The 144,179-nt window shown below is 30.8% G+C and overlaps 9 protein-coding genes and 1 pseudogene across 12 annotated transcripts in view; 6 read left to right on the forward strand and 4 right to left on the reverse strand.

The window, feature by feature from the left end:
• Window positions 1–4,934: 4,934 nt before the first annotated feature.
• On the reverse strand, window positions 4,935–11,137 carry LOC129914861 (ribosome quality control complex subunit NEMF homolog). The gene is made up of 4 exons (XM_055994280.1): window positions 10,942–11,137; window positions 9,228–10,856; window positions 5,329–6,501; window positions 4,935–5,258 (listed from the first exon to the last, which is right to left on the reverse strand). Exons 1-4 carry the CDS (start codon window positions 10,995–10,997, stop codon window positions 5,060–5,062), a joined length of 3,057 nt encoding a protein of 1,018 aa, XP_055850255.1. The 5' UTR covers window positions 10,998–11,137; the 3' UTR covers window positions 4,935–5,059.
• Window positions 11,138–12,739: 1,602 nt separating this feature from the next.
• On the forward strand, window positions 12,740–13,864 carry LOC129915959 (translation initiation factor eIF-2B subunit epsilon-like). Its single transcript, XM_055995686.1, has 4 exons — window positions 12,740–12,817; window positions 12,876–13,106; window positions 13,186–13,472; window positions 13,553–13,864. Exons 2-4 carry the CDS (start codon window positions 12,995–12,997, stop codon window positions 13,763–13,765), a joined length of 612 nt encoding a protein of 203 aa, XP_055851661.1. The 5' UTR covers window positions 12,740–12,817; window positions 12,876–12,994; the 3' UTR covers window positions 13,766–13,864.
• Window positions 13,865–13,899: 35 nt separating this feature from the next.
• LOC129914998 (protein lin-9 homolog) lies at window positions 13,900–15,161 on the reverse strand (annotated as a pseudogene).
• Window positions 15,035–15,901, reverse strand: LOC129915958 (RNA polymerase I-specific transcription initiation factor RRN3-like). The gene is made up of 2 exons (XM_055995685.1): window positions 15,330–15,901; window positions 15,035–15,274 (listed from the first exon to the last, which is right to left on the reverse strand). The coding sequence occupies exon 1, from the start codon at window positions 15,796–15,798 to the stop codon at window positions 15,376–15,378; it is 423 nt and encodes a 140-aa protein (XP_055851660.1). The 5' UTR covers window positions 15,799–15,901; the 3' UTR covers window positions 15,035–15,274; window positions 15,330–15,375.
• A 3,638-nt stretch (window positions 15,902–19,539) lies between these two features.
• Window positions 19,540–20,507, forward strand: LOC129916237 (complement component 1 Q subcomponent-binding protein, mitochondrial). Its single transcript, XM_055996074.1, has one exon. It carries the CDS (start codon window positions 19,629–19,631, stop codon window positions 20,415–20,417), a length of 789 nt encoding a protein of 262 aa, XP_055852049.1. The 5' UTR covers window positions 19,540–19,628; the 3' UTR covers window positions 20,418–20,507.
• A 3,440-nt stretch (window positions 20,508–23,947) lies between these two features.
• LOC129915722 (molybdopterin synthase catalytic subunit) lies at window positions 23,948–29,859 on the forward strand. Its single transcript, XM_055995382.1, has 5 exons — window positions 23,948–24,216; window positions 28,401–28,692; window positions 28,885–29,190; window positions 29,257–29,567; window positions 29,628–29,859. Exons 1-5 carry the CDS (start codon window positions 24,076–24,078, stop codon window positions 29,760–29,762), a joined length of 1,185 nt encoding a protein of 394 aa, XP_055851357.1. The 5' UTR covers window positions 23,948–24,075; the 3' UTR covers window positions 29,763–29,859.
• Window positions 29,860–32,465: 2,606 nt separating this feature from the next.
• LOC129917190 (tubulin polyglutamylase ttll-4) lies at window positions 32,466–86,730 on the forward strand. 3 transcript variants are annotated; one of them, XM_055997577.1, is made up of 7 exons: window positions 32,466–32,734; window positions 61,147–61,243; window positions 79,889–79,939; window positions 80,139–80,234; window positions 83,633–84,457; window positions 84,575–84,788; window positions 84,852–86,730. In XM_055997577.1, exons 2-7 carry the CDS (start codon window positions 61,176–61,178, stop codon window positions 86,646–86,648), a joined length of 3,051 nt encoding a protein of 1,016 aa, XP_055853552.1. In that variant the 5' UTR covers window positions 32,466–32,734; window positions 61,147–61,175; the 3' UTR covers window positions 86,649–86,730. The 3 variants fall into 3 exon arrangements, with proteins under 3 accessions (XP_055853552.1, XP_055853554.1, XP_055853553.1); XM_055997579.1 differs by lacking the exon at window positions 80,139–80,234; XM_055997578.1 differs by lacking the exon at window positions 61,147–61,243.
• LOC129917189 (uncharacterized) lies at window positions 47,025–58,309 on the forward strand. Its single transcript, XM_055997576.1, has 2 exons — window positions 47,025–47,602; window positions 51,821–58,309. Exon 2 carries the CDS (start codon window positions 51,980–51,982, stop codon window positions 56,312–56,314), a length of 4,335 nt encoding a protein of 1,444 aa, XP_055853551.1. The 5' UTR covers window positions 47,025–47,602; window positions 51,821–51,979; the 3' UTR covers window positions 56,315–58,309.
• A 7,067-nt stretch (window positions 86,731–93,797) lies between the features above and the next one.
• LOC129913288 (endothelin-converting enzyme 2) overlaps window positions 93,798–144,179 on the forward strand; it is a 78,391-nt gene continuing 28,009 nt past the window's right edge. The window contains exons 1-2 of one of the 2 annotated variants that reach the window (XM_055991872.1): window positions 93,798–94,594; window positions 136,269–136,286. In XM_055991872.1, coding sequence (XP_055847847.1) covers window positions 94,331–94,594; window positions 136,269–136,286 — 282 coding nt within the window. In that variant the 5' untranslated portion in view covers window positions 93,798–94,330. The remainder of the gene's footprint in view (window positions 94,595–136,268; window positions 136,287–144,179) is intronic. The other variant, XM_055991873.1, reaches the window with a different exon arrangement.
• Window positions 110,574–120,008, reverse strand: LOC129913287 (uncharacterized). Its single transcript, XM_055991871.1, has 5 exons — window positions 117,718–120,008; window positions 113,761–113,967; window positions 113,608–113,703; window positions 113,422–113,542; window positions 110,574–113,354 (listed from the first exon to the last, which is right to left on the reverse strand). The coding sequence occupies exons 1-5, from the start codon at window positions 119,780–119,782 to the stop codon at window positions 110,678–110,680; spliced, it is 5,166 nt and encodes a 1,721-aa protein (XP_055847846.1). The 5' UTR covers window positions 119,783–120,008; the 3' UTR covers window positions 110,574–110,677.

Below are 144,179 nucleotides of genomic sequence, written 5' to 3' on the forward strand. Positions count from 1 at the left end.
CTTCACTTTAATTTATTATGCTCATTTTGATATAGGTATATTTTTTATTTTTTTTTTTTTTATCTCCAAATTATTCTTCACTTCATCTCACTAACACAAATCTACATAATTTTCGCACATATGTATACAAACTTTTGTCGTTTTTTTTTCTTCTTTATTTTCATATATATAGGTATATTTTTTTTTCTTTTTTTTTTTTAAATTTGCACAAGGACACCTCTTGTTTCACTTCACAAAAATGCAAATTTCTTCACATATTTTCTTTTTTTTCATTCTTTTCTTCATTTTCTTTTTTTTTTCACTCAAAAAAAGGACATCCTTTTCCACTTGTTTCCTGATTTCTCGAGGGGGAAGAGATTTTTTTTGCACATCCTTATGTTGAAATATACGTTGTATATGTATTCCATTTTTATAATCGATTTGTTTTGTTTCAAACTGTAATCCATTTTCATTTATTTTTTTTTTTTTATTTTTTCATCGTTTCCTATCAGCTGCTAAATTGAGTTGCCTATTTCCTTATTTTATTTCTCTTTAACATTTTTAAAAAGAAAATTTTCCAAATTTTTGCACAGATTTCAAAATAAAATGACCATGAAAAGAAAAAGAAAAACTCCTAAATCGAAACAAAAAAAAAATTGCTTATATCTAAAAAAAAATGGAAAGAAAAAAACTCGAAAATTTACCATTTCGAATGTTGTACAGGAATCAGAAAAAGAACAAACTTATAAATATGAAATAAGAACTTTTTCTTTTAATTACTTTCAATTAATTCAGCTTTTTTTTGGAAAAAGTATCGCGAGTTTTATAAAGGAAAAAACTTTTTGGCTACACCCGTTTTGAGATAAATAAACTTTTTCCTTCTTTTTCACCAACTTCTTTTTTTTTTTTTCTTTAAACCGATTTTTTTTTTCTCGTTTCAAAGGACTCTCACGAACGTTTCCCCGAACAGTTGTCAAAACAGGCAGCCATTTACATCTAAAAATTTTGGATATTCCCGAAATGGCAATAAAAAAAAAGTTAAATTTCGAATTCCGATAGGCAGGACGCATGCTTAAGGCTCATATGGTTGTATTGTTGTGGAGTTTTTCGATAATGGCCGCCAATGGTAGAATAAATGATGGTGGATTTCGAAAGTCCTTGCGTGGTGTGGAATTCTGTGTGTGGAGTCCTGTTGTGGGTGGCGGGAGATTTGAATATTTTTCACATTTAAGTAATGTGCATATTATTATTTTCATCTATTTATCGTACAATGTGTGAAGGACAAACAAATTTTTTTTTTAATATAACGATTTGCTGCATGTATTTTTCCTTAGTCGAGATCAAATCATTGAATAATTATAGTGTAGAAGTGACACCGCGCAAAAAAATCCGCTATATGAATGAGATCTGCCGCTACAGTCGCTTTATAGAATGTGTGTATCCTATTCGATAGCTAAAAAATCCCTGAAAAGGAGTTTTTGGTAACCAAATCTATAGTAAAAAATGCTTTTTATATTTTGTTTATTTGTATTGGTTTTGTTTTGTGTTAAGTTTGTATTTGTTTATTTTTTGTTTTTGTAACATTTATTTTTAAAATGAGTTGAATTTACGAGCCTGAAGAAATATTTTAAATTTTCGGATGCTTATTTGAAAGGATATTGTCTTACTGTTTATTTATTAACAATGACGATGAGAAGATAAACATTTTGTTCAAATATTGAGTGCAAGTGTTTATTTAATTTCGAAAAGATTGTGTTAGCATATAAGCCAAATTGTAATTCAAATTATTTGCACGTTGTCCACGTGCACTGTGGCGTATACGTGTTTTTTTATTTACTTTTGTTTACAAAATGCTGAATGGAATGAGACCTGAGACGACAAATGTAAAAAACTTTATTATTATGAAAACATGAATATTTTTTGAGAAGAGGTCAGCGGGATAAGAAGTTAAAGGCGTTAGAAATAACATCTAAAACAAATATTGTTCCTCTTAGGATTAAGAATTCCGTGAAAGACAAAAATATTTGTCTTTTCAATACAAATTGTGTATTCATGTAAGACTCTTGTGAATTTTGGTTCTTCTTAAATTTATTTTTTGTGTAAAATTTCATGGGGGGGTTAAATTTTATGACATACTCGTATTTCCATGATATTTTGTCACAAATAAGAATCTTTCAGAAATGAATGCAGTCAATAAAAAAAAACTAATTTTTTTCCCGACGTTTCTTCGTTTAGCTGTTTAAACTGATACATGCAAACAAAAACTGCCCAGATACGGAGTTATTCTTATGAGTGTTTCATTTAGGTTTCTATTTCGTCCATTAAAAGAAGGCTTACTCATGTTTTTTTGGCATACTTTGGTTGTTTGGTTCCAAATGCCGCTGATTGTCCACTTATTAAGAAGAAAAACAAAGCTTGATCAAAAAAATGTCCCACGCTCAAACATAACAGAAGAAAATAGTTAATCTTACTTGGAAATTTGGGGCAAAACATATTTTTTTCGACCTTCAGCCATTGCAAAAATTCCAGCGTCGGCAATATTCAACCAATTTTACTGTTCTTACATGTTTAGAAGGAAATCGTAACGGAGTTATAAATACCAAAGTTATGCGCGTCAAAGTTATGAAAAACCCAAGTTATAAAAAACCGAAGGTATCAAAAACTGAAGCTATGAAAAACCAGAGCTATGAACACCGATACTATGAAACGTGGTTTTTGGGTTGGTCACCATTGAGAAGAACGATATACGGGAGGAATGTACCAAAAAGCTAGAGCGTGTAGGTTGAGTCAAGACAAAAAGATACAGCACGTTATCGTTGGTGTAACCATTGATTTTTAATAATTTTTTTTTCCAGATTGAGACATTTTTTTCGAAAATTGCCCTTCCTGGCTAAACGGGGTGGAATAGACACCCCCGTCCCATACAATTTATTTCTTGTCTTGACTCCTACCTACACGCTCTAGCTGTTTGGTACATTCCTCCTGTATATCGTAGATATATATATAGATATATATTTAGAAGATATCAATACAAAAAAGAGAGTGGTTTAGATAAAAAAAAAGTAGATTCATAAGCTCAAGAATGTCCAAAATACTATATTTTATTTCTATTTTTTTCCACTTTGAAATCGATTTGCTACTTGCACTAAAACATGTTATTTTGCATGTGTATCTAAAAACTATCAATTACACTGGTCAACAAAATTAAACTTTTTTTTTGTTACAGAAACCAAGGTATACTTTTCTATAGGATTTTGGTGTGCTGAGCTCAAATCCGAAGTCAAAAAAATTCTATCACATCACGTTTTTGAGATAATCCCGTTAAAATATCGAAAATGCCGCTTTTTTACCAGTTTTCGAGATTATTTCTTAGCTTTTGGTTATTTGTTCTAAATAAATTTGTAACAGTTTCTAATAGAACTAAATGTTGTCCTTCTAAATCCGTTTAAATCTTTTAAAAATCTCTTATCTTCTTTGAGAAATCTGAAATTGAAATCAACGTGTTTGGTATATCTCATGTTTATTTACTTTTAATAGCGAATCTCGAAAAGTTCTTTGCCAATCGCTTTCAAATTTTGACACAACGTTTCATTTAGAATCTTGCAAGTTTTTATATTTGCGAAGGTGGTGAATCGCAGTGAGATACATCCAAGCGTGACCGTGTCAGATACTTATACTAAATAATTACTAGTGAGAAAAATATAATTTTTTTTCTTGTTAAAAACAAGATAAGAACTTACTGGAATGTAAATGAAACGTTGTGTCAAAATTTGAAAGCGATTGGCAAAGAAAATTTCGAGATTTATTATTAAAAGCAAATAAATATGAGATATACCAAACACGTTGATTTCAATTTTAGATTTCTCAAAGAAGATAAGAGATTTTTAAAAGATTTAAACGGATTTAGAAAGACAACATTTAGTTCTATTAGAAACCGTTACAAATTTATTTAAAACAAATAACCAAAAGCTAAGAAATAATCTCGAAAACTGGTAAAAAAGCAGCATTTTCGATTTTCTAACGGGATTATCTCAAAAACGTGATGTGGTAGAATTGTTCTGACTTCGGATTCGAGCTCAGCACCCAAAAAACCTATAGAAAAGTATATCTTGGTGTCTGTAACAAAAACCTTGTTGACCAGTGTTATTTGCAAATTCAACTTTATATGAAAAACAACCACTTGAATCGGTTGAAATTTTTTTTTTTGCAATGGCAAAAAAAAATTTCTATAAGAAAAAAATGGCTACATTCAGGGGTCGAACTACGGCATACGTTCGTTAACGTTTTGACTATTGCTCTCTCTATTTAATCAGAAGAAAATGATAGACAATAAAGCGTCAATACGTTAACGTACGTATGCCGTAGTTCGACCCCAGATTTTTGAGGTGTAGTGTAATTTGTACAATAGTGCTAGAAGACGAGATGGGGACGCTGAGTTTTTTCAACGTTTTTGTTTTTTTTTTTTTTTTTTTAATCGTTTTAAACTGTTAGGCAATTTACAATGCTGCAATTTTGCATTCACCTAATGCAAACACTTTCTCCTTGGGAAACGAAACCAGATATTTGTTTCATTTTGTATCTACCTACATATACGTAAATTTTTTAATTTTATTTCTTATTAGAGAATGTCGACGAATTTTTTTATTTTTGTGAAATTTCCTTTTTTATAAACAAATGTTTGCAAACAAAATTATCAAGAACAAGTCCCATTCTCTTTGGGTATTTTGAAATTTTAAGCGCTTGAGAAACTATCGGTATCACTTCTATAGATAATTTTTCAATGAAAATAGTGATCCGCCTCTGGTGTTCGTCGGGTTGACCTCAATAAGCAACGGCAATCTTCCGGTCTTTGAATTGTTCCATTTCTGAGGTCAAACGATTTAAACGAAAAAATGTATATACAGAATCGTACAAGATTTCAATTTAAAAAAAAAAACTTGTTTATAACATTTAAAATATATTTAATATTTATTAAACTATTCCAAAGATATACCCATTGCAAATTCAGCAGGTTTTGTTTATATAAAATGCGAACTTGCTCAAAACATAACAGTTTCTTTTATTTACTTTATTTTTGTATTTATTTCTTAAACTTTTGAAGTTGTGGGGCGGATAACTTTACTTTTCCAGGCATATTACGAGCAAGTTGTTCTTCCTTGATGCCTTTAAGTAAATCTTTTTCTCTAATCGTGCATACTTTGTCCTTTGAGAACATTAATATAGCTGTCTTGGCAGCTCGACCACGTTTTCCAGTGCCTGGTGTAAGTTTCACTTTGTATCTGGACAAAAAAAAACATATTTTATTAAAGAAATTATTTCAACAAATACAAAAAATAACTCAAAACTCACTTATAATTATGCAAAGCCTGATAGGGTGCTACAACTGGAATAGCAAACAGCAATTCATCTTCTTCAAATGGATTTCCAGTGAGCGAATCCAACATATCAACATCTGCACTCACGGTCACATCTTCAGTATCTTCGTCACCATCAATATTATTGGGTTGTCTTGGCTCAAATTGACGCTTCATTTTGTTCAGTTTGTTGGTATCTTCTTCGATCTTATTCGAATCAACCTTTGCTTTATCCTTGCCAGCTGATTTGAGAATATTCATTCGAAGTTGACGTTCTTCATCATCCTGATCCCTGTACTTTGATTTGATTTTCTTCAATTTGCCGCGTTGTCCTCGTTTCATTTGATTCGATTGATTGTCTTCCTTTTGATTATTAACTTGTTGTTGTTGTTGTTTTTGCTGCTGTTGGTTTTGTTTCTCTTCCTTGCGTTTCTTTGCATTTTGTTGTTGTTTTTTTCGTGGAGCTACTGCTGGAATGATGTAAGGTTTATCATCTTCGTCCTCTTTGCTGCTGGCTTTGATGATTTCAATGGCAGTTGTTGGCGTTGGCTCAACTCGCGAATCGTGACGTATTATAACTTTTCCAGTATCATGTTCAATCTTCACTTCGGTATCTGGAAAAGTGATTCCATTATCATCTTCGTTGTCGGTGTTCTCTGCAGAATGCTTTTCTTCCTCTTCGTTTTTCTTTGAATCCTCATTATCGGAAGCTTCTAATTCTATTTCAACATCTTCAGTAACTGGTTCAAGTTGTTCATTTTCAATTGTCATTTCTTTGAGTTTATCTGCAGCAACACCTTCATCATCGAATGTACGCACTCTTCGTTCACCCCTATGTTTTTCTATGAAACTATCTTCCAGCTTATAGAGCAGACTCAAACCTAATATCAAATGACAGGGTGGCAGGAAATTTTTCTTACCACGAATCATAAAGCTACCAGTACCAAGGTATTCACCGGATGGTGCTGTCTTACTGACTTGGTCACTTTTAACCCAATAAGCATTTGTGACAACCTTTGCATCCCATGCAACACTGTATGATATTGCCATAGTGCCGGCTTCAAGAAGCGTTTTAGGAGGTACTTCGCCCTCGGTGGGATTTCTTATAACCACACTTGAAGCACCCTGAATTTCAGCGTGAACATATATGTCTGTTGGACGCATGTACCTTTAAAAAGATCATAATTTAATTAATAATACCTATATTATAAATATTATACGCGATGAAATATAGACCAATTGAAAAAAACCTTAAGAATTTCAAAAATAGTGGGTTTAATCAAAATTCCTTAAGCGCATGCCGAAAAAAGCCGATATTATAGGACAAGTTTAGAATTCGTAAAAAAAATTAAACTCGAGACAACAATTACGACATTGCGATGATGATTCTGTCTGTCTATATATACCTTAAGCTACAGTCTAAACTACACTTAGGAGCAAAAAAAAACGGAATCAAATAAATTATATATGTATGTTAGAAACAAAAATTGCAATGGATAAAATGTTTTTATTCAAAGTCTCATGGTCTCATATTAATACTATAAGGCAAGTTTAGGATTCGTAAAAAAAAATCGAACTCGAGATAACAATCAGACATGTCATTACGATAATGGAGAATGCCAAAAAAGTAGGTCCGGCAATTCCGTCTATCTGTCCGTCGGTCTGTCTGTCTGTACCTCGAGCTATAGCCTAAACTACTGGAGCGATGTTGTTCAAAATTGGTAATTAACAATTGTGGTTGATTCCCAGGAGGACAAATTGAAATTTTTTTTAGGACCAAAACGGTGCCTGCCATATAACGGAATAGAAAACGGCTCTAACGATTTTGATTAAAATTTTTGATGTAATGTTACAAATAAGATCCAACATTTGAAATAAAAAAATATTTCTTGAACCGTTATTCACAGTACCGGCCATAGAACCGTTTTTTTAGTTTCTGAATATCTTCTACACGAATAACCCGATTACAAAAAAGCGTTTACGTAAAGAAAAATGTAAAAAAAAACATATTTTTGGATTTTTAAGAACATTTCAAATTTTTTTTTGAAAAATCAATTTTTTGAAAACTGCTTAATGAATTATTTCGAAATTTTGTTTTTAAGTGTTAATTAATTATTTCTTCAATATGGCCTACCATTTTTATTTTTTTTTTTTTTTTTATGAAAAATGTTACAAAATTTTTAAATAGGTATAAAATATATTTTTTTTTTAACGGCTCTCACGATTTTCGAATTTTTTTTTCTAAAAATTCTTTTTTATGCAAGAAATCTAATGGCATATTTGGTTTTGTGTAAAAGATCATTTAACATGGTTTTAAGTCAATGATAAAACCAGAATTTTTTTTCACTACTAATGAAATTCCTCAAAAATACAAAATTTTCTCTAATGTTTTTCAATAAAAAGCTTTAGCATTAGAGTAACTTTTACTATTTGAGCAAGTACGTGCGACCCCAGTCGTGCATTTTATTTACTTTTTGGTTGGATCGAACCAACGAACGGGTTTTTAAGTTATTAGCATTGACTTAAAGCTTTCGTTTCTATTTTCAATGGTATCATTAACATTCATGTATGTCAATTACTTCACGATCAATTATCGTTTGATTCCATTTTTTTTGCTCCTAAGTGTAATAAAGCGATTTTCTTCAAACTCGTTACTTAAATTTAATTTTTAGGACCAAAACTAACGATACCTGCCATATAACGGAAATAGAAAAGTAACTATTTTGTTTCGCCATAAAAATTTTTTTTATGGTTTCTGAATATCTCGTAAACGACTGATAAAAAATATTTGAATTTTTTTTTTTTTTTTTTTGCAAATTAATTTTTTTAAAACGGGTTAAGTGTAAATTTATTATTTCTTTTTTTTTGAAAAATTTTGTAAAATTTTTATAATATAGGGTGTCCCAAATTTAATGGTATATAACCTAACCTAACCTAAACGAATATTGCTGATAGGCTTACTTAAGGGCTCTCAGAATTTGGTAACTTGTTCATCGCAATTGTTAACAGTTTTCGATTAAATGCCATTATTGTGAAATTTCGAAGAATCCCTACTTTGCAACAGTATTTTGCTTCTCCGCCCATAATTAAAAAATTATAAAAAAATATTTTTTTTTTAAATGGCTTTAATGATTTCCAATCTTTTGGTCTAAAAATTTCTTCGTTTTGTAATCAAAATCATTGTAAACGGTGTTTTCAAAAATTTCTACTTATAAAAAGGGAAATTCCATGGTAACTCAAGTAACATTCAGAAAAATTTCCAATACATAAATAGATTTTTTTTCAGTCAATTTTAAAACCAATTGCTACAAAATACTGTTCAATAATGTAGCATAACTATTACTTTCATACTGAAGTTGAAACTTTTTTTACATTACATAATTATTTTTTTATTTTTAACATTTGCTTAGAAAAAATAAAAGTCTATTGGTAACTCACGTTATATTAATCAGACACGAGTTTTAAGATTCCGACAGTATGAAGTTTTTCTGTGAAATTTAGAATCCTAATTTGTTGTTTTAATGAAGATTCCATACACACAAAAATTACAAGCTTTTAAAATTATTAACAAAGCCAAACATTTGTTCAATATTTTGAGGAACTGAATGTAACTCACGTTACATTAATTTAGTAGCTTTGCAAAAATAAAAAATAGATGCACTATAAATTGTGACTCTTTTTTATAAAGTTTAGTTTGATTTTATGTAGGTACTACATCTATTATATCAGAATCTAAATGTAAGAAAAAAAAAGTCTTTATTTTGAAATCATATTTTTTTTTGAAACCTTAAATTGTTTCTAAAAATCAACACAACCTCATGCTAAACTGGCTTTGTTAACCCAACGAACTCCCAAAACCCAATAATTTTAAAGAGTATATTCATACCAACTTACCTTTTAACAATCAATTCATTTTGTTGTGCATCACGTCCACCAATTACCAGATAATTCTCCGAACTAATAAACCAATAAAACTTTTCAAACCAATAGACTTTTCTAGCTTTCGAAATTGTCGATATAGTTCGGACATCCTTCAGCGTTTGCTGAGTCTTTCTCTCAGCTGATTTTAAAGCCTTTTGCGAAGCATCAATTGTTTTTTGTTCTTTTTTAGCTGCATTGCGTTTTTGGTCGTAATATTTTCTTGCATTTGCCCAAGCTGACAAAGCAAGATCAACATCTACTGCCATTGTTGGTATATAATCATCTTCATCTTCTTCATCATCCTCTTCATCGTCGTCTAATGGTTGAACTCGATAAGGATCAGCCAATAACAATGATATATGATTTATTTCCAATTTAAGTTGCTTAATAGTGCTCGCAACTGGATCACCATTTTTCTGAGCAGCTTTAACCAATTCATGAATATCTGGCCAAGACATTTGATTAGCAATTGCACTTCGAATAGCCAATATAGCATTATCAACCAATGCCTGATTGCGTGTAATCAACTCAGCTCTTTGTTTATCAACTTCTTGAACTTTAGTCAGTTCTTCAAGACGTTTAGCATGATCTTTTTTAACATTGGAGAGTTTCTTTAAAGCCTCTCGTTCCTGATGCAATGTCTTCATATCGATCTTTTGACCTTCTAGCGTCGAATAAAACTCATCGACTGCAAACATAAACGAATCATGCTCCGTATAAGGTCGACCATTAAATTGTAAAAACTTATACGGATGATATTCAAGATTCTGATAAAGGAACTCTTCTGGTTCCCCAGCTTCCGTAGGTTTGGCTTCTTTTTTCTGAACGAGATAACCTTTAGGTGAATTAATTCGACCTTCGGCAAGAATATCATAAGAATCTTGAATTGCTTGCATAAGTTTTGGCAAATCTGCGTCCATATCAAATGGACGAGTATTACCAGAACCTGCCTCCTTTTTCTTTTGCTTACGACCACCCTTTTTCTGGTCAGGCTTTTCTGCCTCTTCTATCTCTTCTGTGTTTCCTTTAAACACACAATCGATAAGAGAGTTCTTAGTTAGAACATGTTCTATTATCGGTGGACCACAATCCAAATAAGGAAAGAGTACTTTTCTTAGATTCTCTCCAGCTTTCGCTGTAGCAAGCAATTCCCTAACTTTATCTTCAGTTAGTACTTCCGAAGCTTCTCTAGCTCGATTAGTGGGATACTTTTCTCTCACTGCAAATCGTACTTCTTCGCCTTCATAATGAGGACGAAGTATATACAAAATATTTAATTCATGATCAGTTAGAATGATATTACCACGATCGTATAATTCTAAAATTATATGATAAGCGGCTTCATTCATACCAAATTGAAAATCAACAATACGATCGACACCGAGTTGGGTCAACTTTTCTAATCGTTTATTTTTTAAATGTTTACGAAGTTTCATACTAAATCCGGATGGTGCCATATTTTTTGGCCATTCGAATGCGGTTGTATGGAAACGAATTCCAGATTCTAATAAGAGAACACATTTTGTTTCGTGTTGTTGTAGACGTATGAGAAATGTTTTGTTATCGATGTCATAGATTTGGTTAACACGTAGTCCAACGAGCCTTTAATATTGGTGAATAATATGAGTATTTTTATTTCATTTTTATATGCAATTTTGTGAAAGAAAGAAAGTGAATTTGTACTTACTTTTGTAATTCGGTTACACCGCAGACGATGTCAAAAGAATTGAATCGGGTTTTCATTTTTGTTTTACTTGATAATTTAAGTGGAAATTAAAAATTTAACATTGCCAAATACTGATGAAATGCTTGGTTTTTTAATCAAAAAATTCTTTGAAAATTACTTTTTTGTTACGTTTTTTGAGAGTTTTTTGTAGATTGAAAACGTCAAAATTTAATCAAGTGGTGAAATGTCAAAATTGACAATTCGGGAACTGAATGGTAATGAAACAAGGTTTGTTCAATGAGGCGGAGGTTCAAGAAAATTTTTTAAAATTCTTAAGCTGCGTTCACATTATGTTGATCAACATTTTTTTTTTTTAATTCTATGGCCACAACCAATAACAGCTTAAATGAGTTAAGGCATAACTATAACGACCACATTTTGTAGAAAGTCAAAAAGTGAAAATTTTCAAACTCATTTTGTGACAGTTTTTCCGACCACAAAATTAAAAATAATGATGCAGAAAGCTTATTTTTTAGGTAAGGCTTCAGCCTTAAGCCTGGTACGCTGTTCGCACTAAATTTTAGCCGAGATAAAATTCCCATACAAGTTATCGATAATTTGTATGGGATCCATTTTAGCTCAGATAAAATTTTTCGATAATTTGTATGGGAGCTAAAATTTAGCGCGAGCAGCGTACTAGGCTTTACCTTTTTTAAACTAAATAAGCTTTCTGCATCATTTTTTTTAATTTTGTGGTAAAAAAAACTGTCTCAAAACGAGTTTGAAAATGTTCACTTTTTTACCTTTTACATTTAAGCCTGGTACGCTGTTCGCGCAAAATTTTAGCTCCCATATAAATTATCGAAAAAATTTATCCGAGCTAAAACGCATCCCATACAAATTATAGATAACTTGTAATGGAATTTTATCTCGGCTAAAATTTAGCGCGAACAGCGTACCAGGCTTTAACAGCGAACATTTTAAGGAAAAAATACCATCAATAAAAAACATCGGAAAATATGTTTTAAAATAAAAAATATTAAATTTCGTTCAAGATTTCGTTGTGGTATTTTTGTATGGAAAAACTAATTTCGCTTCAGCTGCCTTCTTGTCTTATATACTATGTTTCCACCTACGCTAAATCCGAGATTTAGCTAAGTAGATTTAGAATAAATCTGGAGATTTATTTTAAATTTACTTCGCTAAATCTCAGATTTGGGTTCAGCTACCCTAAATCTAAGATTTTCATATACTTTAAAAGGCATTGACCTATTATATATGGACTGCTAGTTGATTCTCGTTTCCATACAAAATTTTTGAAAATGTGGTTCAATGATTACTAGCGCCTGTGGAAGAAAGTGGTAAATAGAACTCAGTTAGCGTAGCGACATCTTCCGTCAGATGGCTTGTACTACCATTTTTGTACATAGAAACTATGGCCATCTACATATTTTTGTTTAAAAATGAGTAGCACCTGTCTTTTTTGAAGTCTACTTTTTGACGTTTTGGAAGAAAAGAATTCTTTCAGAAAAAAAAAGTATTTTAAAATGTTTGTTCGAAATAAAATATCGAGGTAAAATAATTGAATCGTGTTGGAAAATGTTTTTTATTTCAATTTATTATTAATCGAAATTATTAAAAAAAATTAAATGTTCCTTTTTCAATAATTTTCATTTTGTTTTTTTTTTTTCAGATGCAATCGTGGAATCGTTTTGGATGGAAGGACGTCAAAATGCCCTCGCCCGAACAGCCAAAAAGTTTTTGTGGTGTGGAGCCTGGAGCGAAAATCGGAGCTAATCATCAATTATCTTGGGTTCGGTGGTTGGCGATGGTTGTCTTATTCCACAGAAGTCGAATATAGAGAAAGTTCTTGTTAAAAAAGCTCATGGGGAAAATGGTAAGTTATTAAAAAAGTATTTATGATGAATTGAATCATCCATTTAGTTTTTACACAGATGAAACAGAAAAAATCGGAGACAAAGCTTACATCCTCAACAACGACACAGAAGAGCTCTTCGCATCCGATTCAGAAGATGAATTACCAACGCAATCGACAAAAACAGAAATTCCAAAAATGATGAGACTATCACATCTAATCAATGCGGACGAAAGCGATTATAATTCAACAACCAGTGACGAAGATGATGATTCACACCAAGGCTCTCCAATACTTGATGATGCAAATAGTAATCACCTTGTACCAATAGAAACTATATTCCTGCTAATCATAGCGTGGCTCCTTTCTTGCATGCACCTCATCTACAGTATTTTTATCCGAAGTCTTGGACTCTTTGGTTGGTGGAATTCAACTCAAATCCAATCCGGATTTCTTGATTCTTGAAATCAACTCATCTCGCTATGCCTACAATATGTCTTTAAAGGAAGTAAATTTCAATATCGTCAAAGCGGTATTCAGTTTAGATCCAATTAAAGAGGCAACAACAACAAATGTCTTAAGTGCCAACAATCAGGTATTGGGTCGCTTGGGTATGGTTGTTTCAAATAATATAAAAAGCGATGATTCTATGTTGGATTGTTTGAAGGCAATTCAGGTAAGTCGTGTGTGAAGTTTTTGTATTCTTAAAAAAAGATTTTGACCTTTTTTTCTTTTTATTGCTCTTAAAACTTTTAGGAATACTGTGAAGAACAACCAGCTCTGAGAGCCAAGGTTGCCCAGATTATTCATTATCTCTATGATAAGGAATTTGTGTCTGAAGAAGCTATCCGCATGTGGCACAATGAGTTGGATGATGATTCAGAGTGGTTGAAAGCACCATTGCAGAAACTCATAGAATGGCTAGGTCAATCCAGCGAAGGCAGCAGTGAAGAAGAAAACGACGATTAAATACTTTTTCTTTTCTTCTTAACTTAATGATTCTTCAATAAAAAAAAAACTTTAAAAAACTGCCTCTTTGGGGATAGAAAAAAAATATGTTTAATTCAATAGAAAATTTGAATATACAACAAAAGTAAAATTAAATAGATTTTGGTTATTTAAAGTAAAGTTAAAGTCAAAGTTGCATTGTGCTGCTGCACATTTATGTTCGGTGACATAGCCAATTGACCAGTGCCAAGTCGAATATGGTGTAAATGGATTTGAACGTGTTTTTGAAACACTTCAACATTATCGCTATCCAACAGACCAGCTTTCACCTCTCCGGACGATGAAGAAGATGATGCAGCTGCTGCTGCATTTTTAATTTCTGCTTCTGAATTCATTTCTTTCAGTCGATTTAGTTTAGATTTCTTTATAGCAATTGCTCGCTTCAATCGAACAATGGTCTCTAATAGCTTCACTAGGAAGCCACCGATAGTATCACGTTCAATAACTGGATTCTTGAACGGACTGTCGTATTGCTGTTGGCCCAACAATGGATCACTGCGATTCAAAGAGTTTCGACTTCTTGTGGGAGTGTGTATGAGATTGCCATTTAGATAACGTGGTCGGAAGTCTTGCATGAGGCTGGTCAACGGCAACATTTCAAAGAAGTTATCTGATACAATTTCAAAGTTGGGGATTGAGTGAGTGCTTAAGCCGAGCCGTTGCGATTAAAAGACACCCGATAAGTAGAGCTGAGGGAGTCGAATGCATCAACGCTACCACTACATCTTGAGGTACACGCAGACGAGCTGTTACTTTTGTACATTCGCACCTTTTGCCATTCGGGGCGTGTAAGTTGTCTTGTTTTCAGATTTGCAAACGATTCGTTAAGACAAATCTGGAAATCGTTCTCACCTTGAAAAAGAGGCTTATCTACAAATGAGTAGAACCATTCGAATATAACCCATTTTTGGGCTTTGGGTAGCTTAAGCAAATTTCGTAAACGTAAACCGATTTGTTGTTCCATAAGCTTGTCGGCTGGTATCAGTGCATTTCGTGATGTTGATGTCGGGGACGAAAAGTATTTGCTAGGAGAACGTTTTTCGGGAGGTGTTTGTTGCTTTTCTTCGTAACGCACATAATGTGTACCGCCGATTGTTTTTCTCTTTTTTAAAACTTTTGATGGAGTTTTAACTGGTGTGCTTGGTTGTTTTTGTGGTATGGTAATTTTGCGAGGCGATTGCTTAACACCAAGAGCTTTGTTATCATTTACCAGTTCATCGTCAAAGAATAGACGATTACGTTTTCGAACGCGAACGGGCATTCCACGAGCATTTAACATTTGAATTGGTTGTGAGGTTTGAGGTTTTGGAGGTGGCAAGGTACCGACACGATGTAGACCAAGTGTAGCTGGACTAAAGGCTCAATGTGCTCATCGTCAGACATTGATGATTTAATCCGTATTATTGCCAATTTATTGGGATCTTTCATTTTATTCCAAAGAAATTCAAGAAATTTCTCTCCAAGGATATTCTAAGAAAAGAAAAAAGTTATATTTCTTTCTAACATTTCAGAGTATGGAACTTACCTTAAAACTACAAGAATAAAATACTAAAAATTGTACATGATGCGTGTTATGACTCCAGAGCATGAGAAAGTGTTTTGAGGATTTTATCACCTTCATCTCCAATTAGTTCTTTCTTTGGATTGAATTGATCAAAGAATGAATACATCTTTTCCATACATATATCAAAAGTATGGGCGGTTGGATGGGTCATTGATAGAATTTCACGAGTTTCTTGTGGCGTCGTTGTTGTGGTTCTTGTTGCATCTTCCATTTTAAACATTTCCTCGTCAATATCTTCATCATCATCCATGTCGTCTTCGTTTTCTTCCTCAAATTCAGCTTCTTCAATTTCACTTCGTGGTGCATTCACATCAAGAATGAGCAGTTTTTGAACCAACACCTGTATCAGGTGTTCAGTTAGAGCTGGTTGGTATTCCATTAGCCACAACACATTGTGTATATATCCAGCCACAACATGAGCAGGTTTCATTTTGCCCAAGGTTATTTTTGATGTTCCAATGATGTCCTCCTGGCATTGCCATCAAGAGTAACTTGCTGCAGCCGATGATCCAAGATGGAAACAACGACTATTCCTGCTCCTGGAATACCAGATGAATTGATGTCTCATCGTTTCACGTTTGATGTAAAACTCATCCCGTAATTCGGGTGTGGCTTATTCTGCATATTCGGTTTGGAGTTCTGCTGCCTTTGGAGAGTCCGATTTTCTTTTGAGAGATTTAGAGGGTTCCTATTGAGTTGCTGCTGGTAAAACTGATTTGATTGTCCATTTTTGTTAAATTGTTTTCTGAAATGAAAGAATAGAATAAAAATTTAAATTATAAAACTTGGAATAAAACTCTGAAAAGAATATATTAATATATTTTTAATTTTTTGTTACCTTTTTATTCTTGGGAAACAAAATTCCTTTGACAATTTCTGCAAATAATTAAATTCTTGTTTTTTTTTTTGACAAGCAAAAGTCACAAAACTTGATGTCAAATTACTATTTCCCGCTGCCCTACCAAGCGGCGCCACCATAGCTTGAACCTGGTCCTGGCAGTCCATATATAATAGGTCAATGTTAAAAGGCTTAACTACATACACAACTTTTTGAAAAAGTACAAAAGTGAAAAGATTTTTTTTCTGGCTATCGCAATTGTTTTGTGATAAAGAGTATACAAATTGTTTTTCTGCATTATTTGTTTTAATTTTTCATCCCGAAAAACTATACAAATATGCGTTTGAAAATTTTCACTTTTGTACTTTATCACTTTTTGAGCCAATGTAGTTAAGGCTTAATCCGAGATTTAGAATAAAACTCGAGAATTATGCTAAATCTACTTAGGGCCAGTTGTACAAACGTGGTTCAGGCTCGGATCAGAAATTTAACTCGCCGATTTCGGGGGATTAGCAGTGGATCAACTTTGGTTCAAGGATGGATTTAGCTATTTCAACCTATATGGATCTAGAACCAGTGCTTAAAATCAATTTTACCACCGAATTCAGAAGAAAAAAGTTGCTGAGCTACGGATTAAATATTTGTACAACTGGCCCTTAGCTTAATCTTGGATTTAAGAGGTAGAGGTGGAAACATAATATTATGGGGACTTTTCACGAGTCGATTTTTGCCGAGCTTTTCGACTCGTGTGAACGTAAGTCACAGGCGACTAAAGTGACAATCCCTATGTGCCTGGCTACACGGTGATTTTTCAATCGCCTAAGCAGTGAGTTTGTAGGCAAGAGGGATGAGGAGTGAAGGGGGAAGATGCTCACGAAGGGAACTGAATTTTCTGAGGGCAGTACAGTTCCATTGCTAAATTTTTCCTATTTTTCACGTTTGTTCCTAGAAAATGTAAAAGTGGAACGTGATCACAGTACACATAAAAAGGTAATATATTCCAAACGTTGTCAAAATTTGTTTGTCAAAAATGGGCACCAATCTGTCAGGTCGGCCTTTAATTTTTATACATATTTCAATCGCAGTAAACCGGAAATTTGTTTTTGTTTTAATTTTTAAAATGTCATTTAAAAATATTATAAATTGAAAAATAACAAATTTTCTTCGTGTTTCAACGCGGTGAGCGTGGTTTATCGGTAGTAGAGTAACTAAAGCAAATTATTAGGGAACCCGGCCGAACAGCTCTGATTTTGACGATTTTTTTTTCAAACGTAGGTAATTAAAAATACTTTAAAGTCTATAGATTAAAAATTGCCGGTGTTGCCGTATTGTTTTTTAAAATTAAAATTAATTTTTTTTAACAAAACCATTTTTTTTGCTTAAATTTCATAAAACAAATGATAGCAAAAGATTCTCTAGGTAATTTAATTAAAATATATAAAAGGCTGTAAGGGACAATCTTCCATCGTTTAAGCGATAAATGCAATTTTCTAACATTCTGACCTCAAACACAAAAAAAAATATTTTCAAAACAACGGCAACACCTACAATATTTTAAAATACATTTTTAAAAAGCCAGAAGCTCATTCTTATCTCTTACATTTAAATCCACTAAATTTAATCAAGACTTTTTGAAAAAATGGTCCTCAAACTCATAATTAAAAAAAAAAAAATTGTTATTAGAAAAATTTAAAATGACTTTTTCCAAACTTTTTCTAATAAAATATGAATTTATTTAAAAAAAATTTTCGGCCATAAATATTATCAGTTGAATTTCGAAGCAAAAAAGGTAAAATATATCACACTTTTGAAAAAAACATGAAAAATTACTTCAATTTCAATGGTTTTTTTTTATTAAAACTGAATTTTTGCATTTAAATAATTAATTTTCTCAAAGACTGTGGTAAATAGGAACTTTAAATTTTTGCTATTTAACTTTCAACCGTAAGGGTTATTAAATGAAAAAAAAAAAATTTTATGTTTAGATGTTGAACTTTAAAAAAAAACAAGTTACATTTTTTTTTCAAAACTTTTATTAAAAAAAGTTCTTCGAAAATGAAATACTTTTTAATTTTTTTCATAAACCGTAATACATATTGACATTTCCTTTTATAATTTGAAATCATAATAAATGCGGCCAAAAAAATTTGAAAATAAATGCATTTTATATTACGACCAAGTTTAAAAAACGACATGTTAAAATTTTTTCAATAATTTTTTTTTTCAAAAATCTGAGTTCAATTACCATTCTTTCAAAAGCCGTTCATTCAATTAACTTAATTTAAATTTTACATATATGACTAAGCTTCTAGCTTTTAAAAAATGTATATTTGAATATTGTAGGTGTTGCCGTTGTGTTCAAATATTTTTTTTTGTGTTTGAAGTCAATTAATAAGAAAATTACATCTATCGCTTGAACTATATAAGATTGTCCCTCACTCCCATATATTTTTTTTCCTTGAATTTCCTAGACATCAATTAATTTATGAAATTTAAGAAAAATTTTTGAAAAAAATTTGTTTTTGTTCACAAAAATCTTCAATTGAATTTAAAAAATCAAAACGGCAACACCGGCAATTTTTAATCTATAGACTTTAAAGTATTTTTAATTACCGACGTTTGAAAAAAAAAATCATCAAAATCTAAGCTGTTCGGCCGGGTTCCCTAATATTGTCAATTTTTGATCTTTAGTTACTCCACTACGGTTTTTGTGCGTTTTTCGTCGGTATTTTAAACAATTAAAAATTCGGTAGCTGACATTGGTCGCCAAAGTGTCATGTTTTGACAATCTGGCGACCCATGTCAGTTCGGAATATTATTACCTTTTTATGTGTACTGTGGAACGTGTTTGGGCACAACAGTGTGTAGCCACCGCATGTGATTTTTCAATCGATTGAAAAATCACTGTGTAGCCAGGCACTATAGAAAAATCCTAGTCGAACGACATATCGTGCGGCTAAAATCGACTTGTGAAAAGTGGGCACTATGCATCATCTCTTATTTTTCTCCCTATCGACGTACACTCAAAAATGCATCTACTTATCAAAATAGGAACTAATTTTTGGTTCTATTAGAATGATCCCGATAGAAAGCAGGGTCAAGTGTTGTTATTTTTTATGTGTGAAATCGATCCCTGATCCACATGCATAATAAAAAACGGCTTTCATTTAGAATTTTGTGAAAACAGGATCTACAAGTAGATGATGTTGGAGCTCATAACAACGCGTCCATTATGTTTATACCCAAGGAAATCATTTACATTTCTCAGCTAATGGCTCCGGCTAGTGGCTCCCATTCCAATTCCATATATTCCATTTACAAACTGTCAATCCCCACCCCACGTGTGTCAAAAAGTAAAAAGTTTTTTTCAAAGCCGGTCGGCCGCTCCATTAAAAGAAAAAAATTACGTAAAATTTAAAAAAATGTCGGCATTCTTCAGAGGTATTTCAAAAATTAGTGCTATTTCAAGCAATACACTGAAAAATGTTAACCAAGTGCGTAGTTTGAGTTTTTTGCCAAAAACCTTATCGGTTACACCATTGAACACCAATGTCCAAAAACTCCAACCTAACAACATGGCAGCGGCCGCAGCTCCTCGTTTTGCTCACACAAAAAGTGCCAAAGAATTAGTTGAATTCTTAACCGAAGAAATTCTTGCCGAAAAGAAAGCCCAAAACATCAAAACTGTTCCAACATCCGTTGATGGATTCAACGTTAATTTGTATGGCGCCGATGTTGAACTTGTGAAACAAATCGAAGGAGAAAAAATCATAATCAGTTTCAATGTCAATCACACAGTTGATGCTGATGATGAAAGTCCTGAAGTCGATATGGGCAGCTCGGAGAAACCTGACATGGCTGAGATGCGCAGCAAACCCACATTCGAAGTTGACATTATCAAAGGCAACACTACTTTGTCTTTTACTTGCTCCTTTTTGCAAGGACAAGCCCAAGAAGGCGAATACAATGATGTCTTTGGCATCGATGAATTGTGTATTTTCGAGGGCGAATGGAATGAGAAGGTGTACGCTGTTGCCGGAGACGTACTCGATGGCTACTTGTACGATTTGTTGATGAATCTGTTGGAAGAGAAGGGAATTAGCAATGAATTTGCTGACAAATTGGCAGACTTCAGTACAGCCTACGAACATGCTTCGTATATTGGCTTTCTAGAACGTTTGTCGAAATTCACGACTCCCGGCGCAAAGTAGAGAAATGCGCGCATGGGAAATTTAATTCATATTTTATTATTTCATCGTATTTACTGTTATTATTAATAAAAATATAAGTAGGAACTAAAATATTTTTGTTTTTGATTCTTTATTTATTCTTTTTGTTTCTAGAAAGTTCTTATAAGAATTTCATGGTTCGCAATATGAGTTTTTCAATTGGAATTGTTGCAAATTGGTAGTTTTTATTTGCAGAAGGTATTTCACAAAGCAAACTACAGGTAACATCAGGCAAATAAAATTGATTTAGAACTACTTTTTGCTGAACAAAATGTTAAAGGTTAGGTATAAAGTGTATGTACCTATACTATTTGCCTTTATTTCATGTAATTGGTTTAAATCAATAAAAAATAAAATGTTGATGGAAAAAGAAATTTTCAGTTGAGTTAGAAGACAAATGCCATATTAATTTTTATTAATATTACTTAAATATTTATCTGGATTCTATGAACTTATTTCAGCATACCGAAAACCAATTTAATAGTCAGTTTAACAGTTGGGAAACTCAACTATAAAATTAAACCGAGCGATACCCTTTACACTGACTATAAAATTGGTATGGTGAATATATTATAAAAGTGAGCTAAATTCTTATTCCATATTTTATGAATTTTCGAAGTATTTAAGCGAGACAAAAAAAAAACCTAAAAACCGTTTAACAGAAATCATTTGCAAATCATAAGAGCATTAAAGATAAGTATTTACTCTGGTACTTTTTAGCATTTTTCTTAGTCCTGAAGCGCGTAAGCACACGTGAAATTCGACGCAAAAGATAGCATAAATTCAAAACGAGACGAAGAAGATAAAATTTATTTATTAAAGTGAGCTTTAAATTTGATTATAAGTAGGGCCCATAGTCATATTTTAAAAACGACTCTAATTTAGACTAGAGTCCAAAGTTATAATACAGGTAAAAAGCTGTTCTTTTCGATAGACAAATATTAAAGATGTGGTTCCAAATTGTCTATAAATAAGAAAAATGACAGAACTATGAATATTCCTGCTTTTAGGAATTCTTAAATTTCCTGAAACCTCTAGATCATGCAACAATAGAAAGCTATGGAAAGAGAAATAGCACACAATCCAGAAATATCACGCTATTCGAATTTCAGATATGAGGCGTTCAGAATAATAATGATTAATGAGTCAAGTCCATTTGAAATTTGTGCTTTATTTTGAACTTTGAGAAGCTTTTTCTCAGAAAAGGAGCTATTAAAATAAATGTTTTACAATAGCTCTATATCTCCAGAATTTCTATCGTTGATTATATTTTATATAAGACCAAACCCTTAATTTTTTTTTCTTTTATTACTACTATTTATTTAACAAGTGTTTATGAAAAAATGGGCAGATAGTAGTTCATTAAACTGCGAAAAAGGGGAATTATTTTCCATCTCACAGTCAAAAACAAAAATTGTCTCCAATAGTTAACAATCGGAATTTTAGCGTAAATGGTGGATTAAACTCTTATTTAGTAAGAACAAATAGAAATTCTGATTCGGAAGATGTTTTTATAACCAATCAAGAATTGATTACTTTTTTTTTGTCCGCAATTGTGCAACAAACAAAACTTTTATTTTTAAAGCCCAGCTTATTTTCTTGAAAAAAAATATTTTTTTTCTAAAGAATATTGGAATTAGTTAACAAAAAAACGAATAAAACGAGTGAATTTAAAAAATAGGTACCTACCTAATTTTTAAATAAAAAAAATAAATCAAAACTTTTTCTGAGCTGTTTATACTGTGAAAATTAATGAAGAGAAAACTGTTCCAAGTTTTAATTCATTTGAATTAATTTTGTATCTAAAAATAAGGTACCTACGTATTTTTTAACCCTTTGTTTTCCGGTGGTTACAATAAGAAACCACCTTTTAAACTTTATTTTTTTACTTTTTATCCCAATTAAATATATCAGCAAATACCTAGCTCAGAAGTTTACTAATGTAATGATATTTACTAGTGCAATGGATATATTTTTTCTGGTGCGATATTCAAGAAATATTTTAAGTTTTTTCAACGTTTTTTTAATTTTTTTGAGAAAAAATTGCTCCGGGCAACAAAGGGTTAAATTCATTGCTTGTTTTAATTACATTCAATACTCTTTTTCAAAGAAAATAAACTGGGCTTTAATAATAAGCGAAAAATAATACTCATGAACGTGTTTTTTTTTTTAAATAAAATGATATCAAAGCGAAAAAAAAAAACAACTTAAAAAACGAAAAAAACTGAGTTTGAAGCAAAAATGCGGAGAAACGATTGTCCGTAGAAATAAAGTTTGGGACAAACTAATACTGTAATTAATTCTTGATTGGTTATAAAAAAAAATCTAACGAATCGGATATGTAGTTTGGTGAAGGTAAAACCAGTTAGAAGAGAGGAAAAATTATAAATACCGTTATAACTCGCAAACGGGACGAAAGACACCCTGAATAAAGTAAAATTTCTTTCATTTTATAGTTTATGAACGAGGTGTTTCTTTTATTTTGTAAGATAAAATGAATTTTATAGGCATTCAAATATTTTATCGCCAGTGATAAAAAAAATGAGGATTTAATAAAAATCATCATGACATCCGTCGGCTAGAGTTTCCTTCTAAATTTATTTCCACTGCCACTAGTGGACGTATTTTCTTCAAATTATATATAGATTATATCGTCAGTACAACGCCAAAACCGCGAATTTGCATTTTTTGACGTTTTCACGAGTTTCCATTAGATTGCAATAGTTAACAAATCAACTACAATTTTGCAGATTCGTGGTTTTGGCTTTGTGCCCACGATATATAAATTATGCATAGATGATTTGGAATTCTGAATTTTTTTTTTTGGTAAAACGATTTTGAATGAACTTTGCATATTTTGTAATAATCAAAGCAATCGCAATTCATTTTGATTTTAGTTTTTAACAAAACATTCAAAATAACGCTCAAAATGGCGTTGTAAAAACAAAAACATCAACTCATCCCGTATATCAACCTAAATTCTATGAAATTTTTAACTGAGCGAATACGGTTGACTCAAACGTGCATGTTACTTGAATCTTGAAATCTGAACTTAAATCCTTCGTATTTTGGAAAATAACAAGAATCTCTTCTTTTTACGAACAGAAACACTGAATGCACTCGTTTCATAAACCAAAATATTCCCATAACTTCAAAAGAACAAAGCTGAATTGGCACACAAGTGACAGCAATGACATTTCTTATTTTTTAACAGAAATAGTTAAAAACTAGTCGAGTGGTGTCGAGATTTTTACTTTTTTTTATCAATTTATTAATAATTAAACAATAAAAACAAGCTATTATAAATGTTCAACAATAATGAGCATTTCTTCCGTTAATGTTCGTTTGTTATTTTTTGCCAAAACACGTGATTTAGCTGGAATATCAGAAACAACTGCAAATCTTCCTGTTCAAGCTAAAGTATCTGCTTTGTTGAATATAATTAGCAAGGAATATAATTTAGATATAATTAAAAATAACATTATACTAGCAATAAACGAAGAGTACTGTGATAATTTAGAACAAGTTGTATCATTAAATTCGGGTGACGAAATTGCTGTTATTCCGCCAATAAGTGGTGGCTAAAAAGTTGAAGTTGTTAAGTCATAAAAACGTTAAAGCAATCAGAATTAAAACCAGAATGGATTCTAGTTTGGATTTAATTCAGTTGACACCAAACAAACTAGATGTTGGCACTATCAGTGATCTGGTAGCTGATGATAGTTGCGGTGCGATTTCCTTATTTGTTGGAACAACGAGAGATAATTTTGAAGATAAGAAGGTAAGTGGATATATTACATTATTATACATTACATGCTTTTAATTTATTATATTATTAGTGAACAAGAGACGACATACAAAAGGTTATCAAAAACAACGTAATATTGATAATGATCTCAACCGTGATGTATTCAAAACCATTCAAGCGCAATGATGCGTGATTTGTTTACAAATAATGATACAAAATAGCTTTCAATTGTAGAATAAGTAGAATAGCATAAAATAACAATCAGTGTTGTGTTAAGAGGTTAAAAACGTGAGACACATTAATACTCTATTTTCAACCTCATGTTTTAAAAGCTTCAGTTAGTTTTTTACTTCATCGGTGAAACGAGCACTTTAGCTTAACTGATCTCTAAAATATAATTTTAGGGTTTTGAAATTAGAACCTAATGTCGAATTCCTTTCAATTGAAAAATCGAATTTTCGGCGATCTCGAAGCGAATTTTTTCTGAAAATCATGTTCCATAGAAAAAAAATTCGCCTCAAACGAAGCAGAATTCGAATTTTTTTTAATCCTTCTTTTTTGAGAGATTTACACGGATTTGCACACACACTTGGAACATTTGACATTTCTCAAACGTCAAGCTGAAAGTTTTTTTTCATGTTGTTTGTTCATTTGAGAACACCAACTTCAAATAAAGAGTAAATTTCAATAGAATATCGTATTTTTATTGCGGAAAAATATAAAATAAATAAAAAAAAAACAATGTGCGATCAAAATATATTTTTCCTGGCATAGTTCTTGTGAAAAAGTCAAATTACTGTGACTTTTCTTCTCGTAATTGTCGTCAGAAATTTTTTTCTCTGTAAAACCACAGCATACGGCCAAAATAATAATTTTCTACTTCATCTTCACTCAGATCTTAGTAATAACTGCAATTTCCCTTTGATTCTGATTAAAATAAATTTATATTACCGAAGAAAATAAACAAAATTATTGATCAAAGGAATCTCTGGTTTTATTTTGCAGAAATTGTTTTGGTTTCAGCTTGACGTTCGTGTAAAAATTGTTGTCAAATGACACACATACAATCGCAAAAAGAATTCGGTCTGTTTTCATGTTCCTTTTTAACACCAAAAATTCGATTTTTTTGAGGCGATTCAAAAAATTGAAAGGAATTCGACATAAGTTTGATTCAACTCAACTTTGTGTAATTTGATAAATAGCAACTGTATTTAAGTTTCTGCTTGATAGTAAAGCGAAGAACCGAAAAGTGAATCAGTTAAAGTTTAACCGACTGATCGCACTTACGTCCCTTTTTCCAAAGTCATTATATTTATTCCAAAGTTGATTAATTTTCAATTTAGGAAATGGGTTGGGTTCGAAACACTGTATGGGTCATAGTACCTACTGTTTTAAAAATACTGCAAGTCAAAATACTGTATTTAAAAATTCTGTATGTACAAAATTCCGTATGTACAAAATACTGTATGGCCAAAATATGAAATGCAAAATTCTGTATTTCAAAATTTTGGTTGGTCAAAACACTGCATTTCAAAATTCTGTAATTCAAAATTCTGTTTTCAAAATTATGTACATAAAAATGCAGTAAAAAGGCTGCAAATCGTTTTGATAATGTAAAATAGTGCACACTTTTTTACGTTTTAAAAATGATTTTGCAGCCTTTTTAAAGCATTTTAATAATCAGAACTCTAAAAAGAAATTTTTTTTTCAAGAACTTATAATCATATCAATTTTACTGCTACTACACGACACTAGTTCGATAAACCTGTTTAAAAAATTATTTTCATTTTTCTACTCTTTTTTTATCAATTTTATATACAGTACCCAACTTAATCAAACTTTATGACTATTCAATACTTCCACTGATATTTAGGCAGTTTGTTAAGCTTTTTCAAAATTTTGCGAAAATACTGGGGGGTCATTCCGTAATTTTGAAAATGATAATCGAATTGACGATAATCGTTTCACAGTTTGAGAATGTTTAAAGCTATTTGAAAGCATGTCTGATTCATTATTTTCAAAACAGTTTATATAAATAAAAGTTTTAATATCCTTGGAAGTCGTATTAGTCTAGGTGAGCTAGTAGTTGCCTCCTAATCGGGTGGCCGGGGTTCGCCTCCCGAATATTTTCAGTTACAGGATTCTGAATTTGCAGTGTTATGAAATGCAGAATTTTGATCATATACAGAATTTTGAAATACAGTAAAACCACCCGCTCCCTTAAAATATATCTCGAGGAACCAAAGCAACAGGTCCACTGGTGATCTGATAGTTTATCTCACCATACAGTAGAACATCGTTTTGGAGAAATTAAGATTGTAACACTTGATATTTCAAAGGTATTTGATACAGTTTGGCATCAAACTCTTCTTTCGAAAATGCGTGCATTTAGCTACAATAAGTCTCTTCTTCGTCGGATTATAAACTAGCTTTCGAACTGTTCAATACAAGTAGTATTGGATGGATTCAAGTCTGAAACCCATAAAATAAAAGCTGGTGTACCACAGAGCTCTGTTCTTACTCCGACTCTCTCAGTTTTATAAATGATCTCCTGTCGGAAACTTCTAAGCCACCTTTAGTTTTTCATGTTTCGTTTTCTCGCTCATGTTCTTCGTATGAGGATCTTGAATGGCTCAATATGATAAGCTCATTAGATTCTAATCTTGGTAGCAATTTTAAATGGGGAATAAGAATTCATCAAAATTTAATGCTTCAAAAACACAATGCTGCTTACTATCATTAAAGCGAAACCTGCGTCCCATTCCACTATTCATGAGTGGTACTTGCATCGAGGAAACCAAAAAGCTTTTTATTCTCGATATGTGGATAACAAACCACCTTCTGTGGAATGAACAAATATTAAATCCGCTGCGAAATGTTTAGGTTTTCTTTGAAGATGAAAGAAATTTTTCTGCCCTTCTGATCTAGTATAACTCTTAGATCTGGGCAGTAGCTCTAATAATCTCGTTGAGTTTCTTGGATAGAATACAAAATCGAGCTATAAAAATAATAGGTGATAGATCTTAAACTGAAACAATTACTACTCTCGAGAACCGTCGCGTGCGTCGTAGAGTCTCATGTCTCTATCGTTACTTTATAAGCTATGCTCCGATGAAATGGCTAGTTGCATTTCTCCCCTCAAAATAACCGTAATACTCGTGCTTCAAGCAATGCTCATCAGTTAATCCTCGGGTTCAATTTCGGACATACAGTCAAATACAGATTCTTTCTTCAGCCGCAATACACAAATGTGGAACGTGTTACCCGCCTCCGTTTTTCCTTTCCATTTCGAAACTCAGAACTTCAAAACTAACATTAATTGGTGTTTCCTTCCAAACCCTTCCCTTATTTCCTAATGCTCGTGCTGTGTTTATTATGCTTCTTATGTTATAAAAAAAAACTCATAATTTAAAATTAATCCATTTATATTTACAAATAGCCCGATACCCTCCTGCTAAAGTTTTCATCATCGGTGAAAATGGACTATGACAGAAGTGCGACTTTCCTAAGATAAAGAAATGTTATCTTTCCGTCAAAAATAACGTCTAGGAAAAAGTCGTTTCATATGGCAACCCGGCAGCCTAAGATCGAAGCAGTAAATTGGGACCGTTGTGGTCAAAAAATGAAAAGAAGAAAATTCTATCGAATATCTTCAATTTTAATATTTTTGTTTAATTTTTATAAAACAAGTAAGTTACTGAGTCAAAAACCGGACTGATTTTTTAAGCATTTTACTAAATCCTTTAAAATTTTGAGCCAATAATTCTTAATAATATCTCATATGTTTTTAACTAATGCTTCAAATTGCGGTTCCAGGGAAAAGAACTAATTCAGTGCATGTGGCAGCTCGTATGCAGAAAAAACTTTTTTTTTTTTTTTTTTGGAATCGTCTCACTTTACTGACTTAAAATCCCAGGTCTTTTCCTTAAAAACCAGCAGTGCTTTATCAAGTTAAGATCGAGAGATTATGGAGATCCTTCTCAGTTGTAGAACAACTTGTAACTGGTGCATTTTAATTATTATTTATGATCTCTATAAGATGGAAATAGTTTTTTTTATTTTAAAAAGATGTATGCTTATTTGGTGAAGAAGTTTTCAAGAATTTTTATCAAATCGTACTCAAATTATTGTAAATAATATATTATTTTTTTTTTTTTAATTAAATATAAATTTTCTAAACATACTCTCATACTGTTAGCTTTTACTCTTCATTACAGGTTCTTACACTTGAATATGTTGCCTATGAACCGATGGCGCTCAAAATGATGAAGCAAATCTGCGACAACATACGCAATAAATGGGATGATGTTTTCAAAATTGCTATCTATCATCGTCTGGGCTTAGTTCCAGTCAAAGAAGCCAGTGTTGTAATTGCAATTTCATCGCCACATCGCCAAACAAGCTTAGATTCTGTGCAATTTGCCATCGAAGAACTTAAAAAAACCGTTCCCATTTGGAAAAAAGAAAAATACGAAGCAAACGAATCAGCCTGGAAGGAAAACAAAGAATGTCAGTGGCTTAAAAATCTTCATAAAGAAAGTTGATTTAAAATTAAATCCTTAAATAGTTTGTACCTGTTGATTTACAATAATATTGAATTTATTATTATACAGTTGTTATTAAAATTTAAAATAAAATGCTTTAATTGTTGTACAAAAATTGTTTGTTGGTGTGTTTTGTTTTATCTATAATCATTTTCAGGTCCGGATGTTCCGAGAAAATTAAAACGAAATCGATTGGACTTTGATGATTGCCAAGTGGAAATAGATCAGGTTTCTCAAAATCTAGTTCAAATCTCAGCTGATGAAAAAGAAATCATCCGAAGGATTCAGTGTTTTGTCGAAAAGAAACGTGAAGAAATAGATTTAAATAATATTCGAGACTTTACTACAACAAATACGAGGGTAAACGATGAGGCAATTAAAGAAGAGTCTGAAGAAGTTTTCTCTTGTGCCAGGACAAATGGCATTGTTATAAAGCAAGTGGATTCCAAGGGCCATTTAAGAGGTAAATTTCATATTCAAATTCAAATTTTCAAGAGAAAGTTTTTACTGTTCTTCTTTTGCTCAACAGTTCGTCGAGTTAAAAACCGCATTGGACCACAAATCAAACCCGATTATCTTCAGCAACTTGATAAATTGATGGCAAATGAATCAGGAAAGAAAATGCGAATAAAAGAAGAAATAGTTGAACAAGAAGAAGAAGAGGAAGAACACACAGGTCTGAATAATATGCCATTAGGTCTGAGAGAACGATTGCAAAATGTTGAGAATCATTTGAATATGGGTCCTATTAATCCAAAGCATGTTTTTGAAAGGATCAAAGCGATCGAAGATAAGATTTTGTATTTGGAATCACTCTCCCCTGAATACAAACATTTTTTGGTAACAAGCTTTTGTTTTAAGTTTAAGTTATAAATATTTGAATAAAATTTCTTCTTCTAGATGGAAAAACCAACCTATGTTCCAGAAATGCCGAAGCCTTTTAAGAAAAAAGTGTTTTCGGTTGATGAAATTGATTCGTTGATAGATGAAGTTAAATCGGAACTCGAGGATCGAAAAGACATGGTTTTTGGATAAAAGTTATTTTTTTTAAATGGATGTGTTGTTTATAAAATTAGTACATATATTCTGAATGGTATATTTCAAAAATAAAGTATTTTTGAGTCCTGACGAAGCAGTTGTGTTGAAATTACTATTAATAAAAAAAATAGATAATAATGAACAACATGTGGAAAATTTGATATAGAAAAGATGACAATTTGTCAAAAAGAAAAGAGACGAAGTCAAACTCTTCCAAGAGCGCAGGAAAGCCAGTTAGAAGTCATTGAAGTGACATTACTAGGGAAAAATATCAGAGCGAAATTCAAAACGGAAATATCTTTCTCGAAAGAGTACGATGTACGACTTTTATCGCATCGAAAGTTGAACGACACTCGCACTCGCAGCGCAATAAGGGTCGTTGTCTGGTTAGAATCTAATGTCGAATTCCAAACAACCAAAAATTCGGTTTGCAATCTACTTGAGGTGAAAACAAATAGCTACTTTTTGTTTTTAATCTCTTTGGTCTTATACAAATTAATTTGGCACAATTACTTAGGACGCATTTGGTAAGGACTTTTCTTCACAAGCTATTAAGACCAATTTTTCAAATGCATTAGAAAAAACCTTGCATACTTTCTTGAAAGTGTATGCAATATTGTTTTTTCTAATCTAATGCATTAGAAAAACATTGCATACTTACAAGTTACAAGAATTCCCTTGGAATAGGACTTAACGATAGGCATTCTGTTACTTGAAAATACAAGGCTTTCCTTAGAAGGGGGAAAACAGGTCTTAACGAGGCCTTCTTTTCTTTAACACATCTAAACACTGCTAGGAAGTCTAAGGTAAGGGTCAGTTTTACAAATATTTAATCCGTGACTCAGCAACTTTTATCTTCTAAAATCGGTGTTAAAAATGCTGTTTAGCACTATGGTCCAAGGTCCATTATATGTTAAAATAGCTAAAGTCATGCTCGAACCAAACTTGATCCACAGCTAATCCGCCGAAATCGGAGAGTTAAATTTCTGAACCACGTTTGTACAACTCTGGCCCTAAAGGAGACCTTATTAAACTAATCCTATACAAACTATATAGCTTTCCGAATCGAAAAAAGTGGACCTTATAGCCTGTTTTCATCAGACCCCAAATGAGATAACTTCGCAAGTTAGGTCGTTCCAATTTTGAAAAATTTACAATACGATTTGACATTCGAAATGAGATAATTTGCGATATTAGCCCTTCTATTGGAGGTGCTAGTTTGCTCGTGAGTAGAAATCTAGTACAATTACACATTCCTATTTCGTATTTCCTCGAGTAGAAGATCACGTGTAAATTGTAGTAATAGATCCACTCATGAGTAAACTAGGGGTAGAGTTGCCTATTTTCGGCCGTCTCCAGTTTCCGACTACCTTTCGGGAAATCATTATAACTAGGGATTTCACAGGGTTTATTCAGCTCGTATGCTGTTCGAACAATTAAGAAATCAGCATAAGAAAAAAATTTTGGAAATCCCTAGTTATAACGATTTCCCGAAACGTGGCCGGAAACTGGAGACGGCCGAAAATAGGCAACTCTACCCTACCACCAATGGAACGGGGCTATTATCTCATTTGGGCTCTAGTAAAACAGGGATCGAATCACGGCACACGATTACGGTCATACGTTGACATTTTGACTATTGCTGTCTATATTCAATCAGTAGAAAAATATAGGGACATTATAACGACCATGACCATCCGTAAACGAACTTAAGTTGTAATTCGACCCCAGTTTGATTATTTTTTATTTAAGCCCAGTACGCAGATAGCGCTAAACTAAATTTTATCTCGACAATTTTTATTTCTACACACGTTCGCTAAAAGCCAAGATAAATTTAAATTTAAAAATAACGGCTGAATCACAGTTTCATTTACTTATACCAGCTTACATTCAATATAACATTACATATTTTTTTTACCTGCAGAATACCTTTTTTACGCTCTCATTTTGTTTTATTCCTCTTCTTTTATATATTCCAAGGTTTTTTTTGCCTCTTATTCCTTGCAGCAACAACAACAACCACAAAAATGTCTAAATTTATCTGTGAAAAAATGCGCTGAGCATTATTTCGCGAGCTAAATTGAGTGGAGACTTTTTGCAAAAGTAGTAGATGAGAATTCGAATTTAGCGCGTGAACTGCGTACTACCTGGCTAAAAAACCTCGCTAAAATTTATCTTTACAGGAAATTTGTATGAAAGATAAATTTTAGCGTGATCTGCGTACTAGGCTTTAGACTTTGACAGACCTTCAACTATGGACAATTTGAACAAATTTCGCTTCAGCTGTGAACTAGGCTTCCATCTTGTTTTCACTATAGCCCAAAAATGAGTTAATATCCCAAATTATCATATTGTGAAGTCAAATCCCATAGAAAAAAAATTAGTTTGAAATTCGAACTGACCTAATAATTAACGAAAATATCTCATTTGGGCTCTAGTGAAAACAGGCTATAAGCCTACTTCGCCAATAAATTTCCTCAGTCATAAAAAAAAAATGCCAGATGTAAACAGACTTTTAAAAGAAAAATCAAATTTCACTCATTGTACATCCCTGACCAAAAATTTTCCCATCTTTCTTTTCGCATTCCCATTCGTTCCCTTGTATAACAGTTTCAATTTCAAATTTTTTGACAGCGCAGAATCGTCTCAAAAACGAAACCCTGCAACGGAACATCACAAAATATAAAAATTTCAGTTTAATTTTGTGCGGCCGGCAGTTAAGTACTATAATATTTTGGGTGTAGTCATTTTTCCCTCTTGTGAATTTTTAAAATTTCAAATAAATAAAATATTTACCCAACCAAATACCTTTGTTTTTTTTCAATTAATCAAAAACTCAAAGTGCAAACAAAAACTTTGTGTTTACGAAAAAAAAAAATAACACAAAATTCTCAGTCTCTATAAAAATTGCCGCGTGTGTGTGGAGGATATGAACTAAAAAAAAACCCAACACTCAAATAAATTAACAAGTAAGTTTCTATCAAAAAAATCCACCAAAATCATATTGTTTTTTAGCGATTAAAATCTATAAGCTTTACATTTCTTGTCCATGCCAACTACAAACCCACGACCGTCAGTCATCACAGTCATCATATTCATTACACGCGACATAAACCTACCTTTGCCTCTTCGTCGTCTCTCAATCTCAATGTCGCTCAATGCAGTTTCATTAGAAAAATCAATAAACTCTCTCTGTTCCCTCAACCCAGCAGGATTTTTATGTTAAACGACATCACCGTCACCTTTTGCATAGGGTTCTTTTCATTCCAATGAAATCATGCATGCATGCAAACCAACCTGCTAAAAGTTTATACTGCAAATGCAAATAAAATCATCAAATTCTTCGATAAGGATTTATTAATGGGTGTCCCCGTCCCCCATTGAAGTGCTTAAAGCCTTCATTTCTCTGCTCTCTCAGGTTCTAGCACTAGCACCAAGGTCTGCATATTTTGTATTTGGTTTCTTAGCACGGTTTTTCTGTTCTTAAGTTTGCGCTATCGCTGTCATCAGATCATTCTTTATTGTTGCTCCTGTTTTGTGTGTTGCAATTATGCTTGTGTCATTGGTTGGGTTTGAGTTAGAACAGAAATTATGAAAGTTTAACGCGCCTGGGTGGGGAACAACACTGTCTTCTCCATGTCCTTGACTCTGCTGCAGTGCTTTTGTCATTGTATTGGTTTATCAGCAGCATAATCTCTTCATTTTTTTTGTTTTATTTTGTTCCAGAGGGTTAGTTCAATATTGATGGGAGGAAAGGATTCTCCTTGGAATTGCATAGAGAGTGCAATCGCCCCTTTAGATCGGTCTCAAAACAAATTAATATTAATCTGAAGAAAGAAAAAAATGCACGCAAGTTTTTTATTTCATTTTACACTGTCCGGGTGGTAGGTAGTTTGTACTTGTAGTTGGTAGTGAAAATTCACAATTTATTAATAGCCTGCCAACAAAACAATCCTACTATATACAGAAACAGAGGTATTTTAAGGGGGTGCTGAGGGTGTGGCATTGAGGGACAGTGACTCTATTCTATACACGAGCCTTGAGTCATCCTGCGCGTTATTTTTGAGGAAACAAATAATTCTGGTCATATTTTTGTATGATTTAGAAAAAAAAAAAAAAATATTTTTGTTCGCGTTTTTGTTATGTTATTACGTTATTTTGAGAAAAGGGGGGCGTAAAAACTAATTAAAAAAAAGGGACTTTCACAAACATTTGTTGAACATTAAAAGATGATTCATCAGAGATAAATTTGAAAGTATCGACATAGAATAATGGATTTTTCCATTAAATTGCTTTTAAATAGTTCCTGAAAGTAAAAGCTATTTTTGTCTGTAAAGCAAACAGACAGGCAACAAATTTTGTATACCTATGAGTTCTTTGAACTCATTGAATATTTCTGATATAAACAAAAACAAACAAAAAATCCCTATAAGCCCTTTCACTGTAGTAATACAAAATAAACTTTCTTGGCATTGCATCGTTGGGGTGTATAAAGTGCAGAAGATTTGGGGAGAGCGATGGTTTATTTTGTAAGTAATGTTGGGATGAGGTTTAGGGTGGAAAAGCAATATTTAAAATTTGCGTTTTTTTAAAGTTTTGTTTAAAAAAAATAATACATTTTGTGGAATGTACTCCATAAAGGAGCTTGGTGTAGTGACTAACAACTTCTAATTATTGCTAATTTATTATACTCACATAATAACTCCACACAATTCTTGTGTGAATAAAATTAATTAACAAGAATGAATTTTGATGCCCAATCCGATAAGCTAGATGTCTGGGTTACTCCACTTTATATTTTTAAACAATCCGATAAATTGTTGTATTTGATTATAAAAATTGATGTTTTTTGAGAAGCATGGAAAATGTGGCTTATATCACTTTCAAATAAACGACTAATATCTTAAAATAGGACAGTTGATTGTGCTCTTTCTACTAAATTGTCTTTTTTCTATTAAATAGTTCTTTAATTAATTTACTTATTTAAAATTTCATGCCAAACTTGATGTCAATGAGGTGGTTCAGAAAATGTTTTTGAGTTTGGCACCTAATATATTTCTTTTCCAAATTTCTGGCAAGGAATCCAACAGCGTCAGATTGTGTTGCCTTGTTCTCTGCTAAAGTCTCAAATTTTAAGAATGTTTTGAGATCAATTTTTGCTGTTAAGTAATAAACACTTGGCATCTAGACGTTACCAGTCGTGAATTGAGATAGATTCGTCTCTTATGCCTTTGCGTCAGTTAATTTTTGCCAGCCAGCGGCAGCGGCTTACAACATTAATTTCACTTAAATAAAAAATTTTCCCTTTTGCGTGATTAAAAAAAAATGGTCACTCTACCTTTATACATATAAATAACTCTGGTTTGCAACGAGAATAAGGCTAGCACCTAGCACCAAACCATACTTTTCTATAAAATATTTGTGTGCTGAGTGAGAAGTCAAAATTTCACTGGCATGTGAAGTTTTTAAAATAAAAAACCGTGTTTTTAATACTGTTGAAATCGAATTTCTTAAAAATGTATATTATATTTTTCTGGTGGGCAAAAAATAATGTGGGCAACTTTAGTATGTTTTATTTAGAGATTGTTAGTTTTAAATTGAAACAGTTCTTTATATGAAGCCAAGTAAAAATTGTCAACCGATTGAAGTCCTCTTAAGGCAAATCGAAGAAATCTTCCTTCTATTGCTTCTTTTCTTTTGATATTTTATTCGATGATAAAGGGTCCATACTTGACTAGTGAAAAATCCTTTGTCCATCGTTTGACAAAACCCAAAGCCGAATTAAACCTGAATGCTATATTGTTATAGTGAGATCTGAAATTGATACCACTATCGCAAATGACACCTAAGTATCGAATATTAGTCACTCTGGACACAATTTGTTCATTGATATAGTAGTATTATAACGAAATCGTTTACGAGAGTATGTTATTTCTTGGCTTTCAGCAACATTAACTTCTAAATTGTTTGGAGATGCTGCTTTTTTGAAAAAAAAAACTAAAAAATATTTAAATCGTTGGATTAACCCTTTCGAACCCAAGCTATGAAAATCAATATTAAAAATTTTTTTTTCAGTATTATCGTGTCGAAAACATCACAACTAAGAAATATGAATAGCAAAACTAATGTGTTATTCTCATGCAACATGTAAGTAACATACACTGCCTATGACGTTCAAAAAAAGTCGGACAACTGAGAAAATAACTTTTTATAGAACAATAATGTATGCTACTTCTCCTAAGCCAAAACACAAAAAACTTTCTGGATTAACATTTAAAAAATTTTTTTTTTAAATAATAAAAAAAATGGATGTCAGTCCCTTTTTTGATTAAAAAAAAATTAAAAGTATGATATTTGACTAACTTTTTGTACTAATCCAGTAATTAGGCATTATTATCTTTCAATTAAGTCATCGAAACCTAAAAAATTATTTGATGGAATATTACGAATTTTTAAAGATATGTTACATGAGAGTAACGCTGGTACCGAAAGGGTTAAGAAATTATACTAAAGATTTTTATGACACTTTTATGACTGCTCAGCCACAGAATCTTCACCATTGATTGACAAAATAAACATATAAGGTCCTAGATAACTGCCTTGCGGGATGCCAGATTTCGCAATGAATTTTCTAATTTTGAAGAACTAAGCTATACTTGATTTGATACATTCGATCAAACATTTATGATTCCATTTCAAGAAACCAATTGAAAATCCAAGTGCTTTTAGTTTAAACGAGATAATTTTGTTAAAGATCTTATCAAAAGCATTGCTTAAGTCAATAGCAATAACATCAACTTGGTTTTTATTTTCTCTTGAATTTAAAGTTTAAGAAACAAATTCTGTTAGAATATGGTCATTATATTCTGGGTATTTAAAAAGAGGCAACATTTAAAGTACTGCAATACAAAATTTTTAGAAAGCAATAAAGTTGGAAAATATTCCTATTAGCTCATGCGAGGAAGTGGCAATACCTTCAAAGAATATATTGTATAATATGAAAATGCATATCTTCAAGTTCCGCTAAAAATTCCCTCCATTCCTGCTGACTAACATAACCACAACACGCAAGCCTAACCCGTTCAAAGTATAATCTACAAGACTCTGCTTGCGTTATTAATTTATTATTTTGTTAAAAGTCTTACTTAATAACAATTAACAAACTACAACAAATTAATTTGTTATGTACACAAATTGTATGTAATTTATGATAATATTAATATTTACACAGCAAACTATTTGCCTTAACTCCACACAACCTCACCCAACAACCATGCCAACCAAAAGTAAACGATTTAATTAATATTTTTCGTTTTCGAAAAGGCGAAACGATAAACCATATAGATATAGAATAAGATTTGCATAATTCTTCAACTTTTTGCATGTCGTGTCTAGTTTCTAGAGTGCCTTCCGCATTAAGTTTGAATATCAATCCTTGTCAACAAGTTTTCGCGACTGATGGCAAAAATAAAACAAAAACCAAAAAAAAACATGCAATCTTACCTTAAACTCCTCTATGACCCTATTAGAATTAAATTCTAATGAAGTCGGCTTAAACGAACAAACACATTCATCCGAATTCTTATCATTTATTCTATTTTTTTTCTGTCTATCGTCGTCACCCAATGCGAATTGGATTTTTAGGTTAAGTATATCCTGCAACAGAAATTGAAAACAATAGAGTGTTCTTTTTATGTTTTGGCATTTTTAGGGGGGAAGAATTTAACTCCTCGTCGAAGTTATCCTTGTGCATATGAATATGAGACTAGAATACGAAATTAACATTTGGGGTATTATTACTGTTGACACGATTCCAAGCTCTTTCTTTGCTTATCCTGCAATTTAATACCCCAATGCGGTTGTTGATGGAGAAAAATCGATATTTGACAATGTTTGAGCTATAGTATATCTCTACCGAGGGTTAATATCGCCTGAGGCCAATAACTTTGGTGCAAAACGAACAAGCGATAACGGTTATGACAAAAATTGAAATTGACTTTGATTAGGAATGTCACTGGCGGCCAAGCGTATGATTGAAAGGTTAATTGGACTGAGAATAGTGATATTTAGTTCAAATTGTTTTTTTTTCTCTGTTTGTTTTTTGTTGGTGTTTTCGACTTTCAGAGAAAACAAAAAAGGAAAAAAGGATAATAGTGTCACGTACTGAACTGAGTCATATATATATTTTGTATGGTATGCTGAAAAACACACCCATGAAGATGACATAACCATGTGTTATGTTAAAATTAGTTCCTTGGTAATTATTTTTATAGAGAAAGAAAGGAAAAATTTGCATGTCATGTAAGAAAAATAGTTACACTGTGGTATTTTACTCTAGGGTGGCTACGATAAAATGTTTTTTAATATTTAAATTTAAATTAAAAGCAAAAATATCAACAGAATAGTAGAAAACCAGCTCGAAAGGTGTCTTTCTCTTCTGTATAAGTTCAAATACACAGGTAAAAAAAATTAAACTTGTTTTTTGTTACAGAAACACCCTTCTGAAACACTAATTGGTCAACAAGATTTTTGCCATAACAACCAAGATATACTCTTCTGAAGTTTTTAGGTGGGTTGAACTCGGATCCGAAGTTGAATATATTCTATAAGCCTCCGTTTTCAAAATATTATCGTTAGAAATTATAAAAAAGTTGTTTTTTTTTTTTAACGAAAAACGAAGACTTGCAAAATATTTTTGAACTCGAATTCGAGTTCTTAAAACCTTTAGAAAAGCATAATATTTTAGTTCTTGGTGCAAAAATCTTGTTGACTAATAACTAAAACCTTAGATTGAGTTAAGTAAGTAATTTTTGGCTTATTACGTTAAAATAAAGATATCTCGGGAAATAAAAAGTTTTTGAAAAAAGAAAACTGTTTTTTTTTTTTATGAAATTTACCATACATCAAAGCATACCCTCAAAAACAGTCAAGGTAACATTTAGTTTTTGCGATTTTTCAAAAACCAACTATAAAAAAATTCTGACTTTGGATTCCAGTTCACCATCCCCAAAATCTTCAGAAAAATATGTTTCGGTTTTTCGGAAGATTTACTACGAATGGAAAGAAAACGGAAAATTGCTTAAAAAAAATGACACATTTTACATACATACGAAAAATTCCGAACTGACCCCAAAAAAAAACCAAGATTTGGAAATGAAACCCTGATTAAAAATATTAAAATTAGCAAAGGTATATTTAAATTCTTTCTCGATCATCTGTGGAACAGAGTTTTTATCGATCCGTAAATATTTCAAATATTTTGTACGAAGTACGAAAATCCGAGGAAGCCTACATGTTAAAAATATCATCTCTCAAGAAATAGAACCCGACCGACTCAGTTGGTATTTCCAAGCTCGAAGGTGTTTTTGAGAACCCCATCAAAAAGGCAAAATCATACAACCTTCCAACACGTAGTAATAGATACATAGATAGGCTGGTAAAAGCAAATGCAAAAACACCAACATTCAGTTGGCCTAAGAAGTGGAACAATACAAAAGAGGGAGGCTAGGCGACGATTTCTGAGGTCAACCTGGCCCTTATGAATGCCTTTACCCATCATGACATTATCATTATATACCTATTAAATTCAATTTGAAAATTTAAATGACCTGTAGTCCAAATGCGTTTCGCCCAGGCACAACTGTTGGGCTCATCCGTTAGATGCAGTTCTAAGACGCAAAATTTTGGTCGATGAACACCGACACTTAAAATATAAATTAAAAATAATGAAAATTCTTCGTTTACATTTTTCTTTCTTATTAAATATCAACAAATCGAGAAATGTTCATTCTGTCAAAATATTTATTCCGACTTTGGTATATCCCTGTTCTTTCATTTTTATATAAAAATATAAGAGATTTTGGGTGAGATAAGGGTTGAATCTCTTGTTTGCCTAGTATGTAACTCAAAATGTGAGATTCCTGGCACATACTTTCTCGTTGTAACGATTTTCTTTTATAAATTTAAAAAAAAAAGTTTCAAATCAGTACAAATAATGCTTTTACAATGATTTGGATCATAAAAATTCATTTTTTAAAAAGCTTGAATAAAATCAATTCAAGCGAAACGTGCCGTTCATTCAATAATATCTTATTACATTACTAATTTTATTTTATGCAATTTAAATAAAATCATTTACCATTTCAAATGCAATATAGAAATACACTAAAGATTTGAAATTCTAAAACAAAACATTCGTTACACTCCATTAGAGATCATTTTCGTATCGTGTTCAAATTAAATGGATATCAATTATACTGATTTATGTCGTAATCATCATCATTATCGTTAAGCCAATGCCTGCCCTGCCATCTTGCCAAGGACATTAATTATATTATTTTTCATATATTATCATCCTTTGCCATCAGCTTAGCTTTTTAGTTGTTGTTTTTTTGGTGTGAAGGTTGTTTCTGGTGATGTGAGTTGAATTATTATTAACAAATATAAAGAATCAACACGCAAAGTCTTGAAAGCATGGTGTTATAGTAGCAATAAAAAAATTACATTAACTTGAAGTGGCGGAGGCACAATACACACACACAAAAAAAAAAAGAAAGTAAAGTAGAAAGGACATTTACAAATGGGTCTATAATGTTATTGTGAATTTATGCTGTAAATAACCATGAACTTTAGCTTTTTAGGAGTAAGCATACAAATAAACAAATATTCATATAAAATACTAAAGTCCGACCACAATTTTGTATTGACATGAAAGCTTGGTATACGCAAGCTGAAAGCTTGGTATACGCAAGCAAAGTAAAGATAGAATATAAAAAATATACAATATTTATTTGTCAATTTGTTGGGTCTTGTTATAAAGTTATTAGATATGAAAACACATTAAAATGTCGTTAAGTTTATCTTAAACAAACCCTTGCTTTCAGAATTAGATACCAATAAAGTCTGAAAATATAGAAATGTAATAAAGAAATATTTAAATAAGCCAAAGCGGCTCTATATAGAGGTATAGTGACCATTTATCTTCTTTTAGAAAGGACAATTCTCGTTTTCGTTGCTGTGTCCTATAACATTTTTTTACTATGGATTGTATTCATTTTACTAAATTGTTTTTGATGGAACTGACATTTTTTTTTCAAAAATTCTGACTTAAAAACCAACAGCAAGAATAACAATGTTTCGTTCGCTATTTTTAGTCCGGTCAAAATAGACACATTCAACATGAAACATCGGTAATAGTAAATTGTCAAAATTCCTTAAGATCTTATGGATGCATAAGAGGTATTCAAGGTTAAATGTCAAGCATATTCGTTTTTGCGTGTAGTTTTATGAAAAATAAGTCCAAACCGGAACGTTTAAATTCAGGCGTGGAAATTTTTTCATACAATTAACCATACTACTACCGCAGTTATGTCAAATTAGAGGGTTCAAATACTGATGGATTACTTGTGGCATCTGCGTACATGGCACATGACCAGCAGTCACCGCCGGAGGAAGTACGTAGGCTGACAACTCAAGCCAGTACAATGAAGACAAGCCTACTCATCGGGTGTGACGCAAATGCACGTCATACTCTTTGGGGTAGTTCTGAGATCAATGAACGAGGTGAGTCTTTATTTGATTATATCATTGAAAATAACCTAACTCTTTGCAATAGAGGTACTACTCCAACATTCACGTTTCCTAGTTCAAGGAACTATGAAGGATGGGAGGATGTACTAGACATCACTATTACAAATAGCAACTTCAATTTGCAGGTTGAAAATTGGAGAGTATCCCCTTTAAAATCCTTTTCAGACCATAGTTGGATTCTGTTCCAACTTAAGTTTGAAACCAAAATCCCACCCCCTTATAGAAATCCCAAAAGAACTGACTGGAAGAATTTCGGTCAAGTTTTTAGTGCAAAGTTACGCAATATACCCAATATAAATACAGATTCGGTGAATGAGCTCGAATCAAAGGTAATGACCTTTGAACGAGCAATGATCACTGCCTTTAAAGTCTCTTGTCCGGTGAGACATAGTAGCAAAATATTTCCCCCTTGGTGGAACGAAGACCTGTCTAATCTGAGGAAAATGACTAGAACAATCTTCAACATCTGCCATAAACACAAATTCTATGAACCCTATAAAGATTGCTTAAGAGTCTACAAGCGTAGCATAGCATCAGCCAAAAAGAAAAGCTGGGAGGAATACTGTCACTCCATAGAAGATATTAAGGATTCTGCCAGGCTTAGCAAGGTTTTATCGAGGGAACACTCAAATCCCTCGTTTCTTAAAAAGTCTGACGGATCCTGGACAATATCTCCAGCTGAATCCTTAGAATTATTAATGACTACTCATTTTCCGGGGTGCGTTGATAGCACCTCTGAAGTGAACATAAATCCCACTTTGCTATCAGTTACGACTGAGCAAGTAAACCTCCTGATAACAAAAGAAAATATAGCTTGGGCTATTAACACTTTCTCTCCGTACAAATCCCCAGGCCCTGATGGTATTCTGCCCATTATGCTGCAAAATCAGCAAGAGATAGCAGTTCCATGGCTTGAAAAAATCTTTAAAGGCTGCCTTCTTCTTAATCATGTGCCCAAGTCTTGGAGACAAGTTAGCGTGGTTTTCATACCCAAAGTGGGCAAAAGAGGACATGAATCCGCGAAGGATTTCCGGCCAATAAGTTTAACATCTTTCTTACTTAAATCCTTAGAACGAATCTTAGAAACTCATATTAGAGACATTTTTAAAAGATGTCCTCTAGCCAGTTCGCAGCACGCTTATATGAGGGGCAAATCTACGGAAACAGCCCTCCATGAAGTCGTTCGAACAATTGAGAACTCGTTACACTTTAAAGAATATACCCTAGCTACCTTCTTGGATGTAGAGGGAGCTTTTAACAATGTCCTAACCGAATCTATTCTCGAAGCCCTAGTGACTTTTGAAGTAGAAGACTATATCAGAAGTTGGATTATTTCAATGCTAAAAGAGAGAAGAATTCAAGCAAGCTTAGGAAATTCAAACTGTTTTAAATGCGTTAATAGGGGTACGCCTCAGGGTGGCGTTCTTTCCCCACTGTTATGGCTCCTTGTCATGAACAATATCCTCGTGAAGCTTGAGAGAAGTGGAGTGAAGGCAGTGGCATATGCGGATGATCTGGTTGTACTTGTATCAGGAAAGTTTTTACCTGTGATCAGTGAAATGACTGACACGGCTTTGAGAAAAGTTAGCAACTGGGCTACAAGCTGTGGCCTAGGAGTTAATCAAAGTAAAACGGAACTGATGCTTTTTACAACTAAAACCAAAATCCCTGTATTCCCTCTGCCTCAGCTCAACGGCCAAATCTTATCACTTTCTTCTAGCGCCAAATATTTAGGTGTAATTTTGGACACTAAACTGAGCTGGAAGCTTAATATAGAAGAGCGGGTTAGAAAAGCGAGCATTGCTTTCTATGCCTGCAGTAAAACCTTTGGGAAAAAATGGGGTCTTAAATCAAAAATGATTCTATGGACTTACACAGCGGTTGTACGACCCATTCTTACCTACGGCGCCATTGTTTGGTGGCCTGCACTCAGTAAAGCTTATAACATCAACAAACTTAAGAAAATCCAGAGAACAGCAAGCGTAGGGACGACTGGAGCCCTCCGGTCGTGCCCCACGGAGGCTTTAAACGTTCTCTTGCACCTCTTACCCATAGACCTTCATATCAAATACCAGGTCTCTTGTAGTGTTTTAAGGCTAAAAGAAACAGGTAGTTGGAAGGCAAAATCTTTTGGTCACAGTGACACAACAAATTTAATACCATCGGATATGCTTCTGACACCCACGGACTACTGCACCCCTATTTTGAATACTGTAATGAATTGCAAGGTCAGCTTCCCGTCGAGATCAGACTGGGAAGAGGGCATTGTGACGAGAGGCTTCGACACCTGCATTTTCACTGATGGCTCAAAAATGGACTGTGGGGTCGGTTCGGGTGTCTACTATGAATCCCTCAATATCTCAAAATCCTTTCGACTACCAAACTTTGCAAGTGTATTCCAAGCGGAATTGCTGGCAATTAAAGAAGCTTGCAAATTACTTAGAGTATATCCAAATCAAAACCAAAATATAGCTATACTAACAGATAGTCAGGCAGCTATAAAAGCAATTGCTTCGGTCACGACATCCTCCAAATTGGTTCAGCAGTGCAGAGAGGAACTCTCATTGCTGAGTGAAAGCCTCACAATCACTCTCATCTGGATCCCAGGTCACAGTGGTTTTGAAGGCAATGAAAAGGCGGATGAACTGGCCAGGCAAGGATCAGCCCTTCATGAGTCACTAGCAGAAATAGTTAACATTCCCATAGGAGTCATGAAGGGCGATATCTTCTTAAAATACCTAACAAAAGCTAACAATAGGTGGCACAACTTGACTAGCTGCGTCATATCCAGAAAAATCTGGCCCACCTATAATAAATCCAAAACATATGACCTAATCTCTAGACCCAGAAAAGATATTAGCAGAATCGTTGCGGTGTGCACAGGACATTGGCCGATAGGGGAACATGCAGCAAAGTTGGGTATACCGCACAATACCTACTGTCGCAGCTGCTTGGACCAGCAAGAAAAAGAAACGGTCTACCATTTCCTATGTCAATGTCCCGCCCTTGCTAGGAATAGAGCACTCTCTCTGGGGAGCGAATTCTTTAATGTCATAGATAACATCTCAGAATCAAAGATCAAAGACTTGATCTCGTTCCTAAATGCAACAAAGTGGATTTAGGACTGCCTAACACTTGTTTTTCCCTTTTTTAAAAACCAATTAAAAAATGTATTTCAAATAAATCCAATTATCACTCACAGGTTTCATAAGTTTTGGTATCAAAACGGCGCATCCTGCGCTAATTGGGTCAATCAAACATGGTTTGCCTTGACCGCCATCTCTACCTACCTACCTACCGCAGTTATGTTCGATGGAGATTGAAAAAAAAACCTACACACCTTTTTTAACAAATTGCTAACTTTGGAAAAGGCTATATTAACTTTTATTAACTTTTTGTTGGGATCTAAAGGTAGGTTCAATAGAAGGCTAAATCTTTTCTAAATCATAAGATTAACTATACAAATTTGGTTGGTAAATCTCGTACCAGGTTTGGAGATTTTAAATCAATCTCATCTACTAAATCTTCTTAAGGGCTAGTATTTTTACTTTTTGTTTAGGGCTGGACGCACTCATTTCAATAAACTAGGAACATAAAAACATGAATTGGATATTAAACGAACATGAGCAAAAAAGTAATTAATATACAAATCTGCAACCATCTTGATCGGATCGTTTTATTTTTAACCATGATCTTTTATAGCCCTGTTCCATTGGAGGTGTTAGTTTACTACTAGTAGATGTTTTGGTTAATCTAGTACTATCATCTACTCATGCTCTTCTTCCCGAGTAGATACGATTTGTATTGAATTCGTTGAAAGCGAATACTTAACACATATGTAAAACTACTATGTACTTATGTACATTGTATATAATCTAGCGTGCTAAACAAAAGTGATATATATGATATCGAAAAGACTGACATTTTTAGGTGAATGTCGTGTCTGAAGTATGTCCTTTGATTTGATATATACATTTCTCATGTTCTCAGATAAAAAAATACTTACATATTCAAAGTATGCTCCTTTCTTCTTATCAAAGAAGTTCTAGTTTAGTCAGGATTTGGTCATAAAACACGTTCATGTAAAAACCTTCGCAAACAATGTGGTTCACTTGAATTTACATTAGCTGCTTCCATGTGTTCGTGTTACATGACATTCTAAGTAATATAACTGCCATTTTCACGCTCTTCTCAACACCTATTTTTTTTAGTATTTATGGTGCAAATATTTATTATGTATTTATTACATTTAAATATGTGCAGAAAAAAATGGTAAAATTTCACCAAAGATTCATACAGTAAAGTCACACTCAAAAAAGTCGCATAACCTAATAAATAATAATGTTAAAATTCAGATATAACATGTCAATAGAAGCGAATGCATTAAGGAAGTTGTTTTAGTTTTGAAACAAATGCTGCATGAAAAAAGATTAATAAAATATTTATTTACAGATTAAATTGCAAAAAAAAAGTAGTCACGCAGGTCATAAATTCAGCAATCCTACACTTTCAGGAATGTTTCGCTTGTCATGTGATGCATATAATGAACATGGTTTTCAAGAACTTTATTAAGGGTGCTATTTTTGTGGCAAAATTATGTTTTTTAGCATTTTCGGTAAAGGTACTCAATATATATTTTTTTAGGGCGAGGTCATGGAAAATAGGTTACATTATTTCAATCGAAAAAAATAAATAAAACATTTTCAATACAAAATTTGATTAATTTCGTAACTGGTAAAGTTACATATTTTGAATTATTTTGAAATTGACGAACCCCACATGTGGAGCTGTAGTGTGAAGCAGTAAAGTGGGAGAGCTGTGATCCCATTCGAGATCATGACTGTCGTCGATAATGGAGAAGAAGAAGAACTGTATTTTGAACTTGAAAATAAGTAGTTTTTCAAAATAAATAGTAGAGTAATGCTGGATTAACACGACAGTATTTTTGACATTTTACTATTTTTATTTTCGTTTTATAAACGTTCCGCCAGTTTTTTTTTTTTAAATAATGGCAAGACGCCATACAAAATGAACCTGCTTATTCTTTGCCAATATTATGGCAAAGTGGTTTGACAGTTGTGTGCCAAAATTACTGGCAAATAGCCAGTCGTGTAAATCCGGCGTAACTAGAGCTCAAAAAATGGAACCCGGCTTAACGGCTCCAATTTGGATGATCTTCTTTTCAAACGTTGGTAATTAAAAATACGTTAACTTTTTTTGTGAAAATCTTTAAATCTGAAAAGAGGGTATAGAAAAGCTTAAGTCCTGGTTTGCGGGAGGTGTATTCCTGGTTAAATCCGCCATTTTGGAAAATACGAATTTATAAATTTCTCCCAAATAAGTTATTTGATCAAAGTTGTGGGCAATGTAATTATCTATTTTACTGAAAATAAGTAAGGTATTTATCGCACAAAGTTTTCAGCGACTGAATTGTTCATCAAACTCCTTGTATATGAAAAGCATAGAATGAATGAAGATGCTTGCGAAGTTGGCAAAAATGGGTCGCACATTTTTGCATTTATGACAAAAGTTGCTTTAAATATTGAAAAGCTTTTTATGTAAAAATTCTTAGAAAAATACTTTAGGGCTCTAACTACATTACAAGGTAAAAAAAAAGATCTAAAGAGATCCATAATTGCGAAATTATAGTGAATTTAATAGCCTGGGGTCGAACTACGGCATACGTACGTTAACGTACTGACGCTTTATGTCTCTATCATTTTCTTCTTATTAAATAGAGAGAGCAATAGTCAAAACGTTAACGATTTCGTTCGATTCGTGACGTATTTAGACCCCTGTTTTCACTAGAGGCCAAAGAGATAATTTCGTAAATGAGGTCAGTTCAGATTTAAAAATCATTTTTTTCCATAGAATTTGACATTTAAATGAGATAATTTTCGTAATTACCTCATTTGGGCTCTAGTAAAACTAGGCTATAAATGAACGTATTTAAAGAAAAAATTATCAACTTGGCATCACTGCAGTATGTTTCAGTTCCTCTTTGTTTTGCAACAAAAATGTTGGCTTCACTTTATTTTCTCAAACTGTTATAATTTTGTATGTTCTTTTCCATATTCTTTTGACACTTTGATTTTATAACAGAAACATTTTCTTCGGCATCGGTTTTCTTCATCTTCCGTGGTGTAATAAATATTAAAAAAATAAAACTTTTCTATTGAAATTAGATAATAAATTGCAATTTTATTGTCGAAATAAATTGTTTAAAATGTTTTATTAAAAACTTTGAGGTGTGTGGTAAAAGTTATTTCATCAATATTTTAGTTAGTGAACAGAAAATATGCTGGTTCTTTTTTTTTCATTCGTTGGGGTTGCTTTTTGTGCGATAAAATTGACACAAAATGTCGGTCAAATACTGAAATTGATTTTATTAAATTATTTTCATTTTAAAATATATTTTTTTGTTTTTATTTATTCTTTTGTTTAATTTAATGAAATTATCTTCAGGTTGTTATTAAAAAGGTGTGATTTTTAATAAATAAATAATTTTCTTTTATGCACCCATGGTTTTAGAGAGGTTATGCTCACCAAGGTGCGGGAAAATTGAGAAAAGGCTCCTTTTTGTACGTAAGAAAAATTAAAGGTTACCCAAGAGAATCATAACACTTTCAATTTCAGCATAGGGAACTCTTTTTTTTTGTGAACCCGGTTTTAAGTTAAGATATTTATGTATTTATAAAACCTGTGTGAAAGTTGTTGTCAGTAATTGATTTGCCCTTCGTGATGTTCATTTTAGGTTCATAACTACAACTAAATTTAGTACATATTTCAATTGGGTTGGTTATTTTGAGTTGAACAAAAGGTATCACATAAGCGTTTACAAATAAATCGGGAATGTTCGCTAATACCACAAAAAAAGCGGGCATTATTGTGTTGGCGATTTTGTTTCTTTTAAATTTGCATTGCAGAAACTAAACTGCATTAAAGATTAGGCTTGTGTCGTTCGCGATCGAACTAGTTCAATGAATAAGTTCATTTTATTGAACTAGTGAACTTAGTACACTTTACTTAGTTCAATTTAGTTCGCGATTAGCCAAGAAGATTTTTTCCAAAAAACTAAGTAGCAACCTAGAGCAGTCGTAATTATGACATGACAAAACAGCTTGTGCTCACCTTACACCATCATTTTTTTTATATATTCTTTGGGTGAAAATAAAATGTATAAATAATTTTCAAATTTGGTTCTTGTCTTATAATATACCGACGGACTTTTAAAGAATAGGGGTTCAGGAACCAAATTGCATATGAAACTGCATACAAGTCTTTGTCGAGCAAAATCGGTTTTTTTGCTCTACCTCAAGATTTACACTTGGGGAAACAAAATTTCATTTTTAACCATTTTTTAGCTATTTTCATAGTTGAAACCGGGATAACTATTTTAAAAAGTTAAAAATAGTTATTTGTGACTATTTTTTAATAGTCAATCAAAGTATTTTCCAAATTGACTATTAAATAGTCAATTTCAACTATTAAAATAGTTATTTGTGATTATTTAAATAGTCAGATGGGGGGAGGGGCTCCTATATACAATGCATTTTTTTACAGGGGGAGAAGAGGGGGGTGATATATCTCCCTCCGCTTACGGTAGAGGAAATTAGATCAAAAAACCGCTAAAAATGAAAAAAATTGTTATTAAATAGTTTTTTTTTTTTTAAATTTAGAATCGTTTTTTATACAATGTCCCAAAAGTAATATGCTGATAGGTCAAAATAAGGACTCCCGGAATATGGTAGCTTGCTCTCCCTGTTCATAATTGATTTTTGTTTCAATGAAAAATTAGTTAACCAATTTGAACAATAAATAATAATAATAATTATTTATAATAATAATTTCTTACTTTTATTTTTAGCAACACCTTGAAAATTAATGTTTGATTTGACACTGGATTTCTCGAAAATAGAGACATTTCTTTTAAAAGAATTAAACGAACAACAGGTTTAATTCTTTTTAAACAAAAGTCTCCATTTTGTAAGTCTTTTCTGTTCAAAAATAGTTATTCGCAAAATTTCATTGATTTCTGGAAAGTGACTATGCTAATAGTTACAAAATAACAATTTTTTTTCTCTGAGTGTAGACACAGGCAAAAGGCACATAGTCGCTTTTGCCAGTTTCAGCATGGTTTTGCATGTTTTTTTTTTTTTTGCTAAGATAACTTCCGTATTAAATTAAGCCGAAAAATCATCTTAATTTCTTGAATGTCCCAATTTAAAAGAAATCTACTAAATTTAAGCGGGAGTTCATCTTATATTTTATGTGGAAACATTGTAATAAAAAAGGTCGGTTTTTTAAGATGAAAATTCACATTAAAATTTAATGACGTTCACCTTAAATTTAACAAAGTTTATGGGGGATTTAAAGTGGGCAACGTCTTATTTTATGGTGCCCTCTTTTTCTCCGTTTATGATTCAGATTTAATGAAAGCTCGACAACTATATGAACAAAATTAAGAATTTTTATAACAAATAAATTGTTTATCTATAGTTTTTAAGTTGAATGCTTCAATTATACATAAATTTGAATACAGTTTGAAGAAAGTAATTTTGTTTTTTAATTCTAACAAAAATGGAGTGATTCAAATGAATTGAACTAAAATTAAGTAGTTCAGTTGTTTGTTTTGAACTAAATTCATTGATCACTCAAATAAACTAAAGTGCACAACTCTTATAACGATAAATATGTTAAGTGTGTTCCACTGCATTGCTTGACTTACAATTCAGTCGTTGCCTTTGCAAGGATTTTGTGCAATGCACTGCAGTTCTTCAGGTACTGATACTTGATAAAATGAGTACTTAAGTACCAGTAAACCCTACGGTGTATTTTTAAGTATTTAATTATTAAAATACTTAAGTACTTTAGAGCATTTGTGCAGCAGTAACAGTCAAGCCTATTCTTGCCTGTTCGGACACTGGCAGATCGTTTTTTTTTCCAAAGAATTCGCCGATTTGAAAAAATTATGCCTTTGGCGTTGACTGTTAAAATTTGCACATTGATTTTAAATACGATGTTTTAATGGTTGCATGATAGCTTATCGTCTTGTCTAAACTTTTTTTTGAAGTTCAAGGCATTGTTAATTTTCTGCTCTCCATTACGAGGTTCGTATATGGTCATTATACACAAGGGGGCGAGTTTGCCAAGATTTATAACTCCGTAATTAATGCAGAACACCTCCTGTTTTGTTAATATACTTCTTTCTTTGACTTAGTTGTACAAATGAAATATTGTATGCTTGTAAGTAATTTTTAGCTATTCGACAAGTAGTCCAGCAGTATCAAAGATTGTTGGCTGTCTTCGTCTATTAACAACGAGCACCAACTGACCATTCTTATCACGGCAGGATGGTAGATCGGTTCACCCCTTGGAATTATGTATGTCTCCAGCTTCTCTAAACTTTGTGGTGATTATAATATGTTCCATGAAATATTGAGTCGATAGGCAGTAGCATTCATGTAAACCCTTCCGATATTCTATGCAGAATTTCAAATGTTCGAATGTTAGGGGAAAATTGGAGGTTCTGAAAAGTATAAGGGTTATCCATATATACACTTCAATTTGAACCTCTTACTTGTCCGCCAAGTATTCTCTGCTCCGAGGAGTGTTGAAAATCTATGCTATCAAACCGAAGTTCCCAGCCTTTCTGTTAAATAAAAGGACTGATAAGTTTATTATGAGAGTGTGTGTCAACATCGGTATAACCTATGTACATTGCCAGTTAATGGTTTTTCCATGCTAGTTTGATGACACAAAGTATTAAAAACATGCGATGTTAATCCGTGATGTGAGTTGATAGTTCTTGTAACACACAACACATTTTTTTTTTTAATGTGGCCTTGCTTGGATCATGCTTCCTAACGGTCATACTCTTGTTAAAGAGCACAGTCAACATAAAATTTATAATTATACAGAACAATCTTCTTGTGTTGTTAATAATAGGAAGCGTCAAACGTTGGATTATAATTTGGTAAAAAAAAACAAAAACTGTATGTGCAAAATTGTGAACGTAATATAAAAGACTTTTCAGTCTAGAAGTACATTTTTAAAGAAATGTTTGGTAAAGTTTGAAATATTTATTCTTAAAATTGATTTGAAAAAAAAAACTTAGAAAATTTATAATATCCGGTGTAAGTCCACAAAAGTATTTCTCTGGCAATGGGTATTTTTTTAACAATTTGTTTATTGAACAATGGTAATTTTGTTTTGGCATGTAAAACGTAACCTAAATTTTATGTTTTTATATTGATACATGCCATCCAAACCACATTTTACATTATTGTTAAGAAATATCCTGTCTTTGTTAGCAATTGTTGTACTCTTCACCATTAACTTTTCAGTTAGTTTTTAAGATCTTTTCATATAAAATGTAATTTTTGCTGATTTTTTTTAAAGAAAAATAAACAACCTAAAATTCTTCACATAATCAAAAACAAATATTTTTTTCCATTCACTTCTAGTTGAACAAAAAAAAAAAGTCATTTTGAATTTTTAAGAAATCCGGATATAAACAAGGAACTCACTACTTATCCATCCTCCAATATTCTTAGCATTGTTCCAAATCATATCTTATTCGCTTTCCAATATTCTCTAAAAAGCACTCTCACAATAGCTGAAAAATGGCTAACCAAACCAAGGCACCTCCGTACCCAAAAGGTAATAATAAGTTTTCCGATGCAAAACTTCGCGATATCATACCAAACTTGCCAATCCAAGAATGCCTCAAAATCGAATATAAAGCCAAAGGAATTTGGTTTAGAATGATATCGAAGCGGGCCATTAATCGCTACAATTGCGAATGCTGTGGAGTAGAAAATTTAGGCCCTACACCAGTGCTCGACCATTTGCGGGGCAAGAAACATCGTTTAGCATTGCAAATTGCTGATAAGCTCTTTCATCCACAGTATACAGCTCCGCGGCCAACCAAGTCACCTGCACGTACACCGCTTCTTGATGCTTATTTGGCTTCTGATCCACCTCCAGTTAATGTAAATACTGATAAATCTTCAGCTATGAATGAATCCAAAAGTAAACCAAGTGGACCAAGGGTTACAAGTGCTCCAAATGCCGTACCGAAACCAAAACCAGGGCCAGCTTCTGCTCAAAAACCTAAGCCAGATGGCGGTACACAGGCAAAGTCTACTCCAGTTCAGAAACCAGGTCCTGCTAGTAGCAAAAAGCCAATAAATGCTGTAAATAATAAACCTTCAGACACTGTAAAGGCGGCCAAAGGATCTCCTGGTCCTGGAAAGCCTAACGAAACTGCTGCTGCCAAGGCTAACGAAACTTCTGCTATTGTTGCCAAGGCTAACGAAGCTTCTGCTACTGCTGTTAAGCCTGCTGATAGCAAGCCTACTGATAGTAAGTCTACTGTAAGTAAGCCTACTGATAGTAAGTCTACTGCTGACAACAAGTCTATTGATAGCAAGCCTAGCGAAGCTTCCGCTGCCGAAGCCAAGTCTAAAGAATCTGCTATTGAATCTAATAAAAAACCAGTTGATGGAAAAACTCAACCAGAAATTGTTATACTTGATGATGACGATGAGGATGTAGCAGACAATAAAAGGCCGCCACCTTCAAAACCTGCAGTTCAAGACACTGCTGTAGGTCGGGCAATTCCAGTTGCTGGAACGGCTGTACCAAAATCACAGCGATTTCCGCAACGCGGCCGAAATGTACAAGTGCCAGCTAACCCAATACCACCTGCAGATAGAGTTATTAATCCTGCAGCAGTTATAGCTCAATCAGCTGAGCTAGATGAAAATGATAAACCCCGTTACCAACAAAACCGTGTAATTATACCTTCGGTTAATAGAAAAAGAGGGCCAGAAAATCAGCAAGCAACACCTGCAGCTGAGCAACAACCAAACTTTTCTAAAAAGTCATTTTCACCTAAAATATCGTCAACCAATGAAATGGAGGGCATAATCGGTGTGGAATACGTTGTAAAGATCCTCAAGGTCTACAACGATCCCGATCCATTCTATGAGTGTTGCTTGTGCGAAGTGGTTCTCGATGGAATTGGTATGCAAACCCATTTACTGGGTTATAACCATCGCTTCAAGTACTTGGAGAAGCACTTTCCAACATGTTTCAATCAGTACAAAGAGCACTATGGCAATATCCAAGTGATGAGCATTGTTTTCGATCGTGTTGCTAAAGCTATTGAAGCCCATCATGGTAGGGAATTACCATACGAATGTCTGAGTGGAGAATTCCGTTCGAATCGACATGGAGTTATGACAACTGTTTACTCTTTTCGACATGCCTCAGAATATTCGGGGCCATCGTTTACAAACATTGTAGACGCAAAGCAAGTGGATGAGTTATATCAGAACAAAGTTATGTATCGTCCACCAAAGCCAGATCCAAAGCGTAAACCAACATTTGATACACGCATTGGTGCCCCGGCTGCAAAGAAGGGAAGAATTGATCGTGATCGTGAGCATGATCGTGATCGTGAACGTGAAAGAGATCGTGATCGTGAACGTGAAAGAGATCGTGATCGTGAACGCGAAAGAGATCGTGGCCGTGGCATGAATGGATCTTCTAGTCGGCGGGGACAGCGTGTGGAACAAGAGATAAGCACTCCAGTTGATGATGCAACTCATAAGCTATTGGTTGAGGAATTCCTCAACCAAACTCGAGGAAAGTCACGTTCACCTGTTCGTAATAATAGACGACGTAATAATAGATCGCGTTCACGATCACCTCTTCGATCGCAACCACGTAAACGATCTGTATCACCATTGCGTGAAGACGACATATGGCAAGCTTATCGACATCTTGTTGATCGCTCCAAAAATGAATTGGATGAAATGTATAAAGAATATCGCAAAGATCCCGAGAAGCATCCAATTTACGATGAAGAATGGCGTAAATTCTGGAAGCATCGTAAAGATCAATTGACTCGTGAAGGTCTCGATCACAGAAACTATGATTTCCAACCCGAATGGGTAAGATATTTTGCTGTGCGCATTGAAGAACTTTATGATGAAGCTGTAGAAGATATCAAGGTTAGTTCAAGAAGACGCTTGATATTGCCAATGACTAATGATGAGTTGCAAGATAAAAAATATCACGTCAAGACACCTCCGAAAGAAGTAGAACCTCAACCTCAACGATACCAACAACCAAAAGAAGAAGAACCAGCCAAAGTATCATTCACTGATAAGAAAACGTCAGTGGTAAGTGTGTTGAGACTGCTAACAGCTTTGGAAGACTATTTGGGAAGCTTGGGACCCAAAATTGTTGATTTGCTATCGCAAGCGCTTCTTGTAGAGAAAACCAATCCAAATGAAATTAATGAGATTATTTTGAATCTTGAGAACTGTACAATTCTTGAGACTGCTATGGAAAAATTGAAAGGTGTCTTGATTGCTGGACTATTAGAAGGTCCCAAAGTTAGGGCATTTAATAATGTCATAACAGAAACAGACAAGATTTTGAAAATTGCCTATAAAATAAGACGTGATAATCCTCAGCCTTTGATGAGCAAACCAGTTCCGAAGGTTTTACAACAAGATTTTCAACGAAAATCATTCTCGCCCCCTGCCACTGCACAGCAAATTAGAGGCAATGCAATGGGTGGAGCTAGTACTGGCGCTGCTGCTAGTTTGCTATCACAAATCGATAAGAAAGAATTGGCAACCAAACTAGCTGCAGCTCTGACAGCTCAAGGAAAAACAGATTTTAATCCAGAGCAATTACAGCAATTGATTGCTGTGTATTCGTTAATTGATAAAAAGAAGAGAGATTCAGTAGCTGCTTCAGATAAGCAGAAGATGACACTCTCAGATACATTGACAGCACTATTGAATCCATCGGCTGCTGGTAAGAGTGTCGATGTTGGTGGAAGCTTGGGACAGTTGTCTAATCGATTGGGAGGAGCAGACAGTGGTGGCGGCTCTAGAGGAGGAAACTTCTTGAATAGCAGTGAAAAAGTTGGAGCCATGAGTAATTCATCAATTACTAATTTTGTAAGCATGTTGAATAGGGATAATCATCAGACAAGCGGCGGCAGTGGAGGTGACTCTGAGATGTGGCAAAATTTACAAAATATTCAGAGTTCATTGCGTTTGCAAAATAATTCTTCGAATCCTACTGGCGGGGGGTTTGGAAATAATTCAGGAAATGTTGATCGTGGTTTTGGTAATAATAATTTGATGGGTGTTAGCGGAGGAGCTGGAAACTTTAATCGAGGCGGAGGAGGAGGTGGGTTTGGTGGTCAATCTGGAAATGACTTCAATCGAGGTGGTGGTAGTGGATTCACTGGAGGTAATCAAAATCAAAGTCAAAGTCAAGCTATGGATGATTTTGAGGCTGGTTTTCGTTCAGGTGTCAATAATTGCAATCCATCGAGAACGGGAGGAAATGATAATATGATGAGTGGAGGAAGAGGAGTGAATGATTTGTTGGGAACTGGAGGAAGAGTTGGAAGTGATATGATTAGTCGAGGAAGGATGGGAGGAGGAGGAGGAGGTGGAGGACCAGGTGGAGGACCAGGTGGTAACAACAATTTCTCTGGAGGAAATGGCGGTGGTGGAAATAATTTCCCTAACCGAATTGGAACAGGAGCGAACAACACCTTGGGCTTTTCAAGAACTAGTTTCCTAGGAGGAGGAGCTAACAATTTTTCTGGATTAAGCAACTTTTCTACATCAATTACACCTGGCCCTGCAAATAACAATTTCCAGAGAAGCACTATGGGTGGAACGGTCGGCGGCGGATTAGGAGGCGGTAACAATATGGCAGGAGGTAACTTCAATCGTGCTGGTGCCAATAGTGCTCAATCGAACTTTGGCAGCGTTGGCGGTGGTGGCGTTAACTTCAACAACCAACAAAATAGAAACAATTCTGGTGGTGGTCCAACTTTTGGATCAGCTCCAAATCAAAGGAATCAGGCGGGTCGCCCCAACAACAATATGGGTGGTTCAAATTGGAGAAATCAATGAAAGTAGATTTTTGTTTTTTCTTATTTCCACATAAAGTAATGTAAGATTTTATATTAAATTAAAACAAGAATATTATTATAAAACAAAAAAAAAACAAAAACAATATTTGACTTAGTTTTAAAAAACATCTTGTATGTAGTTCAACACAATATAATGTTCTCTTTTTATCACAAAGTAGTTATGGAAAGAATATCATTGATGATTATTTAACGAAAATTATATTTTTTAATACGATTGCCAGAATGTTTAAAAGCATTCAGTAACTAAATAATGTTTATTAAAAGATTTTACTTTTAGTCGTATTATTCATAAATAAACTTAACATTAAATTTAAATTTAACTTTAAACTTCAACATTACATTAAGTATTATGATTGTTTCAATCGACATTAATGTAAGAAATTAAAAACTTAAAATACAATAAAAATGTTTTGTATATTTTAATTTCATCATCAATAAAATAAAATAGATTTAATCATGCTAAGCTGATATACATAATATGAGAATAAACAATAAAAGAAATTTATTGGAATTTAAATGAATTAATTGAAACTTTTGTTTGCATTGTGTTTAATTTGAAAATTGTGTATAGGTAGTTTCTTATTTTGAAAGAACTTCAGTCTATAAAGTAGGTAAGTTTTCAGTATAAACTTTAAGTAACTAATTGTGTTGTGGTAGGCATGACAAGTTGAGCATTTTTTATTAAATTTCTATTGAAGCAATCAGTTTTGCTTGCTTTTTTCCTAATAGACCTTTACATTTTAACATTCAAGAAAAATAAGAAGCGATCATTGTACATTTTAAAAATCAACAATTTTTTTTTTAATAATCAACTAATTATTTGTAAATGTAAATTAATTTTAGATTTTTTTTTAGAAACAGTTGGTTTTCCACTTTTGTAAATTTGTATTAAGCAGTTAAAGTCGGTATCCTTCAAGCGATCATAACTTAAGAGCGCTTTTATGAGCTTGAAGAATTACAGCCTAAGTCATAGAAGTTTTTCTATTTTGTATTTCTATCATTTACGTATGTATTCATGTATTCATACATATGTTCATATGTAAGTATATAAAGTGTTTTTCAATACAAACGGAACTATTTTGAATTTTTAAAGTCGATACTTAATTTTGTGTTTTTAAAGTCAATACTAAAGTATGTAGTTTGATTATGTATAAAACGTTTAATTGCATCGAATATTATTTGATTTAATTTGCTTTGGTGAAAATGTGCCGCCCGATACCCGATATCTGTTCACAGAATGCACCAAAGTGTGAATTTTTTTCGGATTAAACGTATTTTTGATGAATAGAAACACCTAATTTGAAGCAGGTTGAGTTTTAAGCTTCTCTGGCAGATTCTTGAATTAAAACCGTTTTTGGGAGAATTATATTTTGTAAACAAACAAAATATGTAAATTTGATTAAGCGACAGAAAAATAGCACAATATTGAAAAGAAAACCATGCTATTCGCATTTCAGATATGCTTATTATATTTTTTTCTTTCGGTGTGTTCTTAAAATAAACTTATCGAGACAAAAAAAGTCTTAAAAATACCGTTATCTTGGTTAGTCATTTGCACTTATATAAAATTTGAACTCTCACTAGGAGACACAGAAATAGCAAAAATGTGCGATTCAAAGTTGTAAAAGAGAATGAATTTCATTGTTCATTTGACTTCGAAAAAAAATGAGACTTATTTTCAATTTTTACATTCAAAGAAAAAGTGCTTCTCAAATAGATTAAATGGTGTACAGTGCAATTGATTTAGTAAGTTCAAAAAGAAATTTAAACTTTGAAAATAAATTGCGCAGGCTTCCTCATTGCAGAACTTCCATACGAGTGGAACGATCAAATTGAGTACTGATCTTTACGTCATAGTGGTTAAGATTTGGCAAACAAAATTAAAACACTAAATCTCTGGGCCGAAATCAATGATACTTTACTCCACGAGATACCAGACATTAGTTGAAAGTTTATTAAAGAGAAGTTATGATTTCCATATCGTCGGTGAAACCAGAAAAGTGTGTAACTCCAAATTTTATGAAAATTAGATTTGAATGCCATCTGTTAGACAAACCTAATATCTACCGTTCCTTAAACTCAGAATTCCCTTAAAGTTCATAGTTTTTATTTTATTAGCAAATTAGAAAATGAAAACTTATACAAATGCCTTCAAACGATTTTGTTTTTTTACTCTCCTATAAAATTTGCTAAAATGGAGTTACACACTTTTCTGGTTTCACCGACGATATGTTGCTACTTACTAAAAAGTTGTTTTGAAATCAAAAATGTTCATGTTGCTGTTGAAAAACCCTTTATATATTAATTAATGTTAGAATTATTATTCTAAAATATAAAAAAAATTATAAATTGTGATAGTCAATTAATGACTAATTCAGTACATTGTTAATTATATTTAAAACTTCTTAAATACATATTTAGTAAATAATGTGAACGAAATATTACACAATTGAGTTTTGTTATTCATATAATCGAATTCTAAATCTGTAAGTAGCTTTTTTAAAAAAAAAAATATCAATTTTGTTTAGAGAGTACAGGCTGATGTGGAGTTATCAGTAACAAAGAGTGAATTTAACACGCAAAGAAGAGATTTAGAAGTGGAACTAATTTTATACCAAAGGCGTTCATCAACTATGACATAAAACGTGATAATTTCCTTATTAGCCAACCAGAAGGAAAAGGACAAAATATAAATTCTAACAGCAGTAGATTTCTAGCGTGAGAGGTAACCAACCGATCCATATCACTGTTAAAAGTAGGTTCATTCATAAGTGTTAAGAAATACGTTCAAATTCTGTCATATTTTGACATTATTTCCGAGAAGAAATTCACTAACAATGTAGTCCTTAATGATTTTGGAACTTAATTAAGTTGTTGGTTATTTGCTTTTAATTTACAAAAACAACCACTAAGCATAAAAATTAATAATTTATTGCTAATAATAAAATTTTCACCATTTCTGGTTTAGTTCTTCTTAACCCTTTGTTGCCCGGAGTAATTTTTTTCTCAAAAAAATAAAGAAAACATTGAAAAAACTTTAAATATTTCTTGAATGTCGCGCCAGAAAAAAATATATCCATTGCACTAGTAAATATCATTATATCAGTTAACTTCTGATCTAGGTAATTGCTGATATATTTAATTGGGATATAAAGTAAAAAAATAAAGTTTAAAAGGTGGTTTCTTATTGTAACCACCGGAAAACAAAGGGTTAAAGAACTAGTTGTTGGCTTTGGGTCAATTTTCGTTTTTTTTTTTATCAAACTTCATAGGGTTTGTTTAAGAACAAAAGAATTTTTAATCCGCGTTGCAAACTGTGGAGGACTTAAAAAGCTAAGTGTTAAAAGACATTCATCACAAGAAATGTTCCGATCGAGTAAAATATTCTATTAAGACTGCTTTTGGTATTCTTTGTAACATTTTACTTAACAAAGCTTACAAAGAACAATATTGTTTCTAGATCTTTATACAGGTTTGTTTTTGGTAGTTATGCATATTGTTTCTTTTCAAAACATGTCATTGGAGGATCCTTCTAAAGAAGTTCAGAAAATTGCTTGCTTCCAGCCCAGCAAAGATGATTACGTACATTGAAACAGTCCCTAACACGTAATGGATGATGATACCTGTTGACTGAGATATTGATGTGGATGTGGATAAGGAATTGATGTATCTGCTTGTTTGGTGTGGAAAAGCTTATAACCAAAACATGTAAAAGGAATTATATATTTGTATATGTAAATAGTGTGTATTTTATATTATTATATTAGTTTAACAAATTAAATGAAATAAAAATAAAAAAGTTACATACAAAATGCACTTAACCATTTGTTCACAGAATTTTTTGTAAGCTTGAAAGAATTTTGATTCACTAGAAAACAGGTTTCTTTTTCCAAATCAGACGTTGACTTGTTGGGCCTTTGTGATTGTTAGTCGTGAATCTTCAATTCAGATCACATGATTTTCAGAAGCAAAGATATAAAAGTAAAACTAAGAAGGTACGCACGATTGCAAGATCTTGCACAATGGACAGTAAAAAGACGATTTCGACAAATAAACATACAAAAAGTTATTGAAGAAGCTAAAAAAAAAAAAAAAAAAAAATAGCAATGTAGATGACCATCTTCCAATCAGATAGTTTTCAACCTGACAAAATGTTCGGAAATTTCATTGTGAAACAATTGCCAATCTTAAAAATCGTATTAGTAAAAGCATTTTTTTTTTTAAATTCTATTAAATTTATCTAGTTTTGAGGATAACTCAAAAAGAAATTGAAGAGAAAGAGTTAAAATAGATCTACATTTTTTCAAAACTATTATAATGATGCCATCAGGTCTTATTGAGCAATGAAGTATTGAAAAAAAGTAAAATGTTAGGTTTAATTGAATACAAAGCCCACGAGAAACTCGAAATCTACAAACATTCTCTGGGCTCTGGGGCAAAAACATTAGAATTAAGTGAAGTAAGGGAAATAAATCATCTTTCAGAAGAACCAAGGCACAATTCAGTGACAATCAAGCTTATTTGGCGTGCTTTTAACATGTTATCTCACCAAACCCAGTTTTTTTTTTGACAAAATTTTAAACTTATTCAATTAAAATCAAAAAAACTTTATTATTAACAGCAAAATATTACATAAGCTTTCCAATCATAGAGCTCGAAACTCATCCAAATTACAATTCAATAAATCATGTTTTCAAAACTCGCATCGCACTGCACAACTTTTTAAACACAAGCCATATGAATAAAATCGTTTTTTTTTATCACATTTACAATTTTAACTTAAATGTGTATGTGTTCCCTTCTTTTTTCCAGCAAATTTCCAAAAAAAAATAAATAAAAAAATGTTTAGGGAAAAATCCAGCTCCGAAACGAATGTCAACTGCCAAAAATCGTGTGTGAAATGCGACAGGTATTTTATTCCAAGTTGATTACAATTTTTTTTTTTAATTTGCCTTCTACGGTTATTTTTTGTCATTCATACACATGAATTTCTACTCATTCTTCTTCTGCTTTTTTGTATTTTTTACCCGATAACAAATTTCACTAAATTTTTTATGACTACACCAGCCCCCAGTTGTTTTATGCAATTTTTCATGGAAGTTTATTCATTTTGCTGCATAAAAAACATATAGAAAGTGCATATAGGAAAGTCTGTGCCATGCAATATCAGGGGTAGAAAAAATATCTATAGACAAAAAAAAAAAAAACCTTTACCATATGAATTTTTCTCACTTTGCATGGCCAATATCTATTTTGTTAAAAAAAAAGAAAAACCTGTAGGTAAACTATATGAAAAAAAAAAAAATTCGAACCTTACCTGGAAGCCTATTGTAATTAAATAAAAATCGTGATTCGAATTGACATGCATTTATAATGAACCAATCCATCGCGTAAAGTCGAAAAAGTATGAGAGCCCTCAAAATGTCATATCTAGTCATCAAAATGACGAGGCTTAAATGGAACACCATAGATAGTAGCAGTTAAAACAACTTGGATGGATATATGAATGCCTCTTCAATATGCTGGCGTTAAATATTTAAATGCTTCTGAATGCCTGTTAGACAATTCTATTTTCAGCTTTCCAAAGGAAAAAGAGGAAAAAGTTTTTGAGTTGGATCGTACATTATTATGATAAAGTTGGATTGGATAAGTATAAATTAAAGTTTGTTATAGCTTTTCTTTTTAGATAAGTTAGAACTTGGTGGAAGACATAATAATCAATATGTCAGTTTTAAATATTCTATTACAGTTTGGTATATTTGCAAAATTATTGGCTAAGTTTAGTTTTGCAATAAAGTTCAGATAAAATGTTTCTCATACGCGTATGTCAGCTTTTGGTTTCGTAAAAAATGGCAGGAAAAAAAAAATTGTTTGAGTAATTAAACGAATGACTAGTTTGCACGTGGATACTAAAAGGAAAAATTGTCTAAAATGTCGAAGGTTATTATATCGAAACGGGTCAATTTCTTATATTACATAATACATTTCAGGCTAGCTTTTTTTTTGGGCAACACAATCGATATGCACATTTTTCAATTGCAATTTTTTTATGAAAAAAAATGTTTTAACAATCATATAGTGGTTTCTAAAAATGTAGGTATTGAAAAAGTTCTTAATATTTTGGTCTCCGAGGAAACTACGCCATTTAATTTCTGGAATTAAGATTTCGTTTTAGTTACAAAATTTAAAATAAGTTAAAAAAAAAACAAAAGAAAATTCACAGATTTTAACATTTAACGGTATTCAATAGCCGTGTTTTATTGGTACTCAGTATTTTACTGATTAAACATTTTATACTGTAAAACACAACAATTGATTACTTTTATTTATTTATTAATAATTATTATAGTTGAAGGGTCAAAAACGTAAACAAATACAAAACTTTTGTTTACCCTTAGCAATCTTTTGTTGTTGTTTCCCGTGTAAAATTTTACTGAGCTAAGTACTTAGTTACCAATAAAACAGAGCAAATAGTACGGTCCATTAAAAAACGAATGATTGAAAAATTTCTAAGTCTGAAGACCTCAATCTTGACGAAACAATTGAAATAATGCAAAAATCAAGTTTTTAAATTTTTTTTTAAACGTGACTTTTTTTAAACATCTTTATTCACTGTTTTTTATTATGTGTATCTCTTTCAAACAAAAAAAAAAAAACAAAAAAAACCTACGGAATCTTTTAAGGAGCGAAATCCCTCTTTAATTTTTTTTGCTTAAAAATTTTATTAATCATTCGAAGGAAGTATTTGCATTGGTCTACGCTTTATATGAAGACTAAAAAGTTCCTAGAACCTACCGCATTATAAAAACGAAAACTTTAAACGCATTTTTCAAAAACTAATAAAGCTATAGACTTCTGCATGGAACCGCACTCCCTTTTGATAATGAATAGTTTTCTTGACCAGGGCATTGCACGGCTCAAATTCGAGGCGTCAATTTTGAAGGTCTGCAGAGCCGCCAATTTGTTATGTATTTTTTTGCTTAAAAAAATTATATCAATACTTCATCATGCCAACTTTTCCAAATTTCTATAAATACTGTCAATTTTTCAAAAATCCAGAAGGATTTCCCCCTTAAGAAGAACATCTAAAGTAGGTACACCTGAAATATTTTTGGTGATGATTTTCGAATTAATAAAAACAAAACGATCAAATTTTTTCGATCAAACCACTTTTGTTTACCTACTTCTTAATAATTTTCAAAAAATTTTTTTGTTAATCAGAAAAAACTTTAAATCGCTGCCGCTGGTTAATTTTAACCATGATAATTCCTGAAAAATGTTAAAAACACTATCTCTCATAAAATAGAACACGACCGATTCAGTTGGTGTTTCCATGTTCAAAGAGAGATTCTGAGAACCCCGTCAAAAAGTGAATAGTAAATATCATACAACGCGTTGTATGAACGTTGCATCGTTCTAATATGACCGCGAAGAAAGAAGTATAGGCTTAAAACTCCTACAAGCACAGAGAAAAATAGACCACATAAAATAGAACAAAAACAATAAGATTTCTCTATGGTTTTCATCCAAGAAGGAAACCTTATTAAAACAATCGGGTTTTCCTTATTGTTTTAAAATCTGCAAAAAAAGTAAAAAAAACGATGACCAGGCTGGGAATCGAACTGGAGACTTCAAATCATTAGTCGCCCACCTTACCACCTGAACCAACCTGCCATGAAAATATTGATCGCGATTTTTGTTCTATTGCTAAGTTGCAAAAAAAATCAACTTTTCAGTCAAATTTTAATAAGATTTTCTCTATAAAAATAATAAGAAATCTCCTTAAAAAAACCTTATTAATCGTTGATTTTAATAAGACTTCCTTATGAAATGTATGGACGGTAAAACAATATGGCAATCTGTTAGTTTTTAGCGGGTCATATTTTTCTCTGTGAGGTAATGAAAAAACACCAACATTCAGTTGGCCTTAGAAATGGAACAATAGAAAACCGAGAGGCTTGTCGTCGATTTCTGAGTTCAACCCGGCGAATCTCACTAGTGTGAGAGTTTAATCCTTTTGACACATCGAGATTAAAACAACGCCGTACGTAAAGGAAAAAGAACACTGTTTTTTTTAAGCTGTATAGGCATAATAACAGAACCTTATAAAAAATAATGTTTTAGACTTTTGTTTGCTAGGTTCACTCTGGCGTAATGAGTGCTTTTTATTTGATCTTATAATGATGGTCTAATAATAATGAGTTTTCTTCGTTTTTTGCGCTTTGACCCGTCACTGAAAAGGCATGATAGTTCCCGTCACAAAATCTTGACCAACATAAACATAAAATATAATTCATTATGAAGAAATGTTAAACGAAGTTTTCCCAAAAGTATATTAGAAAACATGTCTATTAAATGGCTTGCCAACATTTTTTCGGGATTTTTTCTAGCCCTAATTTAGTTTCCATAAATCCTTAAGATAGCAAATAATGTTTTCTTTCAATGTGATGTAGGTACAGCCACTATTTGACGTATCTCTTAAAGAAAAGTAGCAATGATCAAGTGTTTCTTTTGCCATTGGATGAAGACTCATCCTACTGAAAGTATATCGATTCCATATTCATGGCATTTGAAAGAGTGAACCAAAAAGTCATGGTGATTTCAGATGTTTGATAATGTCTCATTTAATATGCTTAACATTTTGGATAAAGTTGTTCAAGCATTTATGTAACAACGCAAAGACTAAGAATTTGTTTATCAAATATAACAGTCTAATGTTATCACAAGTAAAAACATCTATGCCCATCGCATAGCTCAGATCACTAACGCCAACGTATATTCCCCTGCTTTGTGATATGGCTAATACCTATGAACTGAAACTATTATAAACTCCATAATTGCACCCGTTATACAAATTCAAACTAATTTTACTTCTCATAATTCATGAGCATTTTTTTTCTTCACTTTTTAAGTAGAACAAAATTAGCATAAAATGTTTCTTTTCAATAGAAAATAAAATCGGACATAAAAAAAAGTTAAACCATAAACTTTTAATATTACCACCTACTTAAACTAAGCTAAGATTTGATACCTATAAACTGCATTCCGGCAAAAAGGGTTAACTTTTATACATAAAATCGAAAAGCATTAAATGTGCGATAAACGTTTACAAAATTATTCAAAAATTGCGTGTATAGGGCTTCTTTTATGACAATAAACGGTAAATAGGTATTGTATTCTTCTTTGATGAGTTGCCCTTTTGTTTTCCTGGATTCCTTGAGTACTTGCCAAAGGAATTTCAAAAAGATACATGCATGTGACATACATGGAACGTATATAAAATTGAAAGTTTTCTCTTCTTTTTCGCCCTCTCTTTCTACCTTTTTAACCTGTCACAAAGAACTTTTATACCCGACGACCGACACGAGGCTATAAAAAATGGGGAAGCCAGAAGCAACCCTTTTGCAATATAAATATTTATACCAACCCAGCCCAACCGCAGCAATGTAAAACATCCCTCGGAAACCGCATTGGCATATCAATTTTATATGAAAACATACCCCTACAAACATACAATCTACAAATATTATGCGCCTACGTATTATATTCATTCAGGTATTTTCCAAAACGAAACAAGACATTTTTATGAGTCTTTTTCGGATTTGTTAAAGGCTTTTCGACTCTGATTCACAGACAAAATAACATATTTCTTAATTGCCTGTTTACACTGAAACCTATTTGGCTGGCTGGTTGGCTGTGTTGTTTTCTTGGCAATAATTGTGTACAAAAATATCTTGTGTGTACTTAAGCGGAAGTATGCCCAGAATATAAGAGGGATGGTATTTGGCTTCACAAAAGCCTTAAATTATTGCAAACTTAATAATGCACGTAATGATACAGTGTGCTCCAACAAAATAGGTACATTATTGTCTAATTTGACCCTCCTCCACTGATCAATTAACCGGATATTCTATATGAAAATTCGATTTTACAAAATAAAACATTACAAGTACCACGTGTTGACAACCGAGGCTCTAAAGAGGAAACAAAACCGATTGGTTTATTTTTGTGTTGCAGCGGTACAAAATGTTGTATGAAAATTCATATTTTGAACTTAAATGGACACTGTGGCGTATGAGTAATCTTTTTTTTTTTTAAACAAATGTTTCTATATTGGTTAAGAAAAATGTTTTTTAACTGTCAGTTGATCAGTAGTCTAAAAATTAACATAATGTGAGCAAGAAATAGCCTTTTGCGAATCTTTAGATATAAATATTTAGTTGATCTAAACAAATTGTATCAAAACCATTTTGACGATATTGCTCAGTCAGTTTTTAAAAGTGTCTTACGCTTTTTTTAAATGATTTCTTCTTTTACTTATAGTCCTGAAAATACGAGTATCCGAATTTAGAAAATTTTCACTAAACTTTAACAGTTTAGCCAAATAAGTACAATACTACCTACTTCAAAACTACCTGCTGTATATCGATATTTAGTATAGAAACTCTTAAGTAGCATTGGATTGATGCAAGACACGCACAAAGAAATGCGTTTAATTATTTCTTTTCGACGCCCAAATGATTTGTTCAATTTAACGAATTTTACAAAAAAAAAAAACATTTATATAATCTTAATGTTAATATAAATAAAAACCAAAATAAAAAAGAATCATTTAAGAATTAAATAAAATGCAAGAGTTGATCGCACGTACTTGCTCTAATAGTTATTATTATACACATAAATATTAGCTAACCGTTGTAATTTTTAGGGATTTGGTTAAGTGTATCAGACAAAAAAAAAAAAAAAATAAAAAAAAAAAAAATTTTTTCATGTAACTAGAAAAAAAAATATTTTGTTTTATTTTATGCCAACATTTTTTTTTTTATCTGAATACACGGAATCATTCACAATAGTTTTCAATGAAATATACGCAAATAACCAAAATGTCAGTTTTCGTAAAAAACTGCAACGTCATATATCCACTATCCGATTTTTTTTTTGAGAAAAACTAAAGAATAGAATAGCTTGCACTCTTACTTACGCCAAATTCAATAGAAATCGTTAGAGCCGTTTTCAAGAAAAATGCAATATCTCGAAAAAATTATATGGGAGGTACAAGTTGTAAGCGAGATATTAAAAAAAAGAATAACAAAAAACTAACCTTGGAAATTACAAAAAAATGATCTCTACCTAATTTCAAGCTCGTTTAAAGTTGGACTCATAACGAAAACCACTTGTTTGAATTTCCCCATCATCGTAATGTTGGTTTTCATTAAAACCTCGATTTTTTGATTACACGGAACCAATACTCGCTCTATAGAGAAACTAAAAATAATTTAATTATTTTTTTTGAAAATACTTACATTTTTCGAAAATTGGATATTGATTTGGTTTTTGAATGTTTTAACAAATCGCATTAAAAGTTTATTTTAAGGTTTTTTTTTTTAATTATAAACTTTATTTTTTTAAAGGGACTCTAACGATTTTGAAAATCTTGTTCTAAAACTAAATCAAGTTGCGTACTTTTTTTTCGCAGTTTCCGATTGATGCAACGTAAATTACCAACAAAATTTCCTTGGTGAATGCTAAAAATAAAAAAAAAAAAATTATTTTATTATGAAAGTGGGTAAGCTACATTCATGAGTTGTATTTCCGTATCAATTAATGCTAAATTAACAAAAACTTTCTATTTATGTATTGGAAACTTTAATGAATGAAACGTGAGTTTCCATGGAATTGCCCTAAATTCTTTCATGATATGGCTTTTTCTTTTAGGTATCAAAATAATTTTTAAAATTTCTTTTCGCCATTTATTTCTTTTATATCAAAAAATTTTTAGAATTATTGGAAATTATTTGAGTCATTTTGTATTTAATATTTTTTTGTATTAATAAAAGCTTTCAAAAAATTACTTTCGACACATAAAAATAAAAACTTAAAAATAAAATTCATCGAACCGGTTTTAAAAAATGAAAATATTTTTCAAAAATAAGAAATCCTAAAATGTTTTTTTTTTTTAATTTTTAAAAGTTTTAATATTGAGGCTTCTCAGAAAAACTAATTTCGGTACAAAAATTTGTATCGAATTTGTTCAAGTTATTTAGTAGAAAACCAGAAATCAGGAAAACGGTTCTATGAAATTGGCTAAATTTTCAGTCCAAGTTGGTATCATCATCATATCATCATCATATAATAAAACGGCAAACACTTATTTTGTATTACAAAATACGCGGCCCACAAAAACCGAAGGGGCATAAATTATATACCGAAAGATAGGAAATTTTATCTAGATGTGCAGAATGTAAACATTATTTATTTTTTTTTTTACCGAAATAGATAAAAACAATAAATTAAAATTGAGGAAAAAACAAAAACAAATGTTCTGAACCACGCCCTCTCCCTTCTGGAAGTAGAAACTTCTAAAAGTAAAGACGAGAACCTTCGAAGACATTCTCGAATTTCGAATAAAATTAAGTGTTGCATATTCTTAGTAGTTAATAAAGTGATTTATATAGTGTGCTTATTTGAGCATAAATAAAAGTTACAATTAGCACTCGAATTTTGAGTGCGGGGTCGGCTAGTAGATATTAATTTGTAATAAAATAACACTGGTAAACAAATTTGCACCTTTTTTGTGTTTTTACTAATTTGGCATCGCTGTTTTCAAATCTGTCCTCAGTTTATTTTCTAACAGCTCTAGTTTAGGTGATAAAGGAATTAGGGAAAAGATTAAAAGTAGTAAATAATCGATTTATGAGATTTTATAAAAGAAATTCTGATTTCGGATTCGATTTTAACACACTGTAAGCTATGGAAATGCTTAAAAAGTACATAGCAAAAAATCGTTTATTGAAGATTTTATAAAGGGAACATTTCGAAAACGCAGGCTGATAGAAATGTTTTGCCTTCGGATTTGAGTTCAACCTTCGGAATCAAACTCAATAAAACAAAACCCTTGTTGCCCAGTGTAATAGATTGAGATGAAATAATTTGTAAGGTTTATATTGTTGTCCACATTAGCCAGGTGGTTTGTGCAATTGTAAAATATCCCAAAATTATTTGTAAATGGAGTACTCAGTTAAATCAACCATGTTTTTATCAATAACTCACTATTTTTAAACAAGTGTGGCTATTTTTACGGAACAAACTGTATTAAATCGTGCAGTTGCATAAAATTGTAATCTACATATATGTTGGGTGACGTACTGACGTGCCAAAGCCAGCTACTCGTGTGTGTGCACTTCTATAGTGTTCCCAGCTCACTATGGTGTCTGCTCCCCATCACGGTCATGGGGGCACCCTATGCGCCTGCCAGCTGTCTCTTGCCGGCAATGCCTCATTGAGTTCGGATTTGGATTCGTCTTTGGGTGGTTTTCGATTTAACTCTTATTTGGTTTTGTATTCAGCTTTTTCCTGCTGTTTTTTTTTTGTATTTTGTTTTGTTTTATTTTTTTATTTTATTTTTGTGGATGTGGATTATTGTGGTGCTGCTGATGGCGGCAAATGTTTATTCGTTCAGTCACTTAGATAGCTTCCAAGTGTTATGTTGAAATTCTATCCGTGCGATAGCGACTAAAAGACCCAATGTGGATGAGTAATAAAATCGAAGAGTCTTTGCTGTTCGTTTTGTTTGTTGTTTAACTTAAATAGCTTGAAGCTTGAATTGAAACTCGTGTCGCATTGTGGTGTTTTTTTTTTGATTTTGCATTTCCTCTTTTGGTTTATACTAATATTTTTTTTTGTTGGTATTAGTCTTTAGCCAAGGCATAATTATTTTAATTGCTTTCCATTTTAAAAGAAAATAAAAAATATATATTTAAATATCAGTGATGGTGTTATATGAGTGAAAGCTTTTAAATATTGTGTTTTATTTTTTTGTTTGAACACAAAACAACAAAAAAAAAATCAATTTGAAAGCAAGACAACCAAAAACTTACCGGCTAGGTGGTTATTAGTTATTTTGAAAGCAATAGTTACCGTTTTGTTCTTGTTTTTTTATTATTTCTAAAAAAAATTGGGTATGTATTGTTCCGTTATTTTTTAAATTAAACGGCTATTGTTAAATATAAAATTGGTGGATGTAACCGTTAATGAGTAATAGTTGAGGTTATTTTTCGCTGTTTCTTTTTTTTAAATAAAAAAAAAAAGTAATAAACCTTATTAGTAAATGAATATTGAAAGAACGTGATACTTTTTGAAAATTAAACAGAAAAAAAAGCTTAATGAAAAAAAAACTTAATGCAGTCTCTATTTAAATCCAATCACATCTTTCAGAATGATATGTGATTGGTGACTGACAGTTTAATAGTTTGCAACAAGAACAGAAAATAAAAGAAAAAACAAAAAAAGTGTAGAAATTTATTTCTTTTTGTTTCTATAATTTGACTTGACTTTTGAATCATAGTTTGGCTACATTTTTGTTAAGTTACTGAACCCATCAAAACCTTTAAGACACAAAGTTTGCAACAAAAAAAGGTAGGTACCTTTCTACCTAACTAATTGCTCGTGTTGCTACATAAAACAAATATGTTAAGCTTTGAGAACTGAGTTTCAATTTAAACAAGTAGGTACCTAATTAAACTTTTAGTCTTTTAGTGGATAACTAGAATAACGGGTGACCGGGATGACTAAGTATCTTTTAAAATTATTCACTGATGACACGCTTTATACCTACTCAATAGTCAGCTGTGAGTATGAATTTTAACTACTTACCGTTATCGTAATATTTTCAAATAAAAACATTGGGACAAATTCATAGTCATTTTTTTTTTGACTCCGATTTATCTTAAACTGGGGGTTTATCCAATGTTATTTGAATAGGAAAAACTCCAGTTTTTCTTAAAAGCGGCTTAGACAGTGTCTATGAGTATGGTCCATTTGGTTTGGACTGGGCGAAATTTGTATGTTTTTTTTTTAGCTAGACCTGAAAATGACTCCTTGACGGGTTGAGATCGAAATACTGCATGAGGCTATTGTATTAAAAATACTGTGAGCCAAAATACTGTTTTTCGAAATTCTGTGTGTACAAAATACTGTTTGACCAAAATACTATAATGTAATATTCTGTATTTCAAAATTTTGGTTGGTCAAAACACTGCATTTCAAAATTCTGTATTTTAAAATGCGGAAAAAAAGGCTGAAAAGTTGTTTTCATAATGTAAAAATGGACACACAAAACGATTTTTCAGTTATTTTACAATATTTTAAAATACAGAACTTTGAAAATTAAAAAAAAAAAAATTTTAATTTTTTTGCTTTCCATTTTTCGGATCTACTTTTTTTATCGGTTTTCTAGAAATATGACCACATCCATAACTCATATACACGTAAGACGAAGTGTACTGCTCAGATGGACCTGGTAAAATTTGGAGAAAGATACAAAAGTAACAAAATCCCATCAAAAAGCTGGTACTGGTAAAAACGGCAGTGATTCGTTTATGGTATGGGGGTTTTTGCTTATAGCTTTTGGTGTGGGTTATTTGGTCTCCTTGAGGAAACAATGGATGGGTATTGTTTTTTAGATATTTTATAGACAAACCTGCACCAGAGTGTCGAATAATTAGGCTAAGATGGATTGATTTTCTTCAATAAAGGTAACGGCCCTAAGCAAAACTCGGTATTTTTGAGTGAATTTTTGATCAAAAACTTTCAAAACCAGATCCAAACGTCCCCCAGTCAATCGATTTGGATACTATTTAGCATCTGTTGGGCCATTTGGTGAGAAAAGTAAGGAAGCATTCAAAGGATTAGCTTAAACGAGTCTTTTAGGAAGAGTGGAAAAGATTCGGCCCAAAAGTTGCAAAAAATCTAGTAAAATCAATGCCTTCAAGTGAGTTTGACCTCGTCAAGTCTAGGGGGTAGCCTAAAATATATTAATTCCCAAAAAAATTTAGATATTTATACTTTTAACATCGATTTTCATAGTTTTTTCTTCTCTGTATACTTACTTTTGTAATGCGAAATTTTGTACTGTGTTTAATTTTTTGTCACTTTTTCATTTAGTATTGATTATTTGACAATTTTTTTTTTGTAAATATGTAGGCAATGATTAATGAAATAAAACCACATTTAAATTTTTTTCGAAAATGTGTTAGATTCTTTTTTTTGAGGTCTTGGTTAAACAAAGTTAGGGGTGTATACTTACTTTTGTGACTGAGTGTATACAATGTAAATACTATACATTTACTTAATTTGTCTATAAAAGGTTTAAAAGTTTTAGTAACTTGAACTCTAAGAGCAAGTTCGTGTTTAATACTGAATTTGTTGTTAACGACTCAATTGATATGTATAAACAAATTATTTAAGAAGTCGTTAGCATTAAAATAATAAAATTTTCAAAAGTACAATTTGTGAATGCATAATTTTATTATAAAATAAAAGCCACTGCCTGCGTCGCAAATACAAGTACAAAAAATATGTAAGCAAGCAGTTTGTAATAACAAAAGAGCTGTTTAAATCATAATTTCTGATTTTGGTATGTTTCAAGAGAATCATTTTTTCCTACATACCTACCATTTGAATTTTCTTCTTAGTTCTTATATTTTCTTACAATAGAAGCTACATCAATGTTTGCAGTTTGTTCTCCTTAAAAAAAAAAAAAATACAAAATACGATTTTATTGTTTGAAAATTCACAAGTCAGTCATCGGGCTTTATTGATGAATAATCATTTTTATCAAAAAAACAAACCCACTTCTTTGGACTTATGGTTTTCTGAATGTTTAAAATATAATAGAAGATATATTAATGTCCATAAATTAATTTACCGACAAGTTCAGCCACTTAAACAAAATTTGAAGACTTAATTAGTACTTAATTTCGAAAGTAAGTCTCGTTCTTTTTTCAAAATTTTGATTTTAAAAATGAATTTTTCCTAACCTGTTTCAAAAAAACAGCTTTATTTAAAAAAAAAAAAGAAAACAATATAGGTAAAAGACGAGCTTTTTGGTTTAACAAAAAAGTAAAGCATGTTGTTGTACGTGTAACCGTTGAATTCCAAACTAACTTCGCCTTATAATTTTTGAAAAAAAAAAAAAAAAATTAATTAAGTATACTAGGTATGGCCACTTTCATACATAGATATGTAGCTAGAATAGCATCAAAGCAAAAACTTTGGGCTTGTAAGCGCCCAGTTCTTTTTCAGTTAAAAAACTGAAATTTCAAGTGTTTAACACAAAATCGCTCAAACCAAAAATTCCCATTTTATTCATAATTGAAATTATTCATGATTAAATTTATAAAAATATAATACAAATTGCTTTTGTTCACTGGTAAAATTTGCCAAAAAAGAGTTAGTTACACACTTTTGCGCGCATCACCGACGATATGTAACAAGTTTTTAAGTGGGGGACAATGGAGATATAAAATCCAAGATAATAGACCACCCTAATGATCATAAATATCTGATGTCTATTTTTGTGTATAAAGCCAAATACAATATAATGATTCAGATGAAGAATCAGAGAACGCTACACATTTGTATGCAACAAAATTTTAATTAGCATTAATTTATCAATAATTTTTTTTTAAATTATTTGTTTTACCCAGAAAGTATTTCTAAAAATGACATATTCAACATGCATTCTCAAGTTTCAAACTGGCAAAATCGACATTGCTAAACAGAAAACAGAATTATATTTTAAAATTATATTTTAATGAATGCAGTAGATCTTCCTCGGTTTCGAAAAAAAAATATTCTTCTATGGATTCTATGTACTTATCAATTTTGTCTATACTATTTCAAGTTAATCAAATCAAAAAAATATATCCATTCGCATCTTGCCACTTGTCACATAACTTTTCTACGACCTTATATCAAAAAACACAGAAAAACCCCTTACCAACAGATGGTCAGAGACTTAAACTACATGAATCTCTAGATGGACATCTAATGATGGTCCATGCGCTGGTAATCTGTGTAAAAAGCGTTAACAATCAGTTGTCTGATGACCGCCATAATAGGCTCGGACACGTTCTGTAATTGCAACAGAAAAATATATTTATGTCAATATCATCAATGCAACCACAGAAGGTTTGTTTGGTTTTTTTTTGCTCAAAATATATTTATGGGAATAATAGGCAGACACATGGAACAAGTTATATTACGTTCTCGAACTTGTATCTCGTTATCTGGCATTCAATAACATGGCCGTATAATTCAACCCGCGAACTATGCGTGGACAAAGCCTTAGAGATCAAGCTATGGGCCATTTGAACTACTTTATACGATATGACAGTTGCACTATTTTTTTTTATTTTTTCGAGATCATTCTGTCAATCATCTTTATGGCAATGTCAATAACAAATGCAAATGAAAAAGTGCTCTATGTCTAGACGGTTTTTTTTTTCATTAGTGTTAATTTTTGTTTTGCATTAATTAGGTTAGATTGAGACATTAAGAAATTATAACTGAACAACTGTTTTATGTGAACTTGGGCGACCCACATTGGTTGCGAGAGAAAAAGTCTAAATTTATTTTTTTAAAATACAATTGTCAGTACCTATCTCCGATTGAATATCAAAAATGGGTCATTCTTAAATAAATTAAGGCAAATAAAATGTCAGTACCATACACCAAACCTTCTTATAAATGTTTAACTTGTGCCCCCATAACAGGCTTGTAAAAGAATGCAATCTTTTGTGAATGCAGTCATTGCCATTCAGTTACACAATTCCAACAAAAGATTGCATTCATTGACTTACACTTGAGACTTAGACTTCAAATTTTGCAATCACCAATCATTTTCCATGAAGTGATTGCAATCTTTTTTTTTCCCCAATCAATTGACTGCATTCAAATGATTGCAGTCTTTTGGGACTGCATGCAGTCTTTGCATTCTTTTTGCAATCTTTCCATTCCTTGGCAGTCTTTGCATTCCTTGGCAGTCTCTTGCATTCATTTGCATTCCTTGGCAGTCTTTTGCATTCATTTGCAGTCTTTTGCATTCATTTGCATTCTTTTGAATTCTTTTGCATTCTTTTGCATTCTTTTTGCATTCTTTTGAATTCTTTTGCATTCTTTTGCATTCTTTTGAATTCTTTTGCATTCTTTTGCATTCTTTTGCATTCTTTTGAATTCTTTTGCATTCTTTTGCATTCTTTTGCATTCTTTTGCATTCTTTTGAATTCTTTTGCATTCTTTTGCATTCTTTTTGCATTCTTTTGCCACACCCACGTATGGATTTCACAAAAATTTTAACATTTTTTTAGTTCAAGGATGAATTTGATAGTTTTAAGAATTAAGTTCAACTATAGTATCATTGTCTGTGCAGGAGTAATAGTACAGTCAAATAAAGTGAAAAAGGGATAAGCCTCGGAATGAATTCTAATAATAATATTTTTTTTGCTTAATATCTTCGTTTTGGCATTCTATAACTTACCTCAAAAATCTCATGTTCGTAGGCCTTGATTTTTAAGGCCAAACCACAAGGTATTATATAAACATATGATACATGATTTCAGAGATATGTTTTTGTTATGATTGTTAATGATTAATGGATATAAAAGCCTTCATGCAAAATTTGGTTACTCTACCATAATTTTTAAAGGTTTTTGGTAGTAAGTTTGCAAGTGTTTTGATAATATAGGTTGAAAGATGAAAAAGAGTTAAAACTTTTTAAGAGACGTCAGATTTCCTGGATTTTAGTTTTTTTTTCATCATTGAATAATACCATTGTCTATTATTGCTTATTTCGAAAATCTTAATTTTGTGGTTAGGCCTTAAAAATCACGACCTCCGAACATGAGATTTTTGAGGTAAGTTATAGAATGCCAAAACGAAGATATTAAGCAAAAAAAATTTTATTATTAGAATTCATTTCGAGGCTTACCCCTTTTTAATAACGAAGAAAAAAATAACAAAAATAATAAAAATTATTTAAATTATTTATTATATTATTATTTACCCCTTTTTCACTTTATTTGACTGTACTATTAGTCCTGCACAGACAATGATACTATAGTTGAACTTAATTCTTAAAACTATCAAATTCATCCTTGAACTAAAAAAAATGTTAAAATTTTTGTGAAATCCATACGTGGGTGTGGCAAAAGAATGCAAAAAGAATGCAAAAGAATGCAAAAGAATTCAAAAGAATGCAAAAGAATGCAAAAGAATGCAAAAGAATGCAAAAGAATTCAAAAGAATGCAAAAGAATTCAAAAGAATGCAAAAAGAATGCAAAAGAATGCAAAAGAATTCAAAAGAATGCAAATGAATGCAAAAGACTGCAAATGAATGCAAAAGACTGCCAAGGAATGCAAATGAATGCAAGAGACTGCCAAGGAATGCAAAGACTGCCAAGGAATGGAAAGATTGCAAAAAGAATGCAAAGACTGCATGCAGTCCCTAAAGACTGCAATCATTTGAATGCAGTCAATTGATTGGGAAAAAAAAAAGATTGCAATCATTTCATGGAAAATGATTGGTGATTGCAAAATTTGAAGTCTAAGTCTCAAATGTAAGTCAATGAATGCAATCTTTTGATTGAAGTCATTAAAGATTGCATTCAAAAAAGATTGCAATCTTTTACAACTCTGCCCCATAACATGTACAAATAGCTTAAGAACAATGCCGGTATCCAAAATAAATATTGCAATAATTTGCACATTTTCTTCTGAGGTTCTTGCTATCGTTCTTTATTTTTGTTTTCCATTTTATCCTCAAAATAGTTTGGAACTTAATTTAACTTTAATGCGGCAAATGAATTTACTGGTTGATTAGTTTTGGATTGATTCCAAAAATTGATTTTTCTTACTGCACCTTTTATATCTTCCAAAGAAATGAAGTTGGAATTGAAGAATTTTTATAGAACACAATTAATTGAAAGTTAGACACTTCGTGTTTAAGTGAAATTAGAAGTACCTAAGTAATAAGAAATTTGAACACGTTCAAAATTTTCTTTATAAAAACTTACTTTTGGCACTGTCAGAAATGCAATAAAATATGTATAAGAACACAAAAAAAAATAACTTTGTTTCACTGCCGCATGCTATTTAAGAAAAGTCGAAGAAGTTACATAGAATAAAAGATTTAAATGTTTAATATGATTGCGATTTATTAAAAGAGTCGTAGAGGCAGTTTCGGAAAAATAAGATATTTCGAAAAAAAAAAATACACTAGCGGAAAAAAATTAAAAGATATACCTACAAAAATTTCCAAAATTGTTGATGTTTTTCAAGTGACCTTATTTCCCTTAAAAACGATGGTAGTGGAATTTTAAAAATCAAACTTCCTTGTTTTGAGATCTTTAGATACAAAATTTTTTCAAGCTACGTTTTCCGCTCAGTCCTAATGAATATGAATATCGGAAATTCAATATTTTTTTGCTCTAAAAACTTAAAATTTTTTTTTCAACTTTACCACTATGGATCGGATAACTTGTGTATTCAGCTTGAATTTTCTTTAAAAAAAAAGTTCGATACGAAAATTTCGACGCTGAGATATCGAACTTTGAACGGAAAAGACTCTTTTTTGTCTTTGACCATCATTATATCGTGAACAACTGGTTACACAAGAAAATTAAGGAGTGTTTTTAAATCTTGAATAAATTTTCCATCAAAATCAGGCAGTTATTGCCTTTTTAAAAAAATATGGTTTTGGTTTTGGTTTTTGGCTCCATTACTTTACAACTGACAAAAACAGAGAGTACTGAACAAAGAATGATATTTTGTCTCGTGTTAATGTCCTTTTTCTTCGAGTATTATTGCGACTTTCAACAAGTTTATCTGTTTGTTTATCAATATTGAAACATTTTCAATACAAATAACTTTTTAAAACCTTTATAAATTGTGTTCATAGTCTTAAAGGAAGAACTATTGATATGGTCAGAAATTCGTTTTATGACTGAGTAATTTCTGTTTTTGTCAGTTGTAAAGTAATGGCCCCACCTTAGAAAACCAAATTAAAATAGACTTAATATTAATGCCAGAATAATATTAAAGCCCTACAAATCATTTTAATAATAGGACACTGCCCCATTTCTCATAAATTTTATTTATAAAAACGTGGAAAGAAAGCCAAAGTTTAAAAAAACTAAATTGGCAATCTTGTTCCTACAGCTTCAAATGTAACGGTAAATGTGTGAAATCAACTAAAATAACAGTCGTTTTTTTGACGAATAGGGGGCGCTAGAAGCATTCAAATTGTTTGTTTAACTTCGTCAAACAATAAAAAATAGTTTTTGTTAAAAAAGTTATCAAATAACTTTCGGTTTAGCTAAAATAAATGGGGTGAGGCTATTCTGATGTTACAAAAAAAAAAAAAACGTCTATTTTATTGACATTCAACAAAAAGTTCTAAGAAAAGACCGTGAACTTCAAGAAATCAATTAAAACTTGTCTGCATCCCTGACAAAATAGTGTCTACTTGCTGCTCAGCTAAAATTACAATATGTTCTCATCTAACAAGTACAAAAAAAAACAGATGATTTTAAAAAGTACTATGGGTGAGGCTATCCATGTGTCACGGACTGTATTTTTTGAAATTGAACACTTAGTGAAGGAGCTGCGAAATAATAAGCGAAGGAAAAAAAATAATTTTTTTATATAAACAACTTTTTCTTAACAACTTCAACTGATTTGAGCGAGTCAAAGACGAACGATATTATAACTTTTTTTTGCATATTATTAAACCTCAGACCCTTATACAACTTTTGACCACTATTATATTGCAAAATTGGAGTACTTTTTTTCGGTCATACAAAAGTTACACCCCTAACCTAATCTAACCTAACCTAGACCCTAGCAAGTTTTGATTCAATCCATCGAAAAGTTTTTAATGTAAAAAATTAAAGGATCACGATTTTGACTTTAAATGATCATAACCTTAAAAAAAAAGAAAATGTTTTTTTTTTCACTTTTTTTGCAATGAAAATATTCTTTGTAATGATTTTATTTTTTAAATTATTATATTATATATTTATTATTTTTTTAATGCAAAAAATGCTCGAATATATTTTTTATTTTTAATATAAATTTTTTTAATTTAATTTGATATTTTTAAAACCTTGTTTGATAGTTAAATTTTAAGTTTCGTCCCTTGTGTCTGTATGTAATGCTTTGAGGCAACCATTTGAACGCCTTATTTTCACAATTACTAGATATTTATGTATATAGGTAGGTATGCTAGTCTTATCCAAATTCCTCAAAGCCCAAAAACTGTAATCGCATAGTTTTATTTTGTTTATAGCATTTCACACGCAATAAAAAGCTATGTAATCCCTATCAAAAACTCCCCTTTATAACAGCAAACTATAAATAACTATATATAGTTGCCAAATTATTAAGCTTCCCGAAATGTTTCCGAAACATTATTAAAACTTTATGATCTTCATTTACAAAAAAAAGCACTTCGTGCAGAAATTATAAACACCATATTAACATTTTTCTTCCTCATCACGTGATCAAATTACCTAAAGAAACAAAATAAAGCAAAAAAAAAAAAAACAATTTTCTATCAAATTTTATAGTCTTGCATGTATTTCAATTGGAATTGTTAAACTACAATCAAAAACGTAAAACATGATTTTTACCTCCCTCCAAAGTTTTTCTTTGTAACAACTTAATGAGAGTTTTTTTATTTTATTTTATTTTATTTTTTCCTTCTTTTTGTTCCAGGACCGGCATGCCTTCCTCAGACACACGTAACACAGAAACATCGAATAGAATGTAAGTTAAATAATGATTTTATTTATTTTCTTTTTTTCTTACTAATAAACTTTTGAAAGAGTTACCACTTTCGCATTTTCGTATTCAAAATTTCATTAATTTTTTTTTCCTACTAAATAAATCATTCAATATTTTGGGCAAATCGTAACAAAAACAAAAAAAAAATTGATGTTGGTGATGGTCTCGAACCAATCTCAAGACGGCCATTTGAAGAACGCTTGAAAAACTCAAGAACACTTTTTGATCTTTCGCGGACAAAAGTTGAAATTCTGCAAAAAAGAACAAAAACAAAACGGTAATTGGAGTAGTAATGTTGTACCTACTTTTTTTTTATCAAAAAACTAGAATGCAAATTTTGTTGTAAAATAAGATCAAATGAAAACTTAAAACTATTTAACACAAAAAAACTTGATTTATGGTTTTTCTTTAAACTCAAATTATTATTTATTGATTCTGCCGGGTAAGAAACAGTATAAACGTTTTTTTTTCAACGTTTTTTCGCGGGTCAGTAAGAACAGATCTTTTGAAGATGCCAACTAGGTTTCATATTACTTTGGTGTCTGTCGCAAGACCATCCCCAAAAATGAGTGCAGTACCAATATTTTTTTGCAAGGGAACGCAGATATTTAATTTTTTCTCACAAGTCTTCAAATTGCTTTAAAAATGAAGTTACCAACACAATTTGTTTCATTTTTGTTGTAACTCAACTACCTAAATCTTATTATTTGAAGATGCGTCACTGTGGTGTATGCGTAACATTTCTATAGAAAAATTTAAACGGTCATTATAAAATTGTCGCTTGCTGTTCAAATACCTTACAACTATCTAGGATAATCTGATGTACATAATGTTAATGTCTGTGACAAAGACCATTTTAATATTTTATATTTTCAAAAAAAAAATTGTTTTCTTTTTTCGACGAGTTTAACGATCTTCAGTATTTTTTTTAGATTTCTGAAATAGAAAGTAGCTGACGGATTTAATCCATTTCTTAAGTTTCATTCAGACTAAAAATTTGCATTGTGTAAAGATGTAAGCCAAATAGTTGCCAACACCGGTTTCTTTATCTTAAACGTAGTCAAACGATGATGCTGATTACACTGGTCGGCAAAAAACTAAAAAAAGTCGGGAGCAAGAACTTTATAAGGTGATTTTGATTGACTTTAGTGTGCTGAGTTCAAAACTGTTTACAGATTTTTTTTATCACGTCTAGTTTTTGAGCTATACTCATCACTATTTTCGCTATAAAGCTTCAAAAACTAATTTTTAATAGAGTTTTTTTTTATGTTTAGTCAAAAATATATATTTTCCGTAATATGTTTGCTCTTTATAAGTCCAAATCAGAAGACGCAAGATGGAATTTGATTAAAAAAATCATTCATTACTTTGAAAAAAAATAATCAAGATTTTGAGATATCTATCATAAATTTCTTTTTTCAATATCTTTGAGAAAAAAAATTATTTTGAAAAAATATAAATACCCTTAGGACGTGTTAATATGGCGTTTTGAGATTGCATAAGTAGTTTTACAAAAAAAATTAATGGTGATGTAATTCGATGTCAAATGTACCCAAAAAAACGCGTTTTTGACCTATTAATATTCAATTATTTCAAAAACGTGACGTGCCAGTGAAATTTTGACTTCAGATTCGGACTCATCACACAAAATTCCTCTCGAAAAGTAGGGTTTGGTTCTTGCTCTATATCCGTTGCCGACCAGTGTTATCCAACTGAAATATGTCAATTTTATTGACAAAATCAATGCAATATGAAAATCATATACATATTATGTAAACTTTGTTCTTTTAAACGATCTCGCACATAAGATTATTTTCATCAAAAACTAGGGCAAATATTATTTTTCGTGGTTTTTGTTATTATTTCTGTTTGAAATGAATATTCCTACAACAAAATACAATATAAAGCTAGATTTTGTTATTTTTTCATAAAAAACTCATAAATGGTCTACTTCCGTCTTTCGACATTATTCTGCTCAAAATTTTTTCCCTATTCGTAATAAGCAATTCTTTGTTTCTTTTCGCTCTGACCGAACCTTAATTTAGATCACACAAAATAAAATACACTAATAACATCAGAATATTTAATTTAAAAATAAAAAACATTGCATACAGCATGGAGTATTTTCTATCAGAAAGTGAAAAACTAATCAACCCTCAATTTTTTAAAGACCACTTAAGAGCAACCAATTTCGTTGCATTGGTTTAAGGAATATATAAACTAACATATAAGTTTCAATTCATTGCAGAATAACGGGGTATACTAAAACAAAATCAATAAAGTTCAAAAAATGACTTTACAGACCTATGTAGTAGTACTCAAAATTTTGACGGTGTTTGGGCAAAACTGACTTCAGGTTCGGATTTAGATAGGCAGGTGCGGACTGTGTTATCATGGGCAAGAAAAAATGAACAGTTTTAAAAATTTATGTCTGAGATACCCAAAACGATATCAAAATTTTTCAAACGTAGTTACAAAGAATAACTTTTTTTCTAAAAATTAAGACCATAACAAATTTTTCACCATTACTATGTACAGAGAAATTAGTTTTTCATTTCTTCGATTGTCCTAATAAATTGAAGTTTCTTTCTCAGTTAAAAAATTCGGAACTTCCACAATTTAACTGTTTATGAAAAAAAATTTCAAAACACCAAATGTAGCTCAAAACTACACGCAATATCTGAAATTGACCGAAAATTACTGAGGAAAATATCATTGCAATTTGAAAACATTGAAAAATGGTTTTTTGATAACTTGAAATTTTGAGGGTCTATGGAAAATTATAAGTGCCGAAATTTGATGTACATAGTAATACCTACAATTTTCCAAAAAATAAATTAATTTTTCAAAAACGGGTCGATGACTTTTTTTTTGCATTCTGTTCTAATGTTTTCGAACTTTGATGTGGTTGCAGTTTAGAAGCCAAGTACTTAGACTAAAACGAATGAACGAATCGTTAAAGAAGCCTCAACACCACCTCTCGTAGAATAATATTTTTTATTTTCGACTTCCTTAGCAATATTTTTATATACATATATTACAATTAAAACCATTATGAATTAATATTTTCATTAAGACAAAAAACGAAATGGAAATGGGGTTTTTCATCATGTTCGCCCATGACAACACCCAAAGAGGTCAAAAGAAAGTTAATAATGTTTAATTTCTTTCTCATAAAGGTTTTATCTGACCTTCCTAAATTTCCTAATTATGGAGTTTTTTTTCACTTCAATCTACTTCAATCAAATTCATATAATTAATTATTGTGAAATATTAATCTGAATGATCTGATCATTAACCCACACACTATAAACTATTAATCTTTTATGAGCTTCTTGGTGTACGCAAGTTTTACACTTCATTAATCTAACTACAATTGATTTTAATTACCTTCAAACCAGACTCGTGCCTTGTCCTGCCCACAAACCATCGCCGCATAATTTTATAGGTACAAGTCCATTACAATCTGTTGTGATTAGCCTCAAGCACCGAAATCAAATTCCTTACATTTTATTGTTTCTTTTTTTACGCACCATCAAGAGTCAAGCACTTAAAGTGTGTATGCCTCCTACATTATATTACACCAAAACTCACAAAAACACTCAAATACCTACTACTGAAATCTGATTCCATTTATTAATGCTTTTTCTTTTGGTTTACTTTTTCTAATTCCAGTGTGAAAACATTTGAGAAACCCTCAGATAATTCATGGATAACAAGTGGCCATATTGGTTCACGTGATGCGGTTTTAGTCTTTCGCACCAGCATATTAAACTCAAAAAACGATGAATACGTTTCCCCCAACATTTCCGATGACCAAAATGTCTCTACCAGCAATACTAGTCTCGATAATTGCAGTAGTGATAGCTCATCATCGCTTAATATTACTGCAAAATCCACATCATCCCTGGATACCTCCTTAGTTAATACATCAAGTAGTAAAGCCAAAGTATTGCTATCACTGCCAAAAAATGTCAAGACTATTAGCAATAGTTCTAGTAATAGTCTAGCAAATAGAAAACAACCCTTGGGTGCCCGTCAAAAAGAGATTCTCAAATCATCATCGCCAAAAAAACGTCTACATGATTCGCTATCCTCCAGTGAGACTTCAATATCAAGTGAATGCGATGATCCGCTTGAAGTTGAAGAAGACATACGTCTATCTCGATTGGCAACCATAAATAGTCGACCGACAATCTTTGTGCATAATGAAGACGCGGATGGTTCCAATGCATTGCAAAAAAGTGACTCCTTCGATAATAAAGAGAATGAACATGATGAGGATCAACCCGAATCGGGAGATCTTCCCGCAGTTAAGTTAAACATTACCTACAAGTTTATGAATACCGAAACGAAACTTCTGAAGAAGATCTTTGTTCGACATGGTCTTACCGAAGCAGATGGTGAACAGAATTTTAATATTCTATGGACTGGTGTCCATATGAAGCCAGACATCCTAAGGAATTTAACACCTTATCAGCGAGTCAATCATTTTCCAAGGTAAGTTCGAAAAGAATTTGAGAGACTGAAGTCACATTTGTAGAAAGAAAACAAAATTTAAAATTGGAATTAGCTTGTATTTGAAAGTATCGTTAATTTTGGTTAGCTCTATCGCAGGTCTTATGAGTTAACGCGAAAGGATCGATTATACAAGAACATTGAGAAAATGCAACATTTGCGAGGCTTCAAGCACTTTGATATTGTGCCACAATCATTTGTACTGCCAATAGAGTACAGAGATTTGGTATCAGCTCATAACAAGTATCGAGGGCCATGGATTGTTAAGCCGGCAGCTTCAAGTAGAGGTCGTGGGATTTTCATTGTAAATTCGGTAAGCTTTCAGTAGTTCTTAATCGAAACCTTACTAACTTTTTTTTATAATTTTTTTTTGCAGCCCGATCAAATCTGTGCCGATGAGCAAGTACTTGTGTCCAAGTATGTTGCAGATCCACTCTGCATTGATGGTCATAAATGTGATTTACGAGTTTATGTTCTGGTCACCTCATTTGATCCTCTCCTAATCTATGTCTATGAAGAAGGTCTTGTCCGTTTGGCCACTGTCAAATACGATCGAAATGCAGAGAATCTCTGGAATCCATGTATGCATCTTTGCAATTACAGCATTAACAAGTATCATTCGGATTATATTAAATCAAGTGATGCTCAAGATGAAGATGTTGGTCATAAATGGACCTTATCTGCCTTATTGCGTCATTTAAAAAGTCAAGGTTGTGATACCCGTCAGCTGATGTCGAATATCGAAGATCTGATTATCAAGTCAATCTTTGCTACAGCTCAGTCGATTATATCAGCATGTCGGATGTTTGTACCAAATGGCAATAATTGCTTTGAATTGTATGGCTTCGATATCTTAATAGATGATACCTTAAAGCCGTGGCTGCTAGAAATCAACCTATCACCCTCGATGGGTGTGGATAGTCCAATTGATACAAAAGTCAAAGCTGCTCTTATAACCGATTTGCTGACTCTGGTTGGTATTCCGGCTTATAGTCAGTTGATGCGAGCTCATTATGATAGCACATGGTCTCGTTTTCGCAATGTCAGCTATGGACGACGTACAAATTCAGCTGATCATCTGGGAGTTGGTAAGAAGAGTGGTTCCGTCCAGCACAAAGTTCCATTAACAGCCGAAGAGCAGCGAATAATTCGCAATGTCCGTCTTCAAAATGCCCGTCGAGGTGGATTTGTTCGAATTTTCCCTACAGAAGATAGTATGCAAAGGTATTCGGCGTTTCTGGATCCAGCATCTGGAATTCCAATATCGACAACTTTTACTCAGGGTCAGGGAATGTACTCGATGATTATGCCACACAATTTCAATCAAATGCTCTTTGACCATTTGTATGGCAGGGAATCAAAAGGAACAGGCTGTAACGAGGAGAATAGCTACGATGAGCGTATGAATCAGTATGAACGTGTTTTGGAGACTGCTACTCCAATATCATTCGGTCGAAAGAAGACCGAACCAAAGTGCATTGAGGAGGGAAGGCGTTTACGGAAACAAATTCGAAAACTCATTGAAAATGGCTCAGAATTTACCCAGCTGCAAGCTAGGCAAACTTTTGGACTTTATTTGGAATCAATTTTGAGACGATTAACCCAAGAACCCCGCGACTATCATGAGAAATTGATTCTTAAATTCATCAGTCGTGTAAATGGTGGCATTAAGGCGCCAGTTTTCTTCAAAAATCCCTTCAACTATCGAGTCATGAGCAAAGATCGCTCTGCAATGGTGGCCAAACTCTTGGGTGACTATCTCGAAGGATACAATCGCGATACAGAAACTTACATTGATTCATTTGATAACTATGGCAAAATTCCAATTGCACTATTCAATGATTTTACTACTCACGCTCAGGAGGCTGATTTGGAGTCGGTGCTAACACTGCACACAAATCTTACACAAACCATGCCATTTCTCTATAATCGTTGCGGACCATCGGTGCCAGCAACTCCACCAATTCCAACAGGTGCACATGGTTTTCTTAAAGCCCTACCTTCAATGATTGCTGGAGGTTCGAAAGAAATGAATCGAATTGATATCTATTACAAGAATCCATCAGCATTGCCATCACCCACACAGGAGTCAACAAATTCGAAGGCGGCGACAACGAATGACAAGCGGCCGAATGTAAGTGTTTCGAAAAAAGTTACACCATTGAGGAGATAGTTTTGTAAACATCCGGTTAACAATGGGTAAACTGAAAAAATAAAAATTATTCTATTTTGTTTATTTATACAAAAACAATTTATTCATGAATATTGTGATAAATTAATTATTTGCTTTTATTAAGCGTAAAAAATGTTAGTATTTTATTTTTCTCTGTTGTTTTGAGTTTTTATTGTTTATTTGTTTTTATTTTTTTGTTTAATGGTTTTTGTGTATTAATATAATTATTATTTTGTAGGAAAAAATTTTAATACGCACAGAAAGAGATAAATTAAGTTAAGCAAATGTATTTAAGAGGAGGGGCGTCAAATTTTATTTTTTGTTTAAAAAAAACTATCGTTTTTAAGGCAAAAAAAAAAAAAATGATTTTATTTATTTTGAATTATTGTAATCTATTTTTAAGTTTATGCAAATTTAATTTATTTATCTTGGTGATATTTTTTTCTAAACGAAATTGTATCGAAACATAAATGTTTTTTTGTGTGTTAAGATGCATAAGATGGATAAGTTATTTTACAAAACAAAAAAAGTGATAACTTGTATTTTAGAATTATATCATTAGCCAATGAAAAAAAAATATTTGTAATGTATAATAATTAAGTTATTTAATTATATTAATTTATTGAAAATGTAGTTTTCAAAATGAGCTAAAATGCAATAGCTGTGATTTATGAATAGATTGAAGCAAGCATAATTTTTTTAAAAATAGGTGCTCAGAAAAACACAAAAATATCTAAATTCCTCATTGCAAGTGCTAACATTTTATTGGTTTAGGAAAAAAACGCCTTATTTTTTAATTTACAAATTTTTGCATGAATTTGTTGTCATCTGTTATAATTCTCTTCCATATCTTTGTTAGTGATGTCCATTTGTTCGATTTTCTTTTTTTTTTTTCTGAATATCTACTAGTTTATCGGTTTTATATGGGAACCCATACTGTTAACCGGAACAGTATACAATTGGCTCATAGTTTTGAATGTTTGAATTGTTTTCTAATTATTTTTTAGGTCCCTTACTAGCATATTTATATTTGTATGTTTAGATTAACATCAATCCATTTAAAAGCTTATTCGAATCAGCTTAATATCAAACCAGTCAAAACAAAAAAGTTTTCAAATCTTATACGTTAAATAGAATAAAGTCTAAAGAATAATTTTATATTGTTTTGGATTAACTTAAAATTAAAAAAAACTTGTAATTTTTTGTCAAACGTGTAAAAAAAGTAGGTAAGCAGTTTTTTTGCCTCTTAGCCGACAAAATGAAAACTCGGCTACGCGATTGAATATTTTTTGTATTTTTATTTGTTTTAAGCTTTCAAATAGCGTATTTGGCCTTCTTGTGTGACTTAAGAGCGTTTGACAATTGCCACCTTCGTGAAAATTTAAACCCAAATTTTAACGCTAGTGACAAATGCAAATGGCTTACAACACAAATTTGTCTTGCTTTTAAAACGTTTACAAACAAAGATTTACTTGACGAAGTGTCACCACATCGTCAACAAAGAATAACTTTTGCCTTCCCAAAAGTGCATTAATTAATATTCTTCATCATAGAATTCATGAGAGATGTTATCGAGGTGCCACTATGAACTATGTGAACTCATAGTGACTTCTTGTCGTTTAAACTGCACTAATTTGTTCAAAATTTATCTTAAGAGCAGTTTTGTAAATGTTTTCATTGAATTTCTTGCAGAGGTATCTCTGATAGAAGAACTTTTAAATTAAACGTTATGAATCTATGATCAAACAGTGAGGGAGAGTTCATTGATACTTTCCAATCCTTATTAATCAAATCAAAGTGCATTTTTATAATGCTAAACATTATGGTTAACCTTTCTTTGTTTATCAATTTTTCTTTGTTTAGAATTCATCAATGAATTTATATCAATTTTTCTTTGTTTAGAAAATTTGAATTTGCTTAAAATCCTATAATTAAAAACAAAAACGTAATGCTCTCTTTAAATATTCCTACTTTTAACCTTACATAAACTTAAGTTAATTTTTTTTTTGTATTTATATAAACCTTTAAATAGTAATTTAAAAAAAAAAATATTTTTTAGCTATAAATTATATAAAAAAAAAATAAAACCAAAGAACATCCATCCTGTTCCTTATAGAAAATCCAATTTTTTAACCACTTTACCAATAAAAACAAAAACTTATATCTAAAATAACACTAACATTACCTGCCTTACGAAATTAGAAAATGAAAAATAAAAAAATAATAATAAGCATTGCATTTTTTTGTAACTCAATAATGTATTAACTAATAATGCATTCCACTACATTTGGAATTAAATAAAAAAAAAAAACTGTTTTAAGTAACTAAATATAAATTAAATGAAAAAAAAAAAACTTAATAATAATAAAAAACATCACTGGTTTGTCTAGTCATTTATCTAAGTGGTTATAAAAATTAAATTTAATAAATTACAAAAAGAAAAAATAAATAAAATAATTTATTTTCTTAGATTTAATAACAAACAAATTCACTTCTTTTAAAAAAATATATTAAAAAAAAAGAACTTAACACGAATCATAAATAATTACGAAACTCACACAAACTATTTATGAAATTCAATAATATTTTATTTTTAATTAAATAAAAATGTGATAAATCAATTGCTTATGCAACGGACTATTTTCATTCAAAAAAAAAAAATGCTTATTTTAAAAATACTAAATAAAAAAAAGAAACAGTAATTTTTAGCAAATATTAAATTAATACAAACTATGTAATAAGATAAATTTAATTAATGATCTTACAAGCACAATGTTGCTTACTTTATTTTATTTTTGTCTATAAATCATTTTCTAATTTTAAATCTTTTAAAATCTCAAATTAGTAAAAAAAAAATACAAAACTAAAATCTGTTAAGCTGTAGCGTCTTATTAAATGTAAACAAAATATTTATATTATATATTTATATATAAGAATAAGACATAATATTTTTTATACTTGTATATTTTTAAAACTCACATACAAAATATTTTGAACAAAAACAAAAGAATAAATTGCCATTTAAATTCGCTTTAGATGGATTTGAAATAAATTAAGAACAAAATAAAAAAAATTGCATTAAAATTAATAAATAGGCTTAAAATGACTTAATAGATAAAAATAAAAAAATATTATATAAAGTTGAAAAAATTAATTAAAACAAATAATAAAAAAAAACCTTATAAGTGCACAAATTTTTAATTATAATTAGTTCTATATTTTAACATGACATTTTCATGTTTTTGTTTAAAGTTTAATATAACTTATTAAATAATTAAAGAGAAGAATATAATTACAAATAAATATAAAAAACACTGCACAATCAAAAGCTACATAAATACAATGAAAATTTTATCAAAATGTATAATTAATAATTTTATTAAAGTTTATGCTTAAAATTGTGTAAAAATAAAAATTACATGATTTAAATATAAAATGAGTTTTAGAATGCGTTATGTTTTTGTCATTACGCTGGTTTAACTGTATTATATTATTATAATAATATTTGAAATTTAATACAAATTTTGTGAGACTAATAAATTAAAATTCTAATTGAATAAAGCAAGATTTTCAACTGCAAACTTAAGTTTTATTATTTTTAATGAACTTGCTGGATAAATCGAGGTTTGATTCTTAATGAAATCTTATGGAATAGATTTTGAGTTCGAATTTAAAAGCAAAACAAAGAAAAAAAGGAGGCCTTTCTTCAAGATTAAGGATTCTAAGTCCCGATTTCTGTGGTATTTGGTATAAACATAATAACTACCATAATACTAGTTTTTAATTTATGGCTTTCAAATGTTTATTAAAATGTTGTTAAACAGCTTTTGAACGTATTGAAATAAATAAATGCAGTCACATCTAAACGTATGTTCAGTTTTCATAGTGAGAATATAGAGAAAAAGTATAAATGAAGTGTACTTATTTGGAATGCATTTATCGTGTTTACAGATTCAAATTTTGCTTTAAAAAAAAAAAAAAAAATACTTCCAATCTAGAATATACCTAATATAGTATGGGTAAGTAAGCATAATCTCCCTAAATTGGGGAAATTTTATTTGAGAAGATGTTTGTGTATGTCCTTTCTCATACTTGCAGGGAAGTTTCCTGTGTTATCAAATTACAGTGAAGATGATGAATTTTTTTAAAATCAAAATCGTTGGGTAAAGCTATTTTGAGAAAAGTTTTGGTCGTATGACTAAAGAAAAATTAAATTTTCTCTAAGGAACGATCAAAAACTCTTAACTACAAAGTTTGAATTAACCCAACTCAAATGCTTAAAAAAAAAAAACAAAAATTTATGATATGTGAGAGAGTTAAATTTTGTATTTAATTTTTTTCTAAATGTTGGGGTTATTCGATTTCTAAGAGCGGTTTTCGTTTGGTCATGCGGATTTGTCTGGGGGTCTATTACGTAATACGAAACGAGCGGCAAGTCAACGACACTGAAGTAAACGATAGTCACGACAAAGAGCGATTATGTAAAACGAGAAAGTCGTTTGGCCAAATTAAACAAAAAAAAAAAAATATTTTTTTTGAGGCTCACATGAATTGAATCATTTATTTGCAAAACATGATAAGTCCATGATTTTAAATTTTTCAGGAGAAGAAAAAAACGTTCTATTTTCTTTTAATATGAGTAGAAAAATTTATAAAAAATATATTCTATAGAACTCTTGCCTAGCTACAAAAAAACCGTTTCGTTTTTAATTTTTGGATCGATAGCTCAAAATATAAAAAATAAAAACGCTTTTGGACTTATCATACTTTGAAAATAAACGGATGTGAAATTAGTTTTTAAATGGATATGCAATTTTGCTTTTAGCTCCAATCTATCAAACAATTGTATTTGAGAATAAAATACAATGTCCGGACTGCTTATTTAACTTTAAAGTAGCTTTAAACTTAAGATTTTCAGCCAGTAGCCTAATATAGCATTTACACATAAAGAAGCTGTTGTTTATTTTCAAAAGATAATAAGTCCGGGACTTATTCTGTTTTCGATACTAAAAAAATATTTCGCGGAGCTATAAAATCGGATATAGATGGAGTAGATACTTCATATTTTAAAGACAGACGTGGTTGTCCCTGGAGTACAAATTTAGTCAAAAAAACGAATTTTGAAAAAAAGTGGACTTATCATGTTTTGCAAATAAATGATTCAATTCTACCAGCAAACGCAATAATATTATGACAGTTAAACGAGAACGAAAGCTAAACGATAGGTAAATGGCAGTCGTAAAGATTAACGAGTATCGTTGAAGTTAAACGATTATCGTAATACGTAGTCGCATTTCAACGAAAACGAAGTAGTTTCAACGATAATCGTTTTACAAAATAGGGCCCCTGGAATTACTTCAAATGACTCTAAGACTCAATATAAGTTCAAGTGACCTCAACTCCAAAAATTAATAAAGCGTTTCGCCCAGGTACGACAGTGGGCTCATCAGTTAGATCTGTCGTACCCTTACTAAGACGCCTTATTTTGGTCGATGTTTACCGACACTATATAAAACTCACAGCATGAATATACTGTGAATTATAATATTCTAAGGGAATTTGTTTAAATTCAGACACTTAGAAAATGTATGCCCGTGGTCAGGCTTATATAATAAGGGTACGACAGATCTAACTGATGAGCCCACTGTCGTACCTGGGCGAAACGCTTTATTAATTTTTGGAGTTGAGGTCACTTGAACTTATATTGAATTATATTCAATCACTCCACTTAAAATAAAAATAATTTTAATAATTTTTTATTATTTTTGTTATTTTTTTCTTCGTTATTGATTCTAAGACTGTTCGTTTGGCAAAAAAAATAACAGTTCTAACTCTGAAAAGAAAAGAAAATCGATTCCAAGTTTGAAGACGGAATTTCAAATAATTTTTATTCCAAATCGTTAATTTTAAATAATTTTGTTTGATTTATGGAGGAGGGAGGACAATTGTTAGCTTGATTAAATAAATTAAAAAAAATAAAAATGAATGGTAACTGAATTTAAGGAAAGATTAATTTGGGGCCAAACAAAATTATTTTTTTTATTTATTTTGACCGATGTAGTAGTGTTTGACGATTTTATATTACAAACACACAGATGCAATGGCTTAAGAATCAGAAAAAGGGATTAAAATTTGTTCGTTTGGCTTTCGGATTCGGGTAATTCCGGACAGTCCTAAGAATTACGAAAAGAAAGCGCTATAAAATTCCTTATTTCTAAATTCTATATTCTTAAATTATGAAAATTCCAAATTTTCAAAATTTTGTGCGCACTTTTTTTACGAAAAATTTTTCTTTTATCATTTACACAATTTTGGGATATAGAATGAAAAACGTTGTGAATTTTAATTTCTAATCTAAACACATTTAAAGAATCAAAACAATCTGAATTATAGATTTGCAGTGTTTTGAAATACAAAATTTACTATTTACCTAAAGAATTTCTGAACACCGAATTTTAAATAAAGAATAAGAAATATGAAATTCAGGAATACGTTCAATACTTATACAGAATTTTTGGAGTTCACAAACCAAAATTTTATTTTTTTTAAATTCCTCGAATTCAAATTTCCTTTTGTTGTTTTTTAATTTGTAAATCCAAAATTTTGTTTTCCAAAATTAAAATTTTAAATATACAGAATATAAAACTTGCAGATTTTTTAAAAATTTCGGAAAACAGAGTTTTGCAATCAAATTGGCAATTACAGAATTATGCCTCCACCCGGCATTAAAGGAAGGAATTAATAATACATCTTTGGGTAAATCAGTCAATATATTTATTCATTAAACAACGAGCATAGTGATGTTAAATCGTCTCTGTCACTAATATTCAAAATATAAATGAACAATATTTGTATTTTTTTCTTAAAAATCAATTCTATTTCCGGTTGATGAATGGACTATAAGCTTATCAACCCAAAAACCTTATTAAGCTTAAAGCTTTTTTATATCCACCACAATCATCCCCCAGTTTTTTTTTTTTTAAATTTTTGTTTTCCTTCCTTTTTTTGAATCTTCTACAACTACAATCTGCCATTTAACATTATCAACACACAAAACAGCTGAAATTGGTGAGTTTGCGATTTAGCATCCTCCATACACAACAATCTTAACAAAAATCCACCATTCCAGATAGAAATGTCAACTCGTCTCTCGTTTGCATATACCCGCACATATAAAAACACAAGGGTCAGCTTGAAAGTTCTTAGTTTCCTAACAATTTTCACACAATTTTCACAAAAACCCAAAAGTTGCGGTCTCAAAAAAAAGAACGGGCTTTTTTTGCTGCTGCTATATTTTGTATATCAATTTGTTGTTTTATATTTTTCTTTTCATCTAAAATTTCCTGTGCGGGTATAAAAATATTGCAGATAGTTTTCCAAAATAATATCTTTTTCAAGCATTTTTCAAAGCTGTGATAAAGTTCAAGTGAAAAAGAAAATAGTTCCAAATCCTTTTTTTCCGTGAAAATATAAAGTGGAAAAAAAAAATAAATCATGTTTATCCCTCGAGGCTGATTGTCCTTACTATACACAAAGAGGTTTTCTTTGAATAAATCATTTTGTGCTAAAAAACCAATCCCGGAAATAAGAGTTCTTATTCGTTCTTCTTTGGTTTTTTTTTCTTTTTTTTTTACTTTCAACATTTTCAATGTATTCGAGTTCATAGTTATTTCAAGTGCATCATGACAGTGGACATAACATCAAGGAGCTTGATTGGGGGTGGCATAGCTGCGGCTACAAATGGCCGTAGTGCTGGCGGTATTACGGGTGGCACCACCAGCAGTACGGGTGTCCCCAATCCCACAGGGGGTTGCAACACAGCACTGCTGCAAAAGCAAATGTCATTCAAGAGCAGTGTTGGTGCAGCAGGCCAGATATCAAAGGCCGACGAAATTGAAGTAATTGAAAGTGGCAACGCCGATGGAGCTCACGCGCGATATCGCAAGGTGAGTAACCTCTAAAGCACCCTTTATAAAACATCCGCTGTATTGTAAAAAAAAAAATCGAAAAACCAAATCAGGCAAAATATTTATAAATAGCGCCGCGACGACGTGTAAACATCAAAACTATCTTCTACCACCTCCGTCGTCGTCGTCGCTGGACAAAATAGAAACAAAAGAAAATAAAAATACAAAAAAAAAAAAAAAAAACAAGTATACGCCAGATGGTCCCGATTAAAAGTCAAACAAATCGAATGAGAAATGACTTCACAGTCTGGGCTATAAATTGGAAATGAGTGGGATTCTCTATTGACTTTAGTCAAATTTATTGAAATGCGGCATCTTGGCCCGACATTGTATATTCTAAGATGCCGTTAATACGCGGAACGTTCAGCCGATCCAATTAGTAGCTAACAATGGGAATTCAATTCTCGCGCGCATTATACTCCCGCATAAATGTGCCTCCAAACTGCCCGCGCCAACCCCTGCGACAACGTTTGTCGCCACAAATTTTGTTATGTAACATTCACCCTAAAGTATTGATCGTTGATTTTGTTCCATAAGCGTGTATCAAAGAACGTCTACTCTGTTTAGAGAGACTCCATGGGTTGTATTTTTTTTATTTTCACCTCAGCCCCATTCTCCTCTCCACCCGTCATCCATATTTTTATATTGTTGGTTTGGTTGTATGGTGCGCCGGCATGTCTCTAGGATTTTCTTTCTCTTTTTCTGTTGGTTGTGCCTCTTGAAGTTTATAGTTTAGTGCAGGGGGGGCGGTGGGTGGGGAGGGTTACATTTAGGATGTTTTGAAGCCACTTCTGGTCGTCCTCGCAAAATATGCTGGCATTGAAATCAAGATGCTAACCCACGACAACGACGAAGGCAAAAATTATAAGACGTAAAAGAGGCTGCTCTGTGTGTGCAGGTGAATTTCATAATTCTCAGGTACCTATAATATAGGTCCTATATACCATCCAGGTAGTTATTAATAAAATTAAATTTTTCTCAAGAACTCTTGGTAGACGAAGAGTCACCGACAAAGATATTTATACTTCGTTTGGGTAACGAAAATGTTTGGTCCTGTTGTAACTTAAGTTATGATAGTAAATCCTAAGGTCCAGTATTGGATATGTGGTTGTTAGTGATTTCAGAAGGGACAAAGAAAATAAATATGAAAAATATACATAGGCATATTATAATATAATATAATTGATTATAACACTGGTTTACAAGGGTTTTGTTGCCGAAACAAAAATATACTTTTCTGAAGGTTTTCGGTGTGCTGAACTCTAATCCGAAGTCAGAAACAACTAATCAGCTCCCGTTTTTGAGATATTACAGTTAGAAAATGCAAAAAAACTTTCTTTTGAGTTCTTCGGACCTTATTCTTTTGTATAAGGAAAATTGTTTGAGCATATTTAATAACCGCGGTTTCTATAAGAACTGTTTTCCATCTATCGATACCTGTTTAAATCATTGCAATATCTTTTGTATTGCCCGAGATATCTTAAAATAAAGTAAGTGGGTTTGGCTTCATATATCACAAAGGAGATAATGACGTTATACAATTTATAAAAATACCAAACAAATGAGGATATCTTGGGCAGTAAAAAAGATATCGGAAAGATTTAAACAGATTTAAAAAGGTGGTAAATATTTCTTAAAAAACTGTTAACCCTTAAACCCTACCCATCCCGGGAGAGACACTATTACTACCCTGGGGTTCAGGAGACCCCAAAAGGTTTTTGGCCAAATTAATTAAAAAAATTAATTTAACAAAAAATTTTATTTATTAATAAAATAGTTTTATATGTTTTAAAATATAAAATGTTATAAAAATTTGTGTTGAGGCACATTTGACACACTGAGTGGCTATGTTCCGAACAGAGTGCATTTCTGCAACTGCTGCACCTTATTTTCGTCTTGAGGTCCTTTTATCGTGGACAGATGACAAATCCTTTTTTTGTGGTTAGAGTAGATGTTTACTGAGGTACTGGCCGCTTTTTTTTTTAAATTTCTCTAATAAGTACCTGGAGATTGGTTGGCAAAGTTGCCCATATAATTCTTGTGTTTTCGAACCAAAATCGAAAAACAAAACGAGAACACAGACGTAATAACACTTGCATACAGCAGTGATAATAAAAGAAATATTAGATACAGTGAAAACGCTCTTTAAAAGTAATAAAAACCTTAATAACCCATTAAAGAAATTCAAAAACAATCCGCCGAATTATCAAAATAAACTTTCACAATTACTACCCTGGGGTCTACGGGACCCCAGACAGTGGATATCTTGAGCTGTACAACTTGGAAAGGAATAAATGACTAATTTTTAGATGGCTACTTCGTTAATTAGAGAATTCTTAAAGTTTCGGCGGCGTCTATTACTTATTTTTTGTAAAATTCAGAAAAATGTATGTTTGCAGTGTCGCTGGACCCCAGGGTAGGGTTTAAGGGTTAATAAAAATGATCAAACAATTTTCCTTATATAAAAGAATAAGGTCCGAAGTGCTGCATTTTCTAACGGTAATATTTCAAAAACGGGAGCTGATTAATTTTGTTTAACCTCGGATCGAGTTAAGCACACCGCAGAACTTCAGAAAAGTATATTTTTGTTTCGGCAACAAAAAAAATGTTTAATTTTGTTAACCAGTGTAATATAATATAATTGATGACGGCTTATTATTTTTTTTTGCTGTAGCCCATCAATAATAATAATGGTGTAATTACATAATACATACATAAAAACTAAAACTTAGGCCCAATTTATTGACTCTCCATTAAACTTAAATCGCCATTAAAAAAGAGAATTTTAAAATTAAAAACAAAATTCGTTTAATTCAGTCTCTGTTAAGAATATTTTTGAAGTTTGACATCATTAACTGATTGAGCATTAAATTTAAAAGTCCTTTTAGTTAAAAAGCCAAATTCGACCTTTTAAGAGGGATTTTTAGAGCAAATGGAGGTTTAAAAAAGGATTTCTATTTATTCACTCTCCGTTAGCGTCAAATGTCATTTCAGTTATTATTTCATTATTTTTTTTATTTGAAAAAAAACTTGTTCGTGAAATAAGCTAAGAAATCATGTAAACAAAAACAAAAATTATGTATGTACATTAACAGTCCAAAATAGAATATTTTTGTAGGGACATATGTAGGTATTTATTCATAGATATTTATTCCATAAAAAAGTAACAATTTAAAATGACTACGGCTCGCCAGAAATTTTTTTCTATGGGCATGAGGGTTAAATAGACAACACTTCATTTATGATTTTTCTCATCTACTTCGCCGAGCCCAGAAGAAGCATATATAGTAATAGATCTACCAGAAACTAGATCTTCTCCACTTCAAAAGAATCACGAGGTTAAACTAATGAGATGCTACATAATGTAATCATCCCAAAACATTGCAATTGTAACTTTGTCTTTGGTTACCACTAATGGTACATATATCGTTACTCTCGTCTGTGTGCTTTCGCCTGGCGTTTTTGGCTCCAAAATACTTACGGGCCATAGCTTTTATGTTTTTTGTATTGTTTTTCCTTTCTTCACATTTTCAAATCTAAGAAAATTTGATTTGACAAATTTCTGCTTTTGACAGTTTTATTTTTCAAAAACTAAAAAATCCCTAGGATATTTTTAATGAAGTTTTAAATTTAAAGTTTCCATTAAAAGTAAAGACTTTAACTAAAGTAGAGTGAATTAAATGAATTTTTTAATGATGTATACTTAAAGGCGTCAATAGTTAACAACGCTGTTAACTAAAACGATAAATTTCAAAATTTAATGGAGGCTCAATAAATTGGCCCTTAGTGTTGTTTACATAAATTAAATCGTTTTAATTTTATTATTTTCTATATTATGCCACCATTAGTGTTCCTGATTAAAGTTTTTAAAAATGCTTCATTGTACAAAAGTGGAGAGTGTTGGTGTTTGGAATTGACCAATTGTGCTCGTTTTAGAATAAGGCTTTTGTTTTAATATATTTAGAGTACAAGAATTAATTTTTACCACTTTTAACAATGCCTCGAGATACGATCTATCAAATTGTGAAGAAATAATTGAAAATACGGTCGTATTTCAGCTTAATCTAAACTCAAGGCCTATCACTGTCAGACTTGAGGTTTTGTTACTGTCCTTACAATTTCTTCAAAATTTTTAACAAATTTTTAGCCGGATTGGGTCAGGGCCTTGTGCTGTCTAAAACTTCTGATTTCCGAAGCAATATTTGACAATTTTAAAGATTTTGGTATAGGGTCTTAATTAAGTTGCAAAATTATATCAAATAACACTTAGTCTTCTGTTGCCAAAAAACTTGATAAATTGTATCGTTTTATGTCTAGATAAATTCACTTGTTCATTATTTTTTCAAAATGAGCTTAAAATCCGCAATATATCACAGCAAAAGATCCTGGAATCCATCATAATTTATGTCCGTTCTATAAACTTGATACTGTTGAAATGTTTTTTCCAGTTTTGGCTAGTAACTAAATCTGCATTCTATTTCTGATCTTTAAATTTAAATTTATCTCGTCAATCCAATCTACATTTTCCCATTGCTTAATGGTTAAGTTTTTGGGGCTTTAGGGTAAAAGTTTATCTAGCCCTATGATTTTTGACTAAAATCAAGGTTCAGTGATGTTCTGTTTGAGTTTTTAGAAGCAGTTTTCACCTATCTTTGATAAGATTTGAAGACAGGATAAACATTTCATTTTTTAACTATTTTGAATTCTATTATTTCGAAAACAAATGATTAAAACAGCTCGATTTAAAAATTAAATTGAAAAGAAAAAATCTTGAACGCCTCACCACCGCTGCACCACCGCCGTTTGCAGGAATTTTCGCCACACCCACCGCCACACCACGACTGCAGCACGTCCGCACTATTTCAAAAATGCACAGTGTGCAAAAAAGCACAGTTTTCAAAAAAAAAATGTTGATGAAAACCGAAAAAATTAGAAATCTTTTTCCAGTTCTTTTTTCCATAAAACAGACAAACTTGGCTTCAGAGTTGCATGTAACTTTTGCTTGGAAAGTTTTGGAACACAATCAAATCGATTAAGGTTTGTGAGGCAAAATCAAAAAACCATGTCAAAGCGTTTTTCATAATTTTTTAAAAATTCCTCCGTTCTTGAAATATAACCGTTATAAAAAACCTTTTTTTTGCATTTTATAACGGTAGTATGTATTTCAGCAACCCAAAAACCTCTATATTTTGATTCTTGTGGACAAAAAATTTAATTTGTTTGGCCAGTGCTGTTTCTGAGTCAAACCCCTACTTAAATTTTAAATATGTATCTTCGGCAGTAAAAGCGATATTGGAAAGACTTAAACATTTTTTGGAAGAATAATACTAGTTCTTACAAATTTATTCATAATGAGTTACCTCACATAAAAACAAAACCTCGAAAACAGCCAAAATGTCGTTTTTTGGCATATTATAAAAGTAATATTTCAAAAACGGAGGCCAATAAAAATTTTCTGATATCAGGTTCAAGTTCAGCGCATTAAAAACCTTTTGAAAAGTATATCTTGGTTCTTGTGGCAAAAAAAAGTTCAATTTTGTTCACCAGTGTAATAAATACATAACTTCGACCTCATACGAGCATTTTGCATTTTTTGACTAAATGCCAGCTTTTTGGTCGTATTGCCCCAGTGTGCGTCGGTCAGAACGTCCATGTGTACTTATCTCCACTGCCTTAAAGGGTAAACTTAATTTCTTAAAATTCGGTACACATTATTTTTATAAGGGAAACAGAAGGAAGTATGAAACCAAAGTAATTTGGACAGAGTTATGCGAGTTAAGGACATGAAAAACCAAAGTTATGAAAAGCTAGAGCTATGAAAAATGGGTTCAAAAATGACTTCAATAAATTTAAAAAAAAAAAAAAAAACTATTTTTTTTAAGAAAACTCTTTATTTTTTTGAAAATTAATATTTAAGAAAATAAAAAATAAATATACTTATATATTTGCTTATTACATGCATTATTAAGAATTCATGAAAGTTCCTTAACAATATTTTCCATAGAATAAAACGAATCCAAATATTCATTGCAAACATTAAAATTAAATTCAGGATTCTGTTCAATATAATATCCTCGGCCAACTAGCTCCAAATCAATCGATTCATTTGCAAACTTCTTCAACTGATTAAAAGAAACCGATTTATTAACTTGTCTCAATCTTATACTCCATAATCCATAAGGACTGAGAAATGTGTGACTATCTCGAATAGTATTATACACCTCATTTGGATCTTCGTTCTTGTTAAGATTGTAAGATATTGTAATAGCGTCATCAAATGATATGAAATAGTATCGTTCCCCACAACGATAGTAATTATTACCAACTAAAGTCATTGTCAGGCCAAAGTTTCGCAGCAAAGAATTGAAATTATTTTGAAAACTATCATTTTTAAATTTTAAGTTTAATCCAATTTCATTGAATTTTACCGAATTGTAATTCAATCCTTTAGATATGTCAGCCTTCATTAAGATCTCCGATCCATTTAACAATTTTTGGATTTCATCCTGAATAGTGTCATGATTCCAGGCGTAGAATGGCAAAGACCCAACATCATTGCTGTTAAAAACATTTCTATTGTGAATGAATTTGCTATAGTCACTTATTGTCGCCTCACTTTCATCAATATGATATTTCATTTCTCTAATTCTGTCAATAATATTCAACCTTAATGACTCAATATCATTGAGCTTCAAGTCGGCAGGAAGTTGAAATTTCTGCATAACATGAGCGGCAAATGGAAAATAATGTTGTTTGAATGCTTGCAATGCAATGCCGTATTTTTCAAATAATATATTCGATTGTATTAGTAAATTCAGGCTATTTAGTGCCTGACTTAATTCAGAGTCAGTCACTTGAATGCTCATCACTGGTGCTGATACAATATGAGCCATATAATTGGCTTGTTTGACACTGTCCGAGTAGGAATCAATGCGATCATAAATGTCAATTAGAATAGAAAATCCTTCATCAATCTTCTCCATGAAACGCATTAAATCAGTCTGAAGTTCGTGACTCATCTTGTGGGTGAATTTTTGTAGCATTGATTTAACATCTTTTAAAGTAGATCTTACTGTCCATTTATTAAGATCCAATTTAGCATGTGATGATCCATTTGACGAAGTTTCCATTTCATTGATAGTTTCTTCGATATGTCGTAGATCAGGAATTACTATTTCGTACACTTGATTTTCCAATTTTTCAATGACTTTTAATTCATCACTATATTCAAAAATTTGTTTATTGATTTTTGATATCTCCCCTTCGTCATTTTCTATTTTTTGCCAAAAGCTAAATGCTACTTCGGCACTATTTAAAACAGATTGCACATCATTGATACGACGAAGACGTTTCTCAAGTTTCTTTTCCTTTTTTAATGTTTCTTCGGGTTTTGATTCTGTTGTGAGCTCTTTGGAAAGCTTTATTTCTTTTTCTACAATATCTTTTCTTGAATTTGTGAAGTCATTAAGTTCTTCCTCAATTCTTTTTAAATCTCTATCCCTTTTTTCAATTTGTGGTATATCATTTGCTTTCCTTTTTTTAACTTCTTCAAGTTGTTCTTTTAAAATTGTAGTCTTTTGAGAAATTTCAATTTTATCCTTTTGTGAAGTTGAGAGATCCTCTTTGATTTTATCTAGTTTTTCAATCACTGCGGTAAGTTTTTCAGCTAATAGTTTGGGTTTATTATTCAAAACTTCTGTAACTCGTGACATTAATTTCAGAGTTGGGTCTAGTGAAAATATTTTCTTTTGATCCTGGGGCAAAATATTAGTAGCAATCAATCCTTCAGCTATGGCTGCTGTACTTGTCAATGCTACACCAGCCCCAGCACCAATAGGTCCGCAAAAACTTAGAACCGTACCAGAAAGTTTAAGTGGAAGAAGCATGGAACGATAAGTCATCATTTGACGAATTCTTGCCTTATTCTTTTCTAGTGTCAACATTTCATTTTCGGTAGAATTTTTCTTTTCATTTAATTCGTCAATAAGTTTTTTCACTTGTTTATCTGATTCGTCCCAAAGCCTATCGAGTTCAGGTTCAATGGTACTATTTATGAACTTATTTGCTTCGTCAATTTTATTTTGCAAATTCTTTTCATAATCGATGCGATAATTTTGTACAATTTGCAATTGTTGTTCTTTTCGAAATTCTCTCACGTTCGATTCAATAATGCTTAGATATTTGTTCAAATTGACTACAGTCTTGCCTTTTCGTTTCTTTTTTAATGTAAAGACTTTGGTTAGAGTAGCTGTGTATATGTAACTGAGGACTTTCTTGTTCTGTAAGTTTTTTTCGGACTTTGCAAAGTCTTCAATGCGATGTAGTAACGAATTATAGAATGGGATGAAATCTATTTCATTTCTGAATTGAAGATATTGACTCTCTAATCCTTCGAATTCCTTAACAAAAGCAATTGTATTATATTGTGCATTGATGAAATCATCAGTATCAATCTCGTGAATCAGAGTTCTCAATTCTGATTCCTTGATGTTCTCGAGTAGGTTCATTCTCAAAAACTCTTTGTAAGAATTAATTGCTAAGTATGAATTCGCCATTAATTTGGTAGTTGGTAATTTTTGATTATTGATATTGATGCCAGGTTTTCCATTTTTCGCTGCCGGAATTAAAGCACCATCTGTCCATTTGATGCTGTGTATTATATAGGTGAATTAGAGATATAATTTAATAGGTAGCAGGTGTGTTTATAATAACTTACTTGCCTATGGAATTAAATTTCAAAATTGTCCACACAGTACGACTATCGATATCAAAAGATACATCTTTACCTTCCGATGTTTTTTCTCCACCAATTCCACCTTGTCCTCCAACACCTTCAGAGCCTGGAATACAAAGTCGTTAAAGTTATGCTCGCATATGAAAAAAAACACATTTTCAGCCCTACTGCGATTTACAATAATTACCATTTGATAGTTGATAATAAATAAATTTCGACATCTTATTACTCAATTAACAAAATTTTTGAAAACCACGAATGGTCCTAAACATTATTTTGAAATGTAATTGAAAAATGATATTTAAAAGTTGACCTAATTTTCCCATAAACTAGGTTTTAAAGAGTCAAATCAAAGTCACTCCCCAATTAATAGTTGACAATCGCAATACGGGTTATTGTCTAATCACACATACATTATACATACCTGAATTATTGGAAGTTTTCGCATTGATTGCAGTCTTTAAGCCATGAATATTAATTTTACCAGGGTATCCTCCTTCGCCGCCGACACCCCCATTTCCTACAAAATAATTTTGTTATACATCCATTACTCCATTATTATATGCATGTATTTCAAAATTTTACAAACCTCCATCAGATGGTTTCTTCGCGGGTTTCCCACCAACTTTAAAATAATGTAAATACGTAACATCAACGTCTCCAGCTATCAATGCACGTTGAATATAATTGAAGCGGTAATCATGATCTTTTAAAAAATGTGCCATTTCATAAAAATCTTTGTCGAGTTCAAGAAATTTTTCTGGCAGTGTTGTACCTGGGATTCCATCTGCACCTAAAAGAAAAAATATTAAAAACAAAAATTAAAAGATTTCTTTATTAAATTCAGAAAATATGTCTTAAAGCAGAAACACAATCACGCTTTGCCGTCGATTTTGACAACTGCCAAAAGTTCAACCATACGAAATCTGTATAACCTCCCACAATGGGCACGTTCAAACACCTATCGGATAGGCTATCTGGGATACCCGTATCTGGAATATCTTTTTGAACAAAGAGATATCCAGATAGCTTGCCCAAGCAGCTACTAAAAAAATATGTAAATATTGAGAAGAGGAAATTTTTTCTTTTGAGCAAATTACATTTTTTTTATTGTTGAAAAGTACTTGCACAATCGCTTTGACTTTATTTCTTGCAATTTTTTTTTATTTTGAAGCTGAATAATAGCCCGAAAAGCAATCAAAATAAAAAAAAGCCAAATGTATATCAGCTGATCACTCGGTTACCTGAGGTATACCAGAAATTCTGAGTTAGAAAATCTTAAAAACCCATTTTTTTTGCTATTTTCGAAGAAATATTTTGGCATAATGTAATCTTTTTCAATTAAAATTGATACGTTTTATGAAAGAACTTTTTTTTTTCTTTCAAATTCAATTTCAATCTTCTCAATGTCTCTTTTCTTCTCCGAGATATCTTAATTTAAATAAATTTAGTAGGTTTGCATATCTTACCATAAAGAAACTGATCTCTAAAAATTTATATATCTTTCTCCCTAGAACAAAAGTATACTTTCCTAATGGACTTTAGTGGGCTGATTTTGAATCCGAACTCAAAAAATGTCAGTAAGCTCTGGTTTTTGAGATATAGTAGTTTTTTTTTTGAAATTTTCTTATTTTCTGATTTTGTGATACTTTAATGCGAATATCTTAAAATCCTGATGTGATAGAATTTTTTTGACTTCGGATTCTAACTCAGAACACCAAAAACTATAAGTAAAAAGTACTATTGTTTCTAGGAGAAACAAATCTGAAGCTTTACAAGGCAGTTTATCGAATGGTTTATTACAAATAAGATTTTTCTAAATAGAAAAATAGTACATACAATTACAAAACACGTAAAAATTTTGTTTAATGTATTTTATTTTGGTTTTCCTTACATATTTGACTTTTTAAATATAATATGCATTGATATTTTACATTTTCCTTAATTAAGGTGCTTTTGTTCATGTTGGATTTTTACTAAAAAGTGAAGGATTTCGAAATGTCTGCTTTTTTTGTCAATCAGTATTTTAAAAAATGAGTAAACATGAATGTAAAAGAACATATTTGGTGTCAATCCATAGTTCATATTATGAAGAATAAGTCCTCCAAATTTGAGCTCAATGCGACAAATACTTTTAATTTTATACAAGTTCAAATGAATCTAAAAGGCTGAATTTTTAGAAACTACTCACATTTTCAAAAATCATTTTTACAAAAATGGTACCTGATAGAATTTTTCTGAAACCAGATTTAGATTCAAGAAAGTCTAATCTTTCATAATATAAAAAATTATTTAAAGGAGAAAAAAAAAGTTAAATTTTGCAGACCAGTGTAATCTCCTACGTGGGCTGGTCAATTTTCTTACTTATGTTTCTTAAGCTCTCCTCGACGTTTCGGTTGTGATTACAACCTTCTTCAGGACTAATGTTTAAGCGTATAAAATTTTAAGAAGTTTCTTAAAAATTTGTATTTTTAGCTGGATATTCTCTCTTTTTTAATTTTATAATATTTTAAAATTCAATTATTGAAGTCTTGAAAAAGACGTTTCAATCGATCGAAATTTCAAATTTCAACGAGTATATTTGTTGTTATTGTTTTAAGAGTGAAAATTATTTTGGTTTGCTGTCGTTTTTTCAAACAATTTTGATCGGATTGCCAAAAAACACACTTCATTCAAATATTTGGGTTTTATAATACCTACCTAGATTTTTTAATTCAAATATTACCGAAAAATCGTTGACTGTAAATTCAGACAACGGTAACGAGACCGATGCTGCATGCGATACATTGAATGTATCTTTTTTTCGGATTTGGAATAATTAGAATTGGAATCTCATCGTTACTCGTAAGCTTCGTATCTCGTATGTTTTGTATGTTATTTCAGTACTTTAGTAACGAAACACACGAGTAACGACATTGTTTCTAAAATAACGTTTCGTTACTCGTTACCCGCATTTGAGTAACGAATAATTACTATTTGCCACAGCTCTATATGTAATAGGTTTTTGAAATACTTACCTTTTCCTCCATCTTGTCCTGGGCCTCCTTTGCCACCGTTTGCTTGTATCTGCAAATGTTGTGCATTTATGAATTCCTTACCGATTCCGAAGATATGTCCAGCGGAACCACCTGGAAGCCCCGGCAAACCATCCCTTCCATTTTCAATATTTGCAACAGCTGGATCCGCACTAGGTTTTTCATGTATGCTTCCTGCCTTTCCATCCAAAATAATATTCCGTTTACCAAGAACTTCCCATGTTGGCGCGATTATAAATAGTTCAGCCTCTTCCCCTGTTTTGTCAATGGAAGTGTCTAGGAAAATTTTGTTAAGTGCAAAGATCTGTATGTAATTTGCCTGCGACCAGCATTTAATATTAACCACATCACTCATTTGTATATTGAATCCTTTAACTATCATTGGTGTCGATGGAGATTGACATAAAACATCTAGTTCATTCTCAAAAGTACCAAAAACAAATCTTAAATGCTTCAATTGATATTCGTTGAGTACAAATGTACTGATTTTCCTATAAATTCCATCACTACCAATTTCCTTGACAACACCTTCTAAATTCATAATATTCTGAAGAGACAATCTCTTTGAGCTTTTGCATGATCTCATAATATTGGAGATGCGCGGATCATGTTTTAATTTTTGTGCACTGTATGAATCTAAATTTGTTTGCAAATTTTGTAAAAATTCATAAAATGTACTCATATTTTCGATATATTGTACAATATTTTGAGTTTCGGCTTTCAAAAACATCATGTTTAAGTCTCCATTAGTATTTGACACTGTTGTAAAGAACTGCAAGGCTTTGATGTTCTCAGAAATGATGTTCAAATTATTCAACGATACAAATATATTCAAAAAATTGGTGGCATTAAGAAAGTTTTGAAATAGTTCAAGTGGTTCATTTGCATTTTGTATTTTGGCTAAAACATCGACAGCAAATAAAATTTGGTCACGTAAATATCCAATATCACTATGTTGCTTTTCTATTTGTTCAAAGTGCGTTAGAGTCTCATTGCCCAATTTGTATAAACGATTCGTCAAAGTGTCTGTAAACATATCACTCACTATTCGGTCAACGGTGTTTTTTGAAGCTTTGGACAATGCAAATCCAAAGTCGTCCTTATTTTTCTGAACATAGTCTAAATTTTCTAGTATCATTTTGGCAATGGCATTAATTTCAGCATTTGCACTTTTAATCTTTGTCAATAATCCTTGACCAGTAGGCTGTCGAAAAATGGCAATTTTTGAATAAGAGTTGTTTTTCTTTTCCAACAAGGCATCTATCAATCTCACAAACATTCTATACTTTTCAGGATTCTCTTTTTTACGACTATAAGTTTCTCGTTTTTCTTTTAAATAATTACCAATACCTTCTAGAACGGATTGGTTGTCATTGACCAAAAAAAACCCACCATCATCAGACTGTTCGTAGGTATTTTCGACTTTAGTTGCAACCAATGCTATTCCATCATGGAATTTAGTAACATTTTTGATAAATTCACCAATACGTTCGAATAAATCGTCGAAATCATTTTTGCTTCCGGTATTCTTGAGTGAATCATAACTAATGACGAAGATGAATTTAACCTTTTTCACACGATTCATGAGAATATTTTGAAAATATATTGAAGAAATTTCATATTCAATATTTCGATTGTCTCGAAATCCTGAACAGTCGATGTAAGTTACGTTGTTTCTCGTATCAATCATTGCTTCAGGAACGAGGGTTTTGGATGAGGTGCCTCTTCCAATTTTTCCATCATCATCAACATATTCTGGATATCCACGTTCTCGGATAGCTCGTATTTTCCGTCCAACTAAAGCCGATACGAGTGTAGTTTTTCCTGCGCCAGTATTTCCCATCACCAAGACAACTTCTTCGTGGTTGGTATTCCAATTGAGTTCTTTTTTGTGTTCTTGCCAGAAATTGACAATTGTTGTATATTCAGTATTTGCATTTCGTCGAACGATGCTATGTTTTTCAGTAACATTATGTCTGGGATGCCAAGCGTATGCTGATAGAGAAACTAAAGAGATAATAATGCTCGAGAGTAAAATCTGAGTCATTATAATTGTGATAAATATTGAATACGATTAATCTCTGGGTTTTTTTTTCACTAACCAAGAAATAATAATAATAGAGGGTCAGTTTTTATTAATCTACAAATCGAATTAGAGCTTATATGCACGCAAACAAAATTCACTTAAGACTGTGGACAATACCACAGATTGCACACTCAATTTATACTTTTTCGGGTGTAAGAATGACAAAAAAAAAAGAAAAGTCTTAAGTTTATCAAATAATATTGTAGGCAGGAACGTATTTTAAAATTTGGCGCCCTAGGCCAACCCAAAAACATATGAAAAAAGCTAAATATTTCATGATAGACAAAAGTTTTACAAATTCCTGCCGCAGTCGGTATTAGAAGGTAACAGTTACCTACACGAGTTTTGCACCACCTTGAGCTTAATATGGAGGGCTAAAAGCTGAAGCGAACCATGTGACAAAAATGAATTCGGAGATATAACGAGTTAAAGTAAATACGCTAAAAATGAATATTATGGTAAATATTTTTTTTCGAACAATTTGAATCGAAACACTTTTGGATCAAATTATAATGACAGTTCTTATACATAGTAGAGTTTGGCACTTGCGCAGATTTTGGCACTAGATTTGAATTTTGTTCTTTTTTTGAATCTCTCTCTCTTTTTTTGGACTCTCGTTGCCGTTTTGGCCTTAGGGTAAATACGCCCCTGTTTGTAGGTATCAAAATGTAGTATAAGGTACATTGTACTGTGTGTACAGTGTATAAAAGTTGAACGCTTACTGTTTGCGTTCGTTTTGTTATTTGCCATTAATGAATAGAGACTCATGGAGGTAGCTTAAAGTTTTGCGTGAATCCCTGGAACGAAAATATTATTTTATTTTTTCTCTAAGGTACAAATGTGGATAAATATCGTAATATTTCTTGAAAAAGGGTCTTTATCTCTGAATGACTAGTTTTGAATTACAAAATTTGCACTTTCAAACATTTAAGTTTTTATTTTTTTTCACATCGGACACAATGAATAACAACATGAATTGAAATTCGGAAAAGTTCATGGTATTACTTACATTATTAAATTGATAAAACATTTTGTTAAAGTAAACAAAATTACAACATGGCGGCTCAGCAGCCCTTCAAAAATGACGTCTCGAGTCCAGCCCAGGTCCAGAAAATTAATTATATAACACTGGTCTACAAAATTAAATTTATTTTTTTTGTGTGGACACTAAAATATATTTTTCTATAGGTTTTTGAAGTCAGAAATATCCTATCAGCTCTCATTTTTGAAATATTAGCGTTAGAATAACGCTCAAAACAATCGTTTTTTGACTTATTTTAAAGTTAACAAGATTTTCAATACATGAACTAAAATATACTTTTCAAATTTATAATCAAAAGCATTTTTTTTTCATTAAAATAATACGCATTGCATAAAACTTATATTTTATAAAAATAAAAATAAGAGGCAAAAAAAAAAACAAAACCTGTGGAAAAACTATATTTTTGTTTTAGAAAATACTGAGAAAAATTGAAAAAAAAAACAAACAAAAATGATTTTGAAGATCGATTTTTCCGTAAATGACAATAATATGTGCGAGAAGTAATTTTCCATAAGAACCAAATTATACTTTTCTAATGGCTTTTGACCTTCTTAATTTTAATCTAGCATTAGAATAGCTCTAACGTATAAAGTTTCTGAGATAATGAATTTTGAACGTCCAAAACACTATTTTTGTGATGTTTTGGTATAGTAATATCTCAAAAACGTGATGTGATGTCAATTTTTCTGACTTCGGATTAAAGATCAGCGCAAAAACCATTAGAAAAATATTCTTTGATTTCTATAAAAATAAATTTTTTGAAAAGTGAAATCTAACAAAGCATTCGATTTTGTCTGCCCTGTTCGAATCGAGAGAGTTTTTTTTTGCCATGATAATTTTTGATTTTGTTGCCAAAACGTGATTTATTATGGAGAAATTAATAATAACGAAAAACTTAACAAAAACTTTAAATATTTTATGCAAAAGAAAATTAATTTTAATTGTTGATATAGACTTCAGTTTCACATCGTGGTGAATATTTTAATATTTTAGAAGTACATTTCCTGTCCTAAATAGTAAATAGACACAACAAAATTGATAGTTAAAAAAATATTTTAAAATTTTGTTTTAAAATAATTATTTAATAGTTTACTCGTTACATTTAAGAGTGTCAGCACTACATTTTGTACATGCCTTCAAACAACATTAAAGGAAATGAAAAAATCTAACTAAGTTCTTTAACAATATTTTCCATAGAATAAAACGAATCCAAATATTCATTGCAAACATTAAAATTAAATTCAGGATTCTGTTCAATATAATATCCACGACCAACCAGCTCCATGTCAATTGATTCATTTGCAAACTTCTTCAACTGATTAAAAGAAACCGATTTATTAACTTGTCTCAATCTTATACTCCATAATCCATAAGGACTGAGAAAAGTGTGACTATCTCGAATAGTTTTATACACCTCATTTGGATCTTCGTTCTTATTAAGATTGTAAGATATTGTAATAGCGTCATCAAATGATATGAAATAGTATCGTTCCCCACAACGATAGTAATTATTACCAACTAAAGTCATGGTCAGGCCAAAATTTCGCAGCACAGAATTGAAATTATTTTGCAAATTTTCATTTTTAAATCTAAAATTTATTCCAATATCATTAAATTTCACCGAATTGTAATTCAATCCTTTAGATATGTCAGCCTTCATTAAGATCTCCGATCCATTTAACAATTTTTGGATATCATCCTGAATAGTGTCATGATTCCAGGCGTAGAATGGCAAAGACCCAACATCATTGCTGTTAAAAACATTTCTATTGTGAATGAATTTGCTATAGTCACTTATTGTCGCCTCACTTTCATCAATATGATTTTTCATTTCTTTAATTCTGTCAATAATATTCAACCTTAATGACTCAATATCATTGAGCTTCAAGTCGGCAGGAAGTTGAAATTTCTGCATAACATGAGCGGCAAATGGAAAATAATGTTGTTTGAATGCTTGCAATGCAATGCCGTATTTTTCAAATAATATATTCGATTGTATTAGTAAATTCAGGCTATTTAGTGCCTGACTTAATTCAGAGTCAGTCACTTGAATGCTCATCACTGGTGCTGATACAATATGAGCCATATAATTGGCTTGTTTGACACTGTCCGAGTAGGAATCAATGCGATCATAAATGTCAATTAGAATAGAAAATCCTTCATCAATCTTCTCCATGAAACGCATTAAATCAGTCTGAAGTTCGTGACTCATCTTGTGGGTGAATTTTTGTAGCATTGATTTAACATCTTTTAAAGTAGATCTTACTGTCCATTTATTAAGATCCAATTTAGCATGTGAAGATCCATTTGACGAAGTTTTCATTTCATTGATAGTTTCTTCGATTTGTCGTAGATCAGGAATCACTATTTCGTACACTTGATTTTCCAATTTTTCAATGACTTTTAATTCATCACTATATTCAAAAATTTGTTTATTGATTTTTGATATCTCCCCTTCGTCATTTTCTATTTTTTGCCAGAAGCTAAATGCTACTTCGGCACTATTTAAAACAGATTGCACATCATTGATACGACGAAGACGTTTCTCAAGTTTCTTTTCCTTTTTTAATGTTTCTTCGGGTTTTGATTCTGTTGTGAGCTCTTTGGAAAGCTTTATTTCTTTTTCTACAATATCTTTTCTTGAATTTGTGAAGTCATTAAGTTCTTCCTCAATTCTTTTTAAATCTCTATCCCTTTTTTCAATTTGTGGTATATTATTTGCTTTTCTTTGTTTAATTTCTTCAAGTTGTTCTTTTAGAATTGCAGTCTTTTGAGAAATTTCGATTTTATCCTTTTGTGAAGTTGAGAGATCCTCTTTGATTTTATCTAGTTTTTCAATCACTGCGGTAAGTTTTTCAGCTAATAGTTTGGGTTTATTATTCAAAACTTCTGTAACTCGTGACATTAATTTCAGAGTTGGGTCTAGTGAAAATATTTTCTTTTGATCCTGGGGCAAAATATTAGTAGCAATTAATCCTTCAGCTATGGCTGCTGTACTTGTCAATGCTACACCAGCCCCAGCACCAATAGGTCCGCAAAAACTTAGAACCGTACCAGAAAGTTTAAGTGGAAGAAGCATGGAACGATAAGTCATCATTTGACGAATTTTTTCCTTATTCTTTTCTAGTGTTAACATTTCATTTTCGGTCGAATTTTTCTTTTCATTTAATTCGTCAATAAGTTTTTTCACTTGTTTATCTGATTCGTCCCAAAGCCTATCGAGTTCAGGTTCAATGGTACTATTTATGAACATATTTGCTTCGTCAATTTTATTTTGCAAGTTCTTTTCATAATCGATGCGATAATTTTGAATAATTTCCAATTGTTTTTCTTTTCGAAATTCCCTCACGTTCGATTCAATAATGCTAAGATATTTGTTCAAATTGACTACAGTCTTGCCTTTTCGTTTCTTTTTTAATGTAAAGACTTTGGTTAGAGTAGCTGTGTATATGTAACTGAGGACTTTCTTGTTCTGTAAGTTTTTTTCGGACTTTGCAAAGTCTTCAATGCGATGGAGTAACGAATTATAGAATGGGATGAAATCTATTTCATTTCTTAATTGAAGATATTGACTCTCTAATCCTTCGAATTCCTTAACAAAAGCAATTGTATTATATTGTGCATTGATGAAATCATCAGTATCAATATCGTGAATCAGAGTTCTCAATTCTGATTCCTTGATGTTCTCGGGTAGGTTCATTCTCAAAAACTCTTTGTAGGAATTAATTGCTAAGTATGAATTCGCCATTAATTTGGTAGTTGGTAATTTTTGATTATTGATATTGATGCCAGGTTTTCCATTTTTCGCTGCCGGAATTAAAGCACCATCTGTCCATTTGATACTGTGAATTAAAAAGATAAATTAGACAAATATACTTTAAGGTGGATGTTGTGTTTGTAATAACTTACTCTTTTTTGTAATTTTTACTATAAATTAAAGATACAAGAGTTTCAGCGTAAAAATTAACAGTTTTACCTTCCGATGTTTTTTCGCCACCAATTCCGCCTTGTCCTCCAATACCTTCAGAACCTGGAATATAGCGTTGTTAAAGTTATGATTGTTTATAAAAAATCACATATTGTCTATTCACACACCTGTATTGTTGGAAGTTTTCACAATGATCGGTCTCTTTAAGCCATGAATTATAATTTTACCAGATAAACCTCCTTTGCCACCGATACCACCATTTCCTTAAAAAATAATTTTGTTAAACATCTGACTCTTATATTTTTGAAAATTTTACAAACCTCCATTAGATGGTTTCTTTGCAGGTTTACCCTTGACTTCTAAATGATATGAAGTTGTAAATGTCACCTGAACTTCTTTTGGTTTGAAGTTATCCCAATATTCGTAGCAGTAATTATTGGCTTTTAAATACTGTTCAATTTCTTCAAAATTTTGGTCAATTTTAAAAAATGACTCTGGCAGTGATGTACCTGGGATGCCATCTGCACCTAAAGAAAGAATAGTAAAAAAAAATCAGAAAATATGTCACGAGTTTTATAGATTTGTTGAAACATTTTCTTTTCTTATATCTTGACTTCTACTAACACTCAATGCCGTCTTTACCATAAGGGCACACGGGGCCCGTGCATAGGGCCCCCATTCTCAGGGGGGGCCCGAAGGAACGAATATTATATTCTCAAAACATTTTTGTCGGTCAGACCATCTACCAAAAAATTTTAGTTTTTATATGGCACCCAAACGATCAAATAAATTTTTTGCAAAACTGTCAAATTTTTTCTTTATCAGATTTTTATTTTCATGGCTATTTGGCTCAACCGTTATCAAAAATCAAAAATTAAAAAGTATTTTGCTTAATCTACTTCGACTCCAGAATTGGGCTTTATTTCCATTTAAAATTGGATCTTAAAAATAAAATTTCTTGTACCAGTGTGGTACCAGAACGCTCATTTGTGAGCCCAATAAAGAAAGTAGTTTTCCTATTTTTCAATTTTCTCAAAAACTAGAAGGCATAGAAAGATGTGGTTTTCAGTATTTGATAAGGAATTAATTGAGGTAATTTATTTTATAGATTTATCCCGTATTGAAATCCATAGTCTTGACAAAAATAGTATTCAATGTATTTTTTCATACTTATTTTTCCCAAATGTTGACTTTGAAATCGATTATTTCGAAAACTACTGATTAAAATATCTTGATTTAAAAACTCAAATTAAGTGTACAATTCTAGCTTTTGAAAAAGGTATCACTGATAACTGTTAGTATTGCCGTTCTTTTTTATTAATTTTTTTAGTAGTTTTGTATAAAATTGCTCCTCCCTCCTAAAAGGGGGGCATAGACCCTCCCTCCTATAACAAAAAATGAATGTATTGAATACCTCTACAAAAAACTGTTTCTAATTCTCGGCGCCAAGTTATCGTACTCGAGACTTGCGTTGATATGAATTTTTTTCGAAAAAAAAAAAATCGTTTACGGGGGGTATCTCGAAAAAGGAAGCTAATCCGATTTTGGTAAAAACGTATTATTATTGCTGAGGCCTTCAGGAACAAAGCCTCATTTTTAGTTTTTGTTGTCATTTTAGGTCAACCTTAAACTTGTTCAAGCTCACTGTGCCCTGTCACCCTCCAGTTTTGAGTAAAATGCAAAAAACTCAAATGGGGTCATTGTTGCATTTTTCTCAAAACTGGAGGGTGACCGGGAAAAACGGACTTGAAATTCGGATTCAGCGGGTCCAAACACATATAGAAAGATAGGTTCCTAGTACATACAACTTTTTTTTTGTGTGCTGGCACTGTCGCGACATGTTGCTGTCATCCCCGGCACACAAAAAAAAAATATCCAAAATAATTTTTTTTTTTAAGTTTTCTTAGTTTTAATGTCAGTATAAACCTTTTTATGTAAAAATTTTCATTAAAATCGGTTGTGTCGTTTTCATTAAGAAATCGGTTCTATGGCAAGTAGGTACCGTTAATAACGGTCCAAAAAATATTTTTCTTCTTTCAAAAGTGCGGCCTTATTTGCAGCAAAACATATTTTTTTTTTTCAAAGCAAAATCGTTATCCGTTTTTGAGAAAATTGCAATATCTCGAAAACTTTATATTGTAGATATCCGTTGAAAAAGAGACATTAAAATAAAAAGGCAAAAAATAAAAAAAAACGGCTCTTGAAAATTACGTAGAAATCGTCTGTACCGAGTTTTTAGCAAATCAATCAATCCGTTTGAGCTCTTTTTTCCAATTCTCCAAACTGAAACTTATAACGGATACAGGGTACAATAATTTATTGGTAGTGGCAACGATTGATGTCTCGATGCACGTATTATTGGCACCCCCTTTACTTTATATGAAACGATATATTGGCACCCCTTTTTAACCATAACCATTGCCTTTAAGCCAACCATTGTACTTATTTTACTTACCAAAAGGGCCCCAAATTCTTGTGTGCCCAAGGGCCCCAGGATAGTTAAAGACGGCCCTGCTAACACTAACACCTTTTTTCTTACTTATTCTTTTTTTTCTCACTTTAGACTAGTAGGTTAGGTATATAGTGAACTTACACGTAAAAGTCCCAACCAATAGAATTAAATCCGTCGCGTGCGTTACGTCGAAGTTTACAACTGACAGCCCGATAAAATACACACGTTCTTATGAGAACCGACCCATACATGACGCACTCCACTGCGTTTTATGGGTCGGTTCTCATAAGAACGTGTGTTAGTTAAATCCATCGACGTAACGGATGCGACTAATTCTATGGGTTGGACACTTAATCCTCTGTCGGAACACGGGTGCAAATTTGGCAGGACAAAAATAAGAAGTGGTCACAAAAAGTGTTTTTATAAGGGTACAAATACATTTTTTTGGAATTGTGAATACAATATTCGAATTCCTCTGAAAATTCTATATCAATTTCATATATGATTCTCTATAAAATAGTGATAACGAAAAAAGTTCTAGCGCCATGAAAAAGTATAAACCAAATTCTCAAAAAAAAGGGTGTGCCTACAGAGGGTTAAGATAACTTCTACAATATAATGGTTCTTACAATAACGATTATGGGTTCATTCTTCAAAAATTACCCACACAAATAAAAAAATTAGTAAAATATATATGAAAAAATGTCATTTTGCCCCTTACTTGCAAAACAAACCTGGACTTTCACTAACTATAAAATTAAATATAGTCAAATTGACTTTTATATTAAGGACATTGACATATAACCAAACACATTCCCTGAATAAAATTTGACACGCAAAAAACGCGATTTCATGAACATATTTTGATTAATTTGCTTAGAATATTTAGTATAAATATATTTTTTAAGTTGCTTTTTCACTTTGGTATCGTTTTATTCAAAAGAAACTGTAATGAGTAGTCATTTTTTCTCGCTCATTATTATAGCATAGTCTTTGTGAAAATTGTATTCATATGATTTTGAAACTTTTTTTCCCAAATGTTGAGTTTGAAATCGTTTATATCAAAAAGAATTCATTAGAATAACTTTTTTTTTTTTAAATTAATATTAAGTGTATAATTCTAGCTTTTGAAAAAAGTATCAATCATAACTGTAAGTGTTGCCGTTGTTTTTTTATAATTTTTTTTATTTTAAGTATTTTTTTCATGATTGTTTCGACTGTTTTGGTATGGAATTTTTTTGTTCAATTTAAAAAAAAAACTTTATTCTACTAGGAAATTTAATTCTCTACATAAAGTTTTGAATGCAATATATCAAAATTTTGCTCGGTTTACGTGATATATTGAAAAAACCAAAAAGAGCGCTTTTGCACCCCTATCTTCAGTTTCCACTCTCTCATTTAATAGCACTCCGCGGTCTTATCTTCTCTTATAACCCATTGAACGATTCCTGCAATAAAAACCCTTGAACGTCTTAGTTCCTTTCTGAATGACATAATCAATAGAGTAATAGTAAAATGTACATTGTACAATGTAAATGAATTGAATTTTGTTTGTTTTTTTTTTCAAGTTTAAAAAAGATAAGGCCTCCTAGGGAAATCCTTAAAAAACCAATATTTATCTGACTTCTTGGGGTCTGAAATAAATTAATCCGTTTTCTTTGTTTTAAAATTTTTCTATTATGAAATTTTAATGATAAGAAACTGGCACCTAATTTTTTTTTTTCCAAACTTCAAACATTTGAAACATGAATTTCTAAAATCATAAATTAAATTAAATTAAGGTCAACTTAACTTATTCTTAACTATGTTTAAAATACGTACTCACCCTTTCCTCCATTTTGTCCTGGGCCTCCTTTGCCACCGTTTGCTTGTATATGCAAATAATCTGCATTTATGAATTCCTTACCGATTCCGAAGAAATGCCCAGCAGAACCACCTGGAAGTCCCGGCAAACCATCTCTTCCATTTTCAATATTTGCAAAAGCTGAATCTGCACTAGGTTTCTCATGTGGGCTTCCTGTCTTTCCATCCAAAATAATATTCCGTTCACCAAGAACTTCCCATGTTGGCGCAATTATAGATAATTGAGTCTCTTCCCCTGTTTTGTCAATGGAAGTGTCTAGAAAAATTCTGTTCAATGCAAAGATTTGTATGTTGTTTGCCTGCGACCAGCAATCAATTTTAACCACATCGCTCATTTTAATATTGAATCCCTTAACTATCATTGGTGTCGACGGAGTTTGACATAAAACATCCAGTTCATTCTCAAAAGTACCAAAAACCGATCTTAAATGCTTCAATTGATATTCGTTGAGTACAAATGTACTGATTTTCCTATAAATTCCATCACTACCAATTTCCTTGACAACACTTTCTAAATTCATAATATTCTGAAGAGACAATCTCTTTGAGCTTTTGCATGATCTCATAATATTGGAGATGCGCGGATCATGTTTTAATTTTTGTGCACTGTATGAATCTAAATTTGTTTGCAAATTTTGTAAAAATTCATAAAATGTACTCATATTTTCGATATATTGTACAATATTTTGAGTTTCGGCTTTCAAAAACATCATGTTTAAGTCTCCATTAGTATTTGACACTGTTGTAAAGAACTGCAAGGCTTTGATGTCTTCAGAAATGATGTTCAAATTATTCAATGATACAAATATATTCAAAAAATTGGTTGCATTCAAAAAGTTTTGAAATAGTTCAAGTGGTTCATTTGCATTTTGTATTTTGGCTAAAACATCGACAGCAAATAAAATTTGGTCACGTAAATATCCAATATCACTATGTTGCTTTTCTATTTGTTCAAAGTGCGTTAGAGTCTCATTGCCCAATTTGTATAAACGATTTGTTAAAGTGTCTCTAAACATATCACTCACTATTCGGTCAACAGTGTTTTTTGAATTTTTGGACAGTGCAAATCCAAAGTCATCCTTGTTTTTTTCAACATAGTTTAGATTTTCTAGTATCATTTTGGCAATGGCATTAATTTCAGCATTTGCACTTTTAATCTTTGTCAATAATCCTTGACCAGTAGGCTGTCGAAAAATGGCAATTTTTGAATAAGAGTTGTTTTTCTTTTCCAACAAGGCATCTATCAATCTCACAAACATTCTATACTTTTCAGGATTCTCTTTTTTACGACTATAAGTTTCTCGTTTTTCTCTTAAATAATTACCAATACCTTCTAGAACGGATTGGTTGTCATTGACCAAAAAAAACCCACCATCATCAGATTGTTCATAGGTATTTTCGACTTTAGTTGCAACCAATGCTATTCCATCATGGAACTTGGTAACATTTTTGATAAATTCACCAATACGTTCTAGTAAATCGTCAAAATCATTTTTGTTTCCAGAATTCTTGAGGGAATCATAACTAATGACGAAGACGAATTTTACCTTTTTCACACGATTCATGAGAATATTTTGAAAATATATTGAAGAAATTTCGTATTCAATATTTCGATTGTCTCGAAATCCTGAAGTGTCGATGTAGGTTACATTGTTTCTGCCATCAATCATTGCTTCAGGAACGAGGGTTTTGGATGAGGTGCCTCTTCCAATTTTTCCTTCATCATCAACATATTCTGGATAACCACGTTCTCTGGTAGCTCGTATTTTCCGTCCAACTAAAGCCGATACGAGTGTAGTTTTTCCTGCGCCAGTATTTCCCATTACCAAAACAACTTCTTCATGGTTGGTATTTGAATTGAGTTCTTTTTTGTGTTCTTGCCAGAAATTGACAATTGTTGTATATTCGGTGTTTGCATTTCGTCGGACGATGCTATGTTTTTCAGTTACATTATGTCTGGGATGCCAAGCGAATGCTGATAGAGAAACTAAAGAGATAATAATGGCCGAGAGAAAAAACTGAGTCATTATTATTGGAACAGTATAAATTATGTTCTTCGGGTGATGATGAGTATTGGGTAGATACAATAAAATTTTGCTAATTCAATTGTGTTTGATGATTAACCTCTATTATCAATGTTTTAAACAACGCGTGACCCGTGATGTTGGTGGGATTTTCCCAAAACCAAAAGATAAGTAGAGGAGGACAGTACTTTTTAATCGTATTCAAAGCGATTAGAATTAAAACTAGTATGCACGCTTAACTTAAGACTGTGGACAATACCAAAGATTGCACACTCAATTTATACTTTTTCGGGTGTTAGAATGACAAAACAAAATAAAGATTCTAAACCATATCAAATAATATTGTAGGCAGTGACGTATTTTAAAATTTGGCGCCCTGCGCCAATACGATCTTCCGCTTCTTAAACATAACAAAACAGCTTAATATTTTATGAGTGCCAAAACTTTTTTAAAATCGGTACCATTAAGACATTATACTTTTTAGCCACTCTGAACTATTATGTAATTGTGAATAACTAGGACTGCCATGACCCTTTTGACATTGGGGTTAATACACTCCTATTTGTAGGTATCAAATAATTTTTTCGTTTATTTCTGACTTTCTTCCAAAAAAGCAAAAAACAAAGTTTTCATTGGGCAGGTTCAGAAACGTTAGGCACTAAATATTTAGGTAATTTCTCGGTCTCTGATTGGTCAGCTGTCAAAAAAAATCTTTCCAATTTAGGTAAATTTATTGGAAGGCTAACTGGAAAGTTAGGCAAGAAAATTTTCCCTAAAAATTTAGGAAAGTTTTTTTTGTCAACATGACAAAACAGATTGTTTTGAATTAAAGAATTAATATAGCAAAATTAAATTTATTTGTGTGAAAAACGAGTAAAAAGTGCATTATCGGTTATAATTAATATTATTTATTCATTAAAGTTAAGTGAAATTTGGTGTCTTCCCCATGCGATTGGTACAATACTTAAGTAAATTTTGAAATTTGACAATAGCATCATATCCAAGCTAATTTAGTCAATTTCCTCAAATTTCCGTTCAGAAAATGACGTTGCCTAAATATCTAGTCCCTAATATTTCCTAAAGTGAGCATTATTAATTAAAAATGTTTAAATTTGAAATACGTCATATCCAATATTTAAAAAAAAATTGAATTTTCAAAAAAAAAAAAAAATTATTTACCTAATATATTTTTAAAAAATCCAAAAATATTTTATTTTGTAAACTTTTGAAAATCTTAATACTACATGATTATTACTCAAATAAACTTAGAAGATATAAAAACGGTTCTATGAGAGTTTCTACCATTCTACCTATCGTTATTAATGGTTTAATTTTTTTTTTTTTAAGTATGACTTTATTTGATCATAATTGTTAGAGCTATTTTTGAAATAGTGCAAGCTTTTCCATTTTGGACATAGGGCATATATTTAATTTTTTGGTATAAACCTTCAATTTTCCCTCTATGGAATCATCCACAACTCTTAACTACCAAATTTGAACCGAATCGCTTTAGTGGGTTTGGACTGTAGACATAGACATACACATACACAGGCAGACAGAACAATAACACGCAGCTGCCGATACATAAAACAATGAGTGCCCTCCCTTTATAAAATTTGGAGCAGATGTAATTTCTGGGAAAAACCTGATTACACATCTGTTTGTCTTAATTCAATTTATACAATTTGCCGGATGAAGATTTTGGTCTTGAATATCAGAAATAATATTCATCAAAGTTCAAATTTTTGAATTTGTTTATAATGACTGTACAGGGTGATTCAGGAGGAATGTGCCAAAAAGTTAGAGCGTTGGGTCAAGACAAAAAAAAATCGTGTGAGAGGGGGGTCTATTCCCGTTTAACCGGTAGGGGCAATTAAAAATAAAATGCACGACTGGGTCGCACGAACTTGCTCTTAGAGTTAAAGTTGCTTAAATTTTTAAGACTTTTTATACAGAAATTTGGAAAAAAAAATAAAATTCGTTTAAAAAAAAAAATAAAATAAAATCTGAAATTAAATTGCCCTCCATATATTAACATGCATTTTTAGAAAAAAAAATTTCAAAATCGTTAGAGCCGTTTTTTTAAAAACTAATTTTTTATAAATAATTTTTTTGAAAAGAAGTTTTGAAATAAAATTGGTATGCCATTTTGTAGAAATCACTAATCAACATCTAAAAACTAAATTTCAAAAAATTCAATTTCGAATTTTTTTAAAAATCCAAAAACTTCCGGGACCCACTTTTTTGGCATTGTCTACCATCGTAATTTCATGGAAAAATGTTATCTCAACTTTTTTTTGTTGTACGAATTCATAACTTGATAGTACCTATATCGCAAGTAAAAAAACAATTGGCTTAGTTTGGAATATTATTATTATTATTCAAAATCGGCGGTTACACCTACAAAAACGTGCTTTATTCAAATTTTAAAAATTAAAATTTTAAATAAAGCCATTTTATGGCATAGTTTTTGAAAAATTAACTCTCAAAATCAAAATTTTGTTGAAAAAGAAGTTGGAAACAAAATTCGAACTAATTTTTCTCAAAATTTTGTGTAGTTAATTACTAGTTTTGTTTTTAAAATTCGATTAATCATTTTTTTTTTTAAGAAGCTGGCATTTAAATTTGTAGCCTTTAAATTCTCTTAAAGTCCAAAAACTTCGCCTCAACACTTTATTATTTGATTTTTTTTTTCCATTCTGCTGATATTGAATATAAAGCAAACTAAACGAGCGTGAAAATCTACACTGAACCAAATCCTTACGTAAATACAACGAAAAAATTCGTTAAGCCAACGAAAATTTAATTAATTTTCAGCCGATGAAAAATTTAATTGGCTCAACGAAATGGCTTTCATACGTTAATGAAGAACTTCATCAATTAACGAAAACATTCGTATTTTAATGAAATTTTTCATAAAAATTTTTGATCGAAAATTAATGAAGTTTTACATCAGTTTACGAAATTTTTTCATCGATTAACGTAAAATTTAATTAAAACTTTCGTAAGCTAACGAATTTTTTCATAAATTTTATGAATATTTTAATTAAATTACGAAAAAATATTCGTTAGCTAACGAAACTTTTCGTTGTACCTATTAATTATTTTTTTAGTAGACTATAGTATATATTTATTGGACTTGTTAAATTATTAATTTAATTCAGTCCAAACCAAAAATTGGCGTTTCGACCCGGTGGAGCTCACTTGGACTTATCGTGAGACACCTTGTCAAAACGCAAATATTTTTTATATTCAGCTCAACTTACATAGATTTTTAAACAAAAACCTAATGTGAACTATATCCAACAAGATTAAATTTTTAATCATTAAAACAGAAATGCACACAAGTCTAGGTTTTTTTTTTTTTTTGTAAGGCAACGATTTTTTTTTATGTATTTTTTCATAAGCCAATGTAATATTTCATTAGCATATGAAGAATTTTCATAAGCTTATGAAGATTTTCGTTAGTTAATGTTGAATTTCATAAGTTAATGAATTTTTTCGTTACTTAATTAAAACTTTGATAAAGTAAGGAATAAATTCTTAATTTTATTCTTTAAAATGAGTATGAAATTTTTCGTTAGTTGATGAATCTTTTCATTGAATTAGATTTTTTGGCACTAAAAAGGGAGAAAAAGTGTATGAAACGTTTTCATTAATTGATGAAGGTTTTCATATTACGAAAAATTACATATTTTCGTTGAGCCAACGAAAGTTTCGTTGGGCCAACGAAAATGTAGTGTATGAAACGATTTTCGTAATTTTACGAAATTTATTATTTTCAGTGTAGGTTTTAGTAGTTCATCTGAGACTAGGTTACTTGAAGTTTCCGCAAAAAAATTTGATTTCCTTTTTTTGAGTTAACTTTTATTTAAAAAAATTCTGAATATTTAAAAAAAAGTGTTTTAATTTAAAATTTGGGATCTGCACCAAAAGTTTTGTTTTCAAAAGTTACAATGACTGACAAAACTAAAAATTCAAAAAAAGTTATTCTTTCAAAATGTCTCAACGGGCCTAGTCAAACTTAACCCTTAAACCCCTAAGACCGTCTACAGATGGTCTTCGCTTAAATCCAATTATCTTATAACTGAATAATTTTTTCGCTCCCACCTCCAAAGAAGTTTTATGCAGATTGAATTTACCTCTACAACAGTACCAGTTTAAAGCTTATGGGTAGAATAGTTAAATAGATATAGTCAATTCTATCAAGAATTTGATGCGAAAAGGTGTAAAAATTAATTGGAAAATTTGGTCAAATTAAATAATTAAAAAAAATATTTTCCAATAGTTCAATCAACACGGGAATTTTTTGGTAAATAATGGGGTATAATATTTTCCTATATTGTTTTTTATTTGATTTGTGAAACACAAAATTTTTGTGAAAATCGAATTTTTGTGAAGACCGTTTGTAGACGGTCTTAGTGGCTAAGAAATGAAAAATTGTCCAAAATTATCCACCAAAGTCTTATTGGTTCTTAGTTATTTTGTCAGTGTTATTTTGTTTTGTTTACCAGAATCAAAAGTTTGTATGCTTTTTTTTCAGTAAATAATAATGTCTCGTCGGAGTGATAGAAACAAGGCTTGTGATAGGTGGAAAAAAGTAAATCTATCTGCCTTCAATGATGAAGAAATTGCAGATGTGAATCCGAAGATTATAACAAGGTTTTCAAACTGCTTGCAGCTCTTAATTTGTCTTAGAATGTGAGCAACCTCAGCTTGAATTTGATTGACGCATTACCACAAGTGTCAAGAGGAGTTGTAAAAAAAAGTTACACACGATGAAGCTCTAATCGAGCTAACTTTATCAGAGCAACAACCAGATGTGGCAACTCTGTTTGAGCCGAAAAAGGACTCCGTCCCCGTAAACTACTGAAGAAGCTTCAGGACCTTCAACTATGACATCAGCTGGTGGCTTCAATGGAGCTGGTTAGTATTGCACACATAAGAAAATATGCATGTGCAAGAGTAACAACAAGATGTGGCAACGCCGGTTAAGTCAAAAATATTGCTCGGTCATCGTTGCCTGCCGAAGAAGGTTCAAGCTTTTCAATTATGACATCAGCTGGTCGATTCAATGGAGGAATGAAGTTACGTTTAGGGGGAAAGCTGATTTTCCGCCTGAAATAAAAAAAAACTTCAAACACCTTTTAAGTTTTTCTCATATTTCTCCACCGACACGGTCAAATAGATTTGATATCCCTCGTAACAAATCGGGATGATATAAAAAAAAGTCTAAACAAAATTCCAGGTTGCCAAACACGGACTCCGAAGGTATATTTGAGTTTTGATTAGTATGTCGATTTTTCCTTATTGCAACATCGAAGCATTGGAGCGAATATGGGTTTCGTCTTATATCTGACTGTTCATCAAAAAACAAATTTGAGCAAATTCACAAAATATTATATCGTTCAACGACAAGTTTTAACTTGTAAAGAAAGGTGATGTGGGGTAAGATGGGGAACAAAAAAATTGTACATTGTATAAAATGTCCAAAACACACATTTTGTACCAAATGCAATACGCATTAGTGTTTTTTTCAAAATTAAAGAGCTTTTTATAACATTTCTTAGAAAATAATTTGTAATTTTGAAATGAATAAAACATTTATTTTGGATTTGAATCATTTGTTAATTGTCATATTTTCTTAGTAGTTAACCACTAACCGTTTTATCCACCTGGCGCTTCCAGGTGACATTTTTTGGATAAACGGACTTCATATTCGTATTTTTCAGCCTAAAATCATATAAGAATCAAAATTCCTATAAAAAAATATCTTATATTTTAATGTCAGTGGTTTAAGGGTTAAAATTGAAATTAAAAATGAGCCCAACTTAAAGGCATTAAATTAACTAGAATTTTGGACATACAAATAAAATTAGCGGAATTTTTAAAAACAAATAAACTGTTGAAGCTATAAAAACGAAGTTTATGGAGCTTAAAAATATTTGAAAACTTAAATAATGGATATTGTTTTTAATTATATCAGATTTTGTCCGCTAAATGAGACTTATTTTAACAAAAAATACTATTGCTCATATGGTGAAATTCTCCTATATGTTGCGGAAATTCAAAGGGGGTGCACAGCAGGGTTCGGACTTCAGTTTCAAAATTTCGAAGCAAATTTGAAAAAAAAGTGAAGTAGATCCAAAATTTCGGAAGTAGATTTCAACATTAAAATTTCAGAACATTTATTTCCAAAAATTTATTCAAAAAAAATTATTTTTCAACAAAATTATTTTTCTTTACTTTTTTATTATGATCTTTTCCAAAAGATGTAACGGTGCTTCAGGGTAAAACGGTTAATTCAGCATAATCTAACAAATTTTTGATCCGGAATTTTTCAAAATCAGTCAAAATTACTTTGACAAACTTTATTTCTATCTTGAATTCGAAGAATAATTGGCCTCCATTCATCTTTTGAGATATCAGTTGAGCTTTATTTCTCAATGCCTTGACCAGATTTAAAATTGAAGATAAATCCCTTTCTCTAAATTTATTACTTGAAAAATATTTTTCAATTAAGAAATAGAAGTAGATCCTGAAAAAGAGAAGTAGGGAAGTAGATTTTATTTTTTGCCCAAAATCGAAGTAAATCTACTTCGATCGAAGTAAAGTCCGAACCCTGGTGCACAGTACACTTAGAAATAATATAATGAAAATGAAAGGTTGACTCTGGGTATACTATATACATATAAGTTGACTGGCAAATGTGTAAATGTGCTTCCCTCGCAATAATACAGCATCACCAGCTGCCATATAATTGTAGTGTTTGGGTTATAAAGATGTTTAAAGGATATTTCAACAAATTGTATGTTTAAGGACGTGAACCTATAAAAGCTCAACGTAAAGGTAGTATAACGAAAATGAAAACCAAAACAGCCAGGTTAAAAAAAAGGTGTAGGAGGTATACCTACCAACAATTCGTGAACGCAAGTATAGAGACTCAGTTAGCAAAGGTAAATATACTTCAAAGAGTATAGGTAGGTATACTTTTTTTTTTCGTTTATTATTCCAGTGAAGAGCCTGAAAAGGAAGTTGGCCTTGAGGCTTGTTCAGTTGAAAGATGTTGTTTTTCTGAGTTTTTCTTCTTTCTATTTGTTAAGAGGATTAGGCTTTTAGAGATGAAAAAAAAAATGTAGGTAAAGAAAGAAAGAAAAGAAAGACAAGATGAAAAAAAAAAACACAAAATCCATACAAATAAACGTGCCTGAATTGCGAATTCATCTACGACATGGATATAAGTATGGACAAAGTGTTTGCTGCTTTACTTTATATCTTTCTTAACTTTTTATCTCAATCATCATCCCTGAAGAATATTGTTCCTCGCTCTTTATGGCTGCTGTGTATATCGTGTATACTTAACCTTTATACCAACGCGTTTTACGGTTTTACGTTTTTATAAAAAGGCTATTCAATCATCCTTTTGTTGAGTGAGATTTTGGCATAAATATTTAATTTTTTTTTTCGTTTTTTCATGGTGACATTCAAGTGTCTTAAATTAATGCTATCGCAGTTAAATAAACATAAAAAAAATATTCCCTTATAAAAAATGAATGGAAATATTATGCTAATAGACGAATTTTGTTTGTTTTGTTATTTTTTTTTCCTCAATAAGATAAAGAAAAATGAATACATAGTAGGTTTTTTTTTGGTTTTGTTTTGGTAGAATCTAAAGACTCCTGAAACATTTTTTTTTTTGGGTGAACGGGACAAGATTTAAGGATTTTTAATGAATACTAAGGAGATGAGACGAGATAAAAGGTTGAAATTTGAAACTCATGCCCTAAATATATTTTTTTTTTTTGTTCATTCAGACGCAAGTTGTGTCCAAGGTCCAGGACAAAGAAAGTCATTGGACTTGGACCGATTTGAGATGATGGATGGAAGTGAGTTATTATGATAAGAGGGATTTTTATAAAAATGATAAATTAAAGTTATTTTTAAAAAATCCTATAAATTCAGTCGGAAAAACTGACAATCATTTTGATTTTCTTTTTCTTTCTTACTCCGAAGTAAATTGCCTTATTTTTAAACATTTTCTTATTTTTGCATTATGAGTGTAAAAATGAAAACAATGAATTGTATTTCAATACATTAATTAAAAATAAATAAATTTGTTCTTAGAGTTCAAGTTGCTTAAATTTTTAAAACTTTTAAATGAAAATTTAAAAAATTATTTATTTTTCAAAAAAAAAAAAAAAAAAAAAAAATATTTCATAAACGAGTATACCTAATTTCCAAAATACGTATGCATGATGATTTCTTTCATTAAGTTACATTTAAAGAAAAACTAAGAATCATCAGAGCAGTTAAAAAAATAATTTTGTATTAACAATTAAAATCACAATATAATAGAGTTTATATGACCAAAATGATATAAAAAATAATTTTTATGTTCTCCAAAAATTGATTCCAATATCAATCAGAGTTGTAAAAATATCGATTAAAAATAAATGCATTTGAAATTTAAAAAAAAATATTTATTGAAAATAACAAAAATTGTATAAAAAACATTATTTGCAACTGAAAAATTGCACTTAAAAAAGAATATAACTGAAACGGGAAGAGCTGACATAAAAGACAGATTTTTTATAACGAAAACGCAATTTTTACTTGCTATATAGGTACTATACATATATCAAGTTATGCATTCGTACAAAAAAAAAAGTTGAGATAACATTTTTCCATGACATTACGATGGTAGACAATGCCAAAAAAGTGGGTCCTGGAAGTCCGTCTGTCTGTCTGTCTGTCAGTCTGTCTGTCTGTCTGTCTGTATAAGGAGCTACAGCCTAAACGGATGGACCGATTAATGTTAAACTTGGTATGTAGCGTTATTTGGCGACTCTCCAGAGGGGTTTTTGGAATTAATTTTTTTTTCACCAAAAATAACGGTACATGTCATATACCGATTTAAGTAAAATTGAAATATCTCGAAAACGGCTCTAACGATTTTGTTTAAATGTTAGTCTTAAGCTAAGGTTTATCTTCCAATGAAAAAATTTTTTTTTGAAAATCATTATTAACGGTACCTGCCATAGAACGGTTTTTTTCAAATCCGATTATCTCCGAAACTGATTATTCGATTTCAACAAAATTTTTTGTGAAGAAGCATTTATATAATTTAAGTATAAACCAAAAATAAAATTTCCAAAAAAATAATTTTTGGATTTTTTAAAAAAATTTGAAATTTTTTTTTTGAAAAATCAAATTTTCGAAAACGGGACATTGAATTTTTTTGAAATTTTGTTTTTAGATGTTGATTAGTGATTTCTACAAAATGGCATACCAATTTTATTTTAAAACTTTTTTTCCAAAAAATTATTTACAAAAAATTATTTTTTTTAAAAACGGCTCTAACGATTTTGAAAATTTTTTTTCTAAAAATGCATGTTAATATATCAATCAAAACTGCATACTTGTTTTGGAGGGCAATTCAATTTTAGATTTTATTTTAATTTTTTTAAAAAACGAATTTTATTTTTTTTTTCCAAATTTCTATATAAAGTCTTAAAAATTTAAGCAACTTTAACTCTAAAGCAAGTTCGTGCGACTCAGTCGTGCATTTTATTTTTAATTTGATTTGAATTGCTTTCAATGTAATGTGTGCAAAATTTTATCAAAATCATTACAGATGTTTTCGAGAAAATTGCAATGGTGAGCAAAAAAAGCAAAAAAAAAAAACACACCAACAAATTCAATAAATATCACCTGCAACAATTGGAGAAAAAATGTATAAAAAATTTTTTGAACAACATTTTTAAAATTTAAATTGGTGCCCGTGCTGTTTTGTAGTAATTAATTAATGAACACCTACAACCAAAATTCATACATTGTTATTTGTTAAGAATAAGTTTCACCTACTTTTTTGATTTTGCTGGGTGTACAGTCTACACCCTTTAAGTTTTCAAATATGTCAGTCATGAAAGTTTCTCGTCTTTTTTTTCAAACAAAATATTATAGCGCCTGAAATCCATAAACATGCAAAAGTTCAACAATTAATTAATTTAATTGTTCAACAATTGCCTTTTTTTCTGTCGAATAGTTTTAAATGAATTAAACATTGACATACAGAACTGATAAAACTGATGTAGGCCAAGAAATGTTTTTGGCTTTGTGTTTAGCTTGAAAAAAAAATCGATTTGAATCATTGAATTATGGATACTGTTAATTTAATATTATTTATCAATGATGTTAAAAGAATAGAAATTAATAATATTTCAAACAAGTCAAAATATTCAATATTATATTTGCTTTTAATACTATACTATTACCAATAAAACAGTTTTTTGTACAGAAAAAAAAATTTATCGAAATGGGTCACTGTGGTGTATGAGTAACTTTTTTTTTTTAAATTTAAAAATCATGAAAATATGTTACGGTTAATATTTACTCAAAGCAATTCATAAATTATGAACATGTTAATATTCTCCAAATTATTGAATTTATGTTTTTATCATAATTGTACGTAAAAGGCCTTAAAGCCATTTTCATTGGGAACTAAGTACAGTAGTCCCTCGATAATGTGAACTAATTAAAACAAGGCGTTTTCGGATTTAGGAGGGATTCACATTACTGGAACTTTTTCCAATTGTCATTTAACTGAATAAAACAATGAATATCACAGAAAATATTTAATTTAAGCTCAGTTTAAGCATTTATTGAATTCAGAAAAAATCAATAAAATAAAAGTAATAAGGAAAAGGAGTAGACTCCATTTCAAAAATTGAAAAAAAAAAAAAATCATAAAAATCATAAAAATCTTTAAAATCAATTCTTCATAAAAAAAACGTAAAAAAACTTCATAAAAAGATAAAAGATAAAATGCTAGTACAAAAATCTCCAGCCTGCAGCTGCATTCAATATATCTTAAAATATGTCTACTAGAGTGGACCAAAAAAATCATTTTTTCATTATTTTGATTTGCTCTACCGATAACTTGTTTTCTCGACACAAAATAATGCTACCCTAATTTTTTCAGAATTTTTCGATGATGTTTAGGGGTTGCGCGCACCCCTTTATTAAAAAAAATAAGCTCTTTTAGTTTTTAATTTTTTTAAAGCTTAAATAATTTTTTTATCGAAAAGCTGTTTGAGTAAAAAGTATTGAGTATCAATAGATCTACTTACCTCAATTTTTCTCTTTTCAAAAAAAAATATTTTTGACTGATTCCCAGGCGTTAGAAGTCGAAATTACTGATAAATGCTGGGAAAAAAGCCTTAAAACTATGTTTTACTGTTTTTTATAACGGTTAAAATTATTTTTATCGTATTCCTCATTAAATTTACTATAAAAACCGTGCTTTTATATTGCTCAATTCTTCTTAGATTGATAAAAGAAAAATAATTTTTAAAAAAGATCGTACCAAAACAAGTGAAGGAAAAATGGGGGAGGGTACTATATCTTGGGCGCCGAGATTTGATAACAGTATTTTGTAGAGGAGTTAAATACGATCATTTTTCATTATGGGAGGGGTGGTCTATCTGGCGCCGTTTAGGCGGGAATGGCAATTTTCTAAAAAATGACTTTAAATAATAAAAAAAATATTAAAATACAATGGCAACACTTACAGTTATGAATGATAGCTTTTTCAAAAGCCAGAACTATACACTTTATTCTAATTTTGAATTAAAGTTATTTTAATCAATTGTTTTTGAAATAATCGATTAAAAAGTAAAAAATTGGGAAAAAAAAGTTTAAAAAACACATTCAATACTGTTTTTGTCAAGATTGTGGATTACAATACAAAAAATGGCTGATAAAATAAAGGGCACAATTGATTCCTTATTAAATACTGAAGTCCATATGTTTTAACGCTTTCTAGTTTTTGAGAAAATTGAAAAATAAAAAAAAATTCTTTTTATCAGATTATAATTTTTATGGCTGTTTTTGATATTTTTGCCACCATCAAAAAACATATCCGATATTCAACATTATAAGGCGCTGCATCAACAACAACATCATAAAAAAATATGGATAGTTATCAAAATAAAATTTCGTGGAACCAGAAGGACGATCTCGAGTAGGTCTGATAAAAAAGAAATTTTTTATTTTTCAATTTTCTCAAAAACTAGAAAGCGTTAAAACATATGGACTTCAGTATTTAATAAGGAATCAATTGTGCCCTTTATTTTATCAGCCATTTTTTGTATTGTAATCCACAATCTTGACAAAAACAGTATTGAATGTGTTTTTTAAACTTTTTTTTCCCAATTTTTTACTTTTTAATCGATTATTTCAAAAACAATTGATTAAAATAACTTTAATTCAAAATTAGAATAAAGTGTATAGTTCTGGCTTTTGAAAAAGCTATCATTCATAACTGTAAGTGTTGCCATTGTATTTTAATATTTTTTTTATTATTTAAAGTCATTTTTTAGAAAATTGCCATTCCCGCCTAAACGGAGCCAGATAGACCACCCCTCCCATAATGAAAAATGATCGTATTTAACTCCTCTACAAAATACTGTTATCAAATCTCGGCGCCCAAGATATAGTACCCTACCCCATTTTTCCTTCACTTGTTTTGGTACGATCTTTTTTAAAAATTATTTTTCTTTTATCAATCTAAGAAGAATTGAGCAATATAAAAGCACGGTTTTTATAGTAAATTTAATGAGGAATACGATAAAAATAATTTTAACCGTTATAAAAAACAGTAAAACATAGTTTTAAGGCTTTTTTCCCAGCATTTATCAGTAATTTCGACTTCTAACGCCTGGGAATCAGTCAAAAATATTTTTTTTTGAAAAGAGAAAAATTGAGGTAAGTAGATCTATTGATACTCAATACTTTTTACTCAAACAGCTTTTCGATAAAAAAATTATTTAAGCTTAAAAAAATTAAAAACTAAAAGAGCTTATTTTTTTTAATAAAGGGGTGTGCGCAACCCCTAAACATCATCGAAAAATTCTGAAAAAACTAGGGTAGCATTATTTTGTGTCGAGAAAACAAGTTATCGGTAGAGCAAATCAAAATAATGAAAAAATGATTTTTTTTGGTCCACCCTAATGTCTACACAAATAACAGTTATCCACTTTTCAGACCTATACAAAAATTGCGTGCACGAAGGAGAAAAAAAAGAAATTCACATTAGGTATAGAGTCTAAAAATTTTCGGAGTCCACATTAGGTATAGAGATGACAATGAAAATTTTTGCCGATTCAAATTTTAGAGAAATTCAAATTATCGGTAATTCACATTATCGAGGGACTACTGTATTTTTGTAGAACCATTTACATTTACAACTAATCTACTCTGAAATTAAATCTTAGTTCCAGAGCATACCTGCGTTATTCTGACGCCATTATTTGATAACGCTGCATCCATCTACTGATGGGAACACATTAAGCAGTAATATCGAGAGCAATTATTTTTATTATTATTTCTTAGAATCAATATAAAAGTACTTTTATTATATTTTAAAAGATAACTTCATTCACTGTAGACAGAATGTATGTACCTACTCTAAACTATTAAAAAAATATATTTTCAACCAATGTTTGCTTTCTCTTTTTACTTTAATATTACTTCTTTTCAATAGATTAAAATGTAACCTTGAGTTTTATTTCTTTATAATTTTTGTTTTTAAATCTTTTATTATTTCGTATTGAAAGACTCTAAAGTTTTGAGATCAAGAAGTAACAAAAATGAATTTGACTTGAGTTTTTTTAATCACTGAATATCTCCCAAATAATTTGTTCAATTTTAAAGAATTTTTGTGTGCAAGAACACTTCCCAAATATAAATCAAAAACAAATTTTTGAATTAAAAAAAAACTTTGGATTTAAAAAAAATACTTTGAATTTTTTTTGTTGAATAAATCGATTTTTAGAAAACGGTAAATTGAATTTTTTTTTAAATTTTGGTTTTAAAAATTGATCAATAATTTAAACAAAATGTCATATCAAATTTATTAAAATTTTTTTATTTTTAATTATTTAAACAAAATTATTTTTTTTTTAAACGATTTTGAAAATTGTTTTCTTAAAATGCGTCGTTATAAAAGAAATTTAACTACATATTTATTTTTGGAGCTCAATTTCATTTAAAGAGTTTTTTTCCATTTGAAGAACGAATTTTTTGTGTGTTTAAAATTATTTTATTTTCATTTACATTTACCAAAATTTTCAATAGGTACTGTTATTTTATCAACACTTACCCTCTGTTCTGTTATTCCATATTAGAATTTTCAATGCATAATTGCATGACCCAAAAAAATATTATTAATATTTAGGTAAGCACGTCGATGACGAATAAAATTCATTCATAAAATTAGCCTTTAATTGAGCATGTTGCGTGAATTATTTCTATAACACACTTTTTTTTTGCAAGGAAGTAAGAATTATAATCAGATTTTACCGATTATTCTATTTTTAATCACACGCAGTGTAGGGTGAGTCTTTAACATTTAAGTGGGTAGTGAAAAAAAAAAAAACAAAAAACTGCACCACCACAATTAGGGAGGTAAAATTTTGTATTGTTGAAAAGCCCCTGCTATATGCGCAATATACATTATTATGTAGGTTAGGTAGGTACTGTTATTTTCATTATGCCGCTTTTAAGTGTAATCATGCAAAGGCAAAGTTATTTACATTATTGTTAAAACAAACTGAGTTTATATAAAATTATTAAACAAGTGCCATTAATAAATAATAATCGATTTACATGTTAGACATTATAAAAGGGGGAAAAACAAGAATGTTGGAAGATATTTTATTTATGGAAAATAGATTATTCCAAGAGTCCTTATTTAGATTTCTATATCAATTAAGGTAGGAAATGAACAATTTTAAAATTTAGAATTTCTATTTTTAAAAATACCTACGAGTAGTAAGAATTTAGTTTGAAGGTTTTATATCACAGTTTACAGAAAATATTCCTACGAAAAAATAACTTTGGCTATAATTCTTTTTAAATGTTGTAACCATAACATTTCTAAGCAAAAATTGATAAAGCATTGATCCGCTCAAAAGTTAAACTGTTTCAAAACTTCATTACACCAATTTCATTGATAATATTAATTCAAACGTTCCTTCAACAACAGCTATTCACTCTTACCAAATAAAATTAAATAACATCTTTTTCCTTAACAACTAAATTAGTCAAAACAAAACAAAATGGAAAACGAATTAAACAACACTTTACTTCAATATTAATGGTTTTAATCGATTAATGTCCTTAATCACAATCAATGAATCATTCCCAAAAACACAATAACAACTCAAATACAACATTTACAAGTTTTGTTTTCTTCACACCATTTGTTTGAGTATTTCGTGTTATTTTATTGTTTTGTCTCAATTTCAATCAATAAAATAATAGACTATTAAAAGTTGTTCAAATAATCACATTTTCGTGTAAACGTAAGCGAGCAAATTGTCTTGACTTAAAAATATCAATAAAAATGTGTCAAAAACTGCCTACAACTGCCGAAAAAATGATTAAAATTTTTGAAGAAAAAGTCGAATCTCAGTTTCTTAATATTCCGATTAACATTTTTTGTATTTATTGTTTGTACAAATCTGTTGAGCACATTAAAATAAAAAAAAAAAAAAGGAAAAACAGAGACAGACACGCAAAATGTAAACATATAAATCATAGCATATGTCAATGTTAACATAATGTCCATGAAATGGAGAGGATATAGGATAAGTATGAGTATGTAGGGGAAATAAGTTTGTATTTGAGCATATAAATAGCACACTTATTAAAAAAGGCAAATTACAATGGGGCTTTTATATGTATGTGGAGGGATTCAATGAGGAAGATGGTAGAGGGTTTCCTATTCATTTTAGATTTGACTTGATTTTTATTGGGTGAACAAAATGAGGGTTTTATTAAATAAGACATTTTGGTGGAACAAAAGCTGAAAATGAGAAGGTTTTTTATTTGATTTGTTTTTTATGTTAAAAACATTATAAATAATAATAATTTTTATTCTTCTCTTGTATTTTCTTTTCTTTTCTTTTCTTTTCTTTTCTTTTCTTTTCTTTTCTTTTCTTTTCTTTTCTTTTCTTTTCTTTTCTTTTCTTTTCTTTTCTTTTCTTTTCTTTTCTTTTCTTTTCTTTTCTTTTCTTTTCTTTTCTTTTCTTTTCTTTTCTTTTCTTTTCTTTTCTTTTCTTTTATTTTCTTTTCTTTTCTTTTCTTTTCTTTTCTTTTCTTTTCTTTTCTTTTCTTTTCTTTTCTTTTCTTTTCTTTTCTTTTCTTTTCTTTTCTTTTCTTTTCTTTTCTTTTCTTTTCTTTTATTTTCTTTTCTTTTCTTTTCTTTTCTTTTCTTTTCTTTTCTTTTCTTTTCTTTTCTTTTCTTTTCTTTTCTTTTCTTTTCTTTTCTTTTCTTTTCTTTTCTTTTCTTTTCTTTTCTTTTCTTTTTCTTTTCTTTTCTTTTCTTTTCTTTTCTTTTCTTTTCTTTTCTTTTCTTTTCTTTTATTTTTCTTTCTGTCTTTTTTTCTTTTTCTCTACAACCATACTACAACAAAAACTAACAAAGCGATTTTGTTCAAATTTGGTAATTATGAGTGTTTGGAGATTCCCTAGTGGTGAAATTGAAATTTTATTTTAAGGACCAAAATTAACGTTACCTGACATATTACCAAAGTTAATCAAAATTGGTGTGTGTACTTTCGCAAATACGGTCATACTCCAAAGATCGAATTTATATTTTTGAACAGTTATTAACGATATCTGTCATAGAACCGTTTTCTTGATATTTGACGTACTCGAAAACGATTCAACCGATTTTAATGAAAATTTTAAAAAAACTTCAAAATATTTTTTGATAAATCAATTTTTGTTTTCTTTGAAACTTAATTTGTAGGTGTCTCTTAGTTTATTTATTTATTTATTTTTTTTTTTTTTAAAACGGCTTTAAACTTAAATTGTATTTCTAAAAATGCATTTTCATTTTAATGTTTTAAAGGATTGCTCTAAAACTTTTGATTAAAAAAAAAAATACTTGTGCTCTCGCAAAAATTTTTTAAATTTCTTATAAAGTTAGTTAAAAAATTAAATTATAATTATTATTTTACTGTCATTATTTCTATAAGATTATAATTCCATTTAAAGAAATACCAAATGTTCCCATATACCACCTATACAGCAATAAACCTCTTTAAGAAGAAGAAAGAGTATTATTAATTATGTCATTAATTAAGTGACCAACAAGGTCTAATGTAAGGAAAATTATTATCTGTACGTGTCATTATGTTTTGGGTCATTATGACATAATTTTTTAAACTCTTGCTCTCCAACAATATTTGATTATTATAATAAAATTGATTCCAGTTTAATTATGTCTAGAATCTCAAGTGTTTTTTGATTTCCCTTGCCTCTTGGAATATTATATCGAAGGCAAATTTATATATACAAGTCTCCTTGTCTGTAGGCTATATGCAGGCATCATTATATTCCTCAGATAATATTTTTTTGTCTTCTCATTTTTTGTCATTTGAATTTTTTTTGTGAAACATAACTTGAGTAATGATATTATAATCTTCTACAAGGATCTTTGAGCCACAAGATTGATTTTCTTTATATTCGTGATAAACGATTGTATGGAAATGTGGTTTATACAGTCACAGTGAAAAAAATTCCATCACTTAAAAAAAATATAGCTATCATTCAGAAAACTTTATAACAGCGAGAAAACTCGCTTTAAGGTGGTTAACTGTAATAAACCTAACCTTCTTTTAAGAGATAAGTGATGTGGTAGAGTATAGTGCATGGTTAAACATTTTGGAGTATTTCTTAATACTTTTTGGGTTACATATCAGAAATGTATAAAAATTTAATACATGACAAATATTAAAATTTTTTAGCTAATACAAAATGTATTAAAATTTAATATAGTTGTATTAAAAAATAATATAGTTTATGTTAGAATTTAATACCAAATGTATTAAATTTCAAGTAATGCATATTAAAATTTAATCTTTTTATATTAATTTCTAGTAAGAATTTTATTAAAAGATAATACAAAAATATATTTTAATGCAATACCAAATATATTTAAAGTTAATAAAATGTATTCTTTTTCCAAAATCTATTACTGAAAATATATATTAATCATAAGTAATATAATAATGGTGATGTTATTGTCTCTATTTGAGGCATGTAAAATCTTATTGACGATCAAAATTTATTTGCAATGTATGCATTTTGCTTCGAAAAAACACAAAGCGCCTTCAAATTAGTACAAATTTACAATTTTTGGTTTAAATTTTTTTTTAAAAAAGGTATATCAATGGTTTTTTTTTTTTAATTGCTGCTGCTATGTTACTATTTATTACTTTTTTTTATATTAGTTTTTAATAAATTTGTATTTTATTTTAATACAATTATATTAAAATGTAATACAAAAATAATAAAATCTAATACAGCGGTATTAAAATTCAATACAAGATAATAATTAAACCCACGGAGGTTATTTTCTAATAATTTTTGTATTAAAAGTAGTAAACTTAATGCTTAAATATTGAAATTTAATACAGAAAAGTTTAATTATAATTTAAATATTTTGGAAGTATTAAAATTTAATATTTTTTGTATTGAAAATTGCTTTATTAAAAAATACTCCAGAATTTTTAACCACATTTTTGTGTCGGTGACTGTATATGAATTGAGAACATTAAGATGTACACGCATTTGACATAACGAAGCACAAGTCTTTCTTTCTCTTTTTTATTGTGTAGGTAGCTAAAACGTGTCGTACGAAAGTTTGCCTTTAACTAAATTAGCTGAAGTTAAGGGCGATAATGGCATCCTCCCATTCCTATAGCAACAAAAAAAAAAGCAACTTACAACGGTAATTCCCTTATTTATGGCTTACCATGTAGTACATGCACAATTTAGGTTCCAACAACCTACCTTTACACACATAATGTGGTGTGTTCTAGTTGCTTAAAAAGGGCAAAGGCTCTGATAGACGGACATATTGCCTTTCACATATCACCCACAAAAAAGTCTGAGAATAAGTCATTAAATTAAGGAAAAAAGTTTATTTTTATGATGAAAATGGTTGAGCACGCACAAGAAGTTTCATATTTTTTTTTTGGATTCTTCTTGTAACTTTACATGAATGGTCTATATGAGAATTTCATGAACTTATGAAAAGAGGTGAATTCTTTATTGGTAACACACACACACACGCACATTCATATAGAATGTAAATAGAATTAATGTTCATTTGCCTAATTGTGGGTCTTTTGGAATAAATAAAATAAAGATAAACAATGATTTCATACTTAAATATTCATATGAAAGTATGAATGGAATTTGATATAAACATGAAAAGTTTTTATAGTTATAATATCAAATATTTAAAGTTGATACCACGTGCTCATAACATGTATCAGAGTCATGTAAGTTGCATTAATATTTCAATTGTTTAAGGACAAAAATCTCAAAAATTTGTCGTTGTTTTGTTTGGTCACTAATATGTGTACAAAATAATGTTTTAGATAAAATAGATGAGGCAGAGCTGAAAAAAAAGTAGCAAAACGTACCAAAAGAATTGCGAATATATTAAGTTCTATATCTTTTAAAACTTGCATACTTTTTTAATAAATTGTTTCAAGATTTGTTCGGCTTAGATTTCATGAATATTTTTAGTGTTAGTAAAGTAAAAAGAGGCTTAAAAAAAACTATATAACTGTTTGATAGACAGGCCAAACGAATGTAATAGCATTCATTAACAGCACCACAAATTATTATAGGACATAAATGGTACCCCAATGAAAATTGGTAAAAATATTTTATTTATAAATATTATGACAGAAACCAGTCTATAAAAAGGGCAATCTAGACGAAAGGGTGTTTTTTTTTTGTTAAATATCGAATATCCGAATATAAAAGTTACCCTTACGGAATTTATTAAAAATATTGTCATTGCCATTAGAATATACGAATAAAATAAGTCTAAAATATTTTTCATCTGAAAGGGTGTTTTTTTAGGTGAAGAGAAAATGTGGGTTTATTGGAAAAACAAAAAAAAAAAAAGTGGTAGGTACCCTATTGAAATTTATTAATTATGATACTTTTGAGATTGGAAACAATAATATTAAGTGTACATTATGCATATAAGAATATCATCATTAGATGGGTGTTTTTTTAGTAAAACAAAAATTGATGGGCCACCCTAATGAAATTTGGTGAAAACATTTCGTTTGGGATAGAAAGAAAGAATAAAGAGTTTTCATACAAAAGTTGGGTGAAAGATTGTTTTTTACGAAGATACTGTAAAAACTGTAATTTCTCCCAAAATGTCAATGATTCCTGTATAATGCCTGATTCACAATATTGCGAGACGACGATGCGAGAGCGTTGCGTTTTTTCTGATCGTTTTAAAATCGTATGGAAATTCAAAATACTGCGATTTTTTATTCTACAAAGTAAAAAAAAAATTAAAAAAAAAAAAAGTATTTTTTGAGAATCGAACTCCAGACGGTGAGATTACGAGGCATAACTTCTAAGAATTTAAGTAAAAATGTTCAATTTGTGAAATAAAAAGTTAAATGAAATATTTATTTATCATTTTATAGAATTTTTTTTATCCTTGGTTCTGATTCCAAAAGTAAACTTTTTGTTTCATGAGGGTAACAATTTTTCTTTTTTAATGTAGAACTTGAGCACAGAGAATATTAGAACTTCAATAAAAGAACAGTCATATTTTCCAACAGGTCATAATTTAATTTTGATTTAAAGTGTTGATTTTCTTAAAAATTGCTACTAACCTTTTTTTTTGAAAAATGTTATAAAATGTGTACTAGGTAGATATGTACCTATATTAGAGCGTTCGTTATTTTTGAATCAAGTTCCTAAGTGGGAAAACTGTTTCTAAATAATAAAAACAAATCCTCTAATTTTTTCAGATTTTTATTTCGACACTAGATGGCGTCCCAAGAGAGTTAAAGTTTTTTCTCATTTAATGTGTTTATGTGTTGACTTATGAGGCCTTTTTTTGTAGATATAGACTTAAATCAAAATTTTATATAGGAATATAAACCATTTTTCTAGGACCAATGGTTTGTTTAGTCAGGACATAGATAATTCCTTTAATTTTTAAAGACAAAAAGAATTAATTCTTGGCTCTTGCAAAAACCAAAAATATCAAGTATCTGCTATGATAACCTTTCAATAATTTCCATTTATTATTCAATTGCATTTGTATTTCCTAAATTGTAAATCTTTCTATAGATAATTTGTTAAAATCATGATCTTCTTGTAACTTCCATCAATACAATTGAGGGTCTGTACGAGCTTGATGCTTGATACAGTCATGAAAAGTAGGTACTATATTATTGAAAATAAATTGGTAGATTTTATTAATTTTCAATTAAAATATCGTTATTGGTTTTCTTTTTATTTCAGTTATTATACACACCTGCTAGGCACTATCCGAACTATTAATGACATAACTAAACTAGCTTTTGTTATATACAAAAACATACCTAAACGAAAATATAAGTTATCATGATAGATTAAATTTTGGTAACCAAAATTAAATTAATTATATAAAAAAAAAAAAACACAAATTTATAATACCCAATGCTACCGCAGGTGTTTTTGATAAATCTTTCTTTTCAAGCCTTCAGTAGTCATCATAAAACGCCCGGGACCTACCCCAATCTTTAATCATTTTCCATTGTTATTATATAATATCTCCATTCCATACAAATCTTTCAATATGAAGCCATTTGTTATCCAACGAGATTAGGCTATAAGCTCCCCCAAATTTTGCGGATTATGTACTTTTGTTTTCTCATTTTTAATGATTAATAGAATTAATTATGGAAATTCATTTGAAACAATTCTCCAGCACAAAATGCCTATAATACCTACTATGCCCCATTCTGGCACAATTAGTTTCATATAATAAATAAAAAAGAAAATACTCTTGAATCTTAAGACAAAATGGATCAAGCCCATCATGCGGTTAATTAATTTATACTGTCGCTCAATTAAGGTATTAATAAATGGAAGTGTATAGTATATCGTTTGAGAAAAATAAAATACTGGTACACTTAAGGAACACAAAAAAGATAGCACGAGATTTTTCTTTCTTTTGTTTTCTTTTTTAAGAGAGTAAAGGGAATTATATGAGAATTGTTTCACGTTAAGATGGAAAATTCTGATACCAAAATGACAATCTTAATGAGTGTAGTGAAGAGATACATATCAATAATTTTAATGTAACGATTTGTTATAATGTACGTGATGTATTTAAAAGATAGAACAATAAATAAGAAATGCTGATTCATAAAAATTGATACAAGTATTATAATCTTAGAGCACAGAAAGTGGAGATGTTGAACCAAAATGTGAGAATGCAATTTTTATAATTATGCATCCTGCATCATCATATTTTTATTTGGAAACTTTTAATTGAAAAAAAAACTGGCAGCCAATGGGGATCGACCCAACAAATTTTGAGTCACTAGGCGAGTGCTATACCATCATACTATCTTACTGTTGGAAATAAATATGATAAACTAAAACGGACGATAATTTTTAAATTTTTTGTCGGTTTCTTAAGATGAAAATTCATATTAAATTGAAATGAAGTTCACCTTAATTTTAACAGGATTTAAGCGGATACCAATACCACTTAACTATTTTAAGTGAAAATCATATTGTTTTATCAGGGTGGGATTTAAAGTGGGCATCATCTCATTTTAAGGTGCTTCATCTCATTTTTTTCTCCGTGTAGCTACAATGGTCTTTTATGTTTGATGTGCAAATAAAAGTATAGGAACTTAAACTCTACCTTGTGGTATCTGGTATCCGAAAGTCCGAATAATTTTTTCCGTGTCTAACGTGGTAAATTCTGCTCTCTAGATATTCTCCAAGAATTGTATGGAGTCTTTCATGATGAATTTGTCTTAATTTAAATTTGAGCCCTTCGTACCATGCTTTGTCAAAAGCTGGAGACACATCTAAGCAGAACGCTGGACAAATTTTATTCAAAAGCTTGCTCAATGTAACGCGGAGGGTGCTATGTAGTTATATCATGTCATTTAAAAAAAAACCGTTAATATTGAAATTTGATTCATTTCTATGGGTTTCTGTTATCAGACAGTACCTACTATTCATTGAGGGTGGAGTCATTCTTTTGTCAAAGAGATTCTTCGCTGAGGGTTTGTAGCTCTAATTTCCTGCAATAAGTTAGTGTGAATTATAAAAATGTATAAAATATCACAAATGGAAAGCTTTTAATAATGCTTTTATCTGGTGACATCAATTATGCGTGGTTAATTCTGTGGTTGCCGGTATGGTTGGTAGTGTGAAGAAATAATAGCTATAGTTGATTTTTTACTTCTCTTAGCTGAAATTAATAAATAACTTAGCAAAATTGTACAAAACTAGAAAAAAAAACATAAGGAAAATGTTCCACATACGCCGTAGTGTACTAATTTTTCTTGAAAGTAAAAATACTACACCGAAAAAAAAAATTGATAGTAACAGCTATCAAATTAACATTTTTGAAAGACAAAAGTCGTCCAACATATAAAATATCAATTTTGATATGATTATCATATCATTTTGACATTTTTTTACTTTTAGGTGGATAATGAAAATTTCACTTTGACAATTAAAATATCAATAATAATATTTCTTTCTTTTTCTTTTTTATTATTTGTATTATTTTAAGTATTTCTTTCTTTTTTCAAAACATTACTGAAAGTGAATATTTTTTATAAAAAAGTGGTGATATTATTTTTTTCTATTATAGGTGATATAATTGTTTTGTTATTTTCTCCCAAACAAATCATACATTTTACTTCGAAAAAACACAAAGCGCCTTTAAAATAATACACATTAAGAGTTTTTTATTTAATATTTTTCAATAATTTGGAATGAGAAATTGATATGATAAATTGATAAATATCATCCTGATAATAAAAATATTGTTTTGATATTTTAATTATCATAAAACACATTTTATAGAGCATTTTTGGCTGATATTTAAGAAATGTTAAAAGTATACTCAGCACAACTCACATTGTCTTACACTAAGTTCCGCAATATTTTGGACAAAGTATAAGATATCGAACGCGGAACAGTTGATTCAATAACATTTAAGCCCGATATGGAAATTTTTCAGATGACTTAAATATGTAATTGTCTTTGTATCTCTTATTTTTATGAACAAATTGTCTTATAGTTTTTATTTACCATTTATCAACTTTATGCTTTAATTTTGCTTTCCAAATCAAGAAAAATTTACAATCATAAATGATAATGATTTAAAGCATTTCACAAATGTTCTTGGTCTATTTCTTTGATTGTGGATATAATTTTACCCTCGAAGGGCTTGTAAATTGTTTTTTTTTTTTAAGCTTGATGGATCAAAGATTTTTCAACTGAAATTTTACATCCCAATTAGTCTCTAAAGCTTGTTACA

This window comes from Episyrphus balteatus, chromosome 3, assembly GCF_945859705.1.
Source record: "Episyrphus balteatus chromosome 3, idEpiBalt1.1, whole genome shotgun sequence".
In the NCBI taxonomy this organism is placed as follows: domain Eukaryota; kingdom Metazoa; phylum Arthropoda; class Insecta; order Diptera; family Syrphidae; genus Episyrphus; species Episyrphus balteatus.

Coding starts and splice junctions, on each gene's coding strand:
- LOC129914861 (XM_055994280.1), bottom strand. CDS start 10,997: ATGAAAACCCGATTCAATTCTTTTGACATCGTCTGCGGTGTAACCGAA. Junction 10,857..10,941: donor GGTGTAACCGAATTACAAAA/GTAAGTACAAAT, acceptor CCAATATTAAAG/GCTCGTTGGACTACGTGTTA. Junction 5,259..5,328: donor CAGGCTTTGCATAATTATAA/GTGAGTTTTGAG, acceptor TTTTTTGTCCAG/ATACAAAGTGAAACTTACAC.
- LOC129915959 (XM_055995686.1), top strand. CDS start 12,995: ATGATGAGACTATCACATCTAATCAATGCGGACGAAAGCGATTATAAT. Junction 13,107..13,185: donor AATACTTGATGATGCAAATA/GTAATCACCTTG, acceptor CCTCATCTACAG/TATTTTTATCCGAAGTCTTG. Junction 13,473..13,552: donor ATTGTTTGAAGGCAATTCAG/GTAAGTCGTGTG, acceptor TAAAACTTTTAG/GAATACTGTGAAGAACAACC.
- LOC129915958 (XM_055995685.1), bottom strand. CDS start 15,798: ATGAAACCTGCTCATGTTGTGGCTGGATATATACACAATGTGTTGTGG.
- LOC129916237 (XM_055996074.1), top strand. CDS start 19,629: ATGTCGGCATTCTTCAGAGGTATTTCAAAAATTAGTGCTATTTCAAGC.
- LOC129915722 (XM_055995382.1), top strand. CDS start 24,076: ATGGATTCTAGTTTGGATTTAATTCAGTTGACACCAAACAAACTAGAT. Junction 28,693..28,884: donor CTGGAAGGAAAACAAAGAAT/GTCAGTGGCTTA, acceptor AATCATTTTCAG/GTCCGGATGTTCCGAGAAAA. Junction 29,191..29,256: donor TTCCAAGGGCCATTTAAGAG/GTAAATTTCATA, acceptor TTTGCTCAACAG/TTCGTCGAGTTAAAAACCGC.
- LOC129917189 (XM_055997576.1), top strand. CDS start 51,980: ATGGCTAACCAAACCAAGGCACCTCCGTACCCAAAAGGTAATAATAAG.
- LOC129917190 (XM_055997577.1), top strand. CDS start 61,176: ATGTTTAGGGAAAAATCCAGCTCCGAAACGAATGTCAACTGCCAAAAA. Junction 79,940..80,138: donor ACAGAAACATCGAATAGAAT/GTAAGTTAAATA, acceptor ACCAATCTCAAG/ACGGCCATTTGAAGAACGCT. Junction 80,235..83,632: donor AAAAGAACAAAAACAAAACG/GTAATTGGAGTA, acceptor TTCTAATTCCAG/TGTGAAAACATTTGAGAAAC.
- LOC129913287 (XM_055991871.1), bottom strand. CDS start 119,782: ATGACTCAGTTTTTTCTCTCGGCCATTATTATCTCTTTAGTTTCTCTA. Junction 113,968..117,717: donor AGGACAAAATGGAGGAAAGG/GTGAGTACGTAT, acceptor TTCTTTCTTTAG/GTGCAGATGGCATCCCAGGT. Junction 113,543..113,607: donor GAAAACTTCCAACAATACAG/GTGTGTGAATAG, acceptor GCTATATTCCAG/GTTCTGAAGGTATTGGAGGA.